General features: G+C 40.3%; 6 protein-coding genes across 12 annotated transcripts; all 6 read left to right on the top strand.

The window, feature by feature from the left end:
* Positions 1-15,376: 15,376 nt before the first annotated feature.
* Positions 15,377-18,407, top strand: LOC105017368 (red-sensitive opsin-2). Its single transcript, XM_010881920.4, has 6 exons — positions 15,377-15,528; positions 15,751-16,047; positions 16,273-16,441; positions 16,538-16,703; positions 16,983-17,222; positions 18,147-18,407. The coding sequence occupies exons 1-6, from the start codon at positions 15,438-15,440 to the stop codon at positions 18,243-18,245; spliced, it is 1,062 nt and encodes a 353-aa protein (XP_010880222.1). The 5' UTR covers positions 15,377-15,437; the 3' UTR covers positions 18,246-18,407.
* A 1,691-nt stretch (positions 18,408-20,098) lies between these two features.
* Positions 20,099-23,433, top strand: LOC105017369 (red-sensitive opsin-2-like). 2 transcript variants are annotated; one of them, XM_034287443.1, is made up of 7 exons: positions 20,099-20,184; positions 20,345-20,461; positions 20,612-20,908; positions 21,050-21,218; positions 21,315-21,480; positions 21,620-21,859; positions 23,020-23,433. In XM_034287443.1, exons 1-7 carry the CDS (start codon positions 20,121-20,123, stop codon positions 23,116-23,118), a joined length of 1,152 nt encoding a protein of 383 aa, XP_034143334.1. In that variant the 5' UTR covers positions 20,099-20,120; the 3' UTR covers positions 23,119-23,433. The 2 variants fall into 2 exon arrangements, with proteins under 2 accessions (XP_034143334.1, XP_034143333.1); XM_034287442.1 differs by having other exon boundaries at positions 20,099-20,244.
* An 11,181-nt stretch (positions 23,434-34,614) lies between these two features.
* gnl3l (guanine nucleotide binding protein-like 3 (nucleolar)-like) lies at positions 34,615-45,569 on the top strand. The gene is made up of 15 exons (XM_010881924.4): positions 34,615-34,720; positions 34,832-34,872; positions 35,598-35,708; positions 36,510-36,626; positions 37,153-37,236; positions 37,396-37,531; positions 37,616-37,719; positions 39,975-40,119; positions 40,203-40,290; positions 40,370-40,547; positions 40,695-40,837; positions 40,931-41,067; positions 42,323-42,489; positions 43,564-43,738; positions 45,480-45,569. The coding sequence occupies exons 1-15, from the start codon at positions 34,708-34,710 to the stop codon at positions 45,545-45,547; spliced, it is 1,707 nt and encodes a 568-aa protein (XP_010880226.1). The 5' UTR covers positions 34,615-34,707; the 3' UTR covers positions 45,548-45,569.
* A 7,241-nt stretch (positions 45,570-52,810) lies between these two features.
* tfe3b (transcription factor binding to IGHM enhancer 3b) lies at positions 52,811-69,508 on the top strand. Of its 2 annotated transcripts, none has more exons than XM_010881926.4 (9): positions 52,811-53,129; positions 62,147-62,360; positions 62,519-62,743; positions 65,283-65,378; positions 66,430-66,541; positions 67,611-67,661; positions 67,813-67,888; positions 68,019-68,166; positions 68,269-69,508. In XM_010881926.4, the coding sequence occupies exons 2-9, from the start codon at positions 62,169-62,171 to the stop codon at positions 68,704-68,706; spliced, it is 1,338 nt and encodes a 445-aa protein (XP_010880228.1). In that variant the 5' UTR covers positions 52,811-53,129; positions 62,147-62,168; the 3' UTR covers positions 68,707-69,508. The 2 variants fall into 2 exon arrangements, with proteins under 2 accessions (XP_010880228.1, XP_010880227.1); XM_010881925.3 differs by having other exon boundaries at positions 52,812-53,129; positions 67,605-67,661.
* Positions 69,509-82,004: 12,496 nt separating this feature from the next.
* On the top strand, positions 82,005-94,045 carry cxxc1b (CXXC finger protein 1b). Of its 2 annotated transcripts, none has more exons than XM_010881927.5 (14): positions 82,005-82,092; positions 85,552-85,664; positions 85,800-85,900; positions 85,999-86,141; positions 86,214-86,408; positions 86,849-86,995; positions 89,395-89,502; positions 89,758-89,936; positions 90,030-90,237; positions 90,336-90,446; positions 91,361-91,410; positions 91,510-91,606; positions 92,060-92,212; positions 93,675-94,045. In XM_010881927.5, exons 1-14 carry the CDS (start codon positions 82,090-82,092, stop codon positions 93,819-93,821), a joined length of 1,755 nt encoding a protein of 584 aa, XP_010880229.3. In that variant the 5' UTR covers positions 82,005-82,089; the 3' UTR covers positions 93,822-94,045. The 2 variants fall into 2 exon arrangements, with proteins under 2 accessions (XP_010880229.3, XP_010880230.3); XM_010881928.5 differs by having other exon boundaries at positions 86,253-86,408; positions 93,675-94,044.
* Positions 94,046-97,568: 3,523 nt separating this feature from the next.
* On the top strand, positions 97,569-118,486 carry mbd1b (methyl-CpG binding domain protein 1b). 4 transcript variants are annotated; one of them, XM_010881930.4, is made up of 17 exons: positions 97,569-97,671; positions 102,637-103,304; positions 103,514-103,642; positions 103,912-104,050; positions 104,149-104,477; positions 110,543-110,625; positions 110,770-110,819; positions 111,005-111,145; positions 111,226-111,279; positions 112,321-112,341; positions 112,444-112,542; positions 112,638-112,802; positions 112,991-113,200; positions 113,339-113,416; positions 116,849-116,935; positions 117,092-117,268; positions 117,508-118,486. In XM_010881930.4, the coding sequence occupies exons 2-17, from the start codon at positions 102,847-102,849 to the stop codon at positions 117,979-117,981; spliced, it is 2,694 nt and encodes an 897-aa protein (XP_010880232.2). In that variant the 5' UTR covers positions 97,569-97,671; positions 102,637-102,846; the 3' UTR covers positions 117,982-118,486. The 4 variants fall into 4 exon arrangements, with proteins under 4 accessions (XP_010880232.2, XP_010880233.2, XP_010880231.2 ...); XM_010881931.3 differs by having other exon boundaries at positions 103,499-103,642; positions 113,012-113,200; XM_010881929.3 differs by having other exon boundaries at positions 103,499-103,642.
* The last annotated feature ends 957 nt before the right edge of the window (positions 118,487-119,443 follow it).

Below are 119,443 nucleotides of genomic sequence, written 5' to 3'. Positions count from 1 at the left end.
ATATAATTTTGAATACAATGTATAATATATTATTTGAACACTGGTTGTGTGGTAAAAACAAAGGTAATGACGTTGCAGTTGGAAATCCTGGGTACATGACATTTCTCTGTAAACACAGGTATCCCGGTTCTCTATATGTATGACGTCAGATATCTTTTCCACTACTGAGGGCCTAGCTCCATTAGTCACGGTTCGCCATTGAGTCTAGAAATATCAAAATCAAGCTCTTCAAGATATTTTAATCATAGACTCAGCTTGATCTGTGTCTGCGAAACTGGTCAGAATAATTGGCTTACAATAAATCAATCAGATTTATTTATAAAGCCCTTTTTACATTAGCAGTTGTCACAGAGTGCTTTTACAGAACACCTAGCCTGAAACTCCAAGGCGCAAGCAACAACAGTGTTGATACACAGTGGCTCGGAAAAACTCTGTAAAAGTGTCTGAAACTTAGAAAGAAACCAAGAGTGGAACTAGGCTTGGGGGGTGACCAGTCCTCCTCTGGCTGTGCCTGGTGAATATATTAAGAGTGCAAATTGTAGTGATTACTTAATGCATTTGGGCTGTGTCCAGAGTCCATCAGACCTGGTCAGAGGCATGACCAGATGGGCAAGGACAGGGACAATCCGGGGGGTGCAATGGTCAGCAGAGTGGCAGCTGGAATCGTCAGGTATCATATTGTTCTGCAACACAACCATGAGGACTTTGGACAGGAACAGCCACAAGTCTTTTGAGCCAGGTACTCCTGAGGTTTAAAAGGAGTAGGAGACAAAGAAAATTTCGAAAGCACATTCCTTAGATTAACAAGGATTTACAATGGAGAAAGAGAACTGACCCTTTCCCCCCTGCACAATAAAATAGGAGTGTAACATCTTGGGGCTGAGACAGGGGGGTCCAGTGACACTGTGGCCCTATCCGAGGGAAACACGGACAGGGCCCAACAGGCAACATAGCATGAACAACATAGCATACATTATATGTGGGATCAAGTGAAGTGAAATTAAATAGCAAATTTAACACAGAATGTATTTATTTGGGAATTTGGAATTGATCCCAAAGACTTTAGCTTTTACCTTGATAAACCTTTGGTCTTCATTACAACATTTGCTTTCTTCCATGGAGAACTGCATTTTCAGTTGTACTTGCAAAATGTAGGCAGGGGGCAGTCAAAAGTAACAAAATGTGTCCGGTGTCAATGCCTACAGAATGCTCATTCAGTTGTGGACTTGTTCCTTCCTCTGGCCTACCTTAACCGACATGTTTAACATAAAATATGCTTGCTTTGCACTCAGCTTTTTTTAGATTGCCTGTATGTGCAGTGGCAGAGTTTAGCTTTCTCTCCCATGGGTGCGAACCTTAGCCGCGGAGGCCCCCCCTACCACCATCCCCCCATCGCAAAAGTCTTGCTACCTGATTTCCCAACTAAAAGATAAACAGAAAATAGAAATATTTAATACTATTCTCCCAAAAATGTAAGTATGTTTGACATACCACAATGAACAGAAGCTTGTTATTAGGTAACAACAAAACATACCTGCAGTTAGAAACATTTGCTAGCTGCTTTTGGACCTGGATCATAACTGTAATCCCCTTTTGCTATAAGCTGTGATGCTGCTTCTGTCAGTGTAACGTCAGATCTATCAATTTTCTCTACTAAAGACGTTTCTCAAGGGCACATATCATTATATTGAATTTATATAATGTATTGCTTTTCCTTAGTCTGAGTGGCAGACAAATTTACGTTACGTTTTTATGTTTTGTTACTTAAATTTTCCACTGTTCAGATCCTTAGCAAACGAGCCGAGAAAATCCAACCTTACACCCAGGGTTGCCAGATTCACTGACAATATAGGCCCAATCACCCGTGGACTCCACATAAAAACCACGCACTGTCATTAAAAATAGCCCAATTATGCAGGAAACTGGTCCATCTGGCAACACTGGCTATACTCTCACGGTCACAGATGGTTCGATAGTACAAATGCATTATGGAATCATAAAAAATGTAGATGTTTATCACTTCAATGTCAACTAAATATATGTAGCAAATTAATCATAATATAATTTTATTCTGCTTGCTATAATTTTTCAACAATAAGATAAATCCCTGTGATTGGCTGCCATGGGTACTGTCGCACCCATTAAAGCTCCGCCTCTGATGTGCAGTTCTATGGGACATCTAGGTAATTAGACCAGGGATTTGTTTTCTATCATTAACATGTAGTCACAAAATAGGTGATGAGGAGAGATTTCAATTCAATTATCAAAGATTTCAGTTCAATTATCAACATCAAATCCTGGTCCTCTTTTGTCTTAATACACTATTATTTTACATACCTGATTGTATAAGTTCTATATCAATCTCTATGATTCCACAGAGATACATAGATGGCTTAAACATTGAGTCGATACCTATCGGAATAAGTTACCTATCTATCTTTATGCAATTATAGAGATTTTATCTTAAAAGTGAGCAATCTCAGAAACATATCATGTTAATCCATTGAGATAGATAAATCCATTGAGATAGATAGATGACTTATTCATTAAAATAGATTATTATCAGAATGTCACCTATCTGTCCTAATGTATTAATAGATAGACTGACCCATAGATAGACACAAGACCAATTTATAGCTAGAATGAGAACTTTCGGAACAAGTCCTCTCTATCACTATGAGATAAAGAGAAACTGGTAAAGACAACAGCTTGAGGCTTCTCAGAAAGTGCTGAAAGTAAAGTAGGACATTTTCATGTCTCTCAATGCCAAGTGAACACTTACGCTTGCAGGGCTTAAATATTAGCACTGATGAAAGATATCCTGGCTAATGAGGACACTAGTACTAAGGGAAACCTCATGAGACTAACCAGCAACTATCTAGCAACCAACAAATAAATAGATATAATTAACAGTGCCTTTCAGCAAAAAACTGAAAATAAATAGTTCCTTTTGGTGACTTTACTAATCACATCCTGTAACATTGTTTGTCTAAATACGCAGTTTAAAGTCATGAAATTTGTAGTAAACATACAAACGAGCATTATGGTACCTCGATTGTAACGGAGGACAGATCTGTGTTTTATTTAAGGTTCAGCATCCTCACCTAAGGCCTCCCACTAACAGCTTCCCACTATTCCTGTTAAGAGCCTTAGGCATTTTGTCAGAAAGAGCCGAGCAGCTAAAGTGATCAGTAGAGGTCAAGAGTCCCAAGGATTAAATTAAAGTCTGCAGGAGGTGAATGGGATTGTAAGGGGGCAAAATCACTGAATACACTGGCCTAACAAAAAAAAGGGTAGTTAACACAGAAATATCCAAGTAAATCTGGATAGTAGACAACTTAAAACAAAGACGCTAAAACAAAATTGTTCAGTCAAGCTCAGTTTTTGTCAAATACGTTGACATGCATCAAAAATTATTACGACTCTAATATGTTCTTAGCGCAAAGAAAATTCTGTAATGGGAGCAAATCTCAAAACATTGATGATCTCAGATTTCTTCAGGAACCGCATTGGTACCAACAAATAATGAGTCTGAGCATTTGTATCTTACGTGTGAAAGAGGGATGAGTGTGATGTATTGGGGAGGAGTTAGTTAGCCAATCAATTAGTTAGTTAACTTAGTACTCTATGCTAACAGACATCAATGGGACACATTCAGATTAAGCAACTTTACCATATGGCTTCCTGCGTTTCAGTGTACAAGACCGGTATGTTTTTATGATTAGAAGAATGAAATGGGTCACTTTTCTTTCATACATTCCACAGATTAAACATTGATAAACTTTGGTTTAGTAAAATAATTATAATTTTTTTTAAATAAATTTTTTACATAAATAGACTATGTGCTATTTAGGGCTGATATTATTCTGAATAGAAAAAAATACTTAAATTTTCCTGCTCAAGAGGTCAGTGAACCTTTTCAAGCTACATGTTAAGCAACCAAGCCTTGATACCTTAATCAAATCAATGAATCATGTAATTAACACAAATCACCTCTGCATGTACATTGTTTGCCCCCGTTCCAACTAGGTCATTAAATGCCTGAATTAGACCTGTAATTACAGTGACGCACCTGGGTTCATTATCTAATGTGTTTAATAATGGGATTGTCTAAGTGCCTGTGAAAATGCAAACATTGAAAGGTTACAGGTGAGTAAGTCATTTTAAAAATTACATACCAGCAGCCCAGATCTCAACAAACCTGCACCACATTCTAAAGTAATTGTAAATACACTATGTTGAATCTAGCAAATATGTTTTGTGGTTTTGTTTACTGACAATTTGTCATGACTTGTTTTTTCAGATTGACTAATTTATTTTAGTTATTTGTTATATGCTGGCTGCAATCCTTTAGCAGGATTAATATGATTAGAAGGTGGGTGGATTGATTTCCTGCCTCCCCCAGATATGGCCACAGTGTCACCAGACCCCCCCGTCTTAAGGATTTATGCTGCTATATTATTGTGCTGGGGGAGTAGGGTCAGTTCTCCTTCTCCATAAATCCTTGTATAAGGAATGCATTTTCAAAAATGTCCCTGTCTCCTGCCGTTTTAAAACTTAGGAGGACTTGAGGTCCTGGCTCACACCTGCGGAGTACCTGGCTTGAAAGACCCATTGCTGTCCCTGCCCAAAGTCCTGGTTGTGTTGCAGATGAACTGATGATTTCAGCTGCCACTGTGCTGACACCCCCCCTCCCCCGTGTTGTCCCTGCCCATCTGGTCATGCTTCTGACCTGGACTAAGTTTAAATAAACTCAGCCCACATGCATTTATTAATTATTACAATTTGTACTCTTAATATATTCACCCGGCACAGCCAGAAGAGGACTGGTCACCCCTCTGAGACTGGGTCCTCTCCAGGTTTCTTCCTAAATTTCGGCCTTCTTATGTTTTTTTTCCTAGCCACTGAAATTCACCACTACTGTTGTTTGCTCCTTGGGGTTAAAGGCTGTGTGTTTTTTAAAAGCACTTTGTGCCAACTGCTGCTGTAAAAAGGGCTTCATAAATACATTTGATTGATTGATTAATACTCACCTTTGATTCAGCGGCTCTGGAGACATGTTCCTACCACAGACTTATTGTACATTGTTTGAAGCACACTTTTCAGTCACAAATGACAGTTCCAGCAAGCCCATTAATAACTGATAGCGCGAACCATTGAAATCCAACAGTGAAATCAGTAGAAGTGAAATGGAAAGCCTTCTGCATGTGTCTACTGTTAAATTGTAGACATTGGAGTGTTTAAATAAGTAAAGTCACGGTAAGACCGGGTTTACATATGAAAGCCCCCGCGGCCACACAACACAGATAATTGTGTTTGTTACCGTAGTAACAAAAATGCTCCGGCTTTGCTTGATTTGCTTTATGTCTTTTAAACATTACAGACGTTTCACGTTATTGTTTTTGTAAATTAAATAAAAATGAATGCCAAGTAACCCATGATGAGTACCATCCTATAAACAACATAGGTCTACATGTGCTAAGCTAGCCAAATAAACCGACAGGAACTATGATATAACATATCCACAGGATAAGCCCATAATGGCACCAACATTCCTCTAACCTTTTTTGGTTTTGGTCCCCGGAGTCCTCCAGAGTTAAATTATAAAATTTAAGATAATCCGAAACTGACAGGATTTATTTGTCCTCTGTTCTGTTCACCACAATATTGATGTTGTCGATAAATTATTATCTGATTGATTGACAAGACAAACTCTATTCATTGGTGGACATATGTCACAAGAGTACAACAAACCCGAGAGTCAGCATGCACAGGAAGCTCATGGGATTGAGCATCACATACTGCGCTGCTTCCATTGAAAATCTACCAGACCTTCAGCGCTACCACGGACTGTCTGAAAGTGTGAATGCTGTACTGCATTGAAAGGGAGAAAAAAATATTTTATTGTGATTAGTTAAATATAATATTTATCTCCCTCATTGTCTCTAACAGATGGTTTACCTTGAAAGCATATGTACCCACTTAGCAGTAGCTGTGATCAGCGCTATCTGACTCGGGGAAAGGTGGGTATGATTCACAGGGCCCATGGCTTGGCTGGGCCCAATGATCGTAATAATGTCAAAGTCGTCTGTAAGTGAGGGGGCCCAAGCATATATCTTTTCAGGTGGCCCAGGAATCCTGGAGACAGCCTGGGCTTTGAGCATGGCATGCCTAGTTAGCAATGAAGGCAACATTACCTTTTTTTCTTTTGGCAGTTTACTGGTTTTCCTTTAAGTGCCTCATAGGCAATGTCCATCCCACTTACTTTGTCTTTGTTCACTTTTTCTGTCTTGTAGAGGTATGATAGATACATATATTTGGGTCTAAGCAGTCCGTTTGTTGATCGGCGAGACTTGAGGTCAGCGCGAGTCAGTGAGGTCAGCGCGAGTCAGTATGGCCAGCGGGCACGAATCTCCCCTGACCTATATATCCATTCACAACGATATCAGGAGAAAACATCTCCTATAGCCACTAATCAGTCTCCAACACCTTTCTGTGTGATTATTGCCCTGTCCTCCTTTACAGAACTCAGTTGAGTGAGATTTGAGTGGTGTGTGGCATGTACTGCCCACCTCAAGTCCTGCCATATCATGTCAATTGGATTAAGGTCAGGAGTTTGACTTGGCCAATCCACAACACAAATCTTCTTTCTCCTGAGCCATTCTATGGTAGATTTGTTTGAATGCTTTGGGTCATTGCCTTGTTGGAAGACTAATTTTCTGCCTAGCTTTACCACCTTGACTGATTTCCTGACGTTCTGTCCAAGAATCTCCTAGTATACCTCAGAATTCTTGGTTCCCTTCATGATGTGCAGTTAACCAAGTCCATAGGAGGAAAACGTGGATCATGAGAAATGCTTTGGACCACTGAAAATTTTACAATAACCAAGTTTCATAACCAGACTACCAGGGCATTTGGAAACAAACCAGCCTCACAACAGTACATATCCACAAACATATTTCACAATGGGAGGTGTTTTTTCTGGATGACCAACCCTCTTTTACGCCACACCCACCTTTGGTGTTTGTGGCTTGAAAGCTCTATTTCTGTCTCATTAGACCATATAACCCAATTCCAATCCAATTCCAATCTTAAAGTGCAGTCTCTCAGGTTTAATTTGAGGGTATTCACATCCAAATTGGAGGAATGATTTAGGAATTACAACTCTTTAAATATGTGTCCCCCTCTTTATCAAGGAACCAAAAGTAATTTTGGGTCAGACAACTGACTCAAAAACTGTTTCATGGACAGGTGTGGGCTATTCCTTCAATATTTCTTCATCAATTAAGCAGGTAAAAGGTCTGGCAGGTGTTTCATTCACATTTGAAAGCTGTTGCTGTGAACCCACAACATGCGGTTAAAGGAGCTCTTAGGCTGCATTTGTTTTTTTTTTATCCATCAAAGAGATAGCAGGAACATGGAGTGGCCAGATCAACAACTTGGTACATTCTCAGAAAAAAATCACTGGTGAGCTATGCAACACAACATCCATCCAAGTGAAAAACACTCTCCAGGAGGTTGGCTTATCATTATCCAAGTCTACCATAAAGAGAATACTTCACAAGAGCAATTACACAGGGTTCACTACAAGGTGCAACCATACATAAGCCTCAAGAATAGGCTCTGTGCACCAGCGTAGTGACGAATTTCCGCTTTTGTCTAGAAATCGGCATTGCAGTTTCCGGTTTACTTACTAATACTCATCCGCATTGGTAAACACCTAAACTCACAACAAGATGAGTGATGCTGTTGTACGGAAAAATAAAGAAATATAATGTACGTGACTTATTTAAGTTTCAAGGTACAAGTGGGGCATAATTTTAATCAGGACAATGTCCTCTTTTTAATAAAATATGGCTTGCGCCATTCAATGACTTCAAACGCTAGACTAGAAATAGTCTGAAAAGGTGATTTTTTTATATACTTCCATAGAACGCAGGTTTAAGCGCAATTAATACCATATACAACCAGATGTTTACTACCTATGCCAGTTGTTATTTTTCAGTTTCGTTGTGAAATGAGGTTACAGTAGTACAATAAAAGAGGAGACCTGTTTTGGTGCTTTTTTGAGGCTATGGAATTTTAAGCTTCATTCAGGTTTATAAGAGGCTGAACGAAGGTTTGTTTCAATTCACTTGCTATGGGGATGCGTTAGCATTCCAGCTCAGCCAGTGTTCTTTTGACGTATTTGAGGCTAGGGTGAATTTCTATGCGTTCTATTGTCCTGCCTAATACTACTCTAAAAAGGAACATGATAGCCGGCCGGCACACCACAGTAAACTACTTATCCTCGTAGTTGTGCAGATAACTCGATACATAGAGTTTGAATCCCTTGTTCCGCTTGCTTGTTGGAGCAGGGAACCAGGCATCAACAATTCGATGGACATCACTAATGCTTATTTTAGGCAGGTCTTGGAGACATCTACTAAAAACAGAAATTTTGGGCGACGCGGGTGATCGCCTTAAGTAAACCGGAAACTGATAAGCTGACATCTGGCTAAAGCGGAAGTTCGTCCATACGCTTGTGCACAGAGCCTATAGAAAGGCCAGATTAGACTTTAAAACATTTTTTTTTTTATAAATAGCCCAGTTCTGGAAAAGCATTCTTTGGACAGATGAAACTAAGATCAACCTGTACCAGAATGATGGGAAGAAAAAAGGCTTGGAGCGGCTCTTGATCCGAAGCATACCACATCATCTATAAAACACGGTGGAGGCAGTGTGATGGCATGGACATGTATGGCTTCCAATGGCACTGGGTGAGTTTATTGATGATGCGACAGAAGCAGCCGGATACATTTTAAATTGTATAGGGATACATTGTCTGCTCAGATTCAGCCAAATTCTGCTAAATTTGATTGGACGGCGCTTCACTTTAGAGATTGACAATGAACCAAAACATACTTTGAAAGCAACCCAGGAGTTTTTTAAGGCAAAGAATTTGAATATTCTGCAATGGCACAGTCAATCACATGATATCATCGCGATTGAGCATTCATTTCACTTGCTGAAGACAAAATTTTAGGCAGAAAGACCCACAAACAAACAACAACTGAAGACTGCTGCAGTAAAGGACTGGCAAAGAATTACAAAGGAGGAAACACTCGGTTTGATGTCCATGCGTTCCAGACCTCAAACTGTCATTCACACTTTGTTTACTGTTTTCTATTTCATGACATAATCTGTTTTTATTAAACAACATCAAATTAAAAAGACCATAGCATCCATCTTCTTGAAAAAAGTATTTTATTTCAGATAGCGTTGAAATAAAGTCAAAAAATGTCATCACATTTTAAAGCATTACGTTCATGCGTTACTCACAGTTAAAAAGTAGCCTTATTTAGTCTCTGTCCTTAATTACTTAATTAATTAGTCCTTAACAGCTCTCAGTCCTTAATTAAACTAAAACTGAGTTCTTCCAAGGTCTCTCCCTCTCTCTCACTCTCTGTAAGACAATTGGTCATAAAAGGTCGTTCTTCACACCTAGATGTGATCTCTTCACGCCTAGGTGTGATACCATGTGATCTCACTTTAAGAACTATAAAAGAGCTCTGCTTTCTCACCATCGGTCTCTTTCTCCTGGACCTGACTACTTGAACTTTCTGTTTTGCACTGTGTCCAGCTTTTATTATAATTTTTTTTAGCAGGCCTGCCAAGGGACCTTTACTTTTATAGAACTAATAATTGGTATGTTTGGGAAGTTAACTTTTAAGGAATCATTACAGCAGTTGGGATGAAGAACCCAAATGTATTGAAGGATTTGTGGGAAGGACTACTGGCTAACAAAGACTACGAAAGCGAATCCAGATGTGTGGTGCCCACTGGAGGACCCCCTCCCAGCCTCAATACATTCTATGCTTGAGTTAACATACACAATACTGAGACATTCAAGAAGGCTCCTGCTGCTCCGGATGACCAGTCGTTTTTGCTCTCTGAGGCTGACGTCAGGGAAACGTTTAAAAGAGAGTATACTCTCAAAGCCGCTGGTCCAGATGACATCCATCTCAGTTCCAAGGTGTTACGCTGCTATATTATTGTGCTGGGGGATATGAGGAATGCACTACTAATGTTTCTCAGTCTCCTGCAGTTTAAAATTTTAGGAGGAGATGAGGTCCTGGTCCACACCTGCGGATTACCTGGTTTGGGGGGCCCGTTGCTGTCCCTGTCCTTGTCCACCTGGTCATACTTCTGACCTAGTCTAAAATCAAATAGACTCTGGATTTAGCCCAGAGAAATGTATTTATTATTCCAATTGGACTCTTAATATCTCACCCGGCACAGCCAGAAGAGGACTTGTCACCCCTCTGAGCCTGGGTCCTCTCTAGGTTTCTTCCTAAAATTCGACCTTCTTAGGGAGTTTTTCCTAGCCACTGAAATTCAACACTACTGTTGTTTGCTCCTTGGGGTTTAAGGCCGGGTGTCTCTGTAAAGCACTTTGTGACAACTGCTGTTGTAAAAAAGGGCTTTATAAATAAATTTGATTATGATTATCACATCCCTAGCCATATCCGCAGACTGTGCGCTATACAGCTGGCACACCTGTCATCAACGACTATTTTCATCCCAATGTTATTCACCCCACCACATGAATAATGTAGGCCATACCTCAATGGTCTCTGTCGGGGCCTACAATGCCGAATTACTACAGTGGTTGTTTCCCTTAAAACCACATGGGGACCAAAGATTACACTACATGGACAGGTTGAATATTGCTAGCTGACAAGCGCGCAATCCAACCACTGGTGTGCACGACCAAAGACCTCTATTATGTCATCTGGCCCTACCAATAGTCCAAATCCAAGCAATGGTCAGATCACATACCAGTGGTGGGATGAAAAGTACCTATTATCCACAATCAAATATGGGGCAATATCTCTTATGTTATGGGGCTATTGAAATTCCATGATCTTGTGGCTCTTGTTAAAGGTAGATTCAGCAGAATGATGTAAGTACAGAGTAAACAGCAAAGTGGGTTAGTTTCCACAACATCTAAGATGCACAATGCAAAACTTCTCTGCAGTTTGGTCCTGTGGCTACTACACTGCAATGCCTTGTTTCTATTGGTGCCAAACACCAGTGGATCACCCCAAAACCCCAAGACTTTGGGTTCCACTGCTCAGTTCCTGTCTCGTTCCAAGCCCAGTGCTACTGAGGACTTTAGGACTTGGGGCAGGTTTTGGGCATTGGTGCATTACGCTGATTGGAAGATGACAGATGTTGATGTGTTTTTTGCAGGATGTCAAGAAACGTTTTAGCAGGTAACTACAAAATTGCTACTACTAAGTTTCATCGAGACACAGGCAAATGGTGACGGAATATGCAGCAAGATGAAATGGTAGGCATTTGTGGTTGATTATTTTTATTTGTAAAATTAGCTAGATAGTTTTGCATAATAAAAATGTCAGTGGGCTTTTTGCTAGTTACCTATCTACTGTACAGTAGCTATGTAACGTTAGCTAGCTAAACTGTGTGCTGTTTTTGCGGGCTTGACTAGTATAATTGCATGCATTTATTGACTCGCTTGTTTTGGGTGAGATGCCAGATCGATAAGATCCAATTGAAAAGTGCCCATTGCACTGACCCAAAGGGAGATGGCACTTGAATGTGCACCATGATGGCAATAATAATCATTGTTTGCCTCTAAAATATATTTAAACTTTTTTTCTTACTACATACACAACACTAGACTTAATGGTACTAGCACATCTAAGCCCCTCTACCTCAGCTCACTCCTCAGCCAAGCGAATAGGAAGTTGCACTCTGGTTGATTCTTCACACAGGTCACTGCTAAACTCAGTACTTCCTTTGGCTGACATTCCTTTCAGGTCTCAGCAGCCAATGAATGGAACAAATGACTTTCAGACTTGACATTTTCCCAACTTCTTACTTCTTTAAAAACAAGTTGTCTGTTTGGTGGGGTGATTTAGCCTGCTGTAAGATTAATGTTCTGAATTCATAACATTTTCTCCAGGATTTCTCTGTACTTTGTTGCATCCATTTCGCCCTCGATCTTCACATGCTTTTAAGGCCCTGATGCGGAGAAGCAAACATAACCCAACAATAACCCAGCGTTTTGCCAAAATAGCACAAGGCCAAAATGCTCTCTTTTGGTCTAATCAAACCATAGAATATTCTTCAATTTGGTCTCAGAGTCCTACAAGCCTTCTGGCAAACTAAAATGTTATGTTTTTTTCTTCTTCCATCAAAGGCAGTTTTCTGAAGCAGTTTTCTGGATTTTCTCGTATCCCCCCGCACACTGATGCTTTTGAAGAAATGTATTCTGGATTTGCTTTGAATGTTTCTTCATGATGTAATTTTTGTACTTATCAACGTTAGGACCTCCTGAAGACCGGTGTATTTAACCTGAAATAATATGAAAAACCATAATTGCACACAGATCTTCTAAGAATACGACACGTAACCAGATGGTGGATTGGTTCTTTACGCAGAGCGTAAGTTTAGTTCAGAATCCAAGTGGCAAAAACAGAAGTCAGATAGGCAATGGTTGATACACAGAAGATCAGAAAGCCTAAAGTACAAAATCAGGCAGGCTGAAAAACGGGGTCAGGACTAAACAGGTAGAAAACTAGTCACTACACTGGAAAATCTAATAACTAGAGAGCACTCTACAAAAAGGCTTAGTATGTCATAATAATATACAAAATAAAACCTCACACAGAAAATAGTGCACCAAATTGAACTAAATCGAGAACAATTAATGAAAACCTGGAGGGTGAACAGGTGTTTAGAATTTGGGTGTTTGGGAACCGAGGAGTGAGCTGCGTTGAGCGGGAAGTGCGCTGTGTTCAGGGGGCTGAGGGAGGTGGTCTTATAGATGGACTCCATTCAAATAATGAAATTACTTCTTAAGACCATTCGTTGCACCTCAGCGTATTCAGGTGTGTCATAACAACGGGGGTGAATACTTATGCAATTCATTTAAAAAAGCAAATTGTATTTTCCGCTTTAACATATGGACCTTTTTGCATTGGTCATTGGCAGGCATTAAACTTGCTTATATATAATTCACAGAGCTCCTTCCTCTAGCAGTAGCTGAAGAGAGTGCTGCAGTATTACACAATGCTGCACTGAGGCACTTGGTTTGCACTTAGATGCCAAAGCAATTTGCACCCTGACCAGATAAGTGATTGCCACGTTCACATAGACTATCGCTGAATGTCAGTTCGCATACTACATACTACGTACAGCAAGTACATACTTTGTGCATGATGGTGAATTACGTACTGTTTAGTTAATAGTAAGCAAGTATGCCAGTATTGGCATACTATTTTATGACTACTGAGTCATACAATTGTGTCTCAACATTAGATCATTTTGTTGCGCATTAAAATCAAGCCGAGTTGGAATATTTAGTTAGACACCATTAAGCATTGTGTTAAACTGACTAACATTTTTTATGAAAAGTTTACTTCCACTTCAGATAGCATCCGTATACTGTATGGCTTATATTGGCGCGTCAAGATGTGCCATGCTAATAGACTCCTACCCAAAAAGACTGAGTCCTGTAATAAAATCAAAAGGTGCTTCAACAAAGTATTAGTTTAAGGGTGTGCACACTTATGCAACCAGGTTATTGGAAGGTTTTTATTTTTCGTTTTTTCCCCCTCAAAGATTTCTGTTTATTTTTCAATTGAATTGTTCACATTATAGGTCACATTAAAAGTCGAAAAGGTTCTGACATGATTCATCTTTGTCTCACTCTTTTACATCTCAAGAACCTGGCATTTTAACAGGGGTGTGTATACTTTTTATATCCACTGTAGCTGTGTAGATTATCAAAGAAATACCCTCTTCTTCTTGCTCCCATTGACTTCTACCAGCAATTTTTTTTCTCCCGTTTTCTGATTGGCTCAGAGATGACATCTAGCAACTTGCGATTAAACAAAATGATTCACTAAGCGCTAGACACTAAGCGTGGATGATCATAAAAACACAGCATGAGGTTTGAGTTATCATACGTTAGCCATCAGTGGTAAGACTGTCTTTGCGGTATCAGGTGTCTTTGCTGTATAATACTTTCTTGGTGCTCTAGAAATTATGCACATTTTATTGACATGTGAGTCAGTACCACTTTTGGAGTTAGGAGTTCTATTGACCAGATTATAATTTTTTGTGTAACAGATTGTTGTCTTGCAGTTTTTATCACCAGTAAATGAGAATTGGTTCTCAATTGACTAGGTTTAATAAATAAAGGTGAAATAGAAAACAAACAGTCAAATATTCAATGAAATATAAAAAACGATAAAAAGTAAAAAAAGTTAAGTAACATATTAAACACATTTTCTCATATTTGCTGGCTCCATATTGTCTTATTCCTCGAGTTAAACGTCTAATTCAATAGCTCCTCTGAAAAATTCTAAATTAAACTATGTACATCTTTACATTTTAGTAATTTAGCAGACCAGAGCAACTTATAATGAAATGAAAATGTAAACCTGTGGAGTACTTCCGCCAAGGATTAAACCTGACTTCTTTCTGTTTTTTGGATGAACCCTGCTTCTCCTAAATTAACCATGAATCAGTGGAGATTAAGACGTTTCTGACTGCACTCCTGTCAATGCTAATCAGACTTTACAGGTGGGCTAAAATCCTGTGGAACTCTACTTGTCCAAATAAGCTGCTTTCATCGAAGACAAATCCTTCTTTGCTTACAACCAACAACATACCAGAGAACTTTCCCATTTGGTGTGTTACAAAGGATAGGCCTCACACTGGCTAAGAATGGCATTCAAAAACATGGAACAATATTCTATATTACAAAGATGCTACTTATTCCAAGAAGATGATTATTTTAATAATGTCAGTGTTTCAGATGCAGTTTTGTCATTTGATGGATATGAGTGATTGTCAGTCTGTACAGTAAATGTGTAATGATGGCTTTGCATGTATGTGGGAAACAAAAATAAAGCATCTGGTAGCAGGTATAAAGGCTTAGTTTTTTTATTGGTACTATCAACCTTTGAAGAGTCAGAAATGGCTTATAGACCTACATAGCCTGTTGGCAGCTGAATTTCTCTTATTTTCTGTTTTAAATGTGATCAATCATCATAAATATTTCTCATACACAACCTTTGCTTTTTGAAGATTAAACATTGAGTACTCTTTAATTTTACGCAGTTCCACAAACCTAATTAAGAGCACCATGGTATTTAAATTACTTTTAACCTCCTCTGCCACCAAAGCCCTCTTAAACAAGATTATGGGCCTCTGAAATCCCTCCTACTTAGTCGTTTGTGGTAATTAACATGCCATGCTAGAAACCATACCATGGAGCCTGTGCCAGCCCTACCCCAAATCCCCCAAGGCCCTAATCCTTACAAAGTTCCCAAATTATGCTATATAAACCCTTGGGCAGTTGAAAAGCATGGATTGGACTTCAACAGTCACCTTCAGAAGATCCTGTTAACCTGTCCAGGATGGCAGAGCTAGGAATGTTTGCTGCCAGGCGGCATGATGAAACAACAAGAGAATCAGGCTTCACCTATACCAACAGCAATCACACCAAAGGTACAGTTCAGGATCTAATGCAGTGTATTGCATTGGGGTGATATCAGTTGGTAGAAGTATAGAAATTACTTAAATATTTTTCATTTGCCAAAGGACCAACTACATTGATGTTGCTAAGAGTGTTTGGTTGCAATGAAATCTCTCTTAGGTTATTCCACAAGCAGCAGACATACCAGAGTTGCAGCATGCATATTGATATGACCAGTAAACTTCCTTTTGCAGATCCTTTTGAGGGTCCCAACTACCATATTGCTCCAAGATGGGTGTACAATCTTTCAACACTTTGGATGATCATTGTGGTCATACTCTCAGTGTTCACCAATGGTCTGGTACTAGTGGCTACTGCAAAATTCAAGAAGCTTCAACACCCTCTGAACTGGATCTTGGTCAACCTTGCTATTGCAGACATCGGGGAGACACTTTTGGCTAGCACTATCAGCGTTTGCAACCAAATCTTTGGCTACTTCATTCTGGGACACCCAATGTGTGTCTTTGAGGGATACGTTGTCTCTGTGTGTGGTAAGGGGCTATTCAATATTATATTTATATGTATTATACATGGTATATCATATTTTAATTGTACTTATTTTTTCAGTAATAAATGAAAAGTTTAGAATTATGTATATAGGAATTGTCTGAAACATAGTTCTCTATTGCTATTTACTTGATGTGAAAACAATGTATTGTAGAGAGTAGAAAAGAGTAGAGTGTCTTTACCTTTCCGTACAAATGTCCCCCGCACAGGTATTACAGCTTTGTGGTCTCTGGCTATCATCTCCTGGGAGAGATGGGTGGTGGTGTGCAAGCCCTTTGGAAATGTCAAGTTTGATGGCAAATGGGCCTCGGCAGGCATTATCTTCTCCTGGATCTGGTCTGCCTTCTGGTGTGCTCCACCTATATTTGGCTGGAGCAGGTGGGGAGTTCTGTTCTTATTTCACTAAGGATGGAAAAACTACCGTTCAAAAGCTTTCCTTACTGAACCATCTGTCTATCTCTCTCCCTCCACCAGGTACTGGCCTCATGGTCTGAAGACGTCCTGTGGACCCGATGTGTTTGGAGGCAATGAGGATCCTGGAGTCAAGTCCTATATGATTACTCTCATGATTACATGCTGCTTCTTACCCCTGGGCGTGATCATCTTCTGCTATATTTTTGTGTGGCTGGCCATCCATGCTGTGAGGAATATTTGAAATGTTACCTTTTATAACCTTACCTTTTTATGAGAGAGATTAATGTTTCCTAGCTCCACTCCTCAGATACCTCCAAAGGCACACAATGACACAATTGAACTTGAATTGAACTCATTGAGGGATGATGATGATTTGACGTGTTGATTCATTTGTGCTTCTCCGGAGCTTCAACAAAAATGTGTACTGTTGGGTGTCCTCTGACTGGAGTTGGGAAACACTGTGTTAGAGGGTTAAACATTTAAAATTCCTTCTGATGGACCACAGGTTGCTGCACAACAGAAGGACTCTGAGTCAACACAGAAGGCTGAGAAGGAAGTGTCCAGGATGGTTGTTGTCATGATCATAGCTTTCTGTGTTTGCTGGGGACCTTATACCTGTTTTGCCTGCTTTGCTGCGGCTAACCCAGGGTACGCTTTCCACCCTCTGGCTGCGGCATTGCCAGCCTACTTTGCCAAGAGTGCCACCATCTACAATCCAGTTATATATGTGTTTATGAACAAACAGGTAAGTCCTTGTCTTAACAGGTTTCTAAAACATTGTTTATATAATATTCTTTTAAATAGATGTATACCAATACCCATCTTCACCTGTTTTGTAGTACATTTTCTGGTACACTGTGTGTTGCTGTGTATTTAAAAAGCATTAGCTTGGGGCACCAGAATGGTGCTGTGATAATCATTATTATGTAGTACAGCCATGTAGTTGCTTTCAGGATTTAAAACCCTGCTTGTGGCATAACGACAATGATCACCCTTCCACCATTTTAACTAGGTAATCTTTATTTACAAAGTTCTAAAAAGCCTTTTGTTGGGCGAGAGCAATGTAACACTCTGATGCTGCAATTGTCCAGCCCGACCCTGTTCCCCCTGAGTGAGACAGTTGCATGCACAGAAAGTCCAACAATTACTTCAAGAAATGTCTGAATCATAGAACATTTTTGTTATTCCCCTTTAATGTTTCTTTTTTTTGTCAGCATGATGGAAAACAATAAATCTTCATGCAAAAACACGGTTATTGAAACCAACTGTTTGAAAAAAACAACTTGCCACAAAGCATGTTGGGAAATATGACACTGATACCCCTGCCAGATCTTTAGATTATTCTCTTACTGTTATTACACTTACTGTCCCAATTAACTCAATTTATCAATTCTAACTTCAGAGAGCATATTATATTTTCAGTGTTAAGGTAACACAATGAAATTACATTTAACCGTAAATGTTTAGTATTGTAAATTAAAATATCCTTGATCTTTTAATTTAATTTAAATATCCTTCATCCTTTAAAAAAAACACTTTGAAAGTGCATTAAATGTGCAGCAACTGCATTCAATTATATTTTAGATATAAGTTATACTGCACTCTAACTATTGTTTTGTTAGAGATACAACTTCAAAGTGTTCTTATGTTTACTATTTCCACTTTATAGTTTCGAGGTTGCATCTTGCAGCTCTTTGGCAAGGCAGAAGATGATGGCTCTGAAGTATCTACATCAAAAACTGAGGTTTCCTCCGTGGCTCCTGCATAAACACCAGACAATGTTGTACCTCTCGGAAACAAACTGTTAACGTTCGGAGGAGTTTTTCCAAATGGGACTTCAAATGTACAGTACATCTGCTTGTGTTTCTTACACAAGTCCTTTCCCAAAATCTTTCAAGAGATTATTAAACGTCACTTCTTACAGTTTCAATGTGTGTACAAATGTCATTCACAAAATGTAAAATGCTATGGACAAACTCTTGGAGTTTTTTTTATCAATGATTTTGAAACAACTGGAAAGTCAAAATGGCAATTGATATGCGCACTGTTGCTTTTTGAGTGGCATATAATGGGGCTATGTATATATTACTACTATAAATGTCAGTTCAAGTGGCAAGAAAAACTTGCCATCTTGTAAGGCATTCCCCTAACACTGTAATCTGGTCTGCATCACAGCTTCAAAAAACTGAAATTAACAATTGGAAATGTGATCATCTCTAAACTATGACAACAGTTTATGGTTTAAAATCCCTTTTACGGTATCTTAAATAAAAAATAAAAAAGTGTAAAAAAATATATTTTACAAAATTGTTAATAGATTACTGTGTTTAAAATTTATTTAATAATGTTTTTTCTGATGAAAATAAATGTCATGCATGCAGCAAAATGAAAATAACTTCTGGTCTCACTTTCTATGTTTATTAAATGCTATGTATTATCAGTGATTCTCTACTGACCAAACTCCCATGACACCACACATGAACTCTGGTAAAGCAGATGGGATAGAGATTAGAGCTCCAATCTTCCTTAGGAACAAAATTGATTGACTTTCCTGATTATTGGTTTGTGTTTACAGCAGGAAAAGCAGACAAAATTAAAAGTAAAATAATCAATGATTTTCACCCCAAAAATGATAATCCTGAAGACTTGGTGAAAAAAATTTTTTTTTGTCAAATAAACACTCTATTTAAAAGTAATAATATTCAATTTCCTGAGGAAGACATGTGCTTGCTACCTTGTCTTAGAGAATTTATGCCTGTGAGGTAAATTAATGCAGTGGAAGGGACTGCAGTAGTAATGGCAGTTATTGATTATAACTAAAAAAGTTGGAAGATTTATTCACTGATAGAATAGCTTAACATGAACATTTGCGTAATGTCTGTAGCTTGACAGGTTGAAGGGTTATTATTAATATTTGTGGGTTATTACATGCTCATTTATGCTTAGTAATATTTGTAGTTGGATAAAAATCTGTAACATTTGAAATATTTACAAACATATTCCAATGGTTGGACCTGAATCCAGGCCTGGATCTACAGTATGGGGGGACAAAGCTGAGCATTGCCTCGCAGATAGAATCTGTGCCCTCCCCAGTTTTGTCCCTATATAAACACTGCAAATGGTATATGAATTAGATATGCCTCCCATGGATAAAAAATGCCCCCTCAAGCATTTTATCGTGGAGCCGGGTTTGCCTTAATTCATGAAATATTGTGCAATGTATATTACTTTATCAATACAACAGCTTATGGAAATGGCTATAGTATCAAGCTGAATTGGATTTGAAAGCTTAAACTTCTGAGTTGGAGCAGGCTGTAAATTAGAAATGTGGGTTTGTGTTTACATTGTGTTTGAGCTCTAATGTGGGGAAAGAAAGTGCATCAACAATAAAATGATGTAGGAATTTAGATTGTTATATCTATTTGCTCTTTTAGATAACTTTTTTATGTGACACTAAAAGTACTTGTTATCTAAAGAAGATTAACCTTAAGGCTTAAATTTAAAGCTTCAGGCAGTCTGGGTGAATGTATTTACAGTGTGTGTGCGTGTGTGGTGTGTGTGTGTGTGTGTGTGTGTGTGTGCATGTGCGCGTGTGTGTATGTGTGACCATTTCTGATTTAGATCTTAATCTGAAGATGACGACATGGCTGGTATAAAACACCACAGATTTGGTTACACCTTCTTGTTGGTTGCTAACACTACAACAGGTAAAGAGCAAGAAAAGATAAAAGAAGCAAGCAAAAATTTTGAAAAACCAACAGGAAAAGGCAAAATAAAATAACAGTTAAATGACTTAAATTGAAGTAAGTTATTTTCTTGAATTTTATTCTTTCATTTCATTCTTAATTATTATTATTTTCTGCATAGACACCTTCTCAGAAATGGCAGAGAGTTGGGGAAGGGCTGTTTTTGCAGCCCGGCGACATAACGAAGAAACGACAAGAGAATCTTCCTTCACCTACACCAACACTAATAACACAAAAGGTGGGAAAGAATGAGCAACTGCTAGTGCTTTGAACTTCTAATTCATCATTATATTATATATTTGCGTAATATAGCATATAAAAGCATTCGGTTTATCTTCCTAGGCACTTTTCTCACCATCTTTTCAAACACCTTTCTGTTTTCTCTAAGATCCTTTTGAGGGTCCCAACTACCACATTGCTCCAAGATGGGTGTACAATCTTTCAACACTTTGGATGATCATGGTGGTCATACTCTCAGTTTTCACCAATGGTCTGGTACTAGTGGCTACTGCCAAATTCAAGAAGCTCCAACACCCTCTGAACTGGATCTTGGTCAACCTTGCTATTGCAGACATCGGAGAGACACTTTTGGCTAGCACCATCAGCGTTATCAACCAGATCTTTGGCTACTTCATTCTGGGACACCCAATGTGTGTCTTAGAGGGATTCACTGTCTCCACTTGCGGTAAGAAACAGCTTGGCATGGACTACGATGCTACCTACCTAAATACATTACTGAGAAAAAGTATGTCTGTTTCTAGAAAACAGGAGCATAGTGCCAGTAATCAGAACTGTTCTTGTCTAATTTATATGTATATCCTAGCAGGTATTACAGCTTTGTGGTCCCTGGCTATTATCTCCTGGGAGAGATGGGTGGTGGTGTGCAAGCCCTTTGGAAATGTCAAGTTTGATGGCAAATGGGCCTCGGCAGGCATTATCTTCTCCTGGATGTGGTCTGCCTTCTGGTGTGCCCTGCCTGTATTTGGCTGGAGCAGGTGGGGAGTTCTGTTCTTATTTCACTAAGGATGGAAAAACAACCATTCAAAAGCTTTCTTTACTGAACCATCTGTCTATCTCTCTCCCTCCACCAGGTACTGGCCTCATGGTCTGAAGACGTCCTGTGGACCCGATGTGTTTGGAGGCAATGAGGATCCTGGAGTCAAGTCCTATATGATTACTCTCATGATTACATGCTGCTTCTTACCCCTGGGTGTGATCATCTTCTGCTACTTGTTTGTGTGGTTGGCCATCCATGCTGTGAGTTATCTCTCAAAACAGCAGTCTTATAAAGTATAGCAATGGGACAATGCAATTTCAGAAGAGGGAAGCATATCAATGTTTTTCTTGGGTTTCACTTCAATTCTTGCATTCTGACTTTTTTTTTTATCAACCACAGGTTGCTGCACAACAGAAGGACTCTGAGTCAACACAGAAGGCTGAGAAGGAAGTGTCCAGGATGGTTGTTGTCATGATCATAGCTTACTGTGTTTGCTGGGGACCTTATACCTGTTTTGCCTGCTTTGCTGCGGCTAACCCGGGGTACGCTTTCCACCCTCTGGCTGCGGCATTGCCAGCCTACTTTGCCAAGAGTGCCACCATCTACAATCCAGTTATATATGTGTTTATGAACAAACAGGTAAGTCCTTGTCTTTACAGACTTCTCAGACACTTTCTAAAATAACATATCAGTTGAAAAAGCTGAAAAAGTTTTGTTCATTTCAGTTTTAAAATCGTCAGCTGATGATGCTTTCTCACTTTACAAATAGAAATACACTAACGTTCAAAGCTTTGGGGTCACTGAGAAATGTCCTTGTTTTCTAACAAAAGCTAATTTTTTGTCTATTAAAATAACATAAAATTGAGATATACAGTGTAGACATTGTTAATGTTGTAAATGATTATTGTAGCTGGAAAGAGCAGATGTTTTATGGAATATCTACACAGGCATACAGAGTCCCATTATCAGCAACCATCAGTCCTGTGTTCCAATGGCATGTTGTGTTTGCTAATCCAAGTTAATCATTAGAAAAAGGCTAATTAATCATTAGAAAACCCTTTTGCAGTTATGCTTTGCTGATTATAGAAGCCATAAAACTATCATTCTTTAGAAGCATCAGCAATTGTGAGTTCGATTCCATGCTCAAAATGGCCAGAAACAAAGAAATCCATCTATTCTTGTTCTGAAATGAAGGTCATTCCATGCTAGAAATTGCCAAGAAACTGAAGATCTCATACAACCCTGTGTACTACTCCCTTAACAGAACAGCACAAACTGGCTCTAACCAGATAAAAGGATGAGTGAGAGGCCCCAGTGTGCAACTGAGCAAGAGGACAAATACATTAGAGTGCCTAGTTTGAGAAACAGATGCCTCACAGGTCCTCAACTGGCAGCTTCATTAAATAGCACAGTCATTGGACCTCAGCCCTATTGAGCAGTTGTCGGAGCAGCTTGACAGTATAGTACGTAAGCAGTGCCCATCAAGCCAATCCCATTGGTGGGAGGTGCTTCAGAAAGAATGGGATGAAATCTCTACAGATTACATCCAAAAAATTTACAACTTAAATGCCAAAGTTCCGCACGGCTGTAATTGCTGCAAATGGAGGATTCTTTGACAAAAGCAAACTTTGAAGGACAGAATTATTATTTGAATTAAAAATAATAATTTTTAGCCTTGTCAGTGACTATATTTGCTATTCACACTCATTTCATTTATGTTTTCATAGAAAACAAGAACTTTTGTAAGTTACCCCAAACTTCTGAACAGTTGTGTACATTTCTTCTGTTTTTATCTTCAGTTCCGATCGTGCATCATGCAGCTCTTTGGCAAGGCAGAAGAAGATGGCTCTGAAGTATCTACATCAAAAACTGAAGTTTCCTCTGTGGCACCTGCATAAACACTAAATAACACTGTACCACTTGGAAACAAATTATGGATATTCTTAGCAGGTTTTCCAAATGGGACTTTTCAGAGTACAAAAATGGTTTGCCAAAAATGTTCAGGACATGTGTAGAAATGTTCCCCATTAAACCTATTTTGCTACGGGCCACCCCTTTGACTTTCATATTTCCCTCCAGTTAAACTTAACATCACATGCAACGAGAGCTGACATGAACTGTCACAGGAAATGCAATAATCTGAAAGCCTTCTTGTAAATGTATATACATAATACACACATAACATGATTAAAGAAAACTGTTTATACAATTTATTCAACAATGTTTTTTCTGACTAAATTCCATGTTTATAGCCAAATCAAAATACTCCTTGGTCTCACTTTCTATTTTTACTGACTTTATTCAATGGTTATTCATTGAAAATAACTCCAATATATTTGTATAGAATTATTGTTATTTTTCCTTGAGTCTCCTTGACCCTGAAATGTTCAGTCAGATGGGTTTTAGGGAACAAATTAATAAATGTACATGGCCTTGAATAACAAAGTACAGATCCCAACAGCCCCATGCAAAGATGAACAGTCATTAGTCTGAACAATTCCAACACAATTGAGCTACTAAAAGAAATTACCTGGATTCTCGTTCACAATAAAAACAGTAATTTAATTAATTACAGGTTTAAATTATTGTGTTATAGCCCCTAATTGTGGCTGTAAACATTCGTAATGACGACTCCCAATAATATGTTTTTATCACCCTGGTGGCTTTCAGTGGATGCTAACATGCCTGAAAAATAGCCTACTCTATCAACACGTAACAAACAGCCTGCAACTACACATAACAAACCTCCAAGTCTGTTAGTTATCTTGGACTAAAAACAAAGGAGTAACTACATTCTTTTTGTCGGACCGTGTAAGCGCAGACGGCCTAGAAGAGTGAATGTCTCTTACTGAGTGACTGACTGGCTGGCTCCCCGCCCCTTGTTAAATAGCGTAGTGGTTACAGACGCGAATTGCCAAACAACAGATCCCACATTCGAATCTCGTCATAATCAAAACAAATAATGTTTTAGGACAGATAAAAACGTTGCTGGCTACAACCTTCAGTAGCTACTTTATAGTAACCCTAAAATAAAACTGTTAACGTTCATATTTGTTATAGTAAGCCTAAACTAAAACTGTTTATGGCTATATGGCGACTATTTTGTACGTACGTGTCCATGCATGCTTTTTGGGTAATACGGTCTAGATTTGATTTTATGTTCGATATTCAGAGTTTGCTTGTTAATAGCGCTCCCCAAAACGTCCTTCAAAGACGACAGCGATACAGGTGCTGGTCATAAAATTAGAATATCATCAAAAAGTTGATATAAGTAATTAAATTCAAAAGGTGAAACTTGTGTAATGTATACATTCATTCCACACAGACTGATATATTTCAAGTGTTTATTTCTTTTAATTTTGATGATTATAACTGACAAATAATGAAAACCCCAAATTCAGTATCTCAGAAAATTTGAATATTGTGAAAAGGTTCAATACCTGGTGCCACACTCTAATCTGCTAATTAACCCAAAACACCTGCAAAGGCCTTTAAATGGTCTCTCAGTCTAGTTCTGTAGGCAACCAAATCATGGGGAAGACTGCTGACTTGACAGCTGTCCAAAAGACGACCATTACCTTGCACAAGGAGGGCAAGACACAAAAGGTCATAGCTAAAGAGGCTGGCTGTTCACAGAGCTCTGTGTCCAAGCGCATTTATAGAGAGGCGAAGGGAAGGAAAAAATGTGGTAAAAAAAAGTGTACAAGCAATAGTGATAACCGCACCCTGGACAGGATTGTGAAACAAAACCCATTCAAAAATGTGGGGGAGATTCACAAAGAGTGGACTGCAGCTGGAGTCAATGTTCAAGAACCACCACGCACAGACGTATGCAAGACATGGGTTTTAGCTGTCACATTCCTTGTGTCAAGCCACTCTTAAACAAGCCACAGCGTCAGAAGCGTCTCGCCTGGGTTAAATAGAAAAAGGACTGGACTGCTGCTGAGTTCTCTGATGAAAGTACATTTTACATTTCCTTTGGAAATCAATGTCCTAGAGTCTGGAGGAAGAGATAAGAGGCACAGAATCCACGTTGCTTGAAGTCCAGTGTAAAGTTTCCACAGTCAGTGATAATTTGGGTTGCCATGTCATCTGCTGGTGTTGGTCCACTGTGTTTTCTGAGGTCCCAGGTCAACGCAGCCAACGCAGCCGTCTACCTTAGAGTACCTCATGCTTCCTGCTGCTGATCAACTTTATGGAGATGATTTCATTTTCCAACAGGACTTGGCACCTGCACACAGTGCCAAAGCTACCAGTACCTGGTTTAAGGACCATGGTATCCCTGTTCTTAATTGGCCAGCAAACTCGCCTGACCTTAACCCTATAGAAAATCTATGGGGTATTGTTATTATTATATTATTTTCACTCATTAACATCACGCCGAGTTTGAATATTTTGTTAGACATCATTAACTAACGTTAAACTGATGAATGTTTCTTAAGTTTACCTCCACCACAAATAGTATCTATGTTTTTTGCAACTGGCCGTTTTAAAAGCTTATTAGCAAGTAATATGTCGCTAGACGCCATTATATTGTGTTAAACTGTGTATTGTTTCTTATTAAGTTGACCTCCACCACAAATAGCATACATGCGAATGGCCGTTTTAACAGCTTATTAGCCATTCGTGAATGATATTGATTCAATACAGTATCAATATAGGTGACGATAACAGACTTTTTCATCAAGTGAAAAGACGAGCGAATCGTGTAGCCAGCGAAGTGTTTGTCTATCCTGAACAAATCCTGAGACATTATTTGAAAATCCACCAGATATAGTGGCAATAGTAAACTAATCTACTCAAGGAAGCTATTTAAAATAGTTCATGTGAATTAGGTAATAAAATTGCAATACTCCATGTAATTCTAAAATATAATAAAGATAATTACTATTGAAAAAAGAAGAGGTGTACCTTTCAGAAGAGAGTTACTGGAACACACCACACTTGTTTATAGTTCGCTTCAAAAGATACATTCCTGTAAATGTACCAAAATCTTAAATGGAAAATCTAAGGGGCGTACCCTTGACAAGGAAGGTCAGTGAACAAAATGCACGTTATTTTAGAGGTCCATGTCATCTGAATTTGAAGCTATTAAAAATAGTTAATGCAAATTATGTAATAGAATTGTAATAATGCATGTCATTTTGAAATGAAATACACAAAGAATTTCGAAAAAAGAAGAGGTGTACCTTTCAGAATAGAGGTAATGGAACACAACACAATTGTTTGTAGATCTCTAACTCAGATGGATAGTGAACTATTAAAAAATAGTTGCTTGGAAAGATAAATTCCTTTAAATTCACTGAAATGAAAAATGGCAAATCTTAGGGGCGTACCCTTGACAAGGAAGGACAGTGAACAAAATGCAAGTGGTTTTAGAGGTCCATGTCATCTGGATTGGATGCTATTAAAAATAGTTCATGTGAATTAGTTAATATAGTTGTAATAATGCATGCATTCATTAAAATGAAATACAGATAAAGAATATTGATAAAAGAGGTGTAGGAACAGACCACACTTGTTTGTAGGTCACTAGCTCATGTGGATATTGAGATATTAAAAATGTATTGTAAAGAATGATGAATTCTGATATAATCACCGAAATGTAAAAGGGCAAATCTAAATGTCAGTGACCAACATGCAAGTGGTTGTAGGTGTATATGTCAACTGTATAAGAATCTACTATAAAGTGAAATATATAAGATCTAACAACCAAAATATATGTAGAAAATGTGTGTTGTTTAATAACACAAATAGTGTCTGTACCTATGATTTTCCTTTACAGGGGCAGCTATTACTATTATTACTATTACTATTATTATTTTTTTTTTAGTAACATTGAATCGGCGGTATTGCACTTTCAAGATGGTCCCTAAACTACTGAACAGACATTCGACATTTTGGGCTTTGCTAAACGAAAAGTTTGATTTTCAATAAAATCAAAGGGTGTACCTTGCTCTCTACCCTAATCTTGTTGTATATATTCCACTGTCGTCTTTGTACGATTTTTTTTGGAAGAGGTATTGACGATCAAACTCAGAATATCAAACATAAAACCACATTTACCCCGGTTAGGCACCATCACAAAATGTAGGGATTTCCACGATTCTCTCGTCTTTTCACTTGACGAGTTTTTCAGTTATTGTCGCCCATATTGATATTTATTGTATCAATATCATTCACGAATGAAATAAAAACTAATGTTGTTGTGCCATGAAATTAAATAGCTTTGGCAGTGTTAAGTTCATCTTCAGTCTTGCTAGCAATTGCTCAATTGTTATGACTATTCAAATAAGTAAGTAGCTACTAGTGTAGATGTTGATGTTGATTGTATAAGTTTGTGAACTGTTGTAAGCTGTTGTAACCAATGAAGCAAAATATTAATTGTTTGTAACTGTGTTGAAACTGAAGGTGCAAGTAGGAGAATAGGAAACCCTGTTCAAGCGGTTGCCGGGGAGAGAAAGATTTAGTATGTCTGTCTTTTGAGAAACAGGGCACAGGTTAGAGACACACACACATAGTCGGACAGACAACACAGAAACCACAAGGGGGGCAAGGGGATACTTGTAGTTATCCTTATAAGGAATAGAACTGGGATTGGGCCAATGGCACACTTGCTTTGTAACTTAACGCCTCTATCTTTTGGGCGTAGTGGAAGTATAAAATTATGTTTTGACTGTTGATCCTTAGACATTGTGCGGCGACACCTTGTCTCCAAAAGCTTTTGTAATAAACTGAATATACGGTACGATAATTGACCTGACTCCTGGTGTTTTATTCTCCTTTCCAATAAACCAACTCGGGGGAAGTGTTGACTTCAACAATTTTGGGGGCTCGTCCGGGATTGGAAAAAGGAGAAGGAATTCGATCCAGTCCAGTTAACCTACACGGGATTCACAGGTTCCAGCGCCGGCGCATCAGAAAGGTAAGCAGAGCCTGTTATATCTAAATCTGCATATTGGCTTTGAACAAAGAGAAAAAGGAACAGAAAATTAAGGAGGAGAAAAAGGGAGGAGAGATAGAACCCCCAGCATATGAAGATGACCTGGTGCTTGGTACACAGCGTGCACCATTATATCCAGTGTTACGTTTAGAGAGTGGGATATTGTCTTTAGACACACAGAACAGCAAGCCCATAACTCAATTCACAGGAATGCAAGATAAGAGAAAGTTGAGTAGGAAGGCGGAGTCAGAGAGTGAGACAGACACTGAGGGGGAGGTGAAACCGTTCAAGGCAAGGGCAGAGAGAGAGTACGGGAGGTACGAGAAGAGGAGCGAGAAGGGGAGACAACTAGGAGAGAATAAACAGGATGAGATTACAGGGGCCAGAAAGAAAAGATCAGGCTGTACTAAAGGCAGGTTAGGTGAGGACTCAAAGTCGGGGTCGGACGATAGTGACACAGTGAGAAGGACAAAAACTAGGCAGAAAAAAGGAAATTCACATAGAGGACGGGTGGTACTCACGGGGCAAGCAGTAGGGAGATGGACTGACTCAGACGAAGACCCTGATGCAGACAATAGTGGAGATGGGAGTAAGGGAGACGCAGTTGTATACCCTTTGCCGCGTTCGCCCACACCAGAACAAAAACTACACCATGACGCATTAGAATCGATTCAAAGGACTCAAAATAAAATGTATACGCGGTCACAAGCAGGGGAAGCTAGTTGTGCTGGGTTTCAACTGCCTCTCTTTAGAGTGGGAGGCGGTGAACCGTGATATAAACCATTGGGGCTGGGAGATGTACAGGCACTGGTAGATAAATTACCCCCGATGGGAGAGGGAGGTGGACTATGGTTGTCACAATTTGATAAACTCACAGCCGGTCAAATGTTGGCACTAAATTCATATATGTAGGCCCTGAAGGGGTAGCGGCAGATGTACAGTTGATAGAGGAGCAGGATCAGTGGTACATGATGGCGGAGGAGTCCGTCCCGCATGTGTCACTGGCCCTGCATCCTAAACACCAAGCAAAAGACCTGGGGCCCATGGTTAAAAGGGCGGTCGAATGCACTGATTGGACACTCACTCAGGCGCCAAACGTATGGTACTCACCCAGCTGTAAGACGTATCGGTTAGAGGCACCAGGGACGGATTGGGTATATTTAGAGCGAAGGGAGATAACTCGGGATCATGGGAGGGAAAAGATGGATCACCCTGTACCCACAGCCAGACATAATGAGTTACCGGACTCACTGTGGTCCAAGGGCCCCACGGACGTGGGGCTCACCGATTGCCCACCGGTCACCTTTAAAATCGGACCGGGAGAGCCCATATGGCTGCCCCAATACCCACACAAACCAGAGGCAGAGGAAGGGTTGGATGTGACATTGAATGGTTTGTGGCCCACAGGGGTGTTGGAGGAGTCAGGTTCCGCGTGGAACACGCCTATCCTCCCGGTAGAAAAGAAAGGGACATATGGCCCATGATCTCAGGGCTATTAACAACATTTTACTCACACCCACTATACCGGTACCTAACCCGTATGTAGCACTCACTAATTTGACCCCTGATCAAAAATGGTTCACCTGCATTGACCTGGCTAACGCTTTTTTCTGTCTCCCACTAGCGGAGGAACTTTGTGATATTTTTTCCTTCACACATAGGGGTCGACAATGGCGATACACGAGACTACCACAGGGGTTCGCGCTTTCCCCTGGTATATTCAACCAGGTACTGAGAGCAGCGCTGCAGGGATGCTGCCTGCCGACAGGGGTAACTTTGGTGCAGTACGTAGACGACCTACTGCTGGCGGCCCCGACGGTGGCTGCCTGCATCCAAGCTACGATGATGGTCCTCACCAGACTGGCTGAGAAAGGGTTCAAGGTGTCAAAAGAAAAGCTACAGCTGGTAAGGACGCAGGTCTCCTTTCTGGGCAGAGTAATATCGCAGAAAGGAGCGGGGCTTTCCCCAGCTCACCGCACAACCATCCTCCACCATCCTAAACCCACTACTATTCAGAAAATGCTATCATTCCTGGGGCTCACGGGGTACAGCCGCAATTACGTCCCAAACTATTCAGGGCTCACAGAGCCACTTAGAGCGCTTAAAGAGCAGGGAATGCATAAACTTAAAGCCACTCTCAATTGGACTTGCCCGGCCGACCAGGCCTTCATTTTGCTGAAACAACAACTAGCCACCGCAGCTGATCTGGCCATACCCGACTACACTAAACCCTTTTTTCTAGATGTTTCTGAAACAGGACAAGTCATGAACGGAGTCCTGTTTCAGAAAAAAGGGGGAGATAGGAACATCCTTATGTACATAAGTGTAGGATTTGACAAAACCGAAAAAAGGCACCCCACCTGCACACAGCATGCAGCGGGGGTATCGAGACTCATTCAAAAATGCGCACACATAGTGATGGGGCATCAACTTCAGATACTCATAACACACAGTGTAGTGGCGTATGTAAATTCACAGATGTTCACTATGACTTCCCTCAGGCAACAACACCTAAGCAAAATTCTCGGGGCTCCAAATTTGATTTTCACACACGAAGAGATACATTTGCAGAAGCCCATGGGTTGGGCCATGTAGGGCCAGCACAGATGTTTAGGAACTTGTGCCATTGGTGGCACCCGTTTATGGTAGACATGGTACGTAACTACACTAGGACATGCACCATCTGCACTCACCACAACCCAAAACCGACGATCAAACCTGAGATGGGGGCGTTTCCCATGACGACGAGACCTGGACAAGAGATAGTTATAGACTACACAGACATGGGGGAAACAGTACGGGGGTGCCGCTACATGTTAGTGTGTGTGGACATGTTCACAGGGTGGCCAGAAGCCTGGCCGGCAAGAAGGGAGGACAGTCAGACAGTGATCAAGTGTTTAGTGAACCAGTACATTCCCAGACACGGCTTCCCAGAGAAAATTAGGTCAGACAATGGGACTCACTTTAAGAACAGTGATTTACAGAAGGTAGAGAGCTTATTGGGCCTAAAACATGCTTTTGGCACTGTATACCATCCACAGTCCCAGGGAAAGGTAGAAAGGATGAACCAAAACTTAAAAAACAAGTTGGCTAAGATATGTGCACAGACTAAATTGAACTGGGTGGATGCACTGCCACTGGCACTCATGACGATTCGATGCTCGTTAAATCAGACCACTGGGTTCACCCCATACGAGCTGCTGACGGGGAGACAGTTTCCAGGACCAGCCGCAGGGCCTGCGGTCCCGGAAGGGGAAAAGTGGCCCAAAGATCACAGAGTGTATTTTGATGAATTGCGAGCTCTCATTTCAGAATTCACCAACAGAGTTGGAGAACGGAGGGACCTGCACCCGCTGAACCAGAACTTGCCCCAGGCGGAGTGGGTGCTGCTGAAGGTCATCAAGCGAAAGTGGTCGGAGCCAAGGTAGACGGGTCCTCATCAGGTGGTGGAGAGAACGAGTCATGCGGTCCGCCTGAGGGACAAAGGAGAGACCTGGTACCATTGGAGCCAGTGTATACCAGCGCAGGAGCCAGGAAGGTCGTTAACGGACCTCATCCAAACCGGGAAGGAGGAGCTTTCCACAGCTTGGACGGAAGGAGGACCAGCACCAGCCGGACCGGTGCCAGGAGCGGACCCCAGGACACGGCGGGACTACGAGCGAGTGAAGGAGACAAAGGACGGCGCCAGGGGAATAGACTCTTAGGGGAAAGAACCGAAGAATACTGTAACAAAAGGGGGTATAGGACACCAAGTGGCTCCTACCACTCGTACCAAGATGACAGGGTTACAGAGAAAGGTCTGGGGAGATGATAGTAGAATGAAATGGTATATGGGAATTGGTGGAATAATGATGTGTGTTGTATGTTGTTACAGGTTTCCCAGGTTGGCATTGGGTCTTCATTCCCCCAGCGAAGAGGTTCGCGACCCCACCTGAGGACACCTGTTTGAGGAAATTAGGGGGTATTGAATTGGACTATGCCAAGGGGTCACATACGAGCATTCTGGGATAGATAATCCGCTGGAGGAATGGATGACCTCGATGTTCGGCCAGTGGAAAGGTTTGATAGTATTTATTGAATAACCAGGCAGTGGGCAGGCTCGTAGTGGTGGACAGGCAGGGGTCGTTATTGGAAGATCAGATTGTCAAAGGTACAGGGGAGGGCAGGCAGGCTCGTGGTGGGGGACAGGCAGTGTTCGTTGTCGAGCGGTCAGATGCTTGAAGGTACAGGAGAGGGCAGGCAGGCTCGTAATCCGAAAAACAGGCAAGGGTCGTAATCCGGGGAATGGAAGGACAGGTAGAATGGATGATGCGCACATAAAACGCTGGAAACTACTGTTCAAGACAAGACGATCTGGCAACTGCCGAACAGAGAACAGATTGTGTGAGACAAGCAGTGTTGGAGCTGTATAATAAGGTGTGGAGGACTGGGACTGTTCCGGACTGGGTGAAAAAGAGCAGTGGTGTTACCTTTTCTGAAACCAGGTAAGGACCCTATGAAGGCGGCGAGTTATAGGCCTAGAGCATTGATGTCCAACCTGGGTAAACTGGAGAATATGGTCGTGGCTTGGCTGGAGTTTTTTCTGGAGAGGAGGGGTTTGGTGAGTGATGCACAGAGTGGGTTCAGGAGGGGTAGGTCAACTGCAGATGCATTGGTCACGGTTAGCACTGAGACAGCAAAAGCACTGATGTTGAAAGGAGTGATGTGTGTGGCGTATTTTCATGTGGAGATGGCATATGACACGATGTGGAGAGAGGGGCTGTTGATTAAGTTGAGTAGGTCTGGTGTAGTAGGGAGGCTGTATAACTGGATATTGAGTTTTTTGTTTGGAAGGGTGTTCCGGGTGAAGGAGGGGGAGGTCCTGTCCAGGGAGTTTGAGGTTGCTAATGGCACGCCGCAGGGGAGTGTGGTCAGCCCAGTGTCGTTTGTGGTGATGATTGATGACATGTTTGGGGCAGTGGGTCCAGGGATGGGGGTGGCTTTGTATGCAGATGATGGGGCAATGTGGAAAAGAGGAAGGAATGTGGACTGGGTAATGAAGAACATACAGGAAGCAGTTATAGGGGTGGAGGTGTGGTCATTGACTTGGGGGTGCAGTATGTCAGTGGCCAAGTCGTGTTTTATGTTGTATTCTAGGAGAAAGGTTGAAGGGATGAGATTGTGTCTCTATGGGCAGGAATTGGTGCGGGTGTCAGAATTCAAGTACCTTAGGATGTGGTTTGGTGAGAAGTTGACGGGCTATGATTCTTATGCGGGCAGTGGTAGGGTATGATTGGGGAGCGGATAGACGTACTCTGGTGTGTATGTATCAGACACTTAGGTCCATTTTAGACTATGGGTGTTTTGTGTATGGGTATGCAGCTAAATCAGTGTTGAAATTTTTAGATGTGGTCCAGGTGACCATGTTATGGCTGTGTGTTGAAATGTCTAGATGTGGTCTAGACGACAGCGTTACGGCTGTGTGTAGGTGCGTTTAAGACAACTTCGGTTGAGGCCTTGCAAGTGAAAGTTGGGGAGATGCCACTGGACCTGAGGCGAGATAAACTGGCACTGGGTCATATGAAAGGGGAGCGTGAAGCGGCATCCAGCAGCCAAGGCTGTGGCTGACTGGTGGGAGAGGGAAGTAGGCAAGGTAAAGGTGTTTGGGTGGGTGATTGGGAGGTTGGTGGAGGAGTATGGGTTAAGTGAGAGGGAAGTGGGGCCTACAGTCGCACTGGGTAATGTTCCGAATTGGTTGTTTCCAAAGCCAGGGGTGGATGTCAGTTTGTTAGAGGGAAGGAAGGAGTGGGATGAGGGGTGCATGGGTCAATGTGTGGAAAAGTATGTTGGTGAGGGGTACTACACGTTTCTCCAGTTATATACAGATGGGTGAAAGGATCCGGAGAGTGGGAGGGTTGGTGTGGGGGTGTATGTGCCGGAATTGAATGTAGAGATGGCTCAGAGAATGACAGACCAGGTGTCTGTCTACACAGCAGAAATGGTGGCGATGATTCTTGGGTTGAGGTGGGTGGAGGAGGTGAGACCCTTGAGTGGTGTTTTCCGACTCAGCGGCGGTGTTAGGCAGCTTACAGACTGGAAGATCAGACAGAGGTGACCTGTTGGTGGAGATAATGGTGTTGTTGTTGGGACTGGAGAGGATGGGTGTGGTGGTTCGGTTCTGCTGGGTGCCGGCTCATGTTGGTGTGGAGGGTTACGAAGGGGCTGATAGATTGGCTAGGAGTGCATGTAGGAAGGAGAGAGTGGGTGTACAGGTCTGAGGATATAGAAAAGGCAGGCGATGACCGGCCTCACACTCCAGTACGGTAGGTGGCGGTGGTGTGTGAACAGCCATTAATTTAAGAGAAGAAGAAGAAGAAGGAAGAAGAAGAAAGAAGAAGAAAGTGGATAATGTGTTGATACAGATTACGAATAAACTGTCCCACACTCCAACACAGTAGGTGGCGGTAATGCACCAATATTCTTGGATGCCATCTGCAACAAAAACCCACTGAAGAAGAAGACGCTGGTTCCATCATCCACCTCGTTCTTTACCACATGTGTAATCATGTCTAAGGCCAGTACGTACATTTTAATTTCATTATACTTTGGTAGTTGGACTATCTGATGACGAGGTTTAATTTTGTGTCTCTGTTGCTGTGTAACTGTTTTCCTTGTCGTTGGTTTTGCAGAACAGAAGCGAGCGAAAAAACTTTTCCATGGAAAACACAAGGTAGTATATATTTAATTTAAGCTTTAGCCAGCTAAACTGTACACAGTAACTAGCCGGAACATCCGGGTGAGGCTCTAGCGATTCTTCACTGCAAGCCAGAATCTTAAAAAACTTGTTTTCTTTAATTTCACAAGGGACAGTGGTAATTGTAAACATCTGCGTTGTTACTAGTGGCTACAGTGATGTACCTAGCCTCTTAGCCAACGACTGTCATTACATTTTCGCCCATTATTTTATCATCCGTTTTTGATAATTATAATAGTGTGGTATACCTCAGTAATAGACTACTGTTCCAAACCCTCACGCCTTAATGCTTAATTAAAAATGGTTACATTACACCTTTTGATAGAGTTACAGTTAGTGTACCCTGTTCAAATGCTTTTTTGTTTTTCTTTACTTGGATCTGTTCAGCAAATCTTTGCACTTGCGATTGAGTTAGTAATGCTGGTGAGCATATTTGAAGATAATGGATTTATTTTCTTACTTATGGTACACACTAGTGAAATGTGTGTGTATATATTTCTTTGAAGACATGGTTTTGTATATTCACAGTTCAAAGTTTTATTTGTGGGTTAAGTTGAATATACACAAATCTTGCCTGGCATATATTTAAGTAATATGTTGGAGAACATGACATCTAGCCCAACCATAGGTTATCTGACATGTTTACATAATTGTTTACTTCAGTGGCTGTATCTTAACGTCTCTTTATATTTGGATTGTAGGTCAAAGAGGGAGAACAGACTGATGCTCAAAGAGGGACTAGAAGTTCTGAGCTGTCCATTTTACGCCATCCCAAAGAGCATGGAAAACCTGAAGAAATCAGGAAGAAAAGGGTGACCCATAAAATAATTCTTATTTAATTACAACTGTTAATGTCGTGGCCATGGGAACCAAAAATATTTTCTAGTCACACTTTTTATTCATAAATAAACTTAAAACCCTAACCTTGTTCATATTTTAACATGTGAAAGTGGCTTTTTTTTTTTTTACACTTCGCTGCAACAATTACTACTGTGACAGCTCATTGCTGTGGACAGAAAAGCCTACTGGAAGGTTTTAGTTGTAACTGACATTTATGCGGGTGAATAGAGGTGTTTGAGGAGGACATGAAGAAGGTCAGGCTCAAGGCATTATAACGTGTGTACAGGGATATTAGTAGTAGGTATATAATTACTTTTAATTACTTGCGTTACTAGATAGATAGCAGCAGTGGGTTGGCAACAGTTTCTTCAACGTGTAGAGTTGCATAATGCTCCGGACCAGAGTTAACTGACTCTGATCCATTTAAACACAAAATTAAGTATGTTGGCTGTAAAACTAGAATTCAAAACACTTCTACGCAACTTACGTTTTGTTATTAATTCCAATTTGAAACTAGACAAAAACTGTAAAAAGCAGTTCAATCAGGCGTTTTGATGAACTTTTGTGTCTGAAATACATAATCTGTGAAATAAATGGTTCCCATGCTTTTAAAAATATTGTCTCTGCTCTGTTACAGGTAATTCATGGTTTTGTTTACTTCCCTCCCCAATTTTCATAAAATATGTAGTTTCCAACCACTGGTCATGACAATAGCACAATTCTCTTCAAACGCTTATTTAGATATTTTAAAGTTGTTTCTTTGCCATGGTCAGGTTCAGGAGCTCCAAGAAAAGCAGAGATTGTCAAGAGAGCAGGAGCTAATGAAGCGGAGAAGTCTGGACAGTTTTCAGAAAGACATTCTTCAGCGACAAAGAACATTTGAACAGCGGGTAATTTTACTTTGTGTCTATTTATAATGTGTGTTTGGTGAGTCAAGTAAAACCATGCAAAGCTCTAGGGTGTTACAGTGCATTGCAATTGCATTGCAACTGCATTGCTGTGTCCTGGGGTTAGTTCCTAGTCAGGTCATACTGGCCGTGGCCAAGAGTCCAATAAACGGCAGTACATATTGGCCCAGCACTGCCTGAGGTGGGTAAAGGGTGGCACGAATTTACGTAGCTGTCCTCCCTCTAGCGACTCCCTCAAGTGCTTGGGCTTAAATGAGGTTGATGGAGTGGGTGCTCCCATGTGCTAATTTTCCTTATTACTTATTGAGTGAGCAGTGTGAAAGGAAGCAGAATGGCGGGTAATGTTTTGGTGAATTCCTGTACTGATATTTTTGCATACATGGTCCTATCAACAATTGGATATCAGACATTTTTGGAGAAAGGGGAGGATATTTTTTTAAGCTCTCCCTGTGCTGTTTTTCTCCTTAATTAGGAAACCTGTCATTTGTGTTTTGTGTTCAATTTGCAGGAAACTGAAATGCAGAATTTAGAAAAGCATGTCAATTTTGAAAATGAGAATTCAAGAAAGGCGTACTACAGGGAATTCAAAAAGGTATGTGTACTCTGCCAATTATCAATTTGAAGTGTTTCACTTAAGTGAATATTCCCCATGTATTTTCATTAAAATACAAGTACATTTGATCTGCTTCAGAAGTGTAGTTTTGTAGAGCAATTTGTAATGATGTGTCGTATTCCCTGTTCTGAGTAAAAGGTGGTGGAGGCCTCTGATGTCATTTTGGAGGTTCTGGACGCCCGTGATCCTATTGGTTGCCGTTGTCCTCAAGTGGAGCAGGCTGTCATTCAGAGTGGCACTGACAAGAAAATAGTCCTAGTGCTTAACAAGATAGGTGAGTGAGTAGTAGAGATGAAGGAATATGTGCCATGGTACCAGATCTCTATAACTGACAGACGTGTCTCCGCTCGCCTCTTAGACCTGGTGTCCAAGGAGATTGTGGAGAAATGGATCAAGTATCTTCGCAATGAATTTCCCACTGTGGCTTTTAAAGCCTCAACACAGCAACAGAATAAAAATTTGGTGAGTCAAAGAATTCAGACATGCAGAGAATCACTCAATGAAATCCATTCTTCCATATGAGTTCCATTAATTATTTGTATTTTTTTAGGCTCTCTATATTATACAATGATCAGCCATAACATTATGTCCACTGACAGGTGAAGTGAATAACACTGATGATCTCGTTGTCATGGTACGTGTCAGTGGGTGGGATTTATTAGGCATGAAGTGAACATTCTGTATTTAGTACACAAAACTGTATTATGTATGTAAATGCTACATTATAGGTTGAATCTTTTAAATAACAATAGGTTATCATTTTTGTCTTTTTGAGAATAATTCTGTACATTTAGGGCACTCTAAAACACATTGCATTGGTTCCAAAAACACCCAAATACATCATTTTACAACAGAGTTATTCAAACCTCTCATCAGGGACCCTGAACAGGTACACCTGATTCACTGATCACTAGCTATGTGTTAGTTTTAGAATAAATCAAATCCATAGAAGGGTGGGGCATCCTGGGGGAGAGGGATAAATATCTGATTTACAAGCTTCAAAAGTCTCAGTATCATGTCTAGATGTTGTCGTAGTTCTTAAATATATTGTATGTTGTTCAGTAATTTTCAGTTTCCTTTAACTTTTGTGCAAGCAACAGCTGTCCAGTAAAATAAAGTAGCTGAACAATATGTTGACTTAGCTGTGCTTCACAGGTAATAAAATACACTGGCCCTCATTCCTGAAACGTGCATACAATCAAATTGATCTTAAAATGATTGTTTGATCATTCCACTGACAGTGATGGTATTCATCAATATTATCTTTGTCGTATACTTAGGATCAAACCCACATATGGTCGGAGACCGTGTAAACCAGTGGTTCCCAAACCTCTCCTGTGGCGCCCCCCCCCCCCCCAGCCATTGCATCTATTAGATGTGTCCCAGAGCTAGCACACCTTAATAAACTAATTAACAAACCCTTACATGTTGAATCAGGTGAGCTAGTTCAGGGCAAAAGGCTGACCTGTGAGATAGCTGGGGGGACCCCAGGAGAGACCTGGAAACCTCTGGTGTAAACCAACGTCATGAGGGTGGATGAATGGTTGATTAGCCATTTCAGGCTCTCATTTGTGTTGAAATCTGCTGATCGCCACACCGGCATAAATTACATGTGTGTGATATGTAAACAAGGACAGGGGCAGGGCGTTCTTGTGTGTATGGATTGATCTGATTTATCAATTTGCGATGACATCTGCGGTAATTTTGACCAGTTGCGACACTTTTGTGAATCACACTTAGAGATGATCGTAAGTCTCTCTCAACGTTCGAATCTGAGACATTTTCTGAGGTTTCATGAATGAGGCCCACTGTCTAAAATGTACCATTATGTCCATTTAAACGGTTTATCAGACTGCTCATTAATCAACAGTTAACATTGTTCAGGCTACTGATCAAACGTAATTGCTGTTGCTTGCTTAGATTACATTATATGCATAGTAGATCTTATATACAAGTAGATCCTAATCAATATTTTAAAATATTGGTCTGGGTATAACGTTTGGTGACCCAGGCAATAAGTAAGTTTCCTTACATTGCTAAATTCTGTATATTTGCAGCATTTTAATAAACATAGTCAAAGAATATAGGCTAACCTAGTGTCCAGGCCAGTAGAAATTCTGTTCCAGCGAGTAGTCTTTAGGTTAACGTTATTCCCCATATGACAAGCCTTTGTGACATGTAATGTTACTTAGCTAGCTACCTGTACCCAGTCTACCAAGATGTTTCAAAACCCATCAAGAGAAGGCGGGGGCGTTGGGACTGGGCCAGAGCAGGAAGTACTGGCACACCAGAGTCTTTTAGAAACAGGAAATATAGGGACACATTGTACATTTCTCAATATCCACAGATCGCAACATCTGTGAAAGACATACAATGGCTCTATCAATCAAGGACAACCACAACTACACACAAATAGCGCCATCGGTATAACCAGTAGGCTTTGTAAAATGACCAAAAACATAAACATTTTCTGACTCGCTCATCCTTCAATATACATACTGATTGATGTGTTGTTTAGCATAGAAACCCCATTCTGGTGCTCCTTCTGAACAATTAGGTGTGCAATAGATCTCACTGACCTAGAAATCTCTTAAACATGATACCAACCACCTACAGGCCTAGGGCAAAGTGCTTCTTCAATGATGTTGTTTACACGTTACAACGGTCACACTGTTGCTTACATGTTTAAACGATAAACAACTCCATTCAATTTCCAGAAGCGAAGCAATGTCCCAGTGACTCAGGCCACCACTGATCTTCTGAGTAGCAGTGCCTGTGTCGGTGCCGAGTGCCTGATGAAGCTTCTGGGAAACTACTGCCGCAACCTAGACATCAAGACGGCGATCACTGTTGGTGTGGTTGGTGGGTACAGCATACGTTTTTGGTCATTCCCAACTATTTACACTAGTTAGTTACACAGCATGTTGGATGGTTCTCTCTTTCAGGCTTTCCCAATGTTGGAAAGAGCAGTCTGATAAACAGTTTAAAGCGGGCACGTGCATGCAATGTTGGAGCCACACCCGGCATAACCAAGTAAGTGAAGAGCTTTGGCCTTTATTTATTTCAGGACTGACAATTTTTCTGATTGACTGACCTGTTTGTTTGCTATTAGGTGTCTTCAGGAAATACACTTGGACAAGCACATCAAGCTTTTAGATTGTCCTGGCATTGTCATGGCAACCTCGTCGACAGATGCAGCCATGATCCTTCGGAATTGTGTGAAGATTGAACAGCTCGTAGACCCTTTACCTCCAGTTGAAGCCATCTTAAGACGCTGCAATAAGACACAGGTAGACAGAAATATTGTTTCAGGGGATATTCACAGCATCATCATCATCTTCCACTTATCCGGGGCCGGGTCGCGGGGGCAGCAGTCACAGCAATACAATGTAATTTAACATCCATGTTGTTATTGTCTTTCTTTTTCTGCTTTGCAGATCATGGAACACTACGGGGTTCCAGACTTCCACACTCCTCTAGAGTTCCTGGCTTTGTTGGCACGGCGGCAGGGCAAGTTGAGGAAAGGAGGAGTGCCTGATAATGACATGGCAGCAAAGAGTGTCCTAATGGACTGGACTGGGTGGGTGAAAATGAAACAGTTTAATACATCTAAAGTTTTCCAGGTCTGATAGCTTTCCAAGTCTGATATTCTGTTCTGTTTATGGTTTTGCAGGGGTCGGATCAGTTACTTTACACACCCCCCGGAGACACACACTCTTCCCACACATGTCAGTGCTGAGATTGTGGCCGAGATGGGTAAAGCTTTTGACTGGGAGGAACTGGAGAAGGGAAACCAGGAAGCTCTTGCTGGTAGGATGCATACACACCTTTTATAACATAGTCATTGAAAATGTACACCAATCAGCCATAACACTGACAGGTGAAGTGAATAACACTGATAATCGTGTTATGGGTGGGATATATTAGGCAGCAAGTGAACATCCTTTCCTCCAAGATGATGTGTTAGAAGCAGGAAAAATGGGTAAGTGTAAGGATCTGAGCGACTTTGACAAGGGCCAACTTGTGATGGCTAGACGACTGGCTCAATTCATCTCCAAAACTGCTGCCCTTGTGGGGTGTTCCCGGTTTGCAGTGGGTCGGCACCTATCAAAAGTGGTCCAAGGAAGGAAAAGCGGTAAACCGGCGACAGGGTCATGGGCGGCCAAGACTCATGGATGCACATGGAGAGCGAAAGTTGGCTCGTGTGTTCCGATCCAACAGATGAGCTACTGTAGTTCAAATTGCTGAAAATGTTAATGCTGATACTGATAGAAAGGTGTCAGAACACACAGTGCATCACAGTTTGTTGCATATGGGGCTGCGTAGCTGCAGACCAGTCAGGGTGTCCATGCTGACCCCTGTCCACTGACGAAAACACCTACAATGGGCACGCGAGCATCAGAACTGGACCACGGAGCAATGAAAGAAGGTGGCCTGGTCTCATCATGTTTCTTTTCACATCACATGTATGGCCGGGTGGGTGTGCGTCGCTTACCTGGAGAACACATGGCACCAGGATGCACTATGGGAAGAAGGCAGGCCGGTGGAGGCAGTGTGATGCTTTGGGCCATGTTCTGCTGGGAAACCTTGGATGTTACTTTGACACGTACCACCTACCTGAGCTTTGTTGTAGACCATGTGCACCCCTTCATGGCAACAGTATTCCCTGATTGGATTGGCCTCTTTCGGTAGGACAATGTGCCATGCCACAAAGCAGTAATGGTACAGGAATGGTTTGAGGAACACAAGTTCAAGGTGTTGACTTGGCCTCCAAATTCTCCAGATCTCAATCCAATCGAGTGTCTGTGGGATGTGCTGGACAAACGGGTCTGATCCATGGAGGCCCCACCTCGCAACTTACAGGACTTATAGGATCTGCTTCTAACATCTTGGTGCCAGATACCACAGCACACCTTCCGAGGTCTTGTGGAGTCCATGCCTCGACGGGTCAGGGCTGTTTTGCCGGTCAAAAATGGGGACCTACACAATATTAGGCAGGTGGTCATAATGTTATGGCTGATCGGTGTATGTTAGCAATTATTAATGTGTATTATTTTCTTTTTAGTGTCTGCTTGTCCTGATGTCCAAATGGGTTTCTGCATGGCAACATCTGGAATGACCCAGGGAGGTCAAGAAGAAGAATCTTGTGACCGGGAAATGGAAAGTGGAGTTCTAAATGATGTAGAGTCCAAGGGCGAAATTGAATCCATGGACGATGGGCAGGACTCTGAGGTATTGTAGTCGAGATGAGGAAGGGGGTGCATGCCCATCGTTTATTCTAATGTATTATGGCATAACGAACGTGTGCATCCTTATTGAATCTACAAATCTGATTATCTGAGATCCAATTTTTTATTGCGCAAGGGGGTCCCAGACTGGATAGTGTTATTATATCTGAAATACCTACTATTTTCAAAATTGTTATAAGAAAATATCCTCATGAATATTATAATCACATCTGCAACGTTTTGCAGCTTCCGGAGAGGTTATTTCAACATTCACTCTTCTTTGCATCCTTGCTGCTTGTTTGGTTCACAACTCAACATTGTGAACCTAAAGCATTGTTTAATTGGCTATTTCCTGAAACATGAAAGTCCGGATAGCTACAGTTAGGTCCGGAGATATTTGGACACTGGCACAATGTTCATAATTTTGGCTCTGTATGCCACCACAATGGATTTTAAATGAATCAACCGAGATGGAATTAAAGGGCAGATTTTCAGCTTCAATCCAAGGGGTTGAACAAAAATAGCGTAAGAAACGTTTAGGAATTGCCATTTTCATTAACATTCCCTTTATTTCAGGGGTTCAAATGTAATTGGAAAAATTAACACAATCATAAATAAAATGTCTTCAGTTGTTTGTTTGTGGGTCTTTCTGCCTTAAGTTTTGTCTTCAGCAAGTGAAATGCATGCTTGATCGGGTTGATATCTGGTGATTAACTCAGCCATTGCAGAATATTCCACTTCTTTGCCTTAAAAAACTCCTGGGTTGCTTTCACAGTGTTTTGGGTCATTTTCCATCTGTAAAGTGAAGCACCATCCAATCAACTTCGCTTAAATTGGCTGAATCTGAGCAGACAGTATATCCCCGTACACTACAGAATTAGTCCGTCTGCTTCTGTCTTCTGTCACATCAATAAACACTAGTGACCCAGTGCCATTGGAAGCTGTGCACGCCCATGCCACCACACAGTTCATATAAGGAAATGAGCCAATTTTAATAGGAGTTAGGGTTAGAGAAACACTTTGTGTTGAGTTTATATCTATTTTTGTTAAATGTGTGTTTCTCTCTTTTTCAAATTAGTTTGGACCTATGACTGTGGAGCTAAAAGGGGTAAAGGTAAAGACAGGTGGTTCAGGTGACACTGCAACCCCGAAAACCCTGGATTTAAAAGATATCTTGAAAGTAGACCCACTTCATCAGGGCCAAGCACTAAAAGCCGCTGGAAAGAAGAGGAAGAAGCAACAGAAAAGAGCTGGTATGCTTTTTTTTATGTTCTACGACTAACATTTTGTTGTGTAAATTCTTAGTTTCTAAAACACTTAGCAACCATATATCCATGTGTAATTAGTAACATCCAAAATGATTTGCACCCTTGATGAAGATTAATATATATAGAGAGAGATAGATATCTATATCTATCAAGCATGGGAATAATCCCAATAAAATGTGTTTTTTGAACATGAAATCAAATACTTCAAAGAGCACAAAATTTGCAATGGCTATTTCCATCTCTGGACTTGAATACCATTAAAAACCAGTAATTTGACTATGTCAGAGTGGATGGTCACTCATTTTTATACACTACCCTAAAAGAATTAAGGGAACATTGAAATCACACAATATATTAAAGATCAATATCTTTACTGTACATTGTGTAATTCATTGAGAACAAAATGACGTAACGACGGTCAATGGAAACCAAAATCACCAACCAATTGAGGGTCTGGATTCAAACTCACACCAAAAATCTAAGTAAACAATTGAAATCACAGGCTGTTCCAACTTGCGTGAATTGCAACTCATAATGTGACTCATTAGTTTGTATGGCCCCCACGTGCCTGTATGCTCTCCCGACAACGTCTGGGCAAGCTCCTGATGATATGGCGGATGGTGTCCTGGGGGATCACCAGAGGTTCTCAGTTGGATTTATGTCTGGGGAATGTGAGGGCCAGTTAATGGTATCAATGCCTTCGTCATCCAGCAACTGCCTACACACTCTGGCCACATGAGGCTGGGCATTGTCCAGCACCAGGAGAATATACCTCCCGAGACCATCACTAACACACCACCCAACCAGTCATGCTGGATGATGTTTCAGGCAGCATAACGTTCACCACAGCATCTCCGAACACATCCACATCTGTGAAGAGAACGGTGCCAATGGCGGACCTGACAATTCTGGTGTTCTCTGGCGAATGTCATTAAGCTGCTCGGTCCTGGGCTGTGAGCACAGGTCCCACCAGAAGATGTTGGGTCCTCCTGCCATCCTCGTGTAGTCAGTTTGGTCAGATACCGCCTCGTGCTACCAGTAGTGACAAGGACACTAGCAAAACTCGAAACTAGAGAAGAATCAGTCAGGAAGGATAAGGAGAGCGCAATTGTCTGTGGCCACCACCTGCAAAACCATTCCCTTTTTGGGGGTTGTCTTGCTGTTGTCTCTCCAGTGCACCTGTTGTCACATTCATTTGCACCAAAACAGGTGACATTGATTCACAATCACGTTTCCTAATGGGACACATTGATATCCCTGAAGTTGAATTGACTTGATGTTGTACTGTGAAGATTACATGTTCCCTTTAATTTTCTTGGAGCAGTGTAGTTATTTGCAAGGCTTTTATTAACAGTCGGTATCAGAGGGAGACCGATGAAGTGGACACAGAAGTGAAGGGTGAAGATGAGTATTGAACCCCTTACCCCAGCGAGGAGCTGTATATGTATGTACATGGAACAGAGAGTTTTATCACTCAACCACGGTTCTGCCCAGACCAGTGATATCAAGGCTTTGGAAAAAATCTGTATGGAAGAATGGTCAAAGATCACTGTGTGTGTGTCTTCTAATCTCATAAAACATACCTCCGGTATTCAAAACAAGGGTGCAAATATTTTGTCTGTTATTTTGAGGATTTTAACAAGTTAGGTTGATCTGTGAGTTATTTTAGAATAAAAACCCCTATCAATTATAGTGGTAATCTAATTTCTCACTTTTTTCTTTTCAGACAAAATTGCTACCAAACTTTCAGACAGCCTGACGACAGCAATGAACTTTGCATTTTCAGATGGATGAAAAATAAAATGTCATGAATGACTGGCGATGGTTATTTATTTTCAATTAGTATCTGTTCAGTCATACCCTTATTCCCAACATCCCTTAGTGGTACTGTACCACTTCATCAATTCGGTATCAACATTTACATTTTATGTCAGTTTTTTTTCCTGTGAACCTTAACAACAATATCTACCAGACTGCAGTGTACAACTTGTGCAGTGTATTTAGCTAGCTAACTGTGTTTTCAATGTTTCAAGAATGCCTAGCTAATAGTGACATGATTGCTACAATGAAATAAGATTTATATAATACCAAAACCTGATGATCCCATCATCACAGATATCCTAATTGGAGACCTATTATTAATAGAGATTATGAAGTGAACTGTACCGTAGGCTAACAGACTAAAAAAACTGATCTAAACCAGCTTATTAATGAAAATAAAAATGTTTTCTGGGAAGGCTGCTGAAAGCTGTATGATTAGGTTATTCATAGACTTTGTTGATTTTTTTCTGATTTTAATTGATTCTGAAGCTTTTACATTATTCCTCCATGTTTGCAAAACATTTGAAACCAAAGAGCTGATGGTGGCATACCAATTATATTTGATATGCAATTCCTTGTTTTATCTTTTAAGAAAGTAGGTGCCCTAGGTTTTTTGAAATGCAACTATTCTCCATCAGAATTATCCATCAAATTATTTAAATTACATGGAGAATTACTGTTACTTAAAGGTATTTAAGTCTTAAGCACCTGAAAGTCTAACTAAAGTGTGTGTGTGTGTGTGTGTGTGTGTGTGTGTGTGTGTGTGTGTGTGTGTGTGTGTGTGTGTATAGGTGCTGGTCATAAAATTTGAATATCATCAAAAAGTTGATTTATTTCAGTAATTCCATTCAAAATGTGAAACTTGTATAATGTATACATTCATTCCACACAGACTGATACATTTCAAGTGTTTATTTCTTTTAATTCTGATGATTATAACTGACAACTAATGAAAACCCCAAATTCAGAATCTCAGAAAATTTGAATATTGTGAAAAGGTTCAATATTGAAGACACCTGGTGCCACACTCCAATCAGCTAATTAACCCAAAACACCTGCAAAGCCCTTTAAATGGTCTCTCAGTCTAGTTCTGTAGGCAAAACAATCATGGGGAAGACTGCTGACTTGACAGCTGTCCAAAAGATGACCATTGACACCATGCACAAGGAGGGCAAGACACAAAAGGTCATAGCTAAAGAGGCTGGCTGTTCACAGAGCTGTGTCCAAGCACAATAATAGAGAGGCGAAGGGAAAGAAAAGATGTGGTAGAAAAGTGTACAAGCAATAGCAGGGCTCCAAACAAAAAAATACATTAAGGAGCCATTGGCTCCTATAGGGGGAAATAACAGGCGCCAAATAATTTTTTTAAGAGCCACATAACAATGCATTCACCTTGTTGTGTGCATGTCTCTCCTCTTCCGACTTATGAAGTATATACAGTCAAATTACATTTTATTACACAGCATCTGAGCCAGTGTCACTGCCACTGACCATGATTATGTCCATATCACTTGGCCACTGAGTGTAGTTTGACCGTCTCCTCTTCTTTTTTGCAGAAAGCCAGCGTTTGACTCATGGTTCAGGATCAAACTGTTCAAGTGATGGGCCTTCAGTGCTGATCCTGATCAAATCTTCCAAGGTTGACACATGTAGTGAATTGCTTACTTTATATTTGATCCTGTTTTGAGCTAAAAAACCACGTTCACACTGAGCAGCCGAAATTGGTAGGACAAGCATTATCTCAATGCAAAACATTAATATAGCAGACGAATAAATAATCACAACATAAGGCTACGGCGCATGAACTGGAGATTATATCATCATGAACCGAACCATAGCCTACTCGCCTCACAGGCCTGAAAAATGTGAAATATATCTGTTATCTACAGAAAGCTGTTTCTAAACAGAACTATCCAAAAAAATATATTGCGCTTTCACTAGCCTACTACAAAGACAGTAGTCAGTAGGCTATCGTCAACCTAATCTTTGCAGCCGACAGAAAACACTTGTTTATTAATAAACAATTAAAATATCTCATTGCAAACCATAGACAATAGCATATAAGAGGCGCAAACAGAGTGGAAATTGCAGGCTCGGCTCGAAATGGCTGTTATTTCAAATAGAGCATATTTTAAACTAATCAGTTAACCGGCTAATGAGGCTTGGCGGTCAGTCAAGAACATTTTTAGTTTTCGCCATAGTGGAAGGGGGCCAGACTATGTACAAATGAATGATGTTAACAAAACAAATGAAGCGATAGGCTACTGGTTATAAAACATGCAGGTTGGATGCAAATTTTACAATCAAAGGGAGTAAATTGGTATTGTCGCCAATGGCGACCTTGGCAGAAATTTCACTCGCAAATATATTTGGTCGCAAATGCGACCATTTTAGTCGCAGTTTGGAGCCCTGAATAGGGATAACTGCACACTGGACAGGATTGTGAAACAAAACCCATTCAAAAATGTGGGGGAGATTCACAAAGAGTGGACTGCAGCTGGAGTCAGTGCTTCAATTACCACCACGCACAGACATATGCAAGACGGGTTTCAGCTGTCGCATTCCTTGTGTCAAGCCACTCTTGAACAAGACACAGCGTCAGAAGCGTCTCGCCTGGGCTAAAGACAAAAAGGACTGGACTGCTGCTGAATTATGTTCTCTGATGAAAGTAAATTTTGCATTTCCTTTGGAAATCAAGGTCACAGAGTCTGGAGGAAGAGAGGAGAGGCACAGAATCCACGTTGCTTGAAGTCCAGTGTAAGGTTTCCACAGTCAGTGATGGTTTGGGTTGCCATGTCATCTGCTGGTGTTGGTCCACTGTGTTTTCTGAGGTCCAAGGTCAACGCAGCCGACTACCAGGAAGTTTTAGAGCACTTCATGCATCCTGCTGCTGACCAACTTTATGGAGATGCAGATTTCATTTTCCAACAGGACTTGGTACCTGCACACAGTGCCAAAGCTACCAGTACCTAGTTTAAGGACCATGGCATCCCAGTTCTTAATTGGCCCGCAAACTCGCCTGACCATAACCCTATAGAAAATCTATGGAGTTTTGTGAAGAGGAAGATGCGATACGCCAGACCCAACAATGCAGAAGAGATGAAGGCCACTATCAGAGACACCTGAGCAGTGCCACAGACTGATCGACTCCATTCCATGCCGTATTGCTGCAGTAATTCAGGCAAAAGGAGCCCCAACTAAGTATTGAGTGCTGTACATGCTCATACTTTTCATGTTCATACTTTGCAGTTGGCCAACATCTCTAAACAACATTTTTTTTGTATTGGTCTTAAGTAATATTCAAATTTTCTGAGATACTGAGTTTGGGATTTTCATTAGTTGTCAGATATAATCATTCATTCATTCATTTTCTTCCACTTATCCGGGGCCGGGTCGCGGGGGCAGCAGTCTAAGCAGAGATGCCCAGACTTCCCTCTCCCTAGACACTTCCTCTAGCTCTTCCGGGGGGACACCGAGGTGTTCCTAGGCCAGCCGGGAGACATAGTCCCTCCAGCGTGTCCTAGGTCTTCCCCGGGGTCTCCTCCCGGTGGGACGGGCCCGGAACACCTTCCCGGGAAGGCGTTCCGGAGGCATTCGGAACAGATGCCCAAGCCACCTCCGCTGACCCCTCTCGATGTGGAGGAACAGCGGCTCTACTCTGAGCTCCTCCCGGGTGACCAAGCTTCTCACCCTATCTCTAAGGGATCGCCCAGCCACCCTGCGGAGAAAGCTCATTTCGGATGCCTGTATCCGGGATCTTGTCCTTTCGGTCATGACCCAAAGCTCATGACCATAGGTGAGAGTAGGAACGTAGATTGACCGGTAAATTGAGAGCTTCGCCTTGCGGCTCAGCTCTTTCTTCACCACAACAGACGGTACATCAACCGCATTACTGCAGAAGCTGCACCGATCCGTCTGTCAATCTCCCGTTCCATCCTTCCCTCACTCGTGAACAAGACCCCTAGATACTTAAACTCTGATTTTCATCCCAACCGCTACACACTCGGCTGCAAATTGTCCCAGTGCATGCTGAAGGTCCTGGTTTGAAGGGGCCAACACGACAACATCATCCGCAAAGAGCAGAGACAAAATCGCGTGGTCCCCAAACCTGACACCCTCCGGCCCCTTGCTGCGCCTAGACATTCTGTCCATAAAAATTACGAACAGAACTGGCGACAAAGGGCAGCCCTGCCGGAGTCCAACATGCACTGGGAACAAGTCTTACTTACTGCTGGCAATGCGAACCAAGCTCCTCCTTAGCAAAGGACCCAGGACCCCATACTCCCGAAGCACCCTCCACAGGATGCCGCGAGGGACACAGTCGAATGCCTTCATCAAATCCACAAAACACATGTGGATTGGTTGGGCAAACTCCTATGAACCCTCCACCACCCTGTAGAGGGTATAGAGCTGGTCCAGTGTTCCACGACCCGGACGAAAACCACACTGTTCTTCCTGAATCCGAGGTTCTACTATCGGCCGTACTCTCCTCTCCAGTACCCTGGCATAGACTTTCCCAGGGAGGCTGAGAAGTGTGATCCCCCTATAGTTGGAACACACCCTCCGGTCCCCCTTCTTAAAAAGAGGGACCACCACCCTGGTCTGCCATCCCAGAGGCACTGTCCCCGACCGCCACGCGATGCTGCAGAGGCGTGTCAACCAAGACAGCCCCACAACATCCAGGGACTTGAGGTACTCAGGGCACATCTCATCCACCCCTGGTGCCTTGCCACCGAGGAGTTTCTTGACTACCTTAGTGACTTCAGCCCGGGTGATGGACGAGTCCAGCTCTGAGCCCTCATCCTCTGCTTCCTCAATGGAAGACGTGACGGCGGGATTGAGGAGATCCTCGAAGTACTCCTTCCACCGCCCGACGACATCCCCAGTTGAGGTCAACAGCTGCCCACCTCTACTGTAAACAGCGTTGGTAGGGCACTGTTTCCCTCTCCTGAGGCGCCGGACAGTTTGCCAGAATCTCTTCGATGCCAGCCGATAGTCCTTCTCCATGGCCTCACCGAACTCCTCCCAGGCCCGAGTTTTGGCCTCCACAACCACCCGGGCTGCGGTACGCTTGGCCTGCCGGTACCCGTCAGCTGCCTCAGGAGTCTCACAAGCCAACCAGGCCTGATAGACTCCTTCTTCAGCTTGACGGCATCCCTTACTTCCGGTGTCCACCACCGGGTTCGGGGATTGCCTCCTCGACAGGCACCGGAGACCTTACGGCCACAGCTCCGAGCGGCCGCTTCGACAATGGCGGTGGAGAACATGGTCCACTTGGACTCAATATCTCCAGCCTCCCTTGGGATCCAGTCGAAGCTCTGCCGGAGGTGGGAGTTAACGATCTCTCTGACAGGAGACTCGGCCAGACGTTACCAGCAGACCCTTACAGTACGCTTGGGTCTGCCGAGTATGTCCAGCTTCCTCCCCCGCCATCGGATCCAACTCACCACCAGGTGGTGATCAGTTGACAGCGCCGCCCCTCACCCGAGTGTCCAAGACATACGGCCGCAGGTCAGATGAAACGACAACAAAGTCGATCATCGACCTACGGCCTAGGTTGTCCTGGTGCCACGTGCACTGATGGACACCCTTATGCTTGAACATGGTGTTCGTTATGGACAAACTGTGACTAGCACAGAAGTCCAATAACTGAACACCGCTCTGGTTCAGATCAGGGGGGCCGTTCCTCCCAATCACGGCCCTACAGGTGTCACTGTCATTGCCCACGTGGGCGTTGAAGAATCCTTGAGAGAGGATGGACTCTTCACCAGTTATAATCATCACAATTAAAATAAATAAACATTTGAAATATATCAGTCTGTGTGTAATGAATGAATATAATATACAAGTTTCACTTTTTGATTGGAATTACTGAAATAAATCAACTTTTTGATGATATTCTAATTTTATGACCAGCACCTGTATTATTATTAAAACACTACCCAAATAAATGGCCTTAGTTTGACTTTCACACTTCCTTAAAGTTTTGTAAAGTGCTGTATATGCAAAGCAATGCCTCCGGGACAGATTTTAATGAAGTCCCACTAGTGTTTTGGAGGCCATCTGCACAGTAAATAAAAAATGTTTGTTAGGTTGCCCTGTTCTGGTTAAAAAATAAAAGTCCTAATAAACTTCCCCTACATGGAAATTGTTTTGGCATGCATGTATTGCTGAAATTGGTAGAAATATATCTTTTTAAAATTTGAAACAAAGTGTGTGAATGTAAATGTAAAATAACTTTTTAAAAGCTTGCACATAATTTACCCTGACTTTTTTTCAAATTTCATGAATTTAGAAGATGCAGAAATGCACTTTCTGTGACAAGGACAGAGAAACTATAATACACTTGTAAAGTTATTTTGACTTTAACTGGTCAATTCTTCAAACATAAACACAAATATTAGAAATCTGTACCTAAAGGTAATATCTGTTTTAATTTAACAATAATATTTAATGCTGTACAGCACAGGTGTCAAACCGGTTCCACGGAGGGCCGAGTGTCTGCAGGTTTTTGCTCTCTCCTTGTACTTGATTGGTTAATTAGGTCACTGATTGGTTAGTTTCTACCCTCACCTGGTTGTGTAGGTATGAACTAGGAACCAATTTATAGGAAAAACCAAAAACCTGCAGACACTCGGCCCTCCGTGGAACCGGTTTGACACCCCTGCTGTACAGTTAATAAGCGGGAAAAACCCCATTATTTTTACAACACTATACTTTAAGAAATTGTAACACCGGATTGTTTTGTTTTTGGGATTGTTTGATGTTATTGTCCATATATGATAAATTGGCATTGGCATAGTTAGTAGGATGTTCTCCATGAAATGACACGAATTCTACACACCCTCCTTCTCAATCCCCATGTTCTTACTTGACCTATTCTAGTTTTTTTTTATGTATATGGAAATATATAAGAGGCTACTTGGTAAATAAAATATTGTTTTTGGGCCACTGTAGTGGTCTGGTTAGAATGGCCTGCCTGATGTCTCTTTATTGCTCAATTTAATGACGAATTCTACGGACCCTACCGAGTAATTAACAAATTACATGTACCCGCATGTACCCCTTCAAGTAGTTAAATATGTTTTTCCATTAATTGCCTTCCGTATTTGCTTAAAAAAACTTTAACTATTCGAAGGTTCCTTTAACATCATATTCGATTTGGCGCTTCGGAAGCCGAAACTGAAAATGTGCTATTCCTCATTTTTGTTAGGTAGGTTTGTGTCATGGATGCTCAAATGTATCACTGGCTATATGAATATTTAGTAGCTCGTTTTAGTAAATGCATTTTATATTCAGCTACGACAACATTATTAGGTACAGTATTATCTAGAGCGGCAGAAATCGACATAGCACTCAAACGCAGAGATGACCGAGATGACGTCTGCTGACAGTACTGATGTACCAACTCCCACTGTCAAGTTTTGACCAAACTTCCTGTTTTGAAAATGCTGGCTAGCTAGCAAGCTATTGTCACTGTCAGTTATTGAAGCTTTTGCCTTTTATTTTTACACACCTGTGGCTGATATTATCTGAGACATTATCTGAACTAAAGGTATGTTTTTCTCTTAATTGTGTTTACAAAACAAATACGTGTCGAGCGAGCTAATTCTAATTGTTATTAAATGAAGTAGCCAATGCCACTTTGACAAACTCGTCTTGCTTGTTCTAATACTTCGATAGCGTAGATAGAGTAAATTAATGCAAAAGTGTTTAATTATGCCCATATTTATATATAAAGTAGTTTAGATTTTCACAAATATTCTTTAGCCTATAACAACATTTTCATATTTGGGTTAAAGTGTAACTAGCCGATTTCAGCCTCTGCCCCACCCCTTTATATTTGCGACAAAATGAAATACATTGAGGTGGAAAGTGTATCATAAAATACATTTTGGGGATAAGTGAAATGTTAGGAGTGCTGTAGGTATACACAACAATTGAATTGCTCAAATCCCATTCGGGAAAGACAGGTTGAAGGTATGTTCAATGGAACACCTGGTGCATAACTTGCAACATTTAATGTTGTCCTAAAAAGTTAGTCTCTAGACATTCAGTGTTGCCAGGTAAATTAATTAAGTTTTTAGACCTTTTATAATGAAACTACTATTTGAGGTTGCCCTCGTGAGTTTTGGTTCCCTGTTTGTGGGTGTGACACAGACTACAACAGCGGACCAGAGATGTCCGGTCTGCTGTTGTAGTCTGAATGGTCCCGGAGGACATTTGATCAGGGTTTATGTCCCTACCCTAACTCTTTTACCTGAATGTATCTTACTCCAACAGTTTTATTTCAAATTAATTTTTACTTCAATTTGCTGACTTCAGGTGGGTCGTAAGTTCTGCCCTCTCCATTGTGTCATCCAACCACATTAATATCTCATACTTGGTCAGATCTGCTTCCAGGACACATTTGAGTTAGTAAAACTTCCATCTCTGACATGGTTTGGAACAGAGAAACAGTGCACTTAAACCACTATTCAGCAAGATATAAAAGCTTATGAGTTCAATCGTGTTCCTGAAACAAAGGTTTTTGTTCAGTTTGCTTTTCAAATGGGTTGAGTGAAATGTTGGTATATCTATAAATTGCTGGCTCTTCCATCTGTAGTGACATCTGCAAGGTTCCTTCTTCCTGCTAAGTACAACATCCATTTAAAAATGAAATGGAACCCTTTTGAATAGTTTTGTGTAGAGCCACCCTCTGCGTAACACCCAGCATTGTCAGTATGTGCTGCAACCAAGATGCAAACTGCTGGCTTAGCTGTGAGGCAGTTACTTAGACCACCATGCCCATCAAGATCATTACAAATGGATTTGTACATGTTCTTAGAACTTTTTGGTGGGTTAAAGTTCAGACAATGTTCTCTGAAGGTCACAACATTGAAAGCATGCTGGGAATGTTTCCTAAAGTTTCTCTGAATGTTCTGAAAAGGCTTCCACAGATGGTTTTCTTAAATATTTTTTTGATTATTCATCTGAATTTATATAATGGTATAGTTAGTTTTTAATAAAACAGGGAGAATGTAAAAATACTAAAATATTTCTAGTTAATTGCCGGACCGTGTAAGCGGAGAAGAGCGAATGGCTCTTCTTAAAGTGAGTGAGTGACTGACCGATTTCCCCTTGTTAAATATCATAGTGTTAGAGACACTGCCTTCCACGCAAGTGACCGGTGTTCGAGCCTCGCTGCAGACTTATCAAATTACGCATTAGGATTTGTTCACGTCTTGGCCAGACCAAATCTGCCATGCGTACTGTATGCGTAACAACAAAAGTTCAGTCATTTTCAAGGAGCAAGTGCGTTACGATACCAAGACGTATAGCACTATGCATGTTCTTTGCGGATGCATCGCTTTTGGGGTGTTGCATGCGTTGGACTTTTCCTACTGGAAACTTTCAATTTATAAATAAGGTATGCTAATAAACTAATCTCATCCAGAAAGCATTATCAGAATGGAATTAAGTGAATGTAAATTTGTAAATATATTAAATATTTGCTTTGTAAAAAGTAATATATATGTAATGACTAAAACAAACTAAAAGCTGCCAAATACACTGCTTTACAAACACACACAAACTACCTATACAGCTTCTGTAGCTAGAACAGAGTTTGTATGTGGCTAGCAAGATATCCTATGGCAGACATACGAGCTGACAAATGTGCAGTTGCTAGCATAACAAAACGTTCAGAACTTTTGTATAGCCAACAAGTTAGTTACTGACCTGGTCGCTGAATATTGGATGAAATTCATCCTCCATGCATTATTTGTAGCATTTATGGCTCTATAAATATTGTCTGACAAATCAAAAAGGGCAGGATGACCGGCGACTGCGCATATCATCCTCTGTTTATAGATGCGTTGTAAATCAAAAAATAAAGTAAAGCGATATGGAAAGGGCTTGCAATAACATGCATTCACAACACAGTTGGTGGATCTGGTCTGGCCAAAGCGTCAAGATAAACCAAAACTTTTTGTCTACAACATGCAGTAGCTACAGTGGATGTATAAAGTCCCCTGTGAGTTTTTTTATTTTTCCCCCTCAAAGTTTTCAGTTTGTTTTTCAATTGAATTGTTCATGTTATAGGTCACATTAAAGGTGGAAAAAGTTGTGACATGATTTATCTTTATATCATTCTTTTACATCACAAGAACCTGGCATTTTAACAGGGGTGTGTAGACATTATAGTACCTATGATTGAAGAGTACCAACTATTTCTGGTGGATTTTAGAAGTACGCTTTTTGCGGTAATAGCCCATATAGATCACAATCCCTTGCACATTTAAAAGGGGAGGGGTTTCCAAGATTCTTGTCACTTGACGAAAAAGGTGGACTAATTATCAGGCGAGTCATGTGGTCTTGCATCGTTATCCCCAACTCTGTGTTTTGACCCCGGTTCGATTATCCTTTCGGATGTTCCAATTTTTGTCTCTAAGAAATATTTATCCACTCTGTACTTTTCAGCCGTCACACAACAAAAAATATTCACTCTGTAATACCATGAATCTCAAATATTTAATAGAATAATTGTATTACATGACCCTTTTATACTCTTATTGTTTTCTGAAGAAATGAACCAGCCATTGAGTGGCTGGAGTAATTGTTTTCGTTATTGGTAGGCTGTAAAGCTATAGCCCATCTACAGTCATCTTTGTACAAGAGTACACTTTAGTAAACATTCTGTTATTTCAGGCAAAAATGTACTGGCAGAGGTAAAAGTTGCATTCCCGCTGTTTAAATATGTTTGGTGGTTAAAAACCGTCTGCCACATAGAAAATCACGGATCAAAACCAGCCAGGGACAACGTTCAGCAGGCCGGCTGAACTAGGCTTGCCTGGTTCCTTTTTTTGAAAGTATGTAACAGGGACTAATTCCTTTTATTAATATTTTTTCAAATATATAATGTTCCATTGAGAAACTATGTATAAAACCTATCTTTAGTAATTCATTCATTGCTCATTAATTTAAAGCACTTGCTTATTTTACATGATGTTCCATGATAAGTCATATGACTTAGTTTACGGTTGTCAAGTGCAGTGGTCATTCAGTAAATCAAATCTATTGCCATTAATTTAAAAACAAAAAAACTTATTTCCAAAGTTCTGACAACAGTACTAAAAAGACAGCAAGATGGATGTCAGACTTTATTTGACACTTTCCATGACAACAAAATGTAAAAAAAAACAATCAAAGTGTTTAGCAACCATTGATGATAGCTGGAATGTTCTCAAAACCTTAACAAAATTGAAACATTCCCTAAAGGTTTGCTTTTTGTTCATATAAACATACTTTCCCACAATGTTCTCGGAACATTCTGTGATAGATATTTTGCTAAGAACCAAAGAAAAGCATATATGGAACATTCTAAATACAAACATCCATGGCACATGGAGTTTATTGTTGGTGGCTATACTTCCCCCTTCAGCATGTTCACAAATGGTAGGGTCTACATTTGCTTTATTTTTAAATTAAGTGGCTGAGAGATTATTAGAGAAGCAGATTAGTAGCTGGAAGATTATTGGTTTAAATTCTGGGCCATAAAAGGCTGATATACTGTAAACTAGAAGGCAATTTGATTGACAGATTTATTACTTTTCTGTGATGCACTGTAGTGGCCTGTTAAACTGCTACAAAAACAGCTTGTTTTATTTTTAACACTTTTCGAGTGTACAGAGTAAGATTACCACATCCAACACCAATGTGTAAGAATCACTTTGTACAAATAGGGAAACTGAGAAAAAAACATGTTAAAGTATATTTACAATAAAAGAAAAGTTTTAAATTATGACCAGTTTATTTAATTACTAATGTGATTCAGTGGAAATATGATATTCCATTTGTACAGTAATTTAAAACTAGATTTAATGTTACATTTCAAGAACTTCCTTATTTTAGATGTAAGGTTTCGTGCTCAGTCATATGACCTTTTCACTGCTGTCAAGTGCGGTACTGATTCAGCAACTCAAATCAATGCTATCCCTTTTAAGATACAAAAAAGGATTACCTAATCAGTACTAAGCTGTCTCAATACTTACCCGAGATGGAAAAATCTTTTTCTTCATTAAAACATTAGATATGATGAAATAACAATAACACAGTAGCTAGATTATTGAAGGAACATTGAATTAAATGTTGTATGCTACTGGATTGTTTGTAAAGTAGTGGTTGGCTCAGGCTGCAGTAGACTATAAGTGTTTTTTCAAACTTTACATTATCAAATGGCAGAAATACTGCATGATTTTGAGACATATCCAGCATTATTTTTCATTTGTTAACATCAAAAGATTGGTCAAGTATGGTCAGTCCCCTAGAATAACATGGTCATTCCCCCTTATGCAAACTTTGAATGGTTGTTTTACTATGACAAACCAGGCAGTTCATGTTTCATTAACTCTACCAAACACCTTCGATTATTGTGCCAGACTCATACAGTTGTGCTCATAAGTTTGCATACCCTGGCAGAAATTGTGAAATATTGGCATTGGTTTTGAAAATATGACTGATCATGCAAAACATTTATTTTATTCATTGATAGTGATCATTTATTATCAAATAATTGTTTGGCTCCTTTTTAAATCATAGTGCTAACAGAAATCACCCAAATGGGCCCTGATCAAAAGTTTACACACCCTTGAATGTTTGGCCTTGTTACAGACACACAAGGTGACACACGCATGTTAAAATGGCAATTAAAGATCAATTTCCCACACCTGTGGCTTTTTAAATTGCAATTAGTGTGTATAAATAGTCAATGAGTTTGTCAGCTCTCATGTGGATGCCCTGAGCAAGCTAGATACTGAGCCATGGGGAGCAGAAAATTACTGCGTAACAAAGTAATGGAAATTCATGAAGATGGAGAAGGATATAAAAAGTTATCCAAAGCCTTGCACATGCCAGTCAGTACTGTTCAACCACTTTTTTTGAAGTGCAAAATTTGGGGATCTCTTAATACCAAGCCAAGGTCAGGTAGACCAAGAAAGATTTCAGCCAAAATTGCCAGAAGAATTGTTCAGGATGCAAAGAAAAACCTGCAGGTAACCACAGGAGAAATACAGGCTGCTCTGAAAAAAGACGGTGTGGTTGTTTCAAGGAGCACAATACGATAATACTTTAACAAAAATGAGCTGCATGGTCGAGTTGCCAGAAAGAAGCCTTTACTGCGCCAATGCCACAAAAAAGCCCAGTTACAATATGCCTGACTAGCACACTGTAATTTGGAGTGTGTCAGGGAAATTTCTGAAACCTGATGCATTCTTTCTGAGTAAAGGACTGAGTCCCAAAGTTTAGATAAATAGAGGAGTGTGGGAGAGGGACTTTCCAGCACAACAATGACGCTAAGCACAAGGCCAAGTTGACCCTCCAGTGGATACAGCAGAAAAAGGTGAAGGTTCTGCAGTGGCCATCAGTCACCTAACCTTAATATCATCGAGCCACTCTGGGGAGATCTCAAATGTGCGGTTCATGCAAGACGACCAAAGACTTTGCATGACCTGGAGGCATTTTGCCAAGACAAATGGGCAGCTCTACCACCTACAAGAATTTGTGGGCTTCATAGACAAATATTACAAAAGACTGCACGCTGTCACTGATGGTAAAAGGAGAAATACACATTAAAAACTAAGGGTATGCAGACTTTAAAAATGGTACATACAGCTCCAGAAAAACTTAAGAGACCACTGCACCTTTCTTTCCAAAGGAAGGTTTTGAGTGAGGACGTTTTTACGACAGCACTTTCCAAGGTCTTGACATATTTTGTATTGTCTTTTGCCATTATATGGGTTTCTACAGTACAGACATAATGATGGTCTTCTGTATACCAACCCTAACTTTTCAAAACACAAGTGATTGGCACAAACGCACTAAGAAGGAAAGAAATTACACAGTGATCATTTGCTTTCAACAGTTAATTGAAACGCATTCCAGGTGACTAATGTTGTATGCTTCTGGATGAGTGATTGCAAAGAGTTTGCAAATCTGTCATCAAGGCAAAGGATGTCTACTTTAAACAATCTACAATATGAAATGTATTTTCATCTGTTTAACCCTTGTTGCTACTTGATTGTCATTCTACAATGTTGAAAATAGTTAAACTAAAGAAATACCCTTGAGTGACTAAGTGTGTCCAGACTTTTGACTAGTACTGTTTAATTGTTGTAATTTTTATTACTACAATTCCTGACTGTAAATATTTTATTAGTAGCTTGCAAATTTACTAGGCAGACATTTTCCGGTTGTTGTCAAATGTTGTTGAACCGTTTTTTATATATACTATATTATCAGGTAAGAATGCTAAAATTGTTTATGTATTTTGAGCAACGGCCTTGAATGCCACACCTTGCTATTTTAACAATTATATTTTTTTACATTTTTGCCACCAAATACTATAGTATTTGGTTGTACAGTATTTGAGTAAGAATACTATCAACAAAGGCCTCTTGTAGTCAGCCAAAATCTTTCTCCAACTTTAAACTATATCGATCTGCTCTAATGCTTCTGTGTTTGAATGGTGCCAGACACCATTTTCTGCTTTCTCATGTTGCCATATGTTTAGGAAATTATTCAGGTCTCTTCCCTTGTCACTCCAGAATTGTTATTAAACCATTCCAGGTTGCTTTTAATTGGCCTTTTGGGGTTGCTTTCAGTAGAGTCACTTTTTTGGCAATTTTACCCTAAAACAGCTGATGATCTGATTATTTCCTTAGGTTTGGCACGTATTTAAGGCCTGCAATACCAACAGCAACTTTACAGCAAATATATGCATTAAATGGAAAGGTACACCCTCCCTGCAATCAGATATGTGGAGGTTTAAAAATGCTGTGGTGTTGCTTTCCGCCTCTGGCACTGGGGGCCTTGAATGTCCAAAAGGCATCAGGAAATCAACAGATAATCATTTTGTTGGAGCTCAACGTTCAACCCAGACTTATCATTAATTTCTTTTGGTAACAAAATCACCAGAAGAATATTGAAATAAACTGATATCATGGATCGTCACATTGCTTAATGTCCTGAAAAATTATTTAGTGCGAGCGAACTAAAACTGGTAAAAGGGTAAATGTTAATCTTGAGTCCTTGTTGTAAATGAAAGAGTGAACTCAGTAAACATTTTCATGGATTAATGAGCCCAGCAATTCAGGATGTTTAATGTTTGTATCACATTTCAATCTACTTTGCTGGTTCATCAGCTTGTTGGGGTGGTAGATGGCAGTTAGAGCACCAGTAACTAAAGGTTGCAAGATCAAAACCCGAGCCTTCAAGGTGAACAATTAGAAAATGTAATTTTGTTCCGTATTCTGATTTAACAGCTAGGCCATATAAAAGCCAATGTATACTGTTGAGTTACAGACCGGTGAGAGAAACCCAGTGTCTCAGTAAGATGTTGGGCCAGCACGGACCGCAAGAACAGATTAGATTGGAATAATTTGCCTGTAGATATTAGATCCATTACTTCATTTCGGTTGTTTAAACAATCTATATTATTTTATTTTAAAGTAGATTGCACATGTTATTGAAACTGTCGTTGTTATGTGTGTTGTTGTTTATTTTCTATTATTATTATAATATATATATATATTTATTTTTTTTGGTTGGTGTTTTGTTGTTTCCCTGTTTGTGATGTATTGTTAATTATCTTATATTTTTTAAGTTGTTATTGTGTTTCATTGTAAGGACCCCCTCGAAAACAAGATTATACATCTCAAGGGGTTAATCCTAATAAATTCTAATAATAATAACAGCATGAATGTGCCTTGGCATAGAATCAGTCTCTAGATTCTGAGACTCTGGAATTTTACTGCAGGAAATGATAACCATTCCGAAAGGTATTCCCTCATTTGGTCTCTTCATGATGGTGGTGGAGAGCCCTGTCATAACATGTAGGTCCATAATATCCCATGGATGTTCAGTTGGGTTGAGTCCTGGTTTCTTCCTAAAGGCCATAGCATATGATTCACATAATTGTCTCACTCAGCAAACCATTCGGTGACCCATTGTGCCCTGTGGATGGGGGCACTGTCATCCTGGAAAGTACCTAATAATGAAACTTCTTTAAAAGTCACATAAATCCTTTCCTCTTGCGGTCTTGATCCAAAGTTGAGGTAAACTCGGTCTGCTCAGCATTTTTCTACATGCCACAGAGTCTGATAGGGTGTTAAATGCTTAATTGTATCATCCAGTACACCTGTATGAAAGCACCTGCATTTCTTAGGTTCCTCCACTCCAGGCCTGGCGGCAGGATGAGATGACTGAGAGGGCGTTTCTTTTAGAAGTGACATTATTTATAAATGCTCCCCCCTCCCTCAGACGAGAAATTAAGAAGTGGTACATACATGTAAAGCCAATCTTGACATGTGACTGTGATAACCACACCAGGTCGAATTCATATACCATCTGCTGTGTATATGGGGAAACAAAACTGGGGGGGCACAAGTGACTATCTGAGGGGGCAATGCCCCCTTTTCTTGCCCCCCTCCCCCCACCCAGTGGAGCCAGGCCTGCTCCACTAATTTATTCAGGTTTTTCCTTTAATTTTTTACCTGTCTGAATGTTTCTGCCTCTCGTACTCCTTTTTGAATCCAGGCACACAAACCTGTGGTTAGCCATGTCTTCGCGTGTGCTGCTTCGGCAGCAGCTGATGCGGGAACAAGCCCAAGAACAAGAAAGACGGGAGGTCCTGCAGGATGTCACTTTGGCTCAGCTCCGGGCTACTGACTCCACCCCTGCCATCTCGGTCACTCTGCCCCCAATGGCTGCTCGTCCTACACCCACCCAGGTGCCCATGGAGGTTTTGAAGGTGAGGTTCTCTGTACAAAGGCTTCCTTCCAGGGGATTTACACTAGCATGACATGTTAATTTAACTTGTACGGTTAAATGGCTGCTTGGACTGTATTAAGCTGGAACGTTATGTGTTGTATTCTCTGGTGGCTATTTGACTATTGTTTCTTCTGATAGGTTCAGACACATCTGGAGAACCCCACCAAGTACCACATCCAGCAGTCTCAGAGGCAGCAGGTGAAGCAGTATCTCTCCACCACCCTCGGCAATAAAGTGTCAACTCAGACCCTGGGTCTGTCACCCTTGCCTCTGTCTACCTCCGCCCCTGAGATGGCTCTCACAGCCCAAAGTGCTCCCAACAGCCCCATGGCTTTACTCAACCTGGGTTCCAAAAACGAGGAGGTATGTACAGGTAAATGCCAAAGGATATACTGATAGTGTTAAAATAGGGTGTTAGGCCCTGGTGAGACACGAGAACAGCTTCAATGTGTCTGGAGTGTCTGGAATTGAGGGTGATGTGACACCAATGTTTGGCATTGCCAACAGGAAGATGTTGAACATATTAAAATGACTAAATGACGTTCTCAGAATTTTATTTTTGTTTACAAAATAATTGTTTGCACAGGTGTGTATTGGACAGGCTTTGCCATTTCGGAAGTTGAGCTCTCATTGCTCTAGTTGGTGTTGTTTTGTAAATGTTTTGAGAAGAATGGTTAACCCCCCAACATCAAGGATAGCACATGAGATATCTGTTCAAACAACTCTAAATTGATGTCTCTGTATTTAATCTTTCATCTGAAAGATGAAATACCCATCTCCTCACCATACATTACTTGGATGTACAGTATGTAAATGCTTTTATGAAAGTGCTTGTTACCCAAAAAGAAGTTAAACATTATGTAAACTGTTTGCATTGGAATATTTGAAAATATCTATAATGTATCTGTTGTTGAAGCCAGACCAGCTTCTTTTTATTTTTTATAACGCCAACACATTAGTATTTGATAGAGACACCTTAACTGCAGAATGCTTGTTCTTGGCATGCCCTGCTGAAAGGTAAATTTCCTCCCTAACTTCTGGTTTTTAGTGGACTGAAGCGGCTTGTCTTGTAGTATTTCCTGTATTTGGCTCCATAAATTCTTCCTTAAATTTTGAAAATATGTCCAGTCCCTGCTGATGAGAAGCATCCCCACAGCAGGATGCTGCCACCACCACCATCAGCTGCCACTGTGCTGACACCTCCCCCCTCCCCCGTGTTGTCCCTGTCCTTGTCCATCTGGTCATGCTTCCAACCTGGACTAAATTTAAATAGACTCTGGACTCAGCCCACATGCATTTATTAATTATTACAATTTGTACTCTTAATATGTTCACCCGGCACAGCCAGAAGAGGAGTGGCCACCCCTCTGAGCCTGGGTCCTCTCTAGGTTTCTTCCAAAATTTCAGCCTCCTTAGGGAGTTTTTCCTAGCCACAGAAATTCAACACTACTGTTGTTTGCTCCTTGGATGTTTAAGGCCGGGTGTTTTGTAAAAGCAGTTTGTGACAACTGCTGATGTAAAAAGGGCTTTATAAATACATTTGATTGTTTTATTGATGGTCTCATCTGACCATAATGGATCATTCTCATGGTTTCTGGCAACCAGCGGATGTGCTTCTAGATGGTACTTTTTGAACGACAGCTACTTTGTTGCCCCCTTACCATACAGGTCAGTGTTATGCAGAGCTACCGATATGGTTGACTGGTGCATCATTCAGTCACAAGTGTTTGTAGGCCTTTCTTTGGTTTCATTCACAATTTGTCTTGTTTAAATGTTGGCTTTCACAGCAAAGGGGCATGCAACATACTGTTTTTCTTAAATATTTCCCAACACAAAACTGACACTGTAGTTTAATAATAGATTTGGGGTTTCAGTGTTTCAAAATTAAAAATAACAATAAAATGACAATTACCTTTTGTAATTCAGTAATATTAGAGAATTGTCTGAGGGTCTAAATACTTTTGCAAGGCATTGTAAATTCAAGGCATTGTACATTTGTAAAACACTTTTGCAAGGCCTTGCTATCCAGTTGCTTTGGTTATAGGTCATGCTTTCCTCCTATTTGATCTGTAGGTGTATGACTAATTAATTATGTATGTAACATATAACAGACATTGCTTTAGAGCAAATGTAAATTAAATTAATATTTTCAGGATACGCTGCAAATTTAGCAAGCCGATAAAAAATAATTCCATTGGTTTATTATTGACATGTAGCTAATCGATTAAAATCAGAGAGGTCTCACTTGAGCTAGCAGCGTCACAATCTTCTTCCACATCCACTCCCATTGATTATGTGGGGGGGCCAGCCTGTTCTCCTCAAAACATTACTTGATTTTATCGGGGGTTAGCCTGTTCTTTTCAAAATATTCAAAATGTTGCAACTCAAATCACCCACAAATTTATAGGCATCTTGTTTAATCTGGAATAAAGCTAAGAAACGTAAATTGATAAAAAAAAATGAATTGTTAAAAGGAATCTCAATGTTAATTTTCAGACATACTGTATGTTCAATAAAGTGGTCAGTTATTTCTTAATGACTTCAGTGTTTCTGTAATGACACACTTAGGGTCTTACAATAAGGAGACATGCATGCTCATCTTGTCCTTGTTGGCTTGGTGTCACAGTCTGCTGTTAAATACTGCACTGACAGTTTAATGATATCTGCACCTCTCTTACACACATGACTTTGCTTTTTAAATCATGCTTTACTCGACAATTACTCGCTTTGTATCAGTTTGCCTCCACAACATTAATTAATACAGTTGAAGTTGCCTATAACTTTCCAAATGTTTTTTTAATTCTTTTTTTTTTAGGTGTTCTAATATTGTGTCCCTGTTAAGTAATTCTCTGTATTGATTGTGTGTGTCTGCGTGTATGCGTGCGCTCACCCATCTTTCCAGATAGATGACGTTATTGACGACATCATCAGCCTCGAATCAAGTTTCAATGATGACTTCATGACATTTATTGACTCCGGTCTACAGCTGCCTAGTACGGTATGTTGAGTTATGGAAATGTGTTATATATGCATTTGTCCATTGCATTTGGGATAATCCAAATGCAGAAGTATGGCCATGGTTAAACTAAATGTCTGTCCAATTAATTATAATCCAATGACATGTCATTGATCGCTAGCCTATCATTTTTTCTCTAGGTTGAAATGATCAACCTGGAATTCAGTGCAGTAGAAGTAAACATACACTTCTGACACTCCACCAAGACTTTTCAGGCCAGTGTTGCCTGGGTGGTGTAGCAGACAGGGGAGAGGAGAGAGGAAATGAGTACACTTCATGTAGGCCATGGCAGTATTTAAGTTGGAAGGATGTAAAATGTAGAAGGTTCTCAATTTAAAACTTTTAAATACTTCTCCAACAATTAAGTTGTTAGTAGCACAGGGGATGAACAGATTAACGATATAAAATTACGATTTTGGTTTTGCTTCAAGAGGATGAAAAGAAAAGAGACAACATTCAGGTAAATAATAATCATGTTGTAAGGTACCACATGGCCCATAGCAACGAGGCCTTGTTAATGGGATTAGACATACAGCAATTTGTCACATTCACAGCATTTGTTTATAGGATATCTGTTTATCATTGTATTAAAATTGAATGTACTACTGCTCTTTCAGAACCAAATTCTTAATCCCCACAATATATTTGGTCTTAACTTAATTACATGACATTTTAGTAATTTAGCAGAATTGCAATTCTATATTCGACAAACAACCTGCAGTATTGTAATTTAGAATTGTAATACATTGTGTAACCTATCCCTATACTAGGATATTTCTTAAGGGATGTTTGTACATAAACAATCCTTTTTCATGGGATTTATTGGAAATGTATATTGTTGGATTCCCATTATCCAGTGGTTAGGGTTGGAAAGTATTACAGTTATTTTACTATTCCTATAATATGTATGACAAGAAAATAGTAATTTCTTTAGTTGAATTTAAATGTTGCAATAGGTTCTCAAGAAGGTCGTCCATGTCACGTTGTCAGTGTTTGATTTGATCTTAATGCAGTGGTCTCCCCTGTATTACAGCTTCCAGGGAACCTTCTAGATGTATACAATACTCATGGAATGGCAGCACCTACTCTCGCTGTCAGCAACTCCTGCCCTGCTGATCTCACCAATATTAAAAGAGAATACCCTGGTATGTCTTTTTCTGTACTCCTGCCTATAATCCTTACTGTCCAGTTTCTCCACATTTATTTAGGATGTGATGATCATCAGGTCTGTTTGCGTTAAAATAAATTATATAATATAGGTGTCCTGATCTCATCATATTCATATACACAACTGTTATCTCAGTGGATATTCAAATTCAGGTATACTCAAAATGGGAAACTCGTAAGTGTCCTTTAAATGCCGGTAAAGCTTATACCTCAAATCTCCATTAGTGCACCATCAATCAGAGTATATGGAGTGTGTTTCTGATGCTCTCACACATTGTTTGTAGTTTAACAAATTATCCTGACAGAGCAAATGGTAAATTGACATGTCTTATTTTAACAACCCTTATATTAAAAAAACATGTTAATAAATAGTGCATGGCAGCCGGATACTTTTAATTCACTTTTCCCACCCTCTGCTGATTCACTTCTGAGATGGACAAATGGACAAACACCTAGACTATGCCAGAACCCTTGTACAGTCAGCATTTACTTTTCCATCTGTCATCTCACACAAAACTACTAGATGATTCTTCAGTGCATTAAACTACTTCAAGTAGACGAAGAAACCAGCATTTGTGTTTAAACTGTTTTTCGTAGCCAGTTTATTAGGTACACCTCCCCATTTACAAAAAATCCATGTCTCCCACTAATAATGAGTCATGTGACTGTGGCTTGAGATATAAAGCCAACAGAGGGGAATGAAGCCTTTAGTTAGTGTTTGATTGAACATAAGAATGGGCAAAAGGAGCGACCTAACCAAACTAACCAACATGTACAAGATGTCAGTGACAGACTCCCCAGGTCCAGTTCTTCAGAAACAGATGTCCTCCTGGCCTTTTCAAAATTATTTTGTGTAGAATAATAAAAAAAATCCTAAAATTTACTTCAGTCCCACTTTTATAACTCAACAAAATGGCAAGTAGATTTTAACACTGTCTTTGAATTTCTTTGAGTGATCTTTGAGTGATCTATGTATTCAGTAAGGAGAGATTAGGTATTTTAATTTGCACCAGCAACCCTAAAGTATATGTTGTGTTTAAGATGCAGATACCAAAGCACTGATGAAAGACAGACAGAAGAAAGACAACCATAACCTCAGTGAGTCATAGCTTCTTTTCCTCCTTTGTTTTTTTGACTCACTTCTGCGTTGTTCTCTGCAACAACAATCCTAGCCAGTTGTTGTTCCTCTAAAGAAGTGATAGTGAATTTAATTTCCCAATCTGTTTGCCTGCATGATTTCACTTGACAGTTGAAAGAAGGCGGAGGTTTAACATCAATGACCGCATAACAGAGCTGGGGTCCATAATACCCAAGTCAAGTGATCCGTGAGTTTTCCATTGTTTTTCTTTTACTCATTGCATTACTTAGTCATTGTAAATCTCAAAACGTTCAATTTCTATGGGACTCAATATTTTCTCTCAAACGATGTTCTCTCTTTATGCCACATTGCTGTAGGGAGATGCGTTGGAATAAGGGCACCATTCTGAAGGCATCTGTGGACTACATCAGGAAGCTGCAGAAAGAGCAGCAGAGAGCCAAGGAGGTGGAAATGCGTCAGAAGAAGCTGGAACAGGCTAACCACAGTTTGTTGCTGCGAATCCAGGTCAGTTCTTAGACACTGTTACCATCAAAACAAGTAGAGGCAGTAAATGTTTCATCAGGCAACACATGTTGTGATTTTGACCAATGTTCTCTAATTTTGAAGGAGCTGGAGATGCAGGCTCGTTTCCATGGCCTTTCCAGCTCCATGTCCTCTGGTCTGTGTTCCGACCCCTCCCTCCAGCAGCACGTTCATCAGGGAGGGCCTACACTGGGGCCCAGCGCTGAAGACCAAAACCTTCTCAGCCTGCAGGCAGCAGCTATGGCACAGCCTGTGCCCACCTCCTTCCTCTCCCCACCAACCTCAAACTCCCCTGTGGGTGTGCCAGTAAATAGCACCCTGGACCTGGGCAGTCTAAGCTTTGCTGAGCTGGATGAGACCTCCAACGCTGGTCTGTATACAGAAGTGGGTTTGGGGGATATCCTAATGGACGAGAGCTGCACACTGTCCCCAGAAAGAGTGGGTCCCCTGTTTTCGATGTCACCAGGTGCCTCAAAAAACAGTAGCTGTAGGAGCAGCTTCAGCATGGAGGAGGATTTGTGACAGGGTCATAATGGGGGTCAAGTTTGAGAAAGAGAAACCAGGTATTTGGGGATAAAACAACTGTAGGGAAAGAACGCTGAGCCCATGAAAGTAATTTAAAGGAGATTTGAACTATTTAATCTTTGTTTCTCACCCTGAAAATAGTCCTCAGGCAAGTAAAACCTTTTTTTTAAACCCCCAATACAAGTTTCAGCTATGTTTAGGCAATGCTAGCTTAAAATATATGTAGGGCATGAGTTTGCCTGGAGGTTAGAACATCTGACAAATAACCAAAAGTTTACTATATTGAATCCCAAGACAGCAAGCTACAGAGCTGGGTCCATAATTGCCTTCCTTTCACTGCGGAAGGCACTTAACCCAAATTGCATGCCAGATTGCTGTACATTAGTAAATTAGTAGTAAATCAGTCATTGTAACTGGTAATATTAAGGTAAAAAAAAAAAAGGTAATGGTAAACATACAATGAAATATCCATGTTTGGTTTCTTGTTGATGTTCGAGTTGATTTGACAATACAAATTTAAAAAAAGCATGACCCCATTACATTAGTTGATTAATAACTAATTGTGGATAATGGTTGCTGAAGTTTGTAATGGCTGTTTAAAGAATACTGATCCATAGATTACAGTTTATCTTAGCCCATACACTACTTTTAGGTTGAAAAACATTAAGTTGTAACATAGTTACAGTGGATTTCAAAAGTCGATACACCCTTATTGAAAATGCAGCTTTTGTTTTTGTCTAGACAGATCATGTAAATTCTTGTAACCAACAATATTTAAATAAAAACAAATGGACCATTACTCATTGCTAAATATACATTTTTAAAGTAAATTAAACTTTAAATGGCTTGATTGTACAAGTGTGCACATCCCTCAACTAATAATTGGTGGAAACAATTTTTTGCTTGGATTACAGCCGTTAGTCTATTTGAATATGTCTTTGTCAACCTAACACACCTTGAGTCTCTGTCAATATTGTGTAGAAATGATCCTAAATGTGTTACAAATTCAATTAAGAATGTGCGTACCCACAGAAAAATGATCTATGATCTTTTTACGAACACAGGTAGGAAAGCATCATCAATACCATTGGGTAGGCTAGTATTATCTAACAAAATCAGTACTTTATATGGATTATTATAATAAAAAATCAACTGACGTGATCAAACTACATGAAATGCCATAACCTGCTAAAACACAATATACAGAAGGTGCATTGGAAAATCAATGAAATTGAAACATTTCATTATTTCTAAGAAAATCTAATTTACAACCCCAAATGTTTTATCGTAATGCAGTGATATCGGAGTTCCTGAAAATAATTCTGGCAGCTCTTTTAATGTTGGTAGCTTCCTGGATGATCTTTCATCTTGGCCTATCAGCAATTTTTGAGGGATGTCTTAATGTTGGCAATTTCCTGGTGGATCTGTCTTTCTGTCACTTCTTAATAATGGTCTTTACAGTGTTACATGATATTGTATCCATGTAATGCCTTTCAAATGAATTCATGCGCCTCCTGATCTGTACCTGAAAAAGAATAAGATCCCATAGATATTTGTTAGCTCCATGTAGACTATGGCTATCTCTACAGTATGTAACAGCTGATTTAATTAAGGGCTAATCAGAAGTACTTCAGTTGATGTAAGGTGATGTCAAAATACCTTTGGACATGATTGTGAATAGGATTGGTTAGATCTAATCTACAGTGACAACGTCAGTTTTAAAGGGTATAGACAATTATGCAACCAAGGCATTTACAGTATTATTTTGTGGCAAATTATAATTTTTTTACTCAAATATAAAATATTGTTGGTTACAATGTGTTTTATAAGGCGAATAAAAAGGTCAGCCTTGATTTTTCTTGATTTCAGCCTTTACATATACAAAAGCTGCATTTTAGATATATTTTATTGCTACCCTCATCTCAACCCTTGACGAAGTGGTGGTTTAGTCAGGTGTACTATTGCTTTATTCTACAATATATAGTTTGTGCACTTAGCAACAGAAAGCTGTGAGATTTGTTGTGTTATAAAACACGTGATAACCTATAAAAATTCTATATTCACTGTATCTTACATACCTAACTTTGAAAATATGTTTGTTACACATTTTCTTATATTTAAAAGGCTTTTGTCTGTTGTATGGCTATAAAGCCAGTCAGTTATGCAATTAACAATTTTTATTCATACTAAACTTAATGACAAGAGAAATGTAAACATAAGACTAGCTGCTGCAGCTAAAGAGAGGCCATCTTTCACAGAATTAACACAGATACTTTTACACGCCACTTTAGAGGCGTATTATATTTTTAAATAGGGAGCTCCTTACTCTTAAAACCCATATACGGGTTGGAAATGGCAGATATGGGCACTGATGTACACCATACTTGGAACACAGTAATGTGCTATGGATGATGTCAAATCTCAGGCTCATGGGCTTATGGGTTTGACTGACAGCCGTTGTGAACTTTATTTCTGTGCTCAACAAAATTGCCCCCATCCCTTCTAATAATTGGGCAACGTCTGCAAATGTTTGTTGTTTGAGTGAGAAAAATGATGTATCTTAAGAGGATTTAATGTATTTTGAAAGATGAACATTTTTAGGATTATAATAAATAACGCCTTTGTGTCATACATACAAGCAAAACAAAGTGAGTCTGTATGTGCTCCAAAATGAAAGTTTCTAGACATAAGTGTCATAAGTGCCATCATACAGTCATACCGTGTCCATGTGTTAGGATGTTTTGATGTGATGGGCTGTTATAAGATGACATGGTGTCACACCCCGGGTCCTTCTGAGCACAATGAGTCTGTTAGATGCAGCAGAACCCACCTAAATGCAGTATTCTGTGCACATTAAAATTGCGTCCGTTCCTCTAAATTCCCTTGTGTAAGCCTACCAATCTAGGACTCTATTCTATAACATATATATTCATGTTTGAAATGGAAAATGCTTTCAAATCATTTCCACCTGACCCAGATGCCGATTTATAATTCTGCGTTCCAGATATTTTCCTGGAAAAAAATAAATTATATATATATATAGATATATATATATATATATATATATATATATATATATATAGATATATATAGATATATATAGATATATATAGATATATATAGATATATATAGATATAGATAGATATAGATAGATATAGATATATAGATATATAGATATATAGATATATATATATATACATATATATATAGATATATATATATGTGTGTAAATATAGATATATATATATATGTGTAGATATAGATATAGATTAATTGATAATCACTCACATTACTCACTGTTATTGTTTTCTCCAAGAGATGTATTGAAAGTGGGAATCATAGGAGACAGATGAAGAAGAGACAGTGGTGAGGGGTGAAGACAGTATTTAAACCTGGTCTCTGCTTGGTAGACACATTTGTGCATGGAGATGGAAGTGTGAGTGGTGGACCACAGCTCCATGCTTTTAGGAAAATTCTTATATTACTGAATGTATCTAAAATATTTTTTTATTTTGTTATTAGCGCGTTAATAAACCAGGACAGCATTGGATGTGCTTTGGAAGACACGTCACCTCTCCTGAATCAGGGCTTTAATCATACACTGGCCATCATTAAATTGCAGAGAAAATTGGGGAAAAGTAGAACAAAATCTCCACAGTTGTGTCTGAGTAGGTTTTACTGGGAAATGTCTAGTTGCCCATTTCTTTGATGGTTATTGGATTGTTGCGATTATGGGATTTAAAAAATATATATACACTCACCTAAAGGATTATTAGGAACACCATACTAATACTGTGTGTGACCCCCTTTTGCCTTCAGAGACTCATCAGAACAGGCAACATTCTTCCAGTCTTCAACTGTCCAATTTTGGTGAGCTTGTGCAAATTGTAGCCTCTTTTTCCTATTTGTAGTGGAGATGAGTGGTACCCGGTGGGGTCTTCTGCTGTTGTAGCCCATCCGCCTCAAGGTTGTACGTGTTGTGGTTTCAAAAATGCTTTGCTGCATACCTCGGTTGTAACGAGTAGTTATTTCAGTCAAAGTTGCTCTTCTATCCGCTTGAATCAGTCGGCCCATTCTCCTCTGACCTCTAGCATCAACAAGGCATTTTCGCCCACAGGACTGCCGCATACTGGATGTTTTTCCCTTTTCACACCATTTTTTGTAAACCCTACAAATGGTTGTGTGTGAAAATCCCAGTAACTGAGCAGATTGTGAAATGCTCAGACCGGCCCGTCTGGCACCAACAACCATGCCACGCTCAAAATTGCTTAAATCACCTTTCTTTCCCATTCTGACATTCAGTTTCGAGTTCAGGAGATTGTCTTGACCAGGACCACACCCCTAAATGCATTGAAGCAACTGCCATGTGATTGGTTGATTAGATAATTGCATTAATGAGAAATTTAACAGGTGTTCCTAATAATCCTTTAGGTGAGTGTGTATATATATATATATATATATATATATATATATATATATAGCAATTTTCCAAAGCCAAGCAACAAAGACATACAGTTAAAGTTTCATAATTATTCTACTACCTCCCTATGACTCATCTATTCTAAAAATGTGTATGATGATGATGGAGTTGTCTACATTTATAAATGTTTTCCCAGAAAGTAAAATTAAGGTTTGTCTGTGTCACTCCTCAGCCCTCAACATTTCTTTGATTCGCTTTTCATATATGTTTGTAAATCTGTTTTGTTAGCAGTGTAATGTGACCTGAATAAGGTTGTGGTTTGATATTGGATTTATTTTAGAAAATATTTTGAATCAGAGATGTTATTGCTGTTCTGATTTTCTGTTATGTTTCTGTTTTTACTGGAACAGGAACATCGGACAGCTATAAAGGGAATATTTTGTTCTTGGCCACTTTGACTTACCGTGAATATAAAAAGTCTACTCACCCCTGTTAAAATGCCAGGTTCTTGTGATGTGAAAGAATGAGACAAAGATTAATAATGTCAGAACTTTTTCCACCTTTAATGTGATCTATAACATGAACAATTCAATTGGAAAACAAACTGAAATCTTTGAGGGGGAAACATTTTAAACTCACAATACCCTGGTTGCATAAGTGTGCACACCCTTAAACTAATACTTTGTTGAATCTCCTTTTGATTTTATTACAGCACTCAGTCTTTTTGGGTAGGAGTCTATTAGCATGGCACATTCTTTGCAAAAGCACTCCTAATCTTTCAGATTGCGAGGACATCTCCTGTGCACAGCCTTCTTCAGATCACCCCACAGATGTTTAATTCAGGTCTGGGCTCTGGCTGGGCCATTCCAAATCATTAATCATCTTCTGGTGAAGCCATGCTTTTGTGGATTTGGATGTGTGCTTAGGGTCATTGTCGTCCTGAAAGGTGAACTTCATCTTCAGCTGTCTTATGGACGCCTGAAGGTTTTGTGCCAAAATTGCCTGGTATTTGGAACTGTTCATAATTCTGACTAAGGCCCCGGTTCCAGTTGAAGTAAAACAGCCCCAAAACATGATGCTGCCACCACCATGCTTCACTGTGGGAATGGTGTTCTTTGGGTGATGTGCAGTGTTGTTTTTGCGCCAAACAAACCTTTTGGAATTATGGCCAAAAAGTTCAACCTTGGTTTCATCAGACCATAACACATTTTCCCAGGTGCTTTTGGGAGACTTGATGTTTGTTTTTGCAAACTTCAGCCAGGCTTGGATGTTTTTCTTTGTAAGAAAAGGCTTGCATCTTGCCAACCTATCCCATAGCCCATTCATATGAAGTACACAGCCAGTACTTGCCAGTACTTCCTTTAATATTGCTGTAGGCCTCTTGGAAGCCTCCCTGACCAGTTTTCTTTTAGTCTTTTCATCAATTTTGGAGGGACGTCCGGTTCTTGGCAATGTCTCGGTTGTGCCATGTTTTCTCCACTCGATGATGACTGTCTTCACTGTGGTCCATGGTATATCTAATGCTTTGGAAATGACTGAATTATTTCATGAATGAGATCCCTCTGATGCTTTGGAAGCTCTCTGCAGACCATGGCTTTTGCTCTGAGATGCAACTAAGAAAATGTCAGGGAAATCCTACTAGAACAGGTTAACTTTATTTGTGATTAATCAGAGTCACTTTAAATGAAGGCAGGTGTGTAATGACTTCTATTTAACATGAGTTTGAATGTGATTGGTTAATTCTGAACATAGCCACATCCCCATGTATAAGGGGGTGTGCACACATGCAACCAGTTTATTGTAATTATTTTTATTTATTTTTCTGGCATTTTAACTGGGGTCTGTAGACATTTTATATCCACTGTATACTTGAATGTGTATTGAATTACTTTCAACTGCTCTAAATTAAAAATATTGTCTGATTATTTGAAAATAAAAGAATGTTCATCTACGTTGAAAGCTTTTTACTTCTGTGATGTAATTACAGTTTAATGCTCTATTTCATCATGGTATTTCAGAGAGGACAAAGTAAAGTCTCTTCACAGTACAGTATGTCTTAGTGTATGCAGTTCTGAACACTTTCCTTGCATTACTGAAATTTTGTGTGGAATGTTTTTCAATTGGTAAAAGCAATGTACGGTTGTTGTAGTTCCCCCAGCTTTACAGAACTGTTCTGAAAGGTAACTGATCACATGAGATGGTTAAAGGCATCATGCTGGTATTCATTCAAATCCATATTTGTGGTTGTTTTCATTTACAAAGTATTTTCTTACTTTTGAGCGTGGTCACTGTGGTAGTAGTTCTAGGTTTGTGTACTGTACTTTCGCCAACACCAGTCTATGAGTTAAGTTGACCAATGGAAATAGTGCTGTTGAAAAACTACTGTATTTTGATTGAATTGTGCTTAGCGAAAGAAGGTGGTTCAGGCAGTTGCAAACAAATTACTTATTTTACCAATCTCGTAACAGATGAGTGGAACAGAACAAAGTATAAAATCTCAGGAGCCAGTTGTATCATGGCAAATGTAACCTCACCAACATATTCAAACTGCAAACTATGTGAAAAATAAATCCAGTTAATAGTTTAAAACACCTGAAAACTAAAATATATTACATTTGTAGAATTCATGCTCTGTTGATTTTTCCATAATATTACTTTGCTCACAGTTTTTTGTATTAATATTCTCCTTCCCTAAATGCTGATGCCTTCCTCCAGATCATTAATCTCATCCCCACTTGCCACTTAGGGCCACTTGACTCTGAAGTAAATGTACATTTGTATATGAGCAGATTTCTAGTTTACTTCATCACTACTCTCGGTTAACTGTGCTTAGAGTGCAGTGGTGCCCTCTGAACAGTCTCACTCACTTCATAATCTTCTCTTTGCTGCCAATGCAAGCAACTTAGAAACAGCAGTACATTATAGCAAGTTGTATGTCTGGAGTTACAGTGAGATTTTTGGAAATGGCTGCTTTACACTTGTAGCTCACTTCTGATTTTTTGTCTTTTGACCAATCACATCAAATCTTTATTTAGCTGATCTGTCAAAAGTCTAATTTGGGAAAATAATCTGGTGGGCTTCAAGTGTACATGCAGCCTATGTGGTCCATGTCGTCAATGCAGGCAGAAAGATCCAAGAACTAAAATGGAAATGTATTGTTGATTCCATAGCCAATGAGTTTAGCCTGCATGGTCTTGACAATATTTCATGGTTATGTCCAGACACACACAGCACCCACAGTAGTGATGGTTATGTCCAGACACACACAGCACCCACAGTAGTGATGGTTATGTCCAGACACACACAGCACCCACAGTAGTGATGGTTATGTCCAGACACCCACAGCATCCACAGTAGTGATGGTTATGTCCAGACACCCACAGCGTCCACCATGATGGTTATGTCCAGACACACACAGCGTCCACAGTGATGGTTATGTCCAGACACCCACAGCGTCCAACATGATGGTTATGTCCAGACACCCACAGTGATGGTTATGTACAGCAGAGGCTCCAGAATAGCAGTCCCCCAGCAGCACACCTTGGAGCCCAGGGAGGAGAACAGAGCCCAGGCACAGCTGCCTTGCGCAGTGCCCAATAAATAGGCATGGCTGCCTTGCCCAGTGGCCAATAAACAGGCATGGCTGCCTTGCCCAGTGGCCAATAAACAGGCATGGCTGCCTTGCCCAGTGGCCAATAAACAGACCCCAAGGCTGACAAAACCTTTCTTTGATTACAATGAACAACAGAAGTTAGAATCCAAAAATAACTCAGAAGTAACTCAATGTTCATGTTTCTTAAGACACATGGCCATATTATAAGCAAGTAAGTAATGGTTTAATCAAAAGCATAACAACATTGATTGAGATCATTATCAAACATAGCAAATTATGTAATAAATATATTAAACCTTTGCAACACATCCACATGTTTGAAATTGCATGTTTGTCACGAAAGAAAATGGTACTCTAAGCTGGGGCACTGAAAAAAGATGTGGCATTGTTGAAATGTAGACTGTATTAACAACCTAAACAACACAGCAGGTTACCTCTCCCCTCCCTACAATGCACCTCTACCTCATCTGTGTTGTGTCGGTGCATGTGTGTGTAGAAAAGATACAGAAACATAACTGCAGCGCTTGACCTCACCCTACTGGACTCAAGGTACTTCTATGCAATCATAAAGGATGTAAAACTTAACATCCCAATCCGAATCAGTTTTAAAATACTCCAGTAATTTGTATGTTGTATTGCCTTCTATGACCGTGAGGTCTAGGTCCGCTTACATTAACTCCCATAGAGACTCACTATGCAGAATTTTCCAGAGTACTATGCTAAACCCCAAATAATGCATTCGAGAAGAATTAGTCCCTAACCACTAATTATCAAAATCTGAAGTGTTAATTGTCAAACTGTTCCATAAAGTCATAATCTACAGATTAACCTACATATGCGCCTTCTGACAGGATTTAGGTCTCTGTTCACATACACCATAGAGCCCCAAAACAGACCTAACCAAATAATGAGAAAAACTAAATATGACACACTTGAAAGGAATAACGATGAGGGCCAAGGGTGAGGGGAAACGGGTTGAGATCAAGCACATTATATGCTCTTTACACTATTTATTTTTTCTGGAGCGTGGATTTTTTAACGAATCGGTTTTTGTAAATAATTTAGTTTGACATAAAAAGGTAAGCAAATCAAAAGTATGCAAATCATGAAGCTGAAATAATCGGCTTCTTTCACCAATGCGTTACGGTTCCCAGGGTTGCTGAAAGAGAACAGTCAAAAAAAGAGCCGTTGGTTCACTAACGACGCATTACGACCATAGATTACGACTCATGTTCTTTCAGACCCAAATGTAACGAATCCATCCGATGATTTCCGGTTTCGATTAGCGTCATGCTTGCAACATTTGAGATTTGGTAGCAACAATAAGACTTCCAGTCTTCGGATTATGCCTTCAAAATACAAGTCTGCGGTTAAACGCGATATTAATGCTTAGTCTTTACAGAATTGTAAAGCTATAGATAATAATAGAAATATCAACATATTAAAAAACTATTTACGAAAGAAAAATGCTGTTTAAATAGTACTTCACCAAGGATGAATAATATTCTAAGGTGGAGCTTACTGAGAAATGGAGATGGAGTAAACTTGTTGAGTTTATGAATCCTTATTGATGTAATTTTTGTGAATTTCCTGGCGCTCATTAGTTATTTATGGGCTCTTTGTACTAAATACAGCAACACTATACTTTCCACCTCCTCCCCCTTTGCAACACATTATAAAATACTGTACACAGGATACATATTGCCTCATAGAGAAAAACCTACTCTATGCACCGCAGTGAATGTAATGTAGGAAATATTCAGGACCAGATGGATTTTATATATAAATTACTCTCCTGCTTACAGCAGTTGGGTATCAAAACAATGGTCAGTGCTATGCATACTGATAGATGTGAAATGTGCAAAAACAGGATGTCACACAATGTCGTTACTTCAACTATTTATTTTCAGCTTAGACTAAATACAGACACATCAATGCTTGACATTCTCTTCACACAAGACAACTAATGAACCAATGAAATGCAGTGAATATGATGGTGTATTGCCGACAACTTTACAATAAAAAGAAACTCAGTTCTTCCATCCCATACAATTAAAATGGCAGTTGTCGGCAACAAGAAGATGAGCTCTGTAATATGTAATTCCGGTAGAAAATCTACAGGGGGGCATGTTCATGGATCTAAGAGCCCTTCTTGGTTTACATTCTGCAAACATATCAGAAATGTATTTGGGCCCTAAACCATTCAGTGATTTATAAACTAAAAGCACAACTTTAAAATCTATTCTGTAACTGACTAGAAGCCAGTGCAAAGATTTAAGAACTGGAGTGATGTCCTCTGTCCTCTTGGTCCTGGTTAACATTCAAGCAGCAGCATTCTGAATGAGCTGCAGCTGTTTTACAGTCTTTTTGTGGAGTTCATTACAGTCGTCAACCCTACTAGAGAAAAAAGCATGGATGAGCTTCTCTTAATCTCTTTGGGACACCAAGCCCTTTATTCTATATATATTTTTAAGATAGAATGCTGTTTTGGTGACCGCTTTGATATGACTGTTAAATGTGAGGTCTTAGTCTACCAGAACACCAAGATTACACACTTTGTCCCGGGTTTTTAGGGCCCGGGAATCCACCTCTTTACTAATACTAGTTATTTTATTTTTGTTACCAAACACAAACAAAAAGGCAATTTCCCAGTTAGAAGCATTGGATAAAAAAAATAAAAAATCATATATAGTTGAATGTCTTGTTCAGACATTCTACCTGCAAACATCTTAGCAAATGACTTGCTACGTCTAAATACAATTGACAGTCTAAATACAAAACAACTCAGAGTAGAACCAAGGGAGATTTCTGAAGAAAGCATTGGTGGATACCTTGTTTCAGTACAACAGAACAGAGTATGTAATATATCTAAGAAATCAAAAGGGCCCAACATTCCAACTGTTATGTTACCCATACACCAAAGACTTTGCTTATAAAAAGGGACAGTGAGGATGCACTTACCTAGAAGCTTTACTTTATCTTCCATATTTAGCAAACACACATGTACTATTTCCATTATAGTCACATTTTCAGATGAATACCCATTTATGAAACTGTATAAATATCATGACCAGCGTTGGCATGCAAACTGCACTAAGACATCAAAGTTGCTGGTGTGTTGTACTTTTGAATTACTCAAGTAATTGTTGCACACAACACATTCTGTCTTCTTGCATATGAACTTACAAGTAGTGTAGAAGTTCTCCACTTTGGTCAGAAAACTTTAATTCACATGTGCACTGACAAATGCAAGGAATCTGATTCCTCTCAAAAGAAAGACATTCCTAAGCCAACTCACAGAAAATCGTCTTCACTGGATTTTGGTACAATAAGCAATGGAAATTGGTTCAATCGATAACTGATGAGTACCTTGACCTCATTAAATGTCATTTGGAGGATCACTTTGTACTGATGTGCCCTGCATCTTTCATTAGCCAACAGCTGAAAAGGATGGATGTTCTGCCTAAGGTACCTAGAGTAGCGCACAGTTGGCGGTGTGAGAATGTAATAATACCTGTGAATTTAAATGACCATTGGATGGCCATAGCTATAGACATTAAAAAGATAGTACATGCACACAACTGTATTACTGAATGTTAAAGTCAATATGTATTTCATATCCATTGAGTTTCATTGTGGTCAATGGTATGGGCGGAGTAAAATGCCAGCAACAATTGCAAATACATAATGCTCCTTGATTTTTTTGCATATAATCACACTATACAATTGTAATGAACCTCAGGGAGACTGGAGTGCATTCAAGTGCAGAGCACAGATTTAATGAAGGCAACGGTACAAACACAGAATCAGTGTCGTAGTCAAAGAATGCAAGTAGAAGTCTAAAACCAGGTAAACCATAAAACAGGCAAAGGCACGAGGAGTAGACTAGGAAACGTCATCGAGAGGAGTCAAAAATGTAATCGACAACAGGTGTTCAGAATTCCAGTGATGGGGGGCGTGGTCTGAGCGACTGGTGAGAGAGTGAGCTGGCATCGGGTGTCACAACAGTCTCCTGAGATGGTGCGAGAGGATCGGTTGGGCCTCTGCTTTGCCGAGGTGGTTAAGAGGCGCCTGGAGGGTGGGTACCCGGAGAGTGTAGTGGTGTTCACGGATGGTTGAAAGGACCCAGGGATGGGTCGGACGGGGGCAGCTTTTGTAGTTAGGGGAACGGGTGTGAGTGTCACTAAAAGGGTTATGGATCACTTGGCGGTTTACACAGCTGAACTTTTGGCGGTGCAGTTTGCATTGAGGTGGGTGGAGGACACGAAGCCGGCTAGGGTGGTTATTTGCTCTGATTCATGTGAGGTATTGGTTAGTTTGCAGTCTTTCAAGTCCACTAGGAGACAGGACATTTTAAACAGGGTGTTGGAAGCGCAGGATAGAGAAAGAAGAGATGGGATGCAGGTCTCATTCATGTGGGTTCCGGCGCATGCTGGGGTGGCGGGAGCTGTGGTTAGGTGTCTGTTTGTGTTCCTGAGAGAAACTGGGTTGTCAGGGAGAATTTAGGTCCTCCCTGGAGCTGACCCACACTCCTTTACAGTAGGTGGCAGTAATGCACCAATAACGTTGGATGCCAACTGACATTAAACCCCACAGAAGAAGAAGAACAGTCTTCTGAACATTTCCTACAATACATTCAATGCTGTGTACAGAATAATTGTTTATGTATAGGGCAATATGTATTTCATATCCATTGAGTTACATTGTAGCCAATGGTATGGGCTGAGTAAAATGACAGCAACAATTGTAAATACACAGTGCCCCTTGATTTTCCAGCATATTTTGAATTTCCAGACTCTCCTTAACATTTCATACAAAACATTAACTGCGGCGTTAGAATAGTTTTTTCTATATAGGGCAACATGTACAGTCTATTATAATGTTTTGCATTGGGGGCTAAAGAGGGTGTGCAAAATATTATGTTGCTAGATGTAGCACAGCATTCCACATGATTAGACTAGTTTGTCTTACACTATACACTCTCCTGAACATTTCCAACATTGCTTTCTCTGTGGCACATTCAATAGTTTTTGAGCTATGAGGCAATATGTATTCCATTTTCAGTCATTTGCATTCTCTGAATTTTGACCTTGGAACGTGTTTTAATACCCACTTTTTATTGAAATTACTCTTAAATATGATCAAATGTGAATTGTTGTCAATGTTTTGAGAGCTACATTCAATTTGTCAGTTTTAAAGTAATACGTTGGCCACTTTTATTTAGAAAATATCCTAATTGTCGTGATCCGGAAGTGTTATTTGCTCACAAGACGGTGATCCATTAAGTCGACTACACTGATCGGTGTTTACTAATAAGTTTGATTGGGGATTGCAAAAACATCACAAATGGTAACGTGAACTTTATAAATTATTAAAGAAAATGTGTTTTGGGTCATGTGATTTTAACGGTGAGCTCCCTAACTGTTATCTAATTTAGCTAGATTTATGCTTTTGCTCGGCTGTTAAACTAGCTAACGACGTTATTTTAGCTAGTCGGCTGTTTAGCACGTATTGGCTAGGCGTTTCGTAGCTGTGTAACCCAGTAACTAACTAGCCATTGGAAAAGCAAACAGCTTGTTATTTTTTTCTTATTTTTTTATTCAGTTTTGGCTTGTCTACAATCCGATTTCTGATTAGGTCTCTTATTTTTGGGCGAAGCGTTAACTAAAGTATTGGGTATGTCTCGCGTATACTGCTGTAGCTGATTACTGACACGGTAGTAGTTACCTAATGTTTATTTGACGTATTCATATATATATATATATACACAAATATTATATTACAACTGTAATGTGTAGTATTATATTTATATCGTTTTAACCATCGTTTTGCTAATGCGATTCAACATTTACAGAAGAGAACGCGAAAAAGTCACACTTCCGGGTTGTGCTGTTTATTTATAGCTAACAGAAATGTATGTATATTTCTGTTAGTTTTCAAAATGTATTATAACAATTTAAGACGGATAAATAAAATGACACAAAAAAAGACTATATTAACAAATCGATAAAACCGTATACGAATTTCTCTGCTCTATTTTGCTCTGCAAAAACGTGTCATTTTATAAATGTGAATTGTCGGAGGCACTTTGAACCATGGTTTGAACTTAATCACCAAACTAGTTAGTAGTGAGATTAAGAAGCTGACATGTTCGCTGTTCTTAAACATGTCAAAGTTCAGTCATACATCGTTTTAAACCTAGATGTCTGGACGTTTTGTTGCCAAACTTGTGAGTAACCAGGGTTGCTATTGGTCATGGAATTTATGGAATATGATGGGATTTTAAAAAGTATATTCCAGACATGGAAAGTCAGGTGATTTTTTTTTGTCCAAGTCATGAAATATCAGGGAATTTTGTAACATGTTTGCATTTTTGTTGCCATTTATCAAAATGTATTTTCCATGCAGTATTCTTCATTATTGGGTTATTTCATGCATTTTGCATATTGTTATGGTTAGGCTACTTAATTTTTCAGCTTCCATTTATCCCCTTCTCCCTCGTCAACTGGCAATCACTTCAGTGAAGATATGCGGTCTCCTGTTACTGCTAACAAAGGCAAACCAAATTCCAGAGCTTTGGCTACATAATGAGGACTTCAAAGACTGGGTGTTAAAAGTAGATGAAAGTTAAATGTAAAGTTTGTAAAACTACTATCGATCTATCAAATATGGGAGAGGGAGCACTTCGTGGCCACGCAAACAGTAAGAAGCATGCTACCCGCATGAAGCCGACAGGAGCATCATCTTTGTGTATTACATCGATCAACCATAACATTATGACAACCTGTCTAATATTGTTTAGGTCCCCCGCTTGCTGCCAAAAAAGCCCTGACTCCACTAGATCTCTGAAGGTGTGCTGTGATATCTGGCACCAAGATGTTAGCAGCAGATCCTTTAAGTACTGTAAGTCGTGAGGTGGGGCCTGCATGGATCGGCCTTGTTTGTCCAGTATATCCCACAGAAGCTCGAATTTGGAGGCCAAGTCAACACCATTAATTCATTGTTGTTCCTCAAACCATTCCTGAACCATTTTTGCCTTGTGGCAGGGCGCATTATCCTGGTAAAAGAGGCCAATGCCATCAGTGAGTACCGTTGCCATGAAAGGGTGCACATGGTCTGCAAAAATGCTTAGGTAGGTGGTATGTGTCAAAGTAACATCCACATGAATGGCAGGACCCAAGGTTACCCAGCAGAACATTGCTCATAACATCACCCTGCCTCCGCCGGCTTGCCATCTTCCCATAGTGCATCCTGGTGCCATGTGTTCTCCCTGTCACCGGTTCATCCTTCCTTGGACCACTTTTGATAAGTACTGACCACTGCAGACTGAGAACACCCCACAAGGGCAGCAGTTTTGGAGATGCTCCGACCCAGTCGGTACCCATAATAATGTGTACAATAATCTCTATGGAAACTGATTACTGATGCCAGGTTTTTAAAACACAATAAAACACTGGTGCCTTCCAAAGCAAGAATGAAAAAAGGGTTGTGACAAATAATGTCCTGTCTTTTTATGGAACCAGTGAGCTAGATGATATTCTTTTGATGTTTCTCCTGCCCACTATAACCTGTCCCCACATACACACACCCCTCAACTGGACAAATCTATAACCCCTCCCCACATACACACACCCCTCAACTGGACAAATCTATAACCCCTCCCCACATACACACACAACCCTCAACTGGACAAATCTATAACCCCTCCCCACATACACACACAACCCTCAACTGGACAAATCTATAACCCCTCCCCACATACACACACAACCCTCAACTAGACAAATCTATAACCCCTCCCCACATACACACAACCCTCAACTGGACAAATCTATAACCCCTCCCCACATACACACACCCCTCAACTGGACAAATCTATAACCCCTCCCCACATACACACAACCCTCAACTGGACAAATCTATAACCCCTCCCCACATACACACAACCCTCAACTGGACAAATCTATAACCCCTCCCCACATACACACAACCCTCAACTGGTCAAATCTATAACCCCTCCCCACATACACACAACCCTCAACTGGACAAATCTATAACCCCTCCCCACATACACACAACCCTCAACCGAACAAATCTATAACCCCTCCCCACATACACACACAACCCTCAACTGGACAAATCTATAACCCCTCCCCACATACAAACAACCTGCAACTGAACAAATCTATAACCCCTCCCCACATACACACAACCCTCAACTGGACAAATCTATAACCCCTCCCCACATACACACAACCCTCAACTGGACAAATCTATAACCCCTCCCCACATACACACACCCCTCAACTGGACAAATCTATAACCCCTCCCCACATACACACACAACCCTCAACTGGACAAATCTATAACCCCTCCCCTCATACACACACAACCCTCAACTGAACAAATCTATAACCCCTCCCCACATACACACAACCCTCAACTGGACAAATCTATAACCCCTCCCCACATACACACAACCCTCAACTGGACAAATCTATAACCCCTCCCCACATACACACACCCCTCAACTGGACAAATCTATAACCCCTCCCCACATACACACACAACCCTCAACTGGACAAATCTATAACCCCTCCCCTCATACACACACAACCCTCAACTGGACAAATCTTGCTCCTTACATATTTTTAAATTTTTATTAACGCTCAGTGTACTGTTTCTATGCTCAGTCCACTGTTCTTATTTGTTTTTATTTCTTTTGTATAAATTGCTGCACCAACAGGCTAGAACATATTCCTTGTTTGTTGTGAAACTTACTGGGCAATAAAACTCTTTCTGATTCAGGACAGTGAAGTATCAGACGCGGAGCCTACACATGGGCTGGAGAGCAGTATGGAGGGGGAGAATGCACCGGTGTACTGTATTTGTCGTAAACCAGATATCAATTGTTTCATGATGTGAGTTTATTCACAACCCCAATTTCAACACAAGTAATCACAATGTTATCTTGAAACAAACTTAGGGTTCATGTAATCAGAACATTACCTTGAAACAAACCTATTTTGTATGACTCTTGTATGTTTTTGTTGTAGTGGCTGTGACAACTGCAATGAGTGGTTTCATGGTAACTGTATCAATATCACAGAGAAGAGGGCCAAAGTTATCAGGGAGTGGTACTGTGGGCGATGCAGAGGTGAGGCTTTTTATGGTTTCCCATTCAATGTCATGTATGTTGGGTACTTGTGACTTCGCTTAATAACCGTAAACAATGTTTATTGTTTATGTTTATAGAAAAAAACCCATCATTGGAGATAAAATACCGCTCAAAAAAGAGCCGTGAAAAGGAACCAGAAAGCCAGAGAGAGCCAGAGAGAAAATATGAAAGACAGAACAGCACCCCAGATTATAAATCTGAAAGGCGCCGTGGATCAAAGGTGTGTAATTTTACATTTATACGTTATGTTCCACTTATCCTCAGTTTATCTCTGAAGTTGTGTCTTTGAAAGGACTCTGCTGGCGAACGTCTTTGTCTCATGGTGTCTCAGGTGAAGCGCTCTGCTCGTATGTGTGGGGAGTGCGAGCCCTGCTTGAGGACTGAGGACTGCGCCACTTGCGACTTCTGCAAGGACATGAAGAAATTCGGGGGCCCCAACAAAATAAGACAGAAATGTCGATTTAGGCAGTGTGATGTCCGAGCCAGGGTGAGTTTCTTAATGCTCCCAAATGGCGCATCATTCTAAGATTCTGCATCACAGTGTAGTTGCGCCATTGCGACCCAGTTTTGTATCCTGGTTGCAGCTTAAGGGCAGTGCCTTGGACTCCTGTAAAAGGGCTGTGCAAATTGGCTCAGCACTTCACCAGTTGGTAGGAGTGTTGCTGTACAGGGTTGCTGTGCCACATTGCGCTCTATTGAATCCTTGTCGCGGGTTGGGGGCCTGCAACTCAAATTCTGGTAGTTAGCCATAGAAATGTTCTCCAAGCTTCGGAGTACACATTCCCATGTATACTGCGGGAAAGGGGGTTTGTGCTGGAGAAAGTTTTCCTAACAACAGTGGAAAAAATATTGGATTTTTTCAACTGGTTAAAATATAGGTATAGTCTTGCAGTGTATGTGATACAATGTATCTTAATCTCTGTGCAGAAAATGCTGCGAGTGAAGGATGAAGAGTTTAATTTCCGTGAAAGGCGGGGCAATTCTTACCACCGGCGAAGACGATATTCAGATGACTATGATAGTGAAGCAGAACTCTACGAAAAGTACAAAGCAGCGGGATACGACGACAACATGGTATTGCAAATAAATTTTCAGCAAAATATATATCTCTAACACAGAGGTCTCAAACCGGTTCCATTGAGGGCCATGTGTCTGCAGGTTTTTGGGTTTTCCTTTAAATTGGTTCCCAGTTCAGACCTAAACAACCAGGTGAGGGTGGAAACGAACCAATTAGTGACCTAATTAGTCAGTTAAGTACAAGATGAGAGCGAAAACCTGCAGACGCTCTCCATGGAACCGGTTTGACACCTCTGCTCTAACAAAAGGAAATGCATTTGTAACACACAGATCCTTATTATCTCTTGTTGTTCACACACACGTCCTATGTTCTTGTTCTTTAGATTTGATTACACTTAATAGAGTTTAAAGGCTCAATAAGCATGGGGGTGTGGTATGTGGCCGGTGTACCACCATCTAATTGATTAAATAGTTTTTTTTACCATTAATCTTAAGTCTTTTTTAGAAATGAAAAGCTGAAATATCTCATCTACTTAAGTATTCAGACCCTTTGCAATGACAGTCCAAATTAAGCTCAGATGCTTTCTGTGTCCTTTGATCATCCTTGAGGTGTCTCTAGAACTTGGTCAGGGAGGTGATCAAGCACCAAATGGCCACTCTAACAGAGCTTCAGATTTATCCTGTTAGAGATGGAAGAAACTGCCAGCACAACCATGTCTGCTGCACACCATCAACCAGGTGTTTATGGTAGTGGCTAGATGGAAGGCCCTTCTGAGTAAAAGCCATATGACATGCTGACTGTAGTTGCCCATTAACAAAACTGAGAGCTTGATTCTCTGGTCTGATGACACCAAAACTGGAAGTTTTAGGCATACATGCCAAGCACTGTGTCTGGCGAAAACAAGGTACTGCTCATCACGTGGCTCATAGCAATGGGAAAAACTGCCCAAATCCAGGTCAGATAAGCTGTTAGATTGGGGGTGGGCAAACTAAGGCCTTCGAGCCTATTTCGGCCTGCGAGGCAATTCCATCCGGCCCGTGATAGGTAATGAAATAGTTTTGAGGGGAAGTAAAACATAATGCACCTGCCCATTCTTATACATCTTTATCTAAATATAACTTAACTTTTTAAATACGTTTTTTGACATTATGATGGACCTACTGTATAAATGTTTAAAATATTGCCCTTTTCTGCCCTGCAAATCATTTATGATTAACACATTGCAAAACAAATCAATCAATCAAATGTATTTATAAAGCCCTTTTACATCAGAAGTTGTCACAAAGTGCTTTTACAAAAAAAAAGGTCCCTCCATTTAATTTCAAAATTAAAGCCAAAAGGTTTGCCCTTCCCTGTGTTAGATGAAATGCAAGAATACTCCAAGCTGTAATCGCTGCCAAAGCTACTTCTACAAAGTTCTGAACCAAGGGTCTGAATACCTGTGTACATGAGGTTTAGTATTTGTGTTTTCAATACGTTTATACAAATGTGACTTTTGTATATTGGACTTACACAGGCTCCTTCCTTTGGCCATATATGACCCGTTATTGCTTAAAGAGGAACAAAAGTCACAATGGTTCATCTGAAATCTCATTAAATCTAAAAAGTCCCACTTTCCAAAACAAATCCAGATTGGTTTTTAAGACAAAGTAACAGTGACAACTGATTCTAGCCTATTAAAAAATAGAGCACTCTGTATCTAGTTTTTTCAAGATATCGTTTTTTTAAGAGGAGCTTGAACATTTAAATAGGGAAATCATGACTTGTTCCTCTTTTAATTGTAGCCCAAATGTTTTATAGCATATTTCCCACACAGGATTTAATCTTGAAGGAAAAAGAAACCAGTTCACTGTTCTTGCTTGTGTCACTTTTGGTTATTTGAAGCTTACTTGTAGGGCCCAAGGCCTTCATCGCACCCTATATTCATGGAGGGAGTGGACATGCCCAGTTAAGTGGGAGGTAGACCAGAGATTCTTCTACTTTTTTTTGTTTCCCGGGATCACCAAAATATGACATCCTTACTCTGGGCACCACTTGCGTAATATAGACTCTTTCTTTTTATTTGAAAACAGATGTTGTTACAGATGTTTGCTATGATTTCTACTACCTTAAGACATTTAATTGTTTTACCATAGTAATAATGTGGTTTTAGGACACATTTGGGCTGTTGGTAACAATTATGTGATTAAAAAACAAAATGTATTTGGCCTTTAGACTCTTAACGTATCAACACACCTAAATAACAGTTATTTTTAAAGTAGGTTAATCGTGTTGAAATCTCAAGGATTCTCGTCTAATGGTACTGGGAAGTTCATTTAATAAAAAAAAAATATATATATATATATATATTATGACATGAATTACTAAAACTTCTTATAAATAATAGACAGTTGTTGACATTTTATTTCACATCTGGAGTATTGTTTAAAATGCTCATAATCTCTGTTCATCATAGCCGTGGTTGAGTGATGAGGATGATGGGCCTCCTTTCAGTCCTGTCCTGCGAAAAAAGGCTGTGAAGGTCAAGCATGTGAAGAGACGGGAAAAGAAGTTTGACAAGAAAGTAAGCAAACCTAAGTCTTACATTTGCAGACACAAGGAAGATTTTGTATCTTTATGTCGTCATATAAGGAGCTTTTTGTCTTTTTTTGTGGCATCGTTGGTATATTAAAGGAGAATTTCACTATTCTACCAGTTGATGTTAGATTGTTTCACAAAGTTGTAAACTAATGCAATTGTCCTTTTCAAAATATAAACGTGAAACGGTTTCCAATGATCTTATAACATGTGAAATTGGATTTGTTTTTTTTTGTTTCAGAAAGAGTCCCGGCGCCACAAACAGAAGCAGAAACACAAAGACAAAGTCCGGCACAGCGATTGGGGTGATGGCAGGGATGCGGGAGGGCAGCGACAGTGCCTGGGCCCCAGCTGTGTGGAGGCAGCACGAGCCAACTCAAAATACTGCTCAGTAGAATGTGGCATGAAGCTGGCTGCTGGGTAGGTCCACAAAACTCCACAGGAGCATAAAAAACCAAGCTCACACACGTGACAATTTGAAACTGTAAAATCTGTTCTTCTTCGTCTGCGTAGCCGGATCTATGAGATTCTCCCTCAGCGTATCCAGCAGTGGCAGCAGAGCCCCTGCATTGCTGAGGAGCAGGGCAAGAAGCAACTGGAGCGGATCCGGAGAGATCAGCAGAACGCTCGCATGCGGCTCACGGAGATGGAGAAACGCTTCCATGAGCTGGAGGGCGTCATTGCCAAAGCCAAGCAGCAAGTGGTCCAGCAAGATGAAGAGGTGGGATCTCAACTAGAGACTTTCAAATTTGAGTGTTTTCGGTGGATTTCTGGGTGATAAAGGGTTTGTCATTATCTTCCTTCTGATTTTCATTTCAGTCAAATGAAGGAGAAAACGAAGAGACAGATCTGCTGATTTTCTGTGTGTCCTGCAGTCACCCCATCAACCCAAAGGTGGCACTACGGCATATGGAGAGGTGTTACGCTAAGGTGGGCCTGTCTGTAATGATCAACGTTGTTGTCCAGCTTTTAAATGCTTTAACGGTTTCCAACTTCTTAGTTTAGTTCAGACTAGGGTGACCAAACACAAACAACCCAAATTCAGGGCAATGGTTTTGGTTTTGTGGGACTTTTACATGCCAAGACCTAAATAAATGTCTACAATATTTGGGTTTCTGTTAACTATTTTTCTGTTGTTATGGTTATAGAATACTGCATTTGTCTCTGAGCTCTAGATAGTAGCTCCCAAATACAGCGTGTTTAGGCCCTGGTAGTGTAATTATTTTTAAGGAAGTTTTGTAAAGTGTGTCAAAACTTGTATGTATAAACGGCGTGATCAAAATGTGCACCATTTCTCTCAAATAATTCTACTCCTAAAAGGGTGCAGCTGTGCTGTTATAGTTTCTGATCCAGCATAGGCAGAGACATTGAGGCCATCAATTCATTGGCTGGTCTGTCCTGATGTCCCAGCTGGAAACGATAGCATGATCAACTTAGTTTATTAGGAGGCATGAGTGTGAATTTCAAAATAACACTTTTAACTACAGTTGACTGGTTGGAGCCTTCAGTGGTCATTTTCGTGCTCAAACGTGTTGTGTGTTCTAAGCATCTCCATGCTACAGAACCATACATGCTTGTAGGGGAGTAGGTTTGCGTTTTTTGTTTCAGAAATGTTTGGCCGTCGGCCAGTCAAGTGCAGTCACCTGGTTAGGAACCTCTGCACTAGTGTACTGCATTTAAGAATACACTGCAAGCTTGTGGCCTTAGGTGGTTGCGCCACTTTTATCAAGAAATGTTCCTCATGTCAGTTACAATGTTATATTTTGTACATATACACTGCTTACGAAAGACAAGATGTACTGTTATACTGATTACTTTCTGTATTTCTCTCTTTCCGTTGACAGTATGAAAGCCAGACATCTTTTGGTTCCATGTACCCAACAAGAATTGAAGGGTAAGAGTCAACCACTTAACCCTTAAAGTTAACTAAAAATGGCCAACGTCTTTTTATGTTTCCAGATTGTTTCACCAAGGTGTCCTTTTGTTTTCTCAGAGCAACAAGACTCTTCTGCGATGTGTATAACCCCCAGAGCAAGACCTACTGCAAGAGGCTTCAAGTCCTGTGCCCAGAGCATTCCAGAGACCCAAAGGTCAGTGATACTTAGCGAGTCCCATGCAACAAATGTTAGACTTCAGGCCGTGCCACAATGCTGCAATTGTTTACCTTGTGATCAGTTTGTGCGTGTCCTACCTCAGATCGCTAACTCACCTCATGCTGTGTTTTGATGACGACCCACATCTAGCGCCTAACACTTAGCGTTTTGTCTTTTAAAATGCTAGTCGCTAGATGCCAGCTCTGAGCCAATCAGAAAACGGGAGAAGAAATTGGTAGTATGAGAGCAAGAAAAACAGGGTATTTCTTGCGAGTATGCAAAACTGATCATCTACACTGTATTCTCTGCTGAGAAGTAGGCAGGGTGAACGAGACAGCTGCTAACCGAAACAAGGTGCTAATTGCTCTCGTGTCTGAGTGTAAACCAAGTGCCTCTTTTGTGCCCGGGGCCTTTATGACCTTGACTTCTCTTACCTTTGTCTTCTTCTAGGTGCCAGCAGATGAGGTGTGCGGCTGTCCTCTGGTCCGTAATGTATTTGAGGCGACAGGAGAATACTGTCGGGTTTCCAAACGCAAATGTAATAAGCACTACAACTGGGAGAAGCTCAGAAGAGCCGAGGTGGACCTGGAACGTGTCCGTGTGGTTAGTAGTGGAATCTCATGTTGAGCCACCTAATCATAATTCCAGTAGATTCTGAAGATCCTATAATTCAGATATATTTTGATCAATTTGTTTTTGCAATCAGTTCAGCCCAGAAAATCTTCTGATGTAGGGCTCCCAGGTGGCACTGCTGTCTAAGGAGCTCTGTTGCGCCTGTCTGAAGTTGCTGTGACGAGAGGGTCATAGGAACAAATTAATATTACAACATTTGGAAAGAGAAAAAAATGTGCTGTGAGAAGTATTTTTAACTTCTAAATTCTGGCATTCTATGGCATTGGAAGTTATCAGATCTCCATCCAAAATAAATAAAAGGGAATCTTAGTAAACAAATACATCTTGATACATGTTTAATTTTTTTAAGAAATCTATGCAACAACCAATGGAAAAGGTAATCACCTCCTTTAGCAGCAATGACTGCAACCAGCATTTTACTGCAGTTATTGATCAGTCTTTCACAGCACCATGGAGGAATTTTGGTGGACATCTGGCTCTTTGAGAGATTTTGGCAGGACAGCCACTCCTGGGAAGATTCACGACTCTCCCAGACTCTCTCCATTTGGACAATATGGCTCTGACTGTGGTTCAGTGGAGCCCCAGACCCTTACAAATTGTTTTGTAAAATGTTCCTGATTTATTTTTGTTTGTTTGTTGCATGATGTTGCTCTGGAACCTATGTGCTGACATCTTCAACATGTTGGCAAAGGCTAAAGTAAGTCAAATTTATATTAGGCAGGGCTAGCCCAAATCAGGCCTGGTATTCAAAAACCTGACCATAAAAATCCCTTGTATTGGATTTTCATATAATCTCTATTAAAAAGGGCAATAGGCAACTGCCATGAAAGGACGGGACAGCCAAGTGCCCAGAGGTGGCCAAATAAAGAGACCGTGTAGGGATGTAGGGTTTGAGCAGTGCTTGAAGGTAGGCAGGAGAAGATCATTTTGTAGCTCTGTAGGCAGGAACCATGGCCTTGTAGTGGATTTGAACTTCATCTAGGAGCCAATGTAGTGTGCGAAGAAGCCGGGTGTCATGGTTGAACCTGGGAAGGTTGAACACCAGGTGGGCGTTTCATTCTGAATGAGTTGCAGGAGGTTTGGTTGCACATAAGAGCCCTACCAAGATTAAGAAGAATGGAAGGTCTCCAGGCATTGTTGTAACTGTAGATTGCACGTTTGATTACCTAGTATACCAAACAAATTAAACATGCACTCACTCTAGGGACTCCCACTATTCCTTCAACCTGCAAAACCATCCAATTTCAATGTGAAAATGTGCAACAATGCAGAAGATCTGATGGGGGGGACGGGCGGACGGACAAATATATTTTCAATAAACACATTGGCTTTCATAAATTGTAAATTGATACATTATGAAACAGCAAAGAGAATAGTTTGCAAGACAATTATTATATTAATTAATTGCATTTCTCTCTGTCTTTGTTAACAGTGGTACAAGCTGGATGAGCTCTTTGAACAGGAGCGCAACGTCCGGACTGCTATGACAAACAGGGCTGGTCTACTTGCTCTCATGCTTCACCAAACCATTCAACATGACCCCTCGACAACAGATCTCCGCTGCAACAAGGACAGATAACCAGCCAAGCCGCATCATTTTGTTTCTGACTGGTAGTTTTGTACATTTGAGATATATATATATATATATATATATATATATATATATATATATATAGAGCTGATCTTTAGTTAGAAAACAATCCTATTGCATTTTTTGTAGACCTTTCTGATGACCTTAACTTAAAAGCAATTAATTTTGCTGTCCTGTCACTGCTGGAATTTCTTTCATGATAATCCAAAATAAAGGATGTGTACAAAACAAGTTGATCATTAGGTTTGTTAACTGAAAGCAAAGCACTACTTTAGAAACCGATCATTCCACTGCCACTTTGAGCATTAAAACTCTAAAACCATTTTTTAATTATTTTACAACATCCTTCTAACCACTGCCTCTTAGCTGCAAACACCACCACAACAATAACTTGTTGACTGACTCAAGTTAGATGGCTACAAAACACTGTCTTGCACTCATTCCTGCAACTATAATGCTTTTTTGAATTCCTGTTAATTTAAACCGGGGAATGCTGGCATATTCTCAACTAAAACTACTACCACAAAATGTACAGAGTGTTTAACCTAAAACATGGAGAACATCTAGACTTCCTAGCTCACTTGAAGTTCCCACCTACAGACCTCCCACCAGATTCTGCCTAAGAACTGACCAAAAGATGCTTTTATAAGTCTCCAACAACCCCAGGGTAACATGAAGAGATCTACAAGCTTCTTTCCACAATTAATGTGTGTGAGTCAACTGTCAGAAAGAAATTGCAGGAAACCTGGCCAACATGTAAAGTCAGGAAGGAAGATGCTTCTACACTGGTTAAAAAAAAAATACCAAGACACAAATTACATTTGTCAGGCAGCACCTGCGTAAAGACAAAAGCTATTGGATCAATAAGTTCTGGACAGATGGGTCGAAGGTGGAGTTGTTAGGCCGCTGTGCCAGAGAAAATATTGGCCAAAAATGAAACTACCTTTGAAGGGATGAACTTTATACCACCTGAAATACACGAAAGTGGTGACATTATGGTTTGGGGCTCGTTTGTTTCAGAGAATGGTCAACATGCCATCACTGAGTCAACAATGAATTCCATATTGTACCAGACAATTCTTGAGAATATGTAGCCATCTATCAAAAAGCTGAAGCTGAAACAAACATGGATCTTGCGAAAGGATAATGACCCAAATCACACAACAGAAAGCCTCAAAAGAAAAAAAATGGGGGGTTATGGAGAAATTGAGTCAAAGCACAGATCTCAATACAGTCAAAATGCTGTGGGGTGTTGAAGCTGTTACAGGAAACAGCTCCTTTAAGTTATTTCAGCCAAAGGATGCAACACAAGTTATTGAAGCTAGAGGGTGTACTTGCTTTTTCTGTATGATGAAAATGCAGTACAATTTTTCAGTGTCATTTGTCAATGTAAATTAGACAGAGGTGGGAAAAGTACAAAGTAAAAGTACTTGCTGTGTTCAGCAGTTTTGGAAATGTCCTAAGTTAAAGCAAAATGAGCAGAGAAACAGAGTTCATTACTAACCAGTGACATTAAGTGGATATTTACACTCTTCATTTTTATTGAATTTATCACTCCCTACCTGGTTACTTAGATTGTAATTACTTCCCTAAAGTGGTGAACACAGCCGATCCCAGTTGAGTACTTGTACTCTGTACTTTTTCCACTTCTGAGATAACCTTCATCTGTCAATAGCTTTGAAGTGAAGATTGCATATTCATATGTTCAACTATGTAAGAAAAAAAAAAAATTCCAGGGGTTTATCATGTCTATATAACTAGTGATCATTTTTCTACTTCTAGTACTGTACTGTCTTAAATGAATGATTCATTCTGGCACCACTTGGGAATTAACCACAGAACCGTAGCATTGTAAGCACCATGCTCTACCAACTGAACTAAACAGGGCACTATCTTATAGTAGCTGTGGGTGCCAGAATGCTTTCTTGGTTGATTCCTGAATGCAACCAGGTCTTGGTCATGTGACTCCAACTGAATTATCAGAAGGGATTGATGTTCATCATCCATGTTAAAATATTGTCCTATTTCAATTCACGTAATGTCCCATACCACAGTGCATTGAAAAATGTATGCCAAAACTGCCTGGATGCTCTACTATTTCCCTCTGTGGACTGTGGTTTAATCTTGAAGGTTGAATCCTGCCCCAAGAGTTAGACCAGTGAGTCTGGGTCCCTGCAGGGCATACCTCTCGTGTCGCAACCTGCCCTCGACACACATTTTTGCCATCTCTGGGCCTGAAGGTGGAATGTATGCGTCTGGCCCTGAGCAGACCTTACTCTGTGATGCCAGGCCCTGGGTTCTCATTGTAGTGTCTGGAACTTTCTAGTCCTTATCCAGCAGTTGGCTTCCTCTTTTGTGAGAGTGACAGACCGTAGTGTCCTGCCCTCCTGAAAGATGCCTCCCCCCTGAAAATCATTGTGACAATTCAGCTCGCAAATCCCTCAGGGCTGACCCATCCAAGGCTCCAAAAAGCTTGGGTCTGGGTTCTGCACTCCACAAGCTCAGTTGCATATGTGCTAGCTTTCCAGCAAGAGCTTTTGGAGCGGTGCCTTTCTGTTTGAATATTAAAGTTTGTTGGTGGGGTTATGTCTGGTGTGCACTGACCGTGTTGCGCTTGGACCTGGCACTGGCTTAATTTGCAGTTGGTGACTCCCAAGTTAGTTTGCACCCTAATCCATATCTTTTGCCTATATTGCCATGCACTTATCAGACTCTGGCAGACCTCCTTCCTACTGTTGTTGCTACTGTTGTTACTGTATTCACTGTTCTGTGTTTTTTCCGATTCCTTCAGCATTGGTGAGAATTGTTTCTTTGCTAAGTAGTTCTAAGCAGTCATTTGTTTGGCTCCGACTCGTATGTGGAAACATTACAGTACTATTATTATTATTTTAATAGTGATGAAAACAAGGACAATTTGGTAGTGAATATCGAAAACTGGGAAATGTTTGTGTTTTACAGATATTTGTCGGGACCTGGGACACCCAGCATGAAACCGGGACAATCCTGGGCAAATCGGGACATCTGGTCACCCTACTGTGGGTGGGATTTGTGCAGCAGCAGAGTGGAACTCTTCACACGAAGCGCACCATTCAACCTTGTTGACAACATGACCACTCTCACACTGATTTAAACCATCTAACTTACAGAACTCCCTCTGAGAATTATACTTCAGAAGAACAGCATGTCTTACTTCAAAATTAAGGTGGCCCACAAATGCAGGTCAACATCGTATCTGTCTCATTACATGTGTGAGAGTATGGACATTGAGTAATTTGCCATTTCTTTGCCAGACTAATTAACTGACTGATCCTTCCTGACCTGGTTGCACTTCAACTGGACCAGGAGGGATTAACCTGTGAAGCTGGGACTCAAGACTCAAAATGCCCTCCAGGCCCTCTGGTACGCATATACCATTTCAGGATGGTTAGATGTCAGCCTACTGCTATACCAACACAAACACTCTCCTATCTTACACACTTTCTCTACTGTCTTAACAAAGCATAAAATGTAAAAAAGGCGTATATTACAAAATGGCAATGACAACAATAAAATGTCTTATGTTTAAGTTGAGACCTCTATCCATTTAAAATGACATTGGCTCACAGATATTCGTCAAATCTATGCTAAATGTCGTGTTTTGACTGGATTGGGTAACATTTTTGTCATCAGATTTGATTATTTGTAGTTATCCAGCAGGTTAGGATAATAAACACGGCAGGTAAAGGGTACAGTTAGGGTGGACAAGAGGTGTGTTCTTTTTAGCCGCTAAGGAGACCAGCATTCTGTTTTGTGTTTCCGGTTATGTTGTAGGTGATTTCCGGAGCTTAAGCGGTCAATGGTAAGTTTTAAAATTTCATGCGATTTTACAAATCTTTATGACATTGATTTGTTTTGTCGTAGTTTACTTTCATCCCTAGAATTTCTCTTGAAACAAGCTGTTCAAATGGTTTGTTAGCAGGTTCATTATATTTATAAATCAAATAGCTGAGCTAAGTTAATGTTGTTGAGTCTAATTCAGAAAGCTAGCTGGTAAGGTAATGGCTAAAGACGTGACGTTACAATGCTTCCGCTAGCAACGGCTGAACTAGCAAGTTAGCTAGCTAGCAAGTTAGCTAGCTAACCAACCGTCCTTAGTATTTAACGTTGACATTATGCATTTCAGTCGCTGTTTGGTGGGTTTGGGTGAAATGTACAGGTACAGGTGCATGTGAATGAAATTGATACCATCGTGGTCGTGATGTGTTTAAAAATATACAAAATGTAGAAATGTAACTTCCCTTCCCCAACACGTACCCATCTAACGTTAACACAATATTATGACGATATGTATCGGATATTGACCACTTTAAAGAACAGTAACATATTATATGTTAGTGAATTGATCATTGGAAGAACTAGTTTAAATATAGTGTTTGTATTGCACGGTGAACGTTTCCATTTAACAAATTCAGTAAAATATGGGTTCCATATGTTACTGAATGGGAGACCGCTAGCTCTCTAGCTGTTTTTATCCAGCTAGCTAACCTACCGGCTAAGAACAAAAAATAATAAAGAGCATAACATTACAGTAGTTAGCTAGCATAGCTGTATAAAGATAGAACGTTAACAAATAGTTCATCCTTTTCACAACAATCACGTGTAAACATTCTTTAGTTACCGTTTGCTATTTACTGTACCAAATGTTACTTAAAGTGGAATTTACAATGTTTTTACCACTTTGCGGATATCTCAAAGTCTATTTATCAAATGCACCGAATAACACAGTCATTCTGAACAATAAAATTATTGTAACATGACATGGCAGACGACATATACGTAATAATTAAGATATATACACACATACATGTATGTATATGTGCGCATGTAAAGCAAAAAATATACAATGTAAACTAGCAGCAATTTTAAAGAGTGTAAAATGGGGAATATGAACAATATGGGTAGAGGTATTGAATATTATAAGTGTAATATGCCATGAATTGTACGTAAATTCTAATGTACATAGAAGGAAATCAGAGTATTTGGATTGTTCATGTTATCGATATGATCATAGATCAGTGTTGCTGGTTGAGAAGTCTTATGGCCTGAGGAAAACAACCTTGAGTCTGAAAGTGTATGCCCTGATGCTCCGGTAGTGTCTACCAGATGGCCGCAGTATGAACAGACCATAGCCAAGGTGGCTTTAGTGTTTGATGATGTTCTGTGCTTTCCAAAGGCATTGGGTATGGTAGATACCTTGCACCGAGGGGAGATGGCAGCCAATGACACGGTCTGCGTATTTCACCACCCACTGTAAGGGCTTGCGATCAGCAGCAGAGCAGCTGCTTTACCATGCAGTAATGCAGCCTGAGAGGATGCTCTCAATGGTGCACCTGCAGAAATCACCTCAGGAAGTATAGTCGCTTTTGGGCAGTTTTTACTGCTGAGTCTGCTTGCCTGGACAAGGTGAGGTCATCTTTGAAGAACACACAGAGGAACTTGAAGTTGTCGACTCTCTCTACTTCAGCTCCATCGATGTGTATGGGGACATGCCACGCACCCCGTCCCTTTCTGAGGTCCACAATAATCTCCTTGAGAGGGAGGTTGTTGTCCTGTCCCCTACCTCCTCTGTGTAAGTGGTCTCAAAATTGTTGGAAATGAGACCCAAGATGGTTGTCGTCTGCATACTTGAGGATGACATTAGAGCTGTCTGTGGCCACGCTGTCATGCGTGAACAGGGAATACAAGAGTACTTGGGGGCTCCGGTGCCCAGGGTCAGTGCAGAGGAGGTGAGGTTGCCCATTCTCACCACATTAGGTCTGCCTTTTTCCAGGTGCGAGAGGGTGGGCTGTGTCGTCAAGTTATGCAAATTGTCTGTTATGTAGTCTGTGATGTGTTGCAGTCCACACCATTTGCATCTGGGGTCTGAGCTGTGGTAGTTTGACTCCAACATATCCCTGTAGTCTCTTGGCTTTTGATGGCCTTCCGTATGTCATATCTGGACCTTCTCAAGGCTTCCAGGTCCCTGAACTATGGGCTGATGACCATGCTATGTGCATAGCAACCACAAACCCAGGGCTTGTGGTTGCGGAAAGTCTGAACATTTCCCCCCTGTACGACATCGTCAATGTCCTTTGGAGATATATGCTGAGACAGATGCTGTCTATTCGTCAATGTCCCCATGGGCTGCAACACAGAAAATCTGCCAATTTGTTGTTTCAAAGCAATCCTGGAGAGTGGTAATGGATTGCTCATTCCAGGATTGAACTGCCCGAAAAACTGGTTTAACTTGTTTTAGGGGTTGTCTGTAGGATTTAAGAAGAATTGAAGTGTGATCTGTCTTACCAAAGGCCAGGCGGAAAAAATAATCCTAATGTTAACTTCACATTATATTCTACCAAAAAGTAATTGTTGGCTAACTTGATTGAGTAATTTGTATGATCAAGTTAGCCTATTTAAACAATACAACCTATATTCAGTGGATATAAAAAGTCTACACACCCCTAAGAAAATGCCAGGTTTTTGTGATGTAAAAGAATGAGAAATCATTTCAGAACTTTTTCCACTTTTAATGTGACCTATAACATGAACAATTCAAATGAAAAACAAACTGATATCTTCGAGGGGGAAAAATAAAAAATAAATACCTTACAATAACATGGTTGCATAAGTGTGCACACCCTCTTATGACAGGGGATGTGGCTGTGTTCAGAATTAACCAATCACATTCACATTGTCACAAAGTGCTTTTACAGAAACACCCGGCCTTAAACCCAAATGAGCAATTTCAGTGGCTAGGGAAAAAAACCTAGAGAGAACCCAGGCTCAGAGGTGTGACCAGTCCTCTTCTGGCTGTGCTAGGTGAGATATTAAGAGTCCAATTGGAACAATGAATAAATGCTTGTGGGCTAAATCCAGAGTCTATTTAAATTTAGACTAGGTCAGAAGTACAACCAGATGGACAGGGACAGCAACGGGCCTCCCAAACCAGGTACTCCGCAGTTGTGGACCAGGACCTCATGTCCTCCTAAAGTTTAAAACAGGAGGAGACCGGGAATATTCAGAAAATGCATTCCTCATATCAACAACGATTTATAGTGGAAAAGGAGAACTGACCCAATCCCCCAGTACAATAGTATAGCAGTGTAAGACATTGGGACTGAGACGGGGGGGTCCGGTGACACTTTGGCCCTACCTGGGGGGTTCACCTTTCAGCACGACAACGACCCAAAGCACACATCCAAATCCACAAAAGCATGGCTTCACCAGAAGATCAATGTTTTGGAATGGCCCAGCCAGAGCCCAGACCTAAATGCAATTGAACATCTGTGGGGTAATCTGAAGAGGGCTGTGCAAAGGAGATGTCCTTGCAATCTGCCACGTCAATATGTGCCATGCTAATAGACTCCTACCCAAAAAGACTGAGTGCTGTAATAAAATCAAAAAGGTGCTTCAAGCAAAGTATTAGTTTAAGGGTGTGCACACTTATGCAACCAGGTTATTGTGAGTTTTTTATTTATCCCCCTCGAAGATTTCACCTTGTTTTTCAAATGAATTGTTCACGTTATACGTCATATTAACGGGGGGAAAAAGGTCTGACATGATTTATATTTGTCTCTTTCTTTTACATCACAAGAACCTGGCATTTTAACAGGGGTGTGTAGACTTTTTATATCCACTGTATTTACTCGGTAGGTCAGCACATTACAATGAGGTTAAGTTACAAACTGGTTTCCTAAGTGGTGGAGGTGTCGAAAGAGCTCTTTTATAGCATCAGGCTGAACATCTCGGTCTAGATTTGGTCCTTGTGGGTGATGCATGTTGGGGTTGCCATCCTCATTACACTCTACAGACTCCCTCAGGCAGCTAGGCCGTCTGCAAAGCTAACCAAGGGAGACCGGTGAATGCTTTCACACATTGACCCATGTGACTTTTTTAGTTTGACAAGTGTTTTGGGGGAAAAGCAGAATTAGTGTGGATGGGTAGAAATAACTTTTTTTTTTCCATATTTGTTGGGATAAGACTGGGCAGTATATACAGTTGGAACAAAAATGCAGATGGTAGGGAAAGTTAAAGATTGGTGTAACTCAATAGCAAATAATTTCTAAATGCATTGATGGGAGAATGATGGGCTGTCTCTCTCTTCAGATGGTTTGAATAATAGCTAGCACTGAGCTTGTCTAATGCTTTAAGGGATGTGGTTCACTGAATTATGAAATCTCCACTCACTCTAGGACTCATGTTATTTTTAAATTAGTAGCTGTCCATCAAGGTAACAATTGGATGCTTCACAGATTCTGTAGTTACATTCCTAAAGTTGCTGTTGGTCACCTGCAAACACACACACAAGCACAATCCTTGATCAGAGTAGCCATGTGCTACTTTAAACGGCCATGCACTATAGTTTGCTAAACTGTTTACATTTAGGTTGTCTCGTTTTATCAGGCTAGACTGGGGAAAATTAATTGTAATGATCTTAAATCCCTCTGTTGCTAATATGTCTCTTGTTTTGAGGAGCAGTCCTGCTGCACTCAAATTGAAAAACATAATCTTTCAATAATTCACATTCCCTAGAAATTTCTGAAGAGACTGCTGTAAGTCACTCTGGATAAGGCAGTTAGCTAAATGACTTCCATGTAAATGTACCATCAGACTAATGGTGTAGCATCACTATTCAAGTCAGTTGCTGGACTTGTCTGAACCATCTCATCTTGTCCTGCTCAGCTTACTGTAATGGAAATGGCATTATGATCTAGATGTATTTATTCTGGATTTAAGTCTGTATAACCCAGTTATGTAATCTATTTCAAATATGTCTCATTACTAGGTCTTTGTACATTAAGGAGAAGACTAAAGGTTGCAGACAGCCCTACTGGAATGAGTGGACGTACCCTAACGTTACAGAGAAGCTTTAATTACACAACTGGATGCTAGCAAGTCTTAGAAGTGTGAACCAACGTATGTGTATACTTTTCCTAAACACACATTTCTAAGTACCTTTTAGTCCCCATGGCTTTGTTTGTATAAAGTCCCAGAGATGAATGAAGGACTGCTGGAAAACCCAGCTTCGGTAAGAGGGCCATTGGAGGAAGATATGGAGGTAGACGAAGAGGTACTAAAATCTACAAATAATACACTTACTGAAGATGAGGAACGGACTGGGGTTAGGGACAGTGGGAAGGAGAAGTCCTCATCAGGTGCCCGGGCTCCATCCATCAGCCTTGACATTCAGAAGAACACCCGCTCAGCTCCTTTGGCAGGCAGTGGGCAGACAGAGAAAGTCCCTGGGGCAGCTGCTGACGAGGCCCCTGTAGACTGGTTCGAACCCCTGGAGGATGACGATTATGAGGATGACACCCAGGGCTGGAACTTAGGCCTGGCTACTGGGGAGCAACGGGCGAATGGTACGAAGGATGCCGAAGAGGAGAGTGTTGCAGGGAGCGAAAGGAGTGGGAGTGCAGCAGGCAGTGAGAGGAACACGAAGAACAACAACCAGTAGGTTTAGTGAGATTTGACGCTTGCTTTGACTGCTTGTTGTCTCAATGTTTTTATGACAAAATTATTCCAGATTTCTTGTATGAAGAGAATAGACATTCACTCATAATTGTAGCAAATATGTAGCCAGTCAAACTATACAAAGTAGCTATTCAGTATTTTTTTTGTATTATTATTTATTTTTTTCATGCTAGGTTTTCTGTTCATAGACGGAAGAAAAAGGTATCAGTGGAGGAGGGCTGGGAGGACTGGCCTGCACTTGGAGCTGGGTGGAAACGCAAAGCAGTTGTTCGGCGTTCGGGCTCTAGTGTTGGCCAGAGTGACGTTTATTACATGAGGTGAAAACATTCTGGCAAGACCCATAATTTTTGGTTCAATTTCTAACCATTTCTAACCATATTGTCTCATGATCGGATGCTCCTTGTTATTTACTAATGCTTGTTTACTTAAACTGCCTTTCAGGGAAACATATTATAAACAATTTACTTTATAATACAGGCTCACAGTCTTGTATGCATTTCAGTGTCAGCGTTTACATTTTTGAGTTATTTTACAAACTACTCATGTCACATATGGATCACACTTTATCCCTCTCTTTTCCCTGAAGTCCGAGTAATGAGCGTGTAAGAAGTAGGGTCGAGCTTTCCAAAGTCCTGGCAGGCACTCTGGATATGACAATGTTTGATTACAAAGCAGGGGTGTTCCGGGGTGCTGGACAACCCAAGCCTCTGCGTGGAAGAAGGAAGGTAATCAAAAAAGCTCTGAACACATGACGTTACGCTTTTTCATTCAATGAACAAAAAAGTAAACTTTTATTTTCTCTCCCACAACCATGGTCTTTTAGAACGTACAGACGGATCGTTCTCCCTCAGTGGATTGTGGGTTTTCCTCAGAGTCCAGTGTGATGGACAAAGGGGACCGGGCTGACAGTCCTGACTCCCGTCACAGACTGACTCCTCTGAGTCGTAGCTGCACAACCACGCCCAGCAGAACCCCCCACCCCCAACAAACCACTCCTTCAAGACCAAACTCCTCCCTCACACAGACAGTTTATGTGTGTGCTGCTAATGATGTAGATGGTATTAAGCACAAAGCAACCAAACTGCCCTGGAACCAGGCATCATCTCTTTCAGTGACCGTCAATGGGAGCGCTGGTTCAGAGCCCTGCTTTTGGTGAGTTAAATGAGCTAATATTATCACTGGCCATTTCACTGTGGAAACTTTAGAGTGATAGATCGACCTAGATTCATATTTGAGTGAAATAACGCTTACCTTGAGTTGTTCTTGATGACCCATGGAGCCATTTTTCACGATAAGCCATTATTCACCTTTGTCCCAGCCTGGAATCAGCATTGTCCAAATTCATGAATTCAAACTGCATGCTCCAAAAGCAGAAACTAAATTCAGTTATCTGTCACGCTGGTTTACATTATTTTTTTTGGCTACATACTGATGAAACAGCTGGTCGGATTGGGTTTGTTTGTACTGGCACTGTGCAAACTATTTTCTGTAGCCACCACACACTGCCTCAGTATTTTGGCAATTATGTCCCAGGTGGGGTTGTCCTAGGTGGCCAATAAAGTTATGCCGAAACTTGAACAATGGTGGATTGATGCCATTGTGTACAAAACTCACCTGTAAATCTAGGAAGTATCCATTCAGTTGAAAATGACATTTATATAGCGGAAATGAATGCATTGTTTTGAGAAATAAAACATTGACAGGTTCTTTGAGATGAACAATACTACTAATCTTAGTTGGAAGTGTTTTGGACTAGGTTTCCGCTTGCAATGCCGCTTTTGTACCTCGGGATGTATAGTTTCAATTCATGAATTTGGACAATGCTAATAATGCTAATTCCAGGCTGGGACAGCCTCATGGTTTAGAGTGGAGAGTTTAACCTAGTCCTCGGTCACACTCATGGTTTACACTGCCTAGTGTATGCATACATCCCATGTCCAGGGATGGGATTTTGTATTTTGGTGGTAAGGCTTCTTTGGCCTTAAAGTAAAAATTAGGCAACTGTGCAAAAATCTATAGATGCATCACTAATCCAGGATGAATATATAATGGCTGATGAGGGCAGATTCAAAAATGAATTGCAGTATGTAAACATGACACAAACATTGTTTTAAAATTGTATAGCGTAGGTACTACCTGTTTGCGGAAATGGGTAGGCAAGGAACATTCGTAACATGGTGCTGAAACCCTCTATTCTCAAGCACAGTGTATGGACACATATTTGTGGCTATACGCATACTCATTGCTCTTGTCGTTTCTTTAGCCTGATTAGGCTGATGTCGAGGGCTGCTTGTATTTGGGAAACAAAGTTGTAGTCTACTGGAATGCCAAAATGCGGCCAAGCTGGAGATTTAAACAAAGCTGGTGGATTTTAAGTGTTGGTATCAATACCACTACTCTCCATTGTAGAATTTGCTGTTCATCCTCAAGTTCAGGCCATAAAATAAGAGTTGGAAGAGCAAAAACAATTATTATGATTTTGACGTGAGCAAAGGCTCTCATTTTAAAATAATAGCGTAATATGGTCCAGTAAGCCCACATGCCATTTATGTGGTTAAAAAAGGTCAACTTTAAAACCTGTGACAGACATGTTTCACAAAATGTATATGGCATGGACTATTGGGGTTCCCCGATTTTAATATTTTTCTGTAACAAAACATTAGTTTGTCACTTAGATAATTGTTATTTCACAAAGTTCTATCATATCAATATAATGGAGGGAGAGAAATATCATCTTCTGACGCTGCACCCTCACTATATTGACCGTGCTATTCCTAACTGAGAGAGTTGTGTGCATAGAGACACTTTGACATATCTTAGATATTTGTCATTCAATACAGGATAGCTGGCTATTTATTTAGAAAAATATTAAGAGATTAATTTGGGTTCACATGTGAACCGTCAAGAGCCCCCTGTACCTTACACCAAGGTGAGGAATGTGTACCCAGGTTTTTGGTTTATGGAGGTCATTCAAATTTCTTTCATTCAAAAATTCTCAAAGGTGGTACTAATTTTTGCTGGAACACGTAAGTGGAGACGGCCAAGAAAAGTGGATGTCGCATACTAGGTGACTGACTGACTGATTGAGGTGCGGATTGTCATGTGAGCGACCAGGTTTCGATCCACGCCACGAACCATGCAAATTAGGCATTAGGATTTGTTCAGGATAGACTACAACTTTGCTGGCAACACGCTTCAGCGCTACATTATAGTAAGTCTAAAGTAAAACTGTTGACAGTTATATTGCGATGAATGATCTGTATTGTCTCAGTTTACATAGCGTAGTAGTTGGCTATTCAACTGTCATTGGTTTCTGAAGAAATTAACCAGCTATGGAGTTATTGGAGTCATTGTTTTCATTAAAGGTACTGTATTTTTGGACTAAAACTTTGCTACAAGTAGCTACATTATAGTAAGCCTAAAGTAAAATTGTTTATGGTTATATTGCGCTAGATGAACTGCAATGATGATGAACATATTGCTCTGGATTTCAATTTACATAGCGTAGTTCACCTGCCATAGTGGTTAGCTATTCAACTCTATAGCTAGCCATCTACATTCATCTCTTTTTAATTTAACATGTTCAATGTAGTGTAGTGATCCTGTTATACCTGTTGTTGGTTTGGATGTTAATCAATGTAGGGAACTAGTTTCGACAACCGTGGTGTTTCGACTTATTGGTTTGACAATACAAGAAGTAAACAGACACCACATCCATTGTTTAAATAATGTAGTGGTTAAAGAAGAGTCTGTCACCTTGTAAACCGCTGATCAAATCCAGCCTGGGCAACAACATTCATACCTTCAAATTGCGGGCTGGCAGTACTAGGCTTACCTGGTTATTTTTCTTGTTACAGATTCTCTGGAGCTCATTGCCAATTCTTTTTGAGATTGCAAAATATGCAAAAGTGTGTGTGTGTGTGTGTGTGTGTGTGTGTGTGTGTGTGTGTGTGTGTGTGTGTGTGTGTGTGTGTGTGTGTGTGTGTGTGTGTGTGCCAGATCTCAACTCAATCGAACCCTTATGGGAGATTTTGGACCAACGTGTTACACCGTCAAATAGCCAATTAAAATTGGTTTGTAACCTGAAACAACAACATAGGAACAGTGATTTAAGAAAGCTTGTGTCAGTCCCTATGCCTTAGTAACTAGTGATTAAGTGTCTAAGATGTCATAACTGACAGAAGTGGCCCTCTTCTACAGTTACTTTCCTCTTTCCCTTCTGTTTTGTGAGTCTGTGTAAAATAGAACAGCAATAAAACTCCTAGTATCTATACATCAGGGCCTCAAACTAACTTTATGGTTCACAAGCCTCCGTGAGTGGCATTACTACCTGCTCAGATGATTTGTTTTGACCTGACAAAATATTTTTCCCTATCACAACATAAAACTAAATAAGTATGCTGTGTAATGTTTCTTACAGTTATACCCAGTAAGAAGCAACATGGTATATTGCTAAAGTCTTTTTTTTATACCAATAACAATAAAGCTGAATCTAATTAGAGTAGATTAGATTCAGCTTTATTGTTATTGAACAGTACAAGTACAGTACAATGAAATGCAGTTTTTGTCTAACCAGAAGTGCAAATACAAGAGTGCAGAATTTTTTTTGAAGTAATAAGTATACACTCACTAAAGGATTATTAGGAACACCTGTTCAATTTCACATTAATGCAATTATCTAATCAACCGATCACATGGCAGTTGCTTCAATGCATTTAGGGGTGTGGTCCTGGTCAAGACAATCTCCTGTACTCCAAACTGAATGTCAGAATTGGATAGAAAGGTGATTTAAGCAATTTTGAGCGTGGCATGGTTGTTGTTGCCAGACGGGCTGGTCTGAGTATTTCACAATCTGCTCAGTTACTGGGATTTCCACGCACAACCATTTCTAGGGTTTACAAAGAATGGTGTGAAAAGGGAAAAACATCCAGTATGCGGCAGTCCTGTGGGCGAAAATGCCTTGTTGATGCTAGAGGTCAGAGGAGAATGGGCCGACTGATTCAAGCTGATAGAAAAGCAACTTTGACTGAAATAACCACTCGTTACAACCGAGGTATGCAGCAAAGCATTTGTGAAGCCACAACAAGCACAACCTTTAGGTGGCTGGGCTACAACAGCAGAAGACCCCACCGGGTACCACTCATCTCCACTACAAATGGGAAAAAGAGGCTACAATTTGCACGAGCTCACCGAAATTGGACAGTTGAAGACTGGAAGAATGTTGCCTGTTCTGATGAGTCTTGATTTCTGTTGAGACATTCAGATGGTAGAGTCAGAATTTGGCGTAAACAGAATGAGAACATGGATCCATCATGCCTTGTTACCACTGTGCAGGCTGGTGGTGGTGGTGTAATGGTGTGGGGGATGTTTTCTTCGCACACTTTAGGCCCCTTGGTGCCTACCTGAGCATTGTTTCTGACCATGTCCATCCCTTTATGACCACCATGTACCCATCCTCTGATGGCTACTTCCAGCAGGATTATGCACCATGTCACAAAGCTCGAATCATTTCAAATTGGTTTCTTGAACATGACAATGAGTTCCCTGTACTGAAATGGCCCCCACAGTCACCAGATCTCAACCCAATAGAGCATCTTTGGGATGTGGTGGAACAGGAGCTTCTTGCCCTGGATGTGCATCCCACAAATCTCCATCAACATAAGATGCTATCCTATCAATATAGGTCAACATTTCTAAAGAATGCTTTCAGCACCTTGTTGAATCAATGCCACGTAGAATTAAGGCAGTTCTGAAGGCGAAAGGGGGTCAAACACAGTATTAGTATGGTGTTCCTAATAATCCTTTAGGTGAGTGTATGTATGTACAAGTGGAATGTATAGGTGTGCAGTTAACGCAAATGTGTTACATATGGCAATTCTGAATGTGCTGTGGAAAATGTTCTAATTTACAGAAAAAGTACAAATACATTGGCAGTTCTAAATGTGCAATGAGGGCAAGTTACAGGTGCAAGTGGGAATGTACAAATGAAATACACGAATAACAGCAGTGACTCGTAAACTGAAAAATCTTATGAGACTAGTAAGCCAGTGACAGAGTTCAGTAGTACAAAGGGTTGGCATAGTTAGTCATGGAATGTCACAGAGTTCAGCAGGGTTACAGCAGATGGAAAGAAAAATTGCAAATTGGATAAAAATGTTGCTTCCCTTTTAGGGGTCAGAGATTACAGTCAAGGGCCCACTTGTCTGTGAGATGCATTTCTTCCCTGTGTCACGTACTAGCTTGAATTAAGAACAGTGTAATCAACTGATGTCTTTGCTTGCAAATGTTTGAATTCAAACTTACAATGAATAATCACCAAGCATGTGAAGAAAGCAATGTTAAACAGCCAAGAAACAAGAGGTCAACGTTTCACTTAAATGTTCTGCAGGCCATCTTTCATTGCTCCGTTTACCAGTAGGCATCAGTGGCTGCCAATGCTACACATGGTTAGATAATTATAAAATTCATAGTCTGGCTATTCAAGGGAATGGTAGGAATACTTTGAAAACAGTCATAGCATATTTATTTTACTGTAAATCCTAACTTGCATATACACACACTTAAGTTAATTTTAATGTGGCTAAAAAGTGAAAAGCTTGCACTGTGTTGACAACTGCTATGAACCAGGTGCCAAAAAAAAACTTGTCGGTGTCCAGTTATGTTATTTCCGGATGAAACTGTACTTCATTATTTTCACTTTCCATAATTGTGATGGTGTTCATTTTATTATTGTCTTGTCTTAGAAAATGACAGAAAGCTTAGAGTTTATGATCTGGACATACTTCTAAACTAGAATTTTTCTGTTCACTGTGAATATGTCTAGTTGGGTGTAGATTGCTGGTTGAAAACCCCTTTTTTGGGTTCAATTTTAGGCAGCATAGCAAGATGGTGTTTTTATCTTTCCCAGGCATGTGAGTCTTTCTGAGGAAACATATTTGTACAGTGAATATAAAAAGTCTACACACCCTTGTGAAAATGCCAGGTTTTTGTGATGTAAAATGACACAAAGATAAATCATGTCACAACTTTTTCCACTTTTAATGTGACCTATAATGTAAACATTCAATTGAAAAACTGGAATCCTCGAGGGGGATGTCTCTATATATGTTTGTAATATGAACAGAAATTTGATTTGAGTAGGGCTAGATATTATCATGAGGATTGTTTAAAATTTGGAACCTTTGGTAACTAGCTTCTCTATATACTCTCTATTTCAGCATCTGTGCCGTTTGTGGTAATTCGTACACAGGCTTTGAGTATGAAAGACACATGAAGAATCCCTGTTGTCCCAAATGCAGGGGTATGTCATCACCTTCATGGAAATCTGATTAATGTATTTCTTTAACTGAATTTCAATTTTTAGAAGTTTAATTAAGATTTTAAATGTGCCAGTTTTGTGTTTAGTTAGTCAGTTTGAGATTAACCTGATTTATCTTTCATGTAGCCCAAAATCCTGCTGTAGCCAAGAATCCAGTTTATCGACGATTCAGAAAGGTAAACCAATGTTCCTTTGCTAATAAGCCTATTCCTTAATTTCTTTGTGTGCCACCTATTCCAGTTTTGAGTTTTGGACTGTTTCCCTTCACTTTGTTCAGTTTGCCATACTTGAACAATAATTTGTCGACATTGGTCTGAATGGAGGGTAATACCCTAACTCCAGAATTTCTTGTCTGTTGTAGTGGATTCCTTGTGGTAACTGTAGGGCTTGCCTTATCACAGAGGATTGTGGGAGCTGTGCCAACTGCAAAAAAGCGCTGAACCCTGACTCTAGAAATCCTGTCCGCTGTCGGAAACGCAAATGTTTATGTCCTATCCGAAAGGTACAAATAGACGGAAGAAAGAAAGAGATGAAAAAAATAAGTGCTAGCATATTTTGATTGTTTATTTCTTTTTATTTCAGCATGAACCCGATGGTAACCAAAGGTTTAACTCCCATGCCATGATGAATATTAAGGTAAGTTTCTAGAATCCCATTACCGGGGTAATTCTAATTGGTCATCTGGACAATAATACAAATATGAATTAATGTATATGAACTGTACAGTTGAAGTTGGGGGTCTACATACACTTAGGTTGAAGTCATTAAAACGTTCAACTACTCCACAGATTTCATGTTAGCAGTCTAGTTTTGGGAAGTCGGTTAGGACATCCACTTTGTGCATGACACAAGGTATTTTTGTTTTCAGACAGATTAGTTGACTTAATTCAGTATATCACAATTCCAGTGTGTCAGATATTTACATACACTAAGCTGACTGTGCTGTTAAACAGCTTGGAAAATGCGAGAAAATTGTATCTTTAGAAGCTTCTGATAGGCTAATTACATAACGTTGGTCTATTGGAGGTGTACCTGTGGATGTATTTCAAGGCCTACCTTCAAACTCAGTAACTTGACAACATGGGAAGATCAAAAGAAATCAGCCACATGGCCATCGTAATGCCCTCACTTCAATCCTATAGATAATTTGTGGTCATTGCTGAAAAAGCGTGTGCAAGCCAGGAGGCCTAGAAACCTGACTCGGTTACACCAGTTCTGTCTAGAGGAACGGGCCAAAATTCACCCAACACATTGTGGGAAGCTTGTGGAAGGCTACCTGAAACGTATGACCCAAGTTAAATAATTTAAAGGCAATGCTACCTAATACCAATTGACTGTATGTAAAGTTCTGACCCACTGGGAATTTGATGAAAGAAATAAAAGCTGAAATCAATCATTCTCCATATGTACTATTATTCTGATTTCACATTCTTAAAATAAACTGGTAGCTCTAACTGACCGAAGACAAGGATATTTTACTAGGATTAGATGTCAGGAATTGTGAACTGAGTTTAAATTTATTTGGCCACGGTGTATGTAAACTTCCTACTTCAACTGTATGTATATTATGTCTCCTTATTTCGCTTACTCATAAATAATCATGATCCAGAAGTCAACATTGAGTATTTTCAATTTTCCCTGAAAAGCTCCCAAAACTTAATATAATTTGTTTTGCAGATTGACAGCAGAGAATTACAGGTAACAATCAGCCATTTCTAATAATGCTGTACCAGCTTTACCTTTTCACTTAATAAAGAACAAATGTAGGGGTAGAACAAATAATTTCCCATTTTCCTATAGAGTCTAACACCTCAATACAGCGATCCAGAGGACTTCTCTGTGAATGTTGATATAGAAGATGACGATGAAGAGTTTGATGGTGATGATGCTGACTATGAGGTGAGTAATGCTTCAATATAAGACCCCCCTAAAAAATTCTCTATTGAAATAATCAGCTTCATTTCGTTATATTTTCTCATAATTCTGTCTTTCAGGCTTGGGTCAGGAAACGCAAGCGTCGCTCCTGTGGGAACTGTGAAGCTTGTAACAGTAGAACAGACTGTGGCACTTGTGATTTCTGCATAGACAAACCAAAGTTTGGAGGCAGCAATAAGAAGAGACAGAAGTGCCGCCTCCGGCAGTGTCAGAGACAGGCCATGGTGAGGGTTGATGACTTACCTGCTCTATACTGTCAGTCGTATGAGAATGTAGAGACATGTTAGTGGGAATATTGTTAGAATTTGCCCTTGTTTGGAATTTATCAAGGGCCACACTCATTGTCAAACCGTGAATGGACTCCTAACAACATTTTCAATGGTGCTCTTATGTGTATGTATGTGTTTGACAGAGACACTTATTGCCCTTTCAGTTGGGTCAGACTGATTTTGGGTCCCAAGAGGGGTGGGTGCAGCTTGGCAGGCCTAGGCCTCACTTTACATACAGTCGCAAGACAAACCCAAAGAAAAGTAAAACACAGCAGCTGGAAGTTGACCTGGATTTCGATGATGATGATGATGACCTTCTGCAAGATGAAGAGGATGATCGCTCCATGGATACTGTAAGTTCTGCATTATAGAGTCAGTTTATGTTATTTGGCCATTTCCTAGCATACGATTTCATGCCAATCCTCATACTCAGAATTATACCAAGTCTGTAAAATCATGTGGTCCAACTTAGTCTGATGTTATTGTTATAGTCTCATTGGCGCCCCCTGCCTCCCAGCAGTAGCAAACCCCAGGATGGAAACTTCAGGAATCACCTACCGATGGTGCAGGTTGGTATTAAATTGTATTCCCGCTTACAGCCCAGAACCAATCAGTTTTTTTTTCATGCTGAAATATGATTGGCCGGGATTTTTGTCATAAGGTCATAATTTTAGCTGGGTTATATTTTGCCTTGAAGCAGCATATCTGATTGTCCCAATTCGGTATGGGGCAAATGTATTTTATTTTTTGTCATATTTTAATAATAAATTGGATTATATACCACGTTAAAAAACAATTGTCCCTCTGTATGTAAATAAAAGAACACAAATAATAAAATAGAAGGCACCCTGAGTGAACAAAGAACAATTTGATGTAGACCAGACCACACACAATGCATGCCCAAGCTTTTTAAAAATAAACAATCACATGAGTGTTCTAATAATGATTTTATCCAGACTGCTAGCCCCCTTCAATACGTTTTGGCAGGCGCTAAAATTAAACTGTTATGTTCAAGATGCTCGCTGCTTCATAAGTCCCAACTCTCCCTGATACGAATTTATTTGGCAGGCATTCTAACCCAAGTGGTTGTTTAAAAGATGAACAAAAAACAGCAAAAACAATAGTAACCTTTGTTTATTGCCAGGTAGAATTTGCTAGCATCAGCAAGCTATCTCTCTGCCCTTGAATGTTTCTTACATGCTTCAACCTGGGCCTTAATGAATACAGTTAATCCACTACTTTCTTTCTTGATAGCGTCTGTTGGGGACAGAAACAACTTTGGATTGCACTGTTCATACATTTCCTTACAGTAATTAACTGGTTCTGCTACCATCTACTTTTTGAGCATGAACTGCCACAGCATCTCAAGAGGTTTAGGTCTGGACTTGGACTAGGCCATTCCAAAACTTAAATTTTCTTTAGTTGTCCCGCCGCATGACCCAACTCACAATTCAGCTTACGGATAGTTGGTCTGATATTCTTGAAGAATTATCTGATACTGAGCAGAATTTAGGATGGCAAGGTGTCAGATTCCTATGAATTAAAACATCCCCAAACCATGACATTACCACCACCATGCTTGACCACTAATGTGAGTCTGCTGTCCTAGCTTCAAGCTGTAGCTGGTGCAGTTTACAGGGATGTAGGATTTGATCATGGCCTGAATGTAGGGAGAGGCAGTGCCCCTTGCTTGTTCCACAGGCAGGCGCCATGGTCTTGTTGTGGTTGAGAGTTTCAACTGGAAGCTGTGGAGTTTTCAGAGGAGCTGGGTGACATGGAACAACTTGGGAGGGCTGATCAGCAGGTGGGCTACAATACTCTGTTAGCTGCAGGGGTTTGACAAACATGTAGCCCTGCATTAGTACCTGCCACACTTCCTGTGTGAGGTAAGGTTGTGCTCTTTGAATTTTGAAGAGCAGGCATTACCCCCACCCCTGTGTACACTTGGCTTGTACTGGCAATTCACTTTCAGCATAAATGTTTGCTTGTGTGCCTGTGTGCACGTTCAGTCACTCTCACTTGCCGATAATGGTAAACATGTTTCGTAGGTTGACAGAAATTTAAAACTAAACCTCTGAAATGGGCATACCTAGCAGAATAATGTTTTGTATCGGTTTGTTATTTGTGTGAAATAGCATAACGTCTTCCCACATCATTATTGCTTTTTTGATGACCTTGCAGACTGCAAGGTCATCAAATAAAATAAATAAAAAAGTACCAAACTTTTTTAATTCCTGACTCCCTTTAAATCAGGGGTCTCCAACAAGTATATTACAAGCTACTGGTAGCTCGCAGCCCATTTATGAGTAGCTCAAAAAACATGCAGTTTTCATTTGTTTCAATAAAAAATCCCAAGAACAAATCTCACAAGTAAAAGAGTCTGCCACCTCCAATCTACTGTCTAATCAAAATAAAGTACCCTCCTCCTCTTCAGCCACTATTGACTTAAAAAGCAAAACCTATCATGCAAATGAATGTTCCATGGCCCACAGAGCCTGTGGAGCAGTGGCAGTACAAGGCTGTTAGGTAAACTATTCTGTAGGGATCTATTAACTCTGGGACTAATGTGGGTAAGTGGATGGATTTTAATAATTGAGCTGGATAGCTATCTGTACTTTGCCTGCCAATTGAATTTGGTATGACAATTTCATTAGGTAGGCTAATGCACTGATTTTGTTGACCAAACATGTCTACGAACGGTAACGTTACAGCATCTCCTGCTTTTACTGTGGACAGGCTGTCTATTTGTGATTGCCAGTACAAAGTTGTGGGAAGGTTTTAAGCGTTATATCTTATGTGCACTTTTTATTATGTTTACAAAAGTGGATCTGTGCCCAATATACTCAATATTACAATACCCACACAGTGTTTTATGAATGTGCCAGTATAGCAGCTATTAATATCACTTATCACATTCCTCAAAACCTGTAAGTACAGTGTGTACAGAGAATGTTCACCTTTTATTGCCTTACAACCTGAAATAAAAACAAATAAAATCAGACTTTCAGGCATTGTTTAAACACAATAACCCACAATATCCAAGTGAAAATACAATTCTAAAAAAGTCTGAAAATTAATTAATGGTAATGGTAAATTACCATACTTGGGTACAATAAAATACCCCATGTAACCTATTTTATTGTGCCCCCTTTAGAGTAGCTTACAAAATGTCATTTGACCAGGTATCGTGACAGAACTTGGTGCAGTACTTTCTCTTTTCACTGAGGACCTAGGGAGAAGTGGAATGGGAGAGGAGGCCCAAATAATAATGTTTTGGAATCTGGCAGTTTCACTCACATCTCTTAACAGGTCATATATGTCCAAATAAACATTCTCACCAAATCTGTCAAAAACATTGGTTGCCGGTGTCAATCGTTGGCAATGGAACCTAAACAACATTTTTTGGTAAAAATAACAATTTGATCAAAATAAATGCCCCTTTGTGTGAGGTTTTAATCTTATTTTTACTAGGCTTGTTGTGACATTCACTTTTTGGTATTTATAATATGATGTTGATCATTTCGCCAGCAGCATAGCACCTTAGGTCCCACTGCTGGCTGGCCTCTTAGGCTAAGTCCTGGTTGGTCCCTGGATGGGAGACAACATAATGCTGGAAGTGGTATTCAGGATTCGTTAGGGGACATTCCCTCTTGTCTAAAAAAATTTAATCAGAACGGGGATATTCCCCTGCATAGGGCGCCATCTTTCGTATGAGACGGTAAGCTAAAGTTCTGAGTCTCTGCTTGCTAAACAGCCCATGTTACAGATTTTAAGAGCAGGTTTGTTAACCCCAGTGTCCTGGCTACATTTCCAATCTGGCCCTAATGCCAAGATGGCTACCTAATTATCCCCTGGTTTCAATTATCTCAGTCATCCCTTCTCCTCTCCTCTGTGTTACTATTTCCCACGTTGTGTCTTTAAATTAGAATGTGTTCTCTGTCAAATGCCCTGGTGAAAAAAAACCCTGTGTACAATCATTTCAACAATTTCTCATTTCAAAGGTATACAAAGAGACTATGGAAAATGTAAAAAAGAATGGGCTTTTGGAAGCTGGTCCAGACCTCCTCAGCCAAATAAGTTCCCCAGCAGTGAGTCCTTCTTATCTCTACGTTTTTGAAATGGTCTTCCGTCTGTCAAGTTCCATAGTATAATAATATAGTTCAGAGGCTACCACCAGTAAGTGTCCTCATTCCTCATTGTTTGCCTTTGAACCAGGCAATGATGCAATTGTCTCTTTTACACAGTATTGCACACTGTTCAAAGCGGTGGACCCCCGGGTGAAATATGTTGAAAACTCAGGAGAGAATACAAGCTTGCCAGCCCCTGACAGACAAATTGGAACAAATGGGGGATTGCAGAGTGTGGCCAAGGATGTAGACACTCAGTCTGGAGAGCCGGATGTGGAGGATGTCACACCTATGGTAAAGGACTAGTTTCTAGAGCATCTATATGAGATAGATTTCCTTGCACACGTAACTAAATGTCTTTACTGTTTGGTTCCCCATTAGCTCCTATCAAAGTGACACTTTTTTTGTAGACAAATTAATCGTACATTTCACAAATGACAGGCACAACGCTGTAAATAAAACCAAGTGTGTAGACGGTCTGTGCGTTTGTATTTATTTGACTGCAACTCTGTTTTGTTTCCCTTATTCTGTAGATTACTCAGATTTTCAGTCTGGCTGCCAGTGCAGGACCAAGTGGGATCGAGCAAGACCATGAGCTACTGAAGCTGCTGGAGTCCCTGCGTAGCTCTGCCCTGCCCACACTCTGGTTTGCCATCATGGTCGAGGGCCCAGTGTTACAGCTGCTCCAGTGCTCCAAACTCTCCCACATGGTGGACACGACTCTGCACATCGACCAGGGCTTCTGCTATTACATCTGTGTACAGGGCCAGCCACTGCTCCTCACCCACTCACTGTATGAGTCTCATCCGTCACGCCTGACCTCGGTGGCCGAGGTGGTAGCCCTGCTCCTGGATCTGGAGAAGTACAACGTGTGCCAGGGTGTCCCGACCGTGGAGCAGCGATTCAGTCAGGCGGCAGTCATCATTGAGCGGGCGTCGACCTGTGACTTTCTGGTACTTAAAGAAACAGAGCACTGTCCAAATTGTAAGGCCTTGTCTTGTGACTAGAAAAAAGACTTGATGCTCCAGTGTTGAGTCACCAGCACTTAGCTGGAGGAAATGGCCAAGTGGCAACATGACAGAGTATCACACCTCTGCAGAACATCTCAAATGTTGGCTGGGGATGGACATGCAGAACTGACTAGTGTTTTACACGCCACTGGACTTGGTATTTAAGAAATTTCAAAAAATGTAATTTTTATTGCCCTTTTCGCAAGTCTGTCTTGCAAATAAATGTACAAATCCTGAGGGATGACTACTGTTGTGAACTTTTCTCATTTATTCAGACTAGTGTAAAAAATAGCTTTCAGCTGTCTCCTGACACCCAATGTGAGTCCTGCCATGTTGTCTCCTGGTCAGTGCTCAATGTGGAGGTGGACAGCGCATCCATGTAGATAACACTGATTCTTGGTGAAGTACTGAAAGCAACCTTTAAACACGTTAATGACCATAAGAACAGTCACTAACATTGTGCGATTCAATCACTGATTTACAATGGAATGAATACATTAAAGTGAATGGCCCATGTGAAGGCCCACATGGATGGACTCCCACGTTGTCAGCCATTGACTGGATTCAAACCCATACTGCAGCAGTATATAGACCAGAGTCAGTGGCTTAGACCGCTGGGCCACGGTAGAACACCATTGGTAGATTTAACATTGTGTTTCGAGAGCAGGGCTTCCCTAACCCCTTCCATAGGGTTACAGTGTGTGATGATCCTCATAAGCTTAATATTTCCGCTGTCTAGCATCATGTAAGGAAAGCCGCAGGCAAATGTATCTGAAAATAAATGTTAAAATTTAAGTATTTAGTAGTTATCTGTACAGCAGCTCTGGAGAACATTTATTTTAAATAAAAGTAATTCTGTTTTTCAAAAATGTAAAATATACATTGATAAAAAATCTACAAATATCTTATTGCCTCTGATTTGAAGCGTGTGAATACTCTTCCTATGGCTCTGTTCAGTGTTTCTTTTTTTCTACTTGCATTTCATATGGTTTCTTTATAACTTTTGGTATTGTGGAGAAATGTGCATTTGTGAGCATATTCTGGTGATTTAATAAAGACAATTTTCACACAAAAGGGGGCCATTGGTATTATGGCTATGTGCGTTCATGTTTTTACTTTTATCACGTGATGGGATCAGTTGTAGAGTGTCCGTTAGCCAAAAGCTGGAGGCAGTGAAGGACCTTATTAAAAGAAAATATCCAGGATGGAATCGCAATACTAATTAAAATTGTAGGTGTGACCATGGTTGAACTGAACAAAAAATGTAGTAAGAGCACGCAAAGATTTCAACATGTAAGCGTAAAACCTCTCTTTTAAAAACACGAGTGCGATCTGTAAAATTACTTACTGTGTTATATGGAACCTGTTAATAATATTGCTTATATATTATGCGCTACGTAGGGCAGCCTTTACATTGAAGGCACATTTCACATGTAGAGGTGGTCACGGCTTCGACGCA

This window comes from Esox lucius, chromosome 17 (genome assembly GCF_011004845.1).
Source record: "Esox lucius isolate fEsoLuc1 chromosome 17, fEsoLuc1.pri, whole genome shotgun sequence".
NCBI lineage: Eukaryota > Metazoa > Chordata > Actinopteri > Esociformes > Esocidae > Esox > Esox lucius.
This window is presented reverse-complemented; position numbering and strand designations above follow the sequence as displayed.

Coding starts and splice junctions, on each gene's coding strand:
- cxxc1b (XM_010881927.5), top strand. Junction 86,142..86,213: donor AAAGGCGCCGTGGATCAAAG/GTGTGTAATTTT, acceptor TGTCTTTGAAAG/GACTCTGCTGGCGAACGTCT. Junction 89,503..89,757: donor AAAAGAAGTTTGACAAGAAA/GTAAGCAAACCT, acceptor TTTTTGTTTCAG/AAAGAGTCCCGGCGCCACAA.
- mbd1b (XM_010881929.3), top strand. CDS start 102,847: ATGAATGAAGGACTGCTGGAAAACCCAGCTTCGGTAAGAGGGCCATTG. Junction 112,803..112,990: donor AGTGTCAGAGACAGGCCATG/GTGAGGGTTGAT, acceptor TGTGTTTGACAG/AGACACTTATTGCCCTTTCA. Junction 116,936..117,091: donor GCCAAATAAGTTCCCCAGCA/GTGAGTCCTTCT, acceptor TCTTTTACACAG/TATTGCACACTGTTCAAAGC.
- LOC105017369 (XM_034287442.1), top strand. CDS start 20,121: ATGGCTGGTATAAAACACCACAGATTTGGTTACACCTTCTTGTTGGTT. Junction 20,909..21,049: donor ATTCACTGTCTCCACTTGCG/GTAAGAAACAGC, acceptor ATATCCTAGCAG/GTATTACAGCTTTGTGGTCC. Junction 21,860..23,019: donor ATGTGTTTATGAACAAACAG/GTAAGTCCTTGT, acceptor TTTTATCTTCAG/TTCCGATCGTGCATCATGCA.
- gnl3l (XM_010881924.4), top strand. Junction 34,873..35,597: donor TTTTCCATGGAAAACACAAG/GTAGTATATATT, acceptor TTTGGATTGTAG/GTCAAAGAGGGAGAACAGAC. Junction 40,838..40,930: donor GTCCTAATGGACTGGACTGG/GTGGGTGAAAAT, acceptor ATGGTTTTGCAG/GGGTCGGATCAGTTACTTTA.
- LOC105017368 (XM_010881920.4), top strand. CDS start 15,438: ATGGCAGAGCTAGGAATGTTTGCTGCCAGGCGGCATGATGAAACAACA. Junction 15,529..15,750: donor CAACAGCAATCACACCAAAG/GTACAGTTCAGG, acceptor TTCCTTTTGCAG/ATCCTTTTGAGGGTCCCAAC. Junction 16,704..16,982: donor TGTGGCTGGCCATCCATGCT/GTGAGGAATATT, acceptor GATGGACCACAG/GTTGCTGCACAACAGAAGGA.
- tfe3b (XM_010881925.3), top strand. CDS start 62,169: ATGTCTTCGCGTGTGCTGCTTCGGCAGCAGCTGATGCGGGAACAAGCC. Junction 67,662..67,812: donor GAAAGACAACCATAACCTCA/GTGAGTCATAGC, acceptor TTCACTTGACAG/TTGAAAGAAGGCGGAGGTTT. Junction 68,167..68,268: donor GTTTGTTGCTGCGAATCCAG/GTCAGTTCTTAG, acceptor CTAATTTTGAAG/GAGCTGGAGATGCAGGCTCG.